General features: G+C 36.7%; 12 protein-coding genes and 1 long non-coding RNA gene across 21 annotated transcripts in view; 6 read left to right on the top strand and 7 right to left on the bottom strand.

Annotated features, from left to right (window-relative positions):
• LOC149926691 (rRNA methyltransferase 1, mitochondrial-like) overlaps positions 1–294 on the bottom strand; it is a 4,720-nt gene extending 4,426 nt beyond the window's left edge. For both annotated transcript variants that reach the window (XM_090158155.1, XM_090158154.1), the window contains exon 1: positions 1–294. This exon is cut by the window's left edge and continues 373 nt beyond it. In XM_090158155.1, the coding sequence (XP_090014281.1) occupies positions 1–239 (239 nt within the window). In that variant the 5' untranslated portion in view covers positions 240–294.
• Positions 295–4,256: 3,962 nt separating this feature from the next.
• Positions 4,257–38,142, top strand: LOC149926692 (sodium-coupled monocarboxylate transporter 1-like). The gene is made up of 16 exons (XM_090158057.1): positions 4,257–4,769; positions 5,345–5,524; positions 23,442–23,507; positions 23,585–23,636; positions 23,708–23,775; positions 26,635–26,789; positions 26,849–26,989; positions 27,059–27,188; positions 27,770–27,858; positions 27,940–28,052; positions 28,118–28,185; positions 28,972–29,058; positions 29,671–29,843; positions 29,904–30,004; positions 32,646–32,761; positions 37,802–38,142. The coding sequence occupies exons 1-16, from the start codon at positions 4,539–4,541 to the stop codon at positions 37,961–37,963; spliced, it is 1,932 nt and encodes a 643-aa protein (XP_090014183.1). The 5' UTR covers positions 4,257–4,538; the 3' UTR covers positions 37,964–38,142.
• A 4,580-nt stretch (positions 38,143–42,722) lies between these two features.
• On the top strand, positions 42,723–48,298 carry fabp (fatty acid binding protein). The gene is made up of 4 exons (XM_090159482.1): positions 42,723–42,942; positions 47,504–47,676; positions 47,737–47,835; positions 47,915–48,298. Exons 1-4 carry the CDS (start codon positions 42,873–42,875, stop codon positions 47,963–47,965), a joined length of 393 nt encoding a protein of 130 aa, XP_090015608.1. The 5' UTR covers positions 42,723–42,872; the 3' UTR covers positions 47,966–48,298.
• An 87-nt stretch (positions 48,299–48,385) lies between these two features.
• Tao (Serine/threonine-protein kinase Tao) lies at positions 48,386–54,674 on the bottom strand. 4 transcript variants are annotated; one of them, XM_090159474.1, is made up of 16 exons: positions 54,515–54,674; positions 53,739–53,879; positions 53,554–53,668; positions 53,423–53,494; positions 53,262–53,363; positions 53,153–53,198; positions 52,935–53,084; positions 52,626–52,872; positions 52,478–52,559; positions 51,981–52,409; positions 51,472–51,912; positions 50,966–51,406; positions 50,682–50,894; positions 50,430–50,612; positions 50,111–50,369; positions 48,386–48,751 (listed from the first exon to the last, which is right to left on the bottom strand). In XM_090159474.1, exons 2-15 carry the CDS (start codon positions 53,753–53,755, stop codon positions 50,118–50,120), a joined length of 2,790 nt encoding a protein of 929 aa, XP_090015600.1. In that variant the 5' UTR covers positions 53,756–53,879; positions 54,515–54,674; the 3' UTR covers positions 48,386–48,751; positions 50,111–50,117. The 4 variants fall into 4 exon arrangements, with proteins under 4 accessions (XP_090015600.1, XP_090015601.1, XP_090015602.1 ...); XM_090159475.1 differs by having other exon boundaries at positions 54,519–54,673; XM_090159476.1 differs by lacking the exon at positions 54,515–54,674 and adding an exon at positions 54,201–54,219.
• Positions 54,615–56,657, top strand: LOC149926695 (RAB6A-GEF complex partner protein 2). The gene is made up of 7 exons (XM_090159480.1): positions 54,615–55,053; positions 55,211–55,362; positions 55,418–55,501; positions 55,561–55,710; positions 55,768–56,039; positions 56,097–56,274; positions 56,334–56,657. The coding sequence occupies exons 1-7, from the start codon at positions 54,932–54,934 to the stop codon at positions 56,564–56,566; spliced, it is 1,191 nt and encodes a 396-aa protein (XP_090015606.1). The 5' UTR covers positions 54,615–54,931; the 3' UTR covers positions 56,567–56,657.
• A 26-nt stretch (positions 56,658–56,683) lies between these two features.
• Positions 56,684–57,700, bottom strand: LOC149926696 (alpha-ketoglutarate dehydrogenase component 4). Its single transcript, XM_090159484.1, has 5 exons — positions 57,525–57,700; positions 57,227–57,278; positions 57,106–57,157; positions 56,900–57,042; positions 56,684–56,836 (listed from the first exon to the last, which is right to left on the bottom strand). The coding sequence occupies exons 2-5, from the start codon at positions 57,269–57,271 to the stop codon at positions 56,819–56,821; spliced, it is 258 nt and encodes an 85-aa protein (XP_090015610.1). The 5' UTR covers positions 57,272–57,278; positions 57,525–57,700; the 3' UTR covers positions 56,684–56,818.
• On the top strand, positions 57,686–58,384 carry LOC149926697 (putative SERF-like protein). The gene is made up of 2 exons (XM_090159485.1): positions 57,686–57,964; positions 58,022–58,384. Exons 1-2 carry the CDS (start codon positions 57,958–57,960, stop codon positions 58,231–58,233), a joined length of 219 nt encoding a protein of 72 aa, XP_090015611.1. The 5' UTR covers positions 57,686–57,957; the 3' UTR covers positions 58,234–58,384.
• On the bottom strand, positions 58,346–60,096 carry Smn (survival motor neuron). The gene is made up of 6 exons (XM_090159481.1): positions 59,883–60,096; positions 59,740–59,811; positions 59,370–59,663; positions 59,089–59,307; positions 58,900–59,025; positions 58,346–58,500 (listed from the first exon to the last, which is right to left on the bottom strand). The coding sequence occupies exons 1-6, from the start codon at positions 59,919–59,921 to the stop codon at positions 58,441–58,443; spliced, it is 810 nt and encodes a 269-aa protein (XP_090015607.1). The 5' UTR covers positions 59,922–60,096; the 3' UTR covers positions 58,346–58,440.
• On the top strand, positions 60,078–62,973 carry LOC149926699 (SURP and G-patch domain-containing protein 1-like). 2 transcript variants are annotated; one of them, XM_090159479.1, is made up of 11 exons: positions 60,078–60,409; positions 60,529–60,615; positions 61,007–61,082; positions 61,143–61,237; positions 61,479–61,593; positions 61,654–61,784; positions 61,841–61,969; positions 62,038–62,126; positions 62,179–62,588; positions 62,656–62,785; positions 62,843–62,973. In XM_090159479.1, the coding sequence occupies exons 1-11, from the start codon at positions 60,142–60,144 to the stop codon at positions 62,867–62,869; spliced, it is 1,557 nt and encodes a 518-aa protein (XP_090015605.1). In that variant the 5' UTR covers positions 60,078–60,141; the 3' UTR covers positions 62,870–62,973. The 2 variants fall into 2 exon arrangements, with proteins under 2 accessions (XP_090015605.1, XP_090015604.1); XM_090159478.1 differs by having other exon boundaries at positions 60,078–60,392; positions 60,491–60,615.
• LOC149926700 (activated RNA polymerase II transcriptional coactivator p15-like) lies at positions 62,945–63,733 on the bottom strand. The gene is made up of 3 exons (XM_090159483.1): positions 63,577–63,733; positions 63,334–63,508; positions 62,945–63,281 (listed from the first exon to the last, which is right to left on the bottom strand). Exons 2-3 carry the CDS (start codon positions 63,397–63,399, stop codon positions 63,015–63,017), a joined length of 333 nt encoding a protein of 110 aa, XP_090015609.1. The 5' UTR covers positions 63,400–63,508; positions 63,577–63,733; the 3' UTR covers positions 62,945–63,014.
• A 48,274-nt stretch (positions 63,734–112,007) lies between these two features.
• LOC149926701 (uncharacterized) lies at positions 112,008–113,630 on the bottom strand. Of its 2 annotated transcripts, none has more exons than XR_016474046.1 (3): positions 113,501–113,630; positions 113,305–113,443; positions 112,008–112,211 (listed from the first exon to the last, which is right to left on the bottom strand). It is a non-coding gene; the product is annotated as an uncharacterized LOC149926701 (long non-coding RNA). The 2 variants fall into 2 exon arrangements; XR_016474044.1 differs by having other exon boundaries at positions 113,513–113,629.
• A 12,504-nt stretch (positions 113,631–126,134) lies between these two features.
• Nulp1 (Nuclear localized protein 1) lies at positions 126,135–130,112 on the top strand. Of its 3 annotated transcripts, none has more exons than XM_090159539.1 (13): positions 126,137–126,437; positions 126,498–126,743; positions 126,850–127,064; positions 127,130–127,343; positions 127,403–127,502; positions 127,568–127,661; positions 128,253–128,345; positions 128,406–128,619; positions 128,683–128,801; positions 128,870–129,028; positions 129,086–129,176; positions 129,570–129,719; positions 129,776–130,112. In XM_090159539.1, the coding sequence occupies exons 1-13, from the start codon at positions 126,282–126,284 to the stop codon at positions 129,977–129,979; spliced, it is 2,055 nt and encodes a 684-aa protein (XP_090015665.1). In that variant the 5' UTR covers positions 126,137–126,281; the 3' UTR covers positions 129,980–130,112. The 3 variants fall into 3 exon arrangements, with proteins under 3 accessions (XP_090015667.1, XP_090015665.1, XP_090015666.1); XM_090159540.1 differs by having other exon boundaries at positions 126,498–126,734; XM_090159541.1 differs by lacking the exons at positions 129,570–129,719; positions 129,776–130,112 and adding an exon at positions 129,177–129,296 and having other exon boundaries at positions 126,135–126,437; positions 129,086–129,105.
• A 16-nt stretch (positions 130,113–130,128) lies between these two features.
• Positions 130,129–134,221, bottom strand: Afg3l2 (AFG3 like matrix AAA peptidase subunit 2). The gene is made up of 14 exons (XM_090159538.1): positions 134,014–134,221; positions 133,593–133,758; positions 133,439–133,520; positions 133,207–133,372; positions 133,069–133,143; positions 132,878–133,002; positions 132,537–132,816; positions 132,346–132,483; positions 131,902–132,283; positions 131,732–131,842; positions 131,464–131,660; positions 131,275–131,394; positions 130,604–130,798; positions 130,129–130,544 (listed from the first exon to the last, which is right to left on the bottom strand). The coding sequence occupies exons 1-14, from the start codon at positions 134,098–134,100 to the stop codon at positions 130,314–130,316; spliced, it is 2,355 nt and encodes a 784-aa protein (XP_090015664.1). The 5' UTR covers positions 134,101–134,221; the 3' UTR covers positions 130,129–130,313.
• Positions 134,222–142,738: the final 8,517 nt, after the last annotated feature.

The following is a 142,738-nucleotide window of genomic DNA, read 5'->3' on the forward strand; positions in this document are numbered from 1 at the left end:
TCACTTTCGTAGGGTGGGTAATTAGCGGTATCGCGGTCATCAGACTGATAGTTTGGCCTATCGGTACTTTCATAGGGTTTCCTAACAACGGAGCCGGACCTGGGTTCGTCACTTTTAGCGTTCTGCTGATCAGCGAAGCGAAATTTGTTCCTAATATCGAACTTTTTGGACGAATAGAACCTGGAACTTCTTAAAATAGAGTTAAAGAGGCCAATTTGATAAACAGATTCGCGAAACATGGCGTATTTGCGACCACAATCAAATTAGGCGCTTAGTTGCAACTAAATGCCGAGGCTGCCTACAGCGTGTGAAAGCAGACGACTTTTACAATCAAATTCCGGTGTTTTTTGATGGGGTGGCGCCATCTAGCCTACGTATCTTGAACCAACCCAACAAAACCAATAGAAGGCAGCACAGCCGCTCTGTCAGCGGGAAATTCAAACTGACAATTTTCTACATAATTAAGCGCAAAGTCTAATTTGCATAAAACGTGGATAAACTATCAATAAACCTATCATATGAATTACAAAGCTTATTTTGGGCGAAATCGCCACGAAAGTAGGTAGGACCTTGGATTGTAAACAATGGGTTAAGTGAGATTAAATTCGACGAAATTAGCTTTCTAAGCAGGTAACCGGAATAATTTTGGCTATTTCCGCCTACTCATCTAAGCGATCTAGCGTCTCTAAATAGCCCACGTGTCATTTAAAAGGTTTAGAAGGCAAATTTAAGTGTCAATTTTGATAAGGATCGTTCAATAGAGAATTAGAAAAGGGCATTAACAATGAGTGGTTAGCGGATGTTTTTGCCTAGCCTATCATTTCCAAGTGAGATTAGATTTAAAAAATATACAAGGACATTTAAATTAGGGAAAACCGTCATTTTAAACTTCCCCTTTCACCGTTTTCCATAACCATTTACTGTTAGATGGATAATGATAATGACAATGTGGTTAATTTAGAAATAAACCAGTGATTAAAGCGATGATGCTTCGAATATACTTAGTATATCAGTCTTTGTTTGTTCAAAGCGTCATTAGGGTTCAAGGTTAAACCATAATTTAAAATTTTTGCTGATTTTATCTTGTACGTGGTGAAACCTTGGACAAATAAACTACAGAGCCCGAATCATAAACAAAACCACATTTTGCGTCGCTCTCCAGCGCTCCTACCGTGAGAATCGCGAAACTTTTCCACACAAATGCGAAACACGTGCATAGAAACATCGCAGTGGTTTCAAATTTTCTTTGATAAAAAATAAAATTATTGTGTCAAACTAATCTAAATTAACCTAAGCCTAACCTTATCCAAAACCTAACTTTCAACAATTCAAACCTTTACCAAACCTAAACTTTAACCAACACTTAACATTAACCTAACCTAAACCTACCATTCACTTAAACCTAGCGTTAACTTTACCAAAGCTAGCCTTACCAAATCTAACCTAACCTAAAATAATCAAAACAGTATGAAAAACTAGACTTAACTATCATCAATTCGTGATTTTCATAAACGGCGGGAAATAAAGTAGTCACTTCTGAGCTAAAGATATTAGGCATAAAGTCGTTCCCATATTTTACGAGGTGTTGAATATTTATGCGTAAATCATTCCAATATCATCCACCGTGGCGCTAAAAGCGGCGGTGCTCTAAAGCAGCGGTTCCCAAAAGGTGTTCCGCGGAACCCTGGGGTTCCGTGGAAGGGGCACAGGGGTTCCGATAATTTGAAGCGCGGCCATCTTTGTTTGTGTCAAGATTCTTTTTAGATAATTAAAAAAATGAGTTGGGGTTCCGGCAGAATTAGCTGGATAATTTAGGGTTCCATAGCAAAACAAAATTGGGAACCGATGCTCTAAAGGAACCAAGCGCACAATCTAGATTCCAGTCCTGTAGTTTATTTGTCTAAGGTGAACCTAACACGTATTGAAAGTTCGAAATAGCTTGTTTATTAATAAAAAATTGTAATATTTTGAAAGTTTCAAAATAAGTGTTGGAATGTACCAAACATTGAGACGTCAGGGAACAACGGTTTCTAGGAATGTAGGTGAAGTCGAAAGGCTTCTTTCTTATAAGATAAATCATGAAGTAAAGGTACAATTAAGTATAGAGTCTTCGTTCTAGTCATGGCAGGTTTCAAAGGGTTGAAATCCCTCCTTCTGTGGAGCCGGTTTTCTTCCATCAAATGTAACCAGAAGTAAATGAACCGAGGGTATCAGACTGCTATACTCCCCTTGTTGCGGGCGTTTTCTTTATGAAGTTACATTTTGACCTCGTATTTGAAATTTTGCGCGCTCCTAGGCCGAAAAAAAAACGTTTTTGTTTTTATGAAACCATTTTTGATACATAGAAATAGCTATACCCACAATTCGCAGTGCAATTTATCGCGTCAAAAGACGGGGATGGAAATTAGCTTTTATTTGAGTCGATTTTCTCATCATTTTCATAAGGAAAACGCCCTCCGATTCTGAGCGCTATTTCAATAACTTCGGTTCATTTACTTCTGATGTAACCTAATGGTGCAGGTCGGTACGGAAATGACAAACAATCAAAATATTCGCTACCAAGTGTACCAGAATACTTCTCGATACACAATAAAACCTTCTCTAAATGTGACAAAATTATTTATTTTTATCTCGATATATCAATATACTTCCCTATTTAAACATTTTAGACCATGCTATTAAATGGAGAATAAATTTTAAAATTTATGGTGGATCGACGAATTTCATTTTCCTACCACCATAAGTAACATAATAACTATAAGTGTGGCACTTACTGTTTTTTAACGCTAAATTTTCTCACCCAGCTCCGACTTGGACTCGCACCCGAACTGAGTAACATATTATCGTCCTTGGTTTATTTCGCTTTTCGGAATATTTTTGACACTAGAGGGCTCTGTGCTGAATTAAAACTTGTTTTCGCCATAGCATAAGTAACATAATAACAGTAAATATGTCAATTATGAAAAGTATCAACGAACTGATTTTCAAAGCTATTGCGCAATCTAGGCTTAATTCACAGCACAGAGCCCCCTAGCGTCTAAATATACTACTACCAAGGATGATAACACGCTACTCACAATGTCAGTTCGAGTGAAAGCCCACGTTGGATATTGGGGCGAATGTCAGTGCCGGAAATTAGCATTAAAACAATAGGAAGTGTCATACCATAAGTGTATAATATTATGACATAAGTGTGACACTTTCTATTCTACACATGCCAAAGTTTTACTGAGAGCTATTCACAAGACAGACTGCATTACGGACTTCGTCACCATTTTGTGTCCGCTCGCTCCCGCCTCACATGTAGCCTTTGACAGCGCCTCGCTAGGGGGATATTTTTTCTTGTGATGACGTCACTTCGTTACTAGCTCTCAGTAAAATATTGCCCAAAGTGACAAACTTACGGAACAATATTATAGACTAATGCTAAGTACAATTAAATCGAGGGGTTAGACAGTCTCCAGTAGCGTAACTAGGAACAATATAACAGACCTTTTTTTTTTAATAATAATCAGCTAGGCTAATAACCAAGGCACCACCTTTAGGCCTAAGTCAGCAAGCGACTTTTGAAGCCTTTAATTCAGGTGGCCGGGTTACAATGCGTAGGAGGGTGTTGATCATACTTATTGTTATTATGTTACTTATGTCCATAACAATTTAAAAAAATTTTCATAATTAATGTTATTATGGTATTTAAACTACCACCATCTTTAACAAAAGCTTGGAATGTTGGGCGATAACTACTTTAAAAAGACTAGACTATTTTTCTATTTTCTTTACACTTCCTTTTAAATAAAAAAAAACTTTGGATAAATTATAGCAAGTTTGATAAACTCTTAAACTAAATCCCCAAAACTTAAAAAACCAAAATACAAAGGTACCGAGTGCCTTGAGAAAGAATTGGGGGTCATATTGCGCAAAACACCTACACAAAGATACATAGACACTTCCGACCTAAATTTAATAATAAAACACGTAACAATTTTCCATCACAAAAATGAAGAACCCTGAAAAAAAAACCGCGGCACCCTTGAAAATAACAAACGGACTATGACATTCGTTACAATTTTCTCAGGGACAAACTTTCTACGCCTCAGAGAAGAGATGTTCCGAAGGTAAACGCAAAACTTCCGAAAGCTCTAGTCAATTACAGGCGCGTAATTAACCGGTCTGCCTCGAAGGGGGGATAAGAAAAAGTGGGGGAAGGAAACGACATCGGCGTATATAAATAAAAAAAAGCTCAAGGTAGACGGAAAAACTTTAGAAACGTGATACGGAAAACGAGATACTAAGTCGCGGACCACGAGATTCTCGCGTGTAGTGAGACAGTGAAGACACCGCCGGTATCACGCGTGGACGTCCACTTTGTTTCGATCTTCGTTTTTACGCCTTTTAACCAGTTCACGTCAAACGAAATTTACAGTCAACCTAGAACACCAATGAACAAAAATATACTTTATTTCGACGGTATATTTCCTCAACTTAATTTAATTTAACTATTTTAGTGTTTATTTTGGTTAGTTATTATTTAATAAATTATGGCGAGTACCTTAAGTGATATAGTGACGGCGTTACCGGAAGAAATGATAACTCAGATGATGGACAATGGTCGCGAAATGCCCCGGTTTTCCATATACGACTATGTAGTTTTTATACTGATTTTGGCCGTGTCCGCGGGCATTGGTATATATTACGCCTGCAGTGGTGGTAAACAGAAATCCACCAATGAATTTTTAATGGGAAATCGATCCATGAGCGTCTTCCCCGTGGTAAGTCATTTCAACTATTTCAATTTTAAATTACTCGTATCCTAAGTAACGTAATAACAATAAGTATGACAATTAACGAGATTTACAACCAAACTGATTTTCATAGTTATTGCGTAATCAAGATGTTTTCTCAGAGCCCTCTAGTGTCTAAAATATTCGAGACTTCCGCTAAGCCGAAATATCTGGTTTCCGATAGATAGGCGGAATATTAGGCTAAAATTATTAAAATTAAAAAAGTTTTTCTCGGCGCCACGAGTTCATATTTTTTTATCACGCCTGATTCGCACGCGGGCTTCCAAACAAAGCCAAAGCCCCTCGCGACTCCAGAACGTGCTCTCCGATATTAGACTTACATTTTTATCAAAACGGTCGGTCGCGAGTCCATGTCACAGCTTGAAGAGAGTATCAGTGCCGAAAAAAGGTTCGGTTAGAAAATTAGCATTAAAGAAATATGAAGTGTCATACCTATGGTTATTACGTTACTTATGCTCGTATTAATTATAAATGATACTTATGCTCGTATTAATTATAAATGATACTTATGCTCGTATTAATTATAAATGATACTTTTCTAGGCCATGTCCATCTTGGCTAGTTTCATTTCGGCGATCACCTTACTGGGGACACCGTCCGAAATGTACAATTACGGAACTCAGTACGTGGTCATCGTGTTGTCCTTCTTCCTGGTCATTCCGGCAGCCGCTTACCTTTACTTGCCCGTCTTTTTCGATTTGCAACTGACCAGCGCTTACGAGGTAAATATTTCACTAATTTTAATAAACACATTTTCAGTAATAATTGGTTTTCCAAAATGTTAGGCTTAACCTTTTCCACGTATATTAAAACCATTAAAATTTATGAAATATTTTTCCTCGCCTTTCTTAATTTATGAAAATTAAATTTCTTTAAAGAAGCTAAAATTACATCCCAAATTTCTTAAAAAGCAACAGTCATAGTGTTTTTTGCGTCTTGAACTCAACCTTGCCGTTGCCTAGGAAACGGCAGGTCCAGATTCCAGAGAACCTAGTGGTCAGAAATGTCGAAATGAAATGCCAAAAATGAATTGGATGAAATTTCCCCTTGCACGGGCCTATATAATGATTTAGGTTACGGAGAAAGGTGTTTCGTTAAAGTTAAGGCGTTTTAAAACAGTAAAATATTGCGGCATCAACGTTGCGTATGCTTGTTTTAAACCCTTTGGTCCCCAAAGTAGGTCGGCCTTATCAATATTTTCGAGGAATGTGAAAAAAATGGCTTTCGGCTATGGCTTGAATAATTTTTACGGAGGCTTGTTTATAAGTAGTTATAAAGCTCTTAATGCAAAAACCGTATGTTTTTCTAACATGAACGTAACAATTTGACAACATCGAAGAGAGTGGGGAGGAGGGTGTTAGATGGAATTTCCCCAACCGGACTTGCTCCGAGGGCTAGAAGAGTTAGACGAGCGAGATCAGATTAAAATTTCCTTGTTGCGTCACACTGAGAAATTGTAAATCTATCGAATACGAAATATAAAAATACCCCGCTTTGAGACGTCTGCAGGTGTTGCTCGAATAGTTTATTCTAAGTAAAGGGAATTTATTTACACCCACCTTCAAGGTTTTAAAACATTCAATTTGAAAATTAACCGTTCATTCGTTAAAATAACGGTATCGACATAAAAATGGTTAAAAACTTACCTTTACACAGTTTTCCAAGACAACCAATTTTCCTCCAGAAATTACGAAACGATAAAAATTTCCCCTTTATAAATAAAAATGATCCCTGGTTTAGTGAAATTTCTACATTTCAACTGGTGTATTAAACGTATTCGCGAACGAAAACTATCGCAACGCCCCCTTTGGTTCGGCATTGAAACCTATAACGTCCGCTTTAGCCGCTACATATTAGTTATTCCTCTTCGTTATTTGTTAATTTGACTTTATAAATAACGATACTTGCATTTAATTATAATTTTGTATCGTTCGCTTATATTTTGATAAGTTTATTTAAGAAAAAACGTTCTTATGACTTTTTAATTTGTCTGTAGCAGACGCTAGATCAGAGGCGCTACCTCGAAGAACCAGCGCCGTTACGCCACCTAGTTCAGTCGCGAATATTTTATGCAACCCGTATTCGAAATTATTCAAGATTTATAAGGTTAATTCTGGAACAATCTTCCAAAGGCCTATTCACAGTACGCAAAACTAAAAGTGGTAGAGATTTCGCAAAAAATACATATTCTTCTATTAAACATATCAATTTAAATTAATAAAGGTATTTAATTTTAATATTGTCATTTGATTTTACGTAATCAGAAATATGTGTACGAAAAGTATTAGATTTAAATATTCGGAGCTATTAGGGCTACTCTTTTTACTCCTTCTGAAAAGGAGGTGTAAAGGAGTAAATCGGATTTGGGCGTCTGCTAGCCAGAATGTATCTGCAGCCATTTTGGGGTAAAATGACTACATGGACTTACTCTTCTTACCCTGCTCCGAAACCCTGTAAAAATTACTCAATTTAATTTTGTCTAATCTACTTGTTTTCATTTCGTCGCGTGTTCTACGTTACTTACAAATTTGTGGAAATTGAGGAATAAGCCAAAATAGCTACGCGTCTCCAATTTTTCATTCGGTTCTCGGTTCGTTCGGTTAGATTATTGGTTAATGGTCCTCGAATCCAGCGAGAGAAATCGCTTCGTGTTGGTTCGGGAAGCAGCTTAGCCAAGTCGGTTCGCACAGAATCGCTTTCTAAATAAACAAGGCGAACCAAGAAACAATGGAAGACGCTTCAAAATGAGTTTATAACCGATTTTACTCTCCAGTGTGAGCCAGGCTCTTGAAGATCCGGAACCGAACCGAACGCAACCAAGAATGTATTTATTTATACTCAGGGAGAATGAATATGTGGAGATTATTTTTAGCGTTTCTCCAATTCCACCCGTTGGGGCCCCCGGTATGCCCCTCCGCTTTAATAAAATCAAATAATACTGCAATCTCATTGGTTCTTAAAAATTACGTTTTTCGACGCGATTAACGCTGCTGCGAGGACGCAAAAAATAAGACCGCCTACTTTTTCTCCCCCCCCCCCCACCTTAGCGTGATGGGGTTAGGGCCTCAACGTGTCCGTCGATAGTCTCGACATCTCGACATATTCATTCTCCCTGAGTATAAATAAATACATTCTTGATGCAACCTTGGATTAATAACATAAGCTACGCTTACCTTATATTATTAATCCAAGATGCAACATAGTTTAGCGACTCGTGTTGACCAACATTGTTGAGCATAAATGTTGACTCGTATGAATAGGCCCTAAAACGAGGGTGCGTCAAACTTTCAGCTAACTCGGAAACGTCGGATCGAGAAAATGAAAAAAGGGTCAAGCTACTCCGTTTCCGTAATAATTACAAAATGCCGGTGCTTAAAGGGTTGTTCCGCGATACAACAAAAGTCATTATTGACGCTCCTTCCCGAAGGCAACCCTCCAGGCTACACGACTGTTTCCAAACAGGACCGAAATTCAGTTCCTCATCTCAAATAATCCGTGGATATTTCAAATAAGAAATTTTAACATAATCAGACTGCTGGTTTTTTAACAATGGTCATATATGATCAGAATATACTTCGAATATTTTCTTAAAAATTAAATAAATACCTTTTTTACTAAAACTTCACCAAAATTTATTTTTACAAAATTTTTACCAAAATATTTTTTTACAAAAATCTCACCAAAATATTTTTTACAAAATATTTTTTTACAAAAATCTCACCAAAATATTTTTTTACAAAAATCTCACCAAAATATTTTTTTACAAAAATTTCACAAATATTTTCTTACAAAAATTTAACAAATATTTTCTTACAAAAATTTCTCCAATACGTTTTTTTACAAAAATTTCATAAGTTTTTTTTTACTAAAACTTCATAAATCCTTTTTTCTTTTCCAAAAATTGTATCAATATTTTTTGACAAAAATGTAAGAAATAGTTTTTGATGTGAAGCTACTTATTCACCAATAACTCGAGGTACTGTGCCGTAATAGGCCCCAAATTTTAAAATCAAAATTTATAACATGGTATTGTATGAAAACCTACGAGCCCGTTTATAACACTCGTCCAGTTACGATTTGGACTTTTATCCTCCTTGGTATTTAGCCTTTGGCATATTTAGACACTAGGGGGACGGGGCCGTGATTACGTCATCGCTCCGAAAATCAGTTGAGTTATAATTTTTTCTGTCATACTAATTATTATTATTATGTTGCTTATGCTATTGTACGTATATGCTGATTATGGCTGATTGCCTTATTTAATATCAATGTTAATTAAAACCACCTATGGACTATAATGCAGTTAAATTAAGCGAAAAGTAGAAAAGTCCATAAGCAAAAAGCTAAACACTAACCACATTTAAAGTAATGATAAAACTTACGAAATACACGGACCAATAGGTCTTCAAGTCAAAAACCAATTAAAATAGCCAGAATTTCCAGCGGTATTAATTTAATAATATTTATTTAATATCAGTCACATTGTAACCCGGCCACCTGAATTAATGGCTTTAAAAGTCGCTTGATGACTTAGGCCTAAGGTGGTGCCTTGGGTATTAGCCTAGCTGATTATTATTATTATTATTACGTGAAAAATAGATATATTAAACGATTCGACTTATATTTGTGCACTTCAGTCTCCCTAAGCACAAACTAGTTAATTTAATGAAATATATAAACCATACAAGATAAATATATTTTAAAAAGTAGGTTCAAAATAGGCCAAGATCTTGGATAATGTTCCGATATTTTTGAAAGGGATAGAGTAACACCTATTTGGTCTATTTTACGTCTATTTAAAAAAATAACTGAAGAAAAGGTACAAATTAATGCCCACGGGCAAAACGAATTACCGATGTACCAAATTTCCCAAAATTTTACACCCAAAAAAAAAGTACAAATATCTATAAAAACGTTCAAAATAAACCAAAGCTAAATGATAAGTTTCACATTAGGGATAAAATAATTACACATTTTAACGTAATTATAGCACCTCATTACATTCCTATAGCGTAAATAGCAAAACTAATCTTACCCCAAAATGAGAAATTGAAATACAGGGGCAAAACAAAGCTTTATAAATAAATATCCTTGAAAGAGTGTACAGGTATACAAACAGTTTCTTTGTTAAACTAATCCAAGCGTGGCTCGTTACGTCTCGCAACATAAAAAAAAATCAAAGGGTTGTAAATCATCCCCGTGTTGCAACTTTTTGAATTGAAGAAAAAATATGATAAAATTAGCGATAATAAAGCTAAATCCTAAACAAATTTTAAGAAATTTAAAAACTTACTAAAGCTCGTACCGATAGGTCTTCGAGCGAACAAAAAGACGCGAAACTCGGACCAAACAGATCTTCGAGTGAAAAATCAAAATTAAATTAAATATAATAGCCAGAAATTCCAACGGTAGACCGGTTTCGTCCTATTTGGGATTCATCAGTACCGTGCGGGAAATCTGGCTCGCGACTATAACACCGAAAAGAGAAACTAAGCCTAAACATGAAAATTTTCAAAACGAGTTGCGTAGCAACGGAAAGCATATTTTGCCGAAGTACTGCGATTTATTTTTATTATTTATACGGTCTTTTTTACCAGTTTTGTCGTTTAATTCTTATATATTGACCGTTGGTGGCCTCCTACTTTTGAGAGTGGTGGAGATTAGTATATACGCAATGTTAACTTAAATGGACTGCATTGTAAAGGATGATAAAATTACAATGCAGTCCAAAAGAAAAAATATGGATGGGAAGACCCTATAAATATTCGTACTTCATTTTATAGAACTTTGTAGAGATAAAAGTAGTATTTGAAATGAGAGAACTGGGAGCGAGGGTATCACTTCCCATTGGGTATCGTGGGGTTTCACTGATTCTACGCTGTATGAGGGAACTGGGACCGGGGAGGTATCACGTTGAGAAAATTTCGACCGGACTGTCAGTGCTTGGATTAATTAAACATAGGGATATCCCACAAAAGCAAAAACGCTGAAACTATTGCTATGAAACCTTTATTGGTGAAATCGGGTCCCAAACGGAAAAGACTAAAGCGCATGCGCGATAAGTGGATCAAGGAGAGATCTAGGGGGAGAGAGAGGTAAACGTAGGCATGATGATTCTCCATCATAGCAATAGATCTTAAAAGAAATTGATTTGAAAATCTTCATCGGTTCATTGTGTAAATTGGCGCGTGCTTGCTCGGAAGGGATAATCTTATTGGCTAAGACAAATGCAGATAAATATTGCTAAGCCCACGTGATTCTATTTTATTATCAGAATAAATAATTACACGTGCGACGAAAAAATGGGCGATATCATCGAGATTCACGCGTTTTTAATTTAAAAACCCTTCCTTTTGACGGTTTTTATTTTGGAGCGAATAATTTCTTTTAGCGTCTATAGACGCTAGCATAAACTTTATTTATGTCTTATTCAACTTGTTAAAAAGTTCCACGCGCGTCTTGATATTTAAGCGTAAACGGGATCGAGCGATTTCGCGCGTGCTCTCGGAAATAAAAAAAAATGCGCGAGCCTTTTACGCTAGAATATTAAAGAGCACGTGGAACATTTTAACAAGTTGAACAAGACATGAATAATTTCTGCTAGCGCCTATTGGAACTAAAAATGTTTAGCGATCATATTCATAAATTTGATTTGCTAGGTATTACACCATCAGAACCAAGCAATATAAGAAACCGAGTCAATGGTAAGAATTTCATTACTGAAATTTGTAGTCTGAGAGTACATTAATTAGGATTTCACCAAATTATTTAGGGGAAAAGAAAGGTGTCACTAAGCCTTGGCTCAAAATGTGAAGATGCGCTTCTAGTGTGACACTCATTTCGTGCATGCGCAATTCGGACTCTGATAGAGAGTTTATAACAATCTTTTCTGCTACATAATGGAGTTAAAAGCTTTAGCGGTATATCCCTGTGTTTAATTAATCCAAGGTCAGTGGTCAGTAGGGTATCAATTCTTCGTAAGAAAACGTGGAGTGTAAGGCCCTCGATTTTTAATGGGGTATCGTGGTATAGATACCCTATGGTAATGCAGGGATGATTTAACAATATTTATCGCGCGGAAAACCTGCGAGGTATCGGGTTATCGTGGGGTATCGCGGTAAAAGAATGAAGACCGAACTATTGACTATCGTGGAGGTATTATTTCTCCGTTTGATAAGGTATTAGAGGTATCGATGCCCTATGCTATGTATGGCTGATCCAATTGTATTTCCCACGTGGAGAAACTGACAGATTTTTGGCCAGATACATGAACGGGCCAACGTGGCTTGTTTCATGGGGGGTGTCGAATGGGCGGGGAAAGGAGGACGATGGTTGGATTGAAGAAGTCGACAGGTTTTTGGACGGGATCTCGTCGCATTTAAAAACTTAAGTGGACATTATTGCGCCATCACGTTTTGATGAACGTACAAATGGGAAAGTAATTGAATAAAAGGACACGGCTCTAGCGTCTAAATCATCACTTCGCTTTCGGAAATCCACAAATTCGAGAATACCCCCCTCCAGAAATGTAAGATAAACTTTATAAAAATACATATGATAAATATATTGTTTAACATTGCTAATTTGAATAGGTCGTGCATCGTAAAAGTCAACTTTTTTAAGAGTCAATAACAATTAAATCGTTATGAATTGGCATTTGTCGTCATGGAAACGGATGAAAACGAAGTGTTCACTATTAAGCAACAAACACAAGGAGAACGCAGCTAGCCTTTAAACACGCTAACGCAGTGTTGTGTACAAGTTTCATTGGACGAACCTTTACGCTGCACCTTTTAGGGCGGGGGAAGACAATTTCGGAATTTTCCCCTTCCGACGGCAGCAGGCGCTAAAGCGTCTAACCAATGAAAACTGTACACGAGAAAATGCACGGGTTGCGTTCTCCTTTTGTGGGGTACTGTGTTTGTTGCTCCTAGCTTTAAGGAACTAAGCATAAAGGACCAAAGGCTTTGCTCTTGGATTTCCCGGTCTTTTGGGGGAAGTTGCTGGAATCTAGGAGCAACAAACACAACACCCCACACAAAGAGAACGCAACCCGTCAAAAGTCGTGGATTTTCTTGTGTACATTTTTCATTGGCTAGACGCTTAGCGCCTGCTGCCGTCGGAAGGGGAAAATTCGGAAATTGTCTTCCCTCCCGCCCGTAAAACGTTCAGCGTAAAGGCTCGTGACGCTCGTCCAATGAAATTCGTACACAACCCTTCGTTAGCCTGTTTAAAGGCTAGCTGCGTTCTCCTTGTGTTTGTTGCTCCTAGCTGGAATGAAGGGGATTACGAATTCGAAGCGGAATTATTTTATTCAAAAGGACTGTCCCAATATCTCGGGAAAGACGTTATTAAGGTAAAAAATTTTGAATGCCCAAAATTAAGTAAATTAACTTTGAGCTTGTGCCCAATGCCTTGTAAATATCATAATAATAATAATAAGAACTGCTCTCTATATAAAACGTATAAAGTTATAAACGTACGGTAAACATTTCACAGATTAAATACTGATAAAATAAAGTGAAATGTGTTCAAGTATTTTGTTTATTTCAAGTATAAGGAATATTTTGGCATAGTGTTACGATAAGAGAATGGAGAAATTTGATATCATTATTAGTAAGTGGTTCCGCATAGTATATAAAGAGGAACTATTTGGAAAAAAATAAAGTTAACTTCATTCCAAAAATATATTAGTTAATTCTCAACGGAAGTCGGAAGAGTTTTGAATACTATGAACAACAAAGGATGATAACAACAAGGCGGTTGTGACGATTACAAGATACAAAGGTACCAAAGGATATTAAGAATCAAAATGTAAAATGTGATTCGCTCATTATTAACCAATTTGAGCCACCGTGCCGCCATTTTAATGATCTCTGTAGACGGTATCCCTTTAACGGAAAATGCTGGATATGTGAGGAAATATACCTAACCGTGAGAGGCTTCAAACATCATTTAACGAGTCATTTATCTTATAATAAACTAAATGAAACAACGGTTGTAAATGAAACTCTCAATTATATAATGGAAGACGAAGTGATAGATGATCAAATTATCGATTGTTTTAACGAGTTTAATGTGAGATCATGAGATGTGGAAAGCTATACAAGCGGGATGTCATGGAGAATAAGGAAACATCGTCCGAGCTAGCAGCAGTCGAAAAAACTCTTCATTCGTTACTAACAAGGAGACGACCCGAGGTGATAATCACCGATTTTGTTCAAACTCGGGTATAATGTACACCTGCGTGTAACTTGAAAAACCTGCAAGGGAAAAGTTGCGACGGACTTTCGTTTTGCCATGGCAACCGAAAACGTTTTTGACAACATGATCTTCAAATATTTCCATTGAAAATAACATGGGAATCTGAAAGATTTTATCGGTCCCCCTTGTGAAACGTTTTAAAAAATGAAAAAAAATTTAAGTTCAAAAACGTTAAAAATACATAAAATTGATTTTAATAATTCTATTTCATATCAAGTTTAAATGCAGTTTGGTCAATTCCTTCAAATTGCCATGTTATTTTCAATAAACAAATTTCCAAATCCTTTTGTCAAAAACGTTTTCGTTTGCCATGGCAAAACGAAAGCCCGTCGCAACCTTTCCCTTGCAGGTTTTACAAGTTACATGCAGGTGTACATTATACCCGAGTTTGAACAAAATCGGTGATTAAGCCATAAATTCAGGTGGAATAGTTGAGTGTTTCCTGCGACCTAAATATGTACGGGAAAAAACCTTTAGATTCGGGGAGAGAAAACATTTCGGAGAAGCTTCTTAACGGAGCGTTAATGTCGTTCAGAGAGTCTACAAATCGAATATCTATACTCTTAATATAAATTCTTAGAATTTTCGCTCCGTCGTAAATAACTTCGGGGATGACACGCTTAATTAATTAGAAATAATAAACCTTTCCCTAATTTAATGTTTCGATTATAGTGAGTTTTGTTACGTACAGTGCTTTTAAAAGGTCCATAGCGGTTCGTCTATTCTAAACCGAATTTGAATATCGGTAAATAAAATTATTATAAAGTTATTATTTATTGAATATTTAGCATACATAAATTCTTTGATCATTTTATCATTAACCACTTTATTTAAAAAAAAATCTAGTCACGATATTAAACATTTTTACACCCCTACATCGATTTGATTTGGGTACATTTGTTCGAATTTCATTCGTCCGAACGGTGGTACAAATGTCCGAATGCCGGAAAACAGGATCGTCTGTCCGAAAACGTATTTCATTTGCCCGAAAAAATTATCACAACTTTTGTTGGTGATTTAGTCGTTCAATTTATGTTAACTTTACTGGCGAATTTCATTTGTTCGAATAATCGTTTTTCCGTTTTTTCGAACATTAGGAATTGGTTGTTTTTTTAAATATTGTTAATATAAGAGAATAGTAACATTAACGTGAACCTAACCTAACCTAACCTATAACCTAAAATATCCACAACATTCAACGCAATTCCCACTTACTAACAAACAACGATATTTATAATGTAGTTTTTTATTTTTTATTCTTGCACTAAAAAAAATCCGGACCAAAAAAAAACAGCAATAAGAAATACTAATTTAGCGACAGAATACGGAAAAGTGATGCTAGCGATTCGGACGAATGAAACAAACAAGTTGTCCAATTCAAACAATTGAAACATTTGTTATTTCGGCGGTTCGGACGAATGAAATTCGAACATATGTTCCATCGTTCGGAGGATTGAAATTCGAACAAATGTACCTACCCCATCGATTTCATCCAAAATTTACGCAAATCCCCCCGCACGTCATACTATGATTTTCTTGTAGCTGTAACGAATTAAAAGTTATCCTCCAGCGTAATCTTTTTGACTGATCTGATTCCCTTAGTCTACATTCCACTGCCCAGTTTGAAGGAATAAAATCGTGTACGCCTAAATATAACTATTCTCAGCGAAATTTGGGGTAAGCGCTTTATGCGGTACGCTACTGCCGTCTACGTACAACCCAATCTGATTCAAATTAAAAGGTTTAAAATAATACGGTGACAATATTAAATCGCCTAGAAAGGCACTCTGGGAGACCAATCCTATCACGACTTTTTTCGGTATTTGTCCCGTAAACAAATGATCTTGCACCGCACCCATATTTCCATACTAGGAATCGAAAAAGAAGTACATTCAGTACTGGTAATAGCAATTTCAAGGTCTTCGATAAAATTAACTAAAAAGTCTTCAACGGGTGAAATTTTTGCAGTCTTTTTGGTATATTCCCATTCGATCGAAATCCCATTCAACCGAATTCAATATGTTTCCGAAATATAGCCCAAAAGGCGGATTCGGTTCATTGGGACCTTTTGTTTTGTTTTTTACTTTTGCCCCGAGATATAGCAGGATACGCAAAAAACGTTATACCTAAACAAAATTGCTACAGGTGTACTAACGGTAAGGTTAGGTTAGGTTGGGTTAGTTTAGGTTAGGTTAGTCTCTCACTTCCCTAGGGTGGCGCGCTTTTATAAATATATTTATGCTTTGAACTTTTTATTTATATCAAGAATACAATAATTCGAACAATTTCATTTTTTAATGTGAATGGTTAAGTTTGTAGCAATTGCGTCGAGTAAGGCTAATATAAACGTGCAAAATTGGACTGTAAACCGCACAATTGGGGTATTTTAGATCGATTGGGACTCAATGTTAAAACGTTTTCGAACGAATAGTATTTCGGTCGAATGGGACCAAAGCGTCTTTTTAATTTTGCCAGATAACTATAAGAGATAGATCTATGAAACCAATTGCCAATATTATTAATTTTCTAATATCTTTCGTGACATTGTTTTTCTCTACCTTGATGAGGAAGCGCAGGCCTGAATGGAATAGGAATATTTTTTTATAATCAATAAACACCTTTAAAAAATTCATTCACCATCCCAATAATGGTATTACAGAGGTGGTTGAATCTTCAAGAAGTAAGGATTTGCTACCTAGCTGTCCGTCACTTTCAAATTAATACTTTGGCGTGAAACTCAAAACTAATTTTTGACAACTTTTACAATATTGGCGCTATACGGCACTGAGTCTTGCATTATTGAATTTGCCATGGTTGGTTCATATTTAGAAAGTTTCGTTTTTATCTCTCTAAAAATAGTAAATTGTTGCTTAATAAAATCTTCTGACATTATGTATCGGTGCCAACGTGTTCTACCTTGATATTGTTCCACGTTCTAAGATAACTTATTTAGCTAATCCAACTTTGTAAGGTCCATTCAACTGAACAATTTCTGGTAGGTAAGCTCTAAATTTGCTTAGAGTATTATGAGGAAAGTAATTCAATGATGAATCTGAGGGTAGACTGATATAGAAACTCATTTCAAGTCTACTTCTTGCACCCAACTGCAGCCGACTTGCGGTCCGTATCCCTTCCAACGCACCAGTATCTATCACTTTATCTTCATTTGTATAATTGAGAGTTTCATTTATTTCTATAAAATCGCATTCATCCGATGTTTCATTTAGTTTATTATAATATAAATGACTCATTAAATTATGTTTGAAGCCTCTTACGGTTAGGTATATTTCCGTATGCGGAGAGGTTTTTTTTTACCCATCAAGTAGGGTAGTCCTAGTATCAGACCCAATGCAGTTGTGTATCTTATAATCACAATGAAGACACAACCGCCTTGTTGTTCATAGTATTCGACATGGCTTCCGTTTAGAATTAACTAATATATTTTTGTCTTCCTCTTGGAATGAAATTAACTTTATTTTTTCAAATAGTTCCTCTTTATATACTATGCGGAACTACTTAATAATAATGATATCAAATGTCTCAATTATCTTATCGTAACACTATGTCAAAATACTCTTTATACTTGAAATAAACAAAATACATTTTTTCAGTATTTTAATCTGTGTAATGTTTACCGTACGTTATTACGTCCATAAACACTTGTCGAGGCTAACGGTAATAGTTAGTGTAGGGAGCTGTTGACTCGCGTGGCGTGAAGGGCTTGCCACCACCCTCCTACGCATTGTAACCCGGCCGCCTGTCGCTTGATGACTTAGGCCTCAGGTGGTGCCTTGGGTATTAGCCTAGCTGATTAATATTATTATTAATATTTTTCCATTGAGTAACGCTTTATATAGATAGTAGTTCGTATTATTATAATTATAATGATATTTACAAGGCATTTTCTGGATGGGGGTATAATCGAATTTGTGAATTTCCGAAATCGCAGTGATGATTTAGCCGTGTCCTTTTATACAATTCTTTGGCACTTTGCACGTTCCTCAAAACGTGATGGCGCAATAACGTCCACTTAAGTTTTTTAAATGCGACGAGATCCCGTTCAAAAACCTGTCGACTTCTTCAATCCAACCATCGTCCTCCTTTCCCCGCCCATTCGACACCCCCCATGAAACAAGCCACGTTGGCCCGTTCATGTATCTGGTCAAAAATCTGTCAGTTTCTCCACGTGGGAAATACAATTGGATCAGCCATACATAGCATAGGGCATCGATACCTCTAATACGATAGTCAGTAGTTTGGTCTTAATTCTTTTACCGCGATACCCCACGATAACCCGATACCGCGCAGGTTTTCCGCGCCAAAAATATTGTGAAATCATCCCTGCATTACCATAGGGTATCTATACCACGATACCCCTTTAAAATTCGAGGGCCTTACACTCCACGTTTTCTTACGAAGAATTGATACCCTACTGACCACTGACAGTCCGGCCGTAATTCTCTCACCGCGATACCCCACGATACCCCACGATACCCCACCGGTCCCAGTTCTCTCACACAGCGAAGAATCAGTGAAACCCCACGATACCCTATGGGAAGTGATACCCTCGCTCCCAGTTCTCTCATTTCAAATACTACTGCCTAAAATAGGTGTGTTATTAAAAATCGCTTTCAAAATCCTATTACAAAGAGATCCGTATTTCATCGCACTACGAAAGAGGTTTCTAGGGATGACTAGCAGGATATTCACTATTTATTTCGTCGTTAATTTCTCGATGCAGGGAAATGAAGGAAATTAGAAATTGAACGTTAAATGCGCGCCCACGAATTATGAGATTAGAATGTAATTTGAAATACGGCATTGACCAATATCAAACTTAATTGATTGCATCCGAATACTCCCCCCTACGGAGGTATCTTGTCATCGCGGCTGGAAATGTTTCGTCACGTACGAACATCAGCTGAATTTCATTATTTATTTCGTTATTTATTACGTTTTTATTCGCATTTATTTCCAGTCTTAAAGGGGCTGGAAAGTGGGGTTTTGAAATCGTCTAGTGACGTGGTATCTCCAGAAAAATCCGGACCATGTTTTATTTTCTTTTTTCCCCGCTTGAGGAATTTGGCACTGACGGAGATGTTTTGAAAATAGTTAGGAGCGACCCGAGAGAGACTAGTGCGAGGTATTCATACGCGAACTAAGATATTCACTCCTTCGTGGACGTGGTTTTGGTTCTAGTATTTTAATATTTATTTCATTATAATGAAGTTAATGAACGAGTTTAATTCAAATAAAAAACGGAAACGTGGTGATACGAAAATATATTTTGTTGGTGAATTCGATAAGTGGGAAAGGGAAAAGAACTGTGGTGTAGTACTAAGGTTTATCAAAATGCTCCAGTGAAACCAAGGCCCTTAGAAATTTGCTTCGATTCATCTAGCGTTTTTTTTTACAAAATTCGATGAAACTCGCAAATGATAATTTAAAAAATTACGAACACATAAAAGACCTTATCGCTCAAATGAATTTTTCGTTAAACATTTGTTGTTCACTAAACTAAATCTCAATAAAGATTAATGAAATTTTAAAACTTCCTACGAGCTCAGATAACACTAAACAAGACCACGCTGGATTTCGCCGTACAAATATCCCAACACAGCGGTGCCGGTTTACGTCTTCGCGAACTTGATAAAAAGTAGTTCTACGCGCCAAATTTCGTTAATGACGTCACGGATGACGTTTTTCAAAACCCCACTTTCCAGCCCCTTTAATGTGGCGGACTGGCCATAGAGTGAACCTGCCCGATGGCAGGTGGGCCCCACGGACCGTTCATGAAGTGGGCCCCTCAAACATGATAGCCGTATAGTTGTTAAAGCTGGGGCGTTTTGTCTTCTGGCAGCCCAAAATATTAGACCCAGTCCGCCACTGGCCCCTTTAACCAGGTAAATCGAACCATTGCCTACTTTATTATAAAGGTCCGGAAATTTCTTCAATTTATTTCTGGCATTTGATTTCGACAATTTCGGCCAACTTTCCAGAGTTAAAGGGCTACACCGGCGTTTGAAGAATTCGCACCAAATTTAGCACGTAGTAGCAAATACGACCAATCCTCCCAGAATAGGCTATTCTGTAAAAATCCAAAATGACAAAGCGCTTATCAAACTGAAATTTTAATAATAAGAAAGATATTAAAACATCTCATTAATTTAAATGGTTTTTATATAAATAATTGTTAAGACTCAAGTATTTTTTTGAAAACCCCTTATTAGGAGCCCCTTATTAAAGAAGCAATGTCGTCATGAAATACCGTAGTTAACGGTGGAGCTCGTTAAACCAAGTTTATAATTTGGCAACTTCCTGGACACAAAACGGCGATTGTTGAGAATTGGTTTTTGTGTCCGAGGCTTAGTACCAAATATTTCAATCGAATAATTATCGTACTCATCTTTTTGATTGAACAAAGCAAATTATAAAATTAATATTAAATACCTTTATTAATATAAATTGAGGTATTTTGTTTTAGTAGAGTTTCTTCATTGTTTAAAGTGCGAAATCTAGACAAAATTTCGTGGAGCGTGTGAACCCAAATTCAACGTGTTTTGGGAAAGTCGAGTCGAAAACCGTGCTCACCAACAAAGTTGAGCCACAATGTTGGCTTCTGTGAACAGACCTTTATGCATTAAGGGTACGTCAAGAAGATAAAAATTATCACCAGGGCCTAATTAAAACCTTTAGAGCCCCTAAGCATTTAGAATTTAGCTGCACTCACAAGGAGAGTACCCGAGGTCTTTATTGCCGATTTGTTCAAAGTCGGGCGTAATGTAAACCTATATGAGATATGAAATTTCCCAAAATGAGACGTTGCACTACCTTTTTGATTTGCCATGGCAACCGTAAATGTTTTTGACCACTTAACACAAAAAAAGATTTTTTTTCCTTTTTTTTACCCAAACATTATTACAATTTTACCTCAAAAATGTTCCAATTTACCCAAAATTGATGAAATTTACCTATATGTGGTCCAAATTACCCATTTCGTGATTTTAAATTAAATTTTTTTTCATGAAACCGAGAAAATCCCATGCTTTTTTAAACGGAGATTTTTTTGTTTTAAGTGGTAAAAACCATTTTCGGTTACAATGGCAAATCGAATGGGTAGTGCAACGTCACCCTTTTGGGAAATTTTATATCTACATTACGCCCGACTTTGAACTAAATCGGCAATAAACACCTCGGGTACTCTCCTTGTCAGTTGTGTAATTAAGGTTTCTGGAAAACTCGTTTTGGGGTCCCTTCTTATCGTGAGGACCATTTTGTCCCGAAATCCTTTGGGGCCCTTATTAAACGGGGGTCCGCCTACAACGTAGGCCCTGCTGGGACATTAGTTCTGACACTGACCGACGTACGGAACATTTCTGTATTTCCCTTGATACCCAAAGCACGTGCTTATTGTACTCAATGATTCAAACTCTCCTCAAGCATTGAAAATAATTCTTTGTCACTTGACACCTTTTAGCGAATTCTATACGTATTCATGTTCCGACGTCATGGTCAGCGCGTGCATCGAAGCGTGATGATTTTTTTAAGTTGCTTATTTTTTAGCATGACGTCATTTCTGTTTTGTAGATAAAACCATAAGTAACATAATAGCATAAGTATGACAATCAACGATTTTGGTTAATGATAGTCTGTCGTGGAGTGATTGCGTAATCGGAAGTCGCGTAACCGGAAGCTCACCCCTTCTTTCACTCTTTGCTGGATAATTACTTCCCAATTAGTTCGATGGCTATAAATACGAACGAAAACGCTTTCAAGTGTCAAATTTTTAATTCAATAAGTCAATTGCTTTGTAGGTCCTTTGCCTCATAATGATTTATATGGTCATTGCCGAAACAGACTATCATTAACGGACTTGGTGTTGTGAGAATAGGAAGTGTCATACTTATGTTTATTATGTTACTTATGCTAGAACTTATAATCTTTTAGCTTTAAAAAACGAATGCAGATGGTATTATTGGATTATGGAGCGTATATTTTAAAGATTAATTTAATATTTTACTAGTATTATAAGGCAGAAAATAAATTTAATTTAAGTAAGGACGAGTGGCTACCCACTTCCTCGAATTCTGTACACGAATTACAGCGAGTACAGCCTTTGGTAGTTCTAAATTTGTAATCGATTACGTCATCACTTTAGTACAGTCCAGTGGCATAGACAAGGGGAGGGGTTCCGTGTCCAAACCCCCCCTTGGGTCTACCTTTGACTGTACTAAATTTCCACCCCCTTCTCGACCCCCCTCTTAACATTCACATACTTCGACCCCCCCCTTGAGGAATTTCTGGCTACGCCACTGGTACAGTCAAAGCTACGGACTCGAGTAAGGCTTCCATTTTAAGAGATATAATATATTCTACTGATACTAGTAAAATTTAATATATTTTAAATTAATCATAGCTACATAATTACCTAACGCCGCGAATGATTCAAAATTCAATCAACTGTTATTCCCGATTATATAATAATTAAACAGCAATTATTTTTTGTAGATTTTTAGTTGCAGGGGAAGCTTTTAAATATAATTTTTACGTATATATCGAATAATCTTGGACAAATAAGTTATTGGACCGGAATCTTAACTTGGTTCTTTTAGAGCAGCGCTACGTTGTCCAATTTTAAAATTATTTCAACCCAACGCTAGTGGGAAGTGCTATTTACATATTACTTATGATTCGGGTCCCTCATTTTATTTGTCTAAGGAGTAATTTTACTTCACATAATGTAAAGAACGTTTTAACGCACTTCTTTTGTATTTGAGTGGAAATGTTTCGCGATTCTTTCGGTAGGAGCGATGCTATTTGCTTATGGTTCGGGTCCCATCAGGTTATTTGTCCAATGAGTAATTATAAAGTACATACTCAAATATAAAAAAAAATTGAAGGAGTTGTAGGGGGTGAGTTGAGAATTATGCCGGTTTTTCCCATTTTCCTACGATGAGTGAAAAGAGTGCCAGAGAGCTTTAAAAAGTGGCCTACTAAGCCCTGGAAGTAGGCTGCGACAAGCGCAAAACCAAGCGGCAGGGACTTTAAAGACGGTTTAAGTTTACTTTTTACGCTGGTTACCTCGATTTGTTTACAAAGTCCTTTTTTACCTATCACACGAACCCAAATCTTAATGTTCGCGTTTCCCTGCTACTTGGGTTTGCGCTTGTTGCAACCTACTTCCAGGGGCTAGTAGGCCACACTTTGAAGCTCTCTGGCGCTCTTTTAACTGATCGTAGGAAAATGGGGGGAAAAACCGGCATACTTCTCAACTCACCCCCTACAACTCCTTAAAATTTTTGCATCACCTTTTGAAACACCCTGTATATTAAATTAAGTTTAATTAATTTTAATTTAAGTTGTTTCTTTTTGCAGTATTTGGAGATGCGGTTCAATACTACGATACGAAGCATGGCTTCTGTCGTATTCTCTTTCCAAATGGTAAAATTTGTTTCATTAAAATTATTTCACTCGGGTAGATGTAAAGCTTAATAAGAGTTTACTTTTCAAAATTGCAGATCATTTATATGGCTATTGTTCTCTACGCTCCGGCGCTCGCCTTATCTCAAGGTTTGTCACGAAACCTATAATTTGAAATTGCAACCCTAACCTGATCAATCATAATTATTTATTATTTGCAGTGACTGGAATTGGAGTCTGGTTTTCCGTCTTATCTTTGGGAATAGTTTGCACTTTCTACACTTCCATCGTAAGAACACCCCCGCAATTTATTAATTAAATTAAAGCAACTGTCGGCTCTATCATAGCCACCTGTATTATGAAAAGGCCCCTGTTATTAGAGATGGCCATGAATCTATCCGATTTTCGAAAAAAACGACTTTACTGGAGAGCGTGGTGCCATCTAGTTATGGCAAAGTGAGCCAAAGTTTGAAATAGCCAAATGATACCGTCGTCAGTAAGCCATTGTAGAGTATTATATTTAGACCTCTTATACTCTCTTTAGTGGACTTTAACCTAAATTATATATCGCATATAAACTATATTGTTTAAAATTACTGCAATTTATGTTATTGATCAATTTACGAACGAGCCAATCAACGCGAGGGGTACCTATAAGTACCCGCCTTTTAAAATGTAGCTTAACTATATTGTTTTTATGTCGATGCTAGCGACATCTGTTGAAAAAAGAGCTGCTTCACATCGAGCCGACACTTGCTTTAAATCAAAACTAATAAGAACAGACATACATCTTATTTTTTTGTTTGAGATAGCTGATTTTGAAATAGGTGTTTCAATAAAATACGGGAGGTCCCGTGTAAATGTTTTTTCTACGTCACTGGCTATAGTTATTAAAGATAGAGCACGCGCTTGAGTCAACAAAGATTTTGGAATTTGAAGTCCGCGTGCGAAACGCGCGTGCCAATAAAGTATTTAAAAGATTAAGCCCGTGACGTGGATAAAAATATTTTATACCTTAATTTTTATTGTTTTATGGAAACACCTAACGATTTGTAAAAATTATTTATATCGTTGCTGGATCAGTAGCGACATCTAACTTTATTTCGTAGAACCAGTTGTTTACAGTCTATTTCTCAGAGAGAAGTATGATTTCTACAATAGCATAAGTAACGTAATACAATAAGTATGACAATTATGAAAAATTAATATATTGTCGTCCTTGGTGGTAGTTTATTTCGCTTTTCGGCATATTTTTTTAGGCTCTGTATTGAATTAAACTTTGTTTTCACCATAACTTAAGTAACATAATCACAATAAGTATTTCTATTATAAAAAATTATCACCGAATTGATTTTAAGAGATTTTGAGCAATCTAGGTTTCGTTCTCAGCACAGAGCCCCCTAGTGTCTAAATATGCCTAAATATACTACTGCCAAGGACGATAACACTCAGTTCGAGTATGTCAGTGTCGATAAAAGGTTCGGTCAGCAATTTAACATTAAAACAATTAATAGGAAGTGTCACACTTATTGTTATTAACATATGGTTTCATATTTATGGCCTAGTTGAATAATAGATAAATGAAGCCACTCCGTCCAAAACTTGTAGCCGAGTGTAGCTTGTATACACAATAAAGCTACATCTAAACTTTTACAAATTTCCCATACACGACCTCGAGCGCTTTCTTAACCTGTCTGCTTCTGTCTTATAACGTATAATATATACTTCTGGTGGTATTAAAATTTCTTGATTTGGTTTTTGTAATCAGTTGCAGGTTAAGAAAGGCAAAATATTTAGTACATTTGGCGGAAAGATACTATCACGAATTTCCGGTAAATCGGCGGGAATCTCGAATTTGGCCTGTTAACGGTTGAATTTGATGATATGATAATTAATTAACATAGATAAGTTTTAAAAACAGTTGTAATAATTTATTTTTAGTACTACAAGTGAGACATACCAAAAAAAATCAGTTTGGCGAGTCCCGGGTAAGTATAGAACGAGTAATGCCGAGATTACCACGTACATAAACGCGCGATTTGATGACTAAAAATACGCTAAGCTTAAAAATAATAATCAACATAAAATATTTATTGATAACTTTGAAATTTACGCAATTGACATTTCTAAAATGGATTAATATAACACCGTCAGTAATGCAACAGAAAATAGGCGAAATTCGAAATTCCCGCCGACGATTTACCGGAAATTCGTGCTAGTATCTTTCCGCTAAATGTACTAGTTATTTTGCCTTTCTTAACCTGCAACTGACAAGGGGAGTACCCGAGGTGTTTATTGCCGATTTTGTTGAAAGTTTGGCGTAATGTAGACCTATATGAGATATGAAATTATCCAAAAGGAGACGTTGCAAAAAAAAAGTTTTTTTATCACTTAAGGGGGAAGACTACAGTGGCCATTGTCTACTTTCGCGCTATTTCAAGCTGAACTCTTTTAATTTTGTATTTTAACTTATAAAATTAATATTTAAGTGTAGAACAGCCTCTTATTTAGTGACTAAAATAATTTTTACAATTTTAAATTTAAAAGTAATTAAGTTATTACGTTTTATTCGGACCCCCGGAGCTAAACAAGTTGGGCAAGCACCCAAATTACCCTTTAGTTAGGACCTTATACCTCGTTAACTATTAATATTAGAATTATCAAAATTATTTTAAGCACTAAAGAAAGGTTCAGCCTAATAAGAAAAATATAATTCAATTATGTAATTGTTAAAACAGAAACGTTCAGCTTGAACGAAAAAGAGGCTTTTACTGTATTCTTCCCCCTTAAAACAAAAAAATCTAAATTTCCTTATTTTACCCAATAATTTTCCAATTTACCCATACTTGATGAAATTTACCTAAATGTGGTCCAAATTACCCATTTCGTGATTGAAAAAAAAATAAACCGAGAAAATCCCATGCTTTTTTAAATGTCGATTTTTATGTTTTAAGTGGTCAAAAACATGTTCGGTTGCCATGGCAAAAGGAATGGGTAGTGCAACGTCTCCTTTTGATAAATTTCATAGCTCATATAGGTCTACATTACGAGCGATTTTGAACAAAATCGGCAATAAACACCTCGGGTACTCTCCCCTTGTGAGTATAGCTTCATGTTTTAAAATGAATGAAATTCGCTTTTGAACCAGGGCGGAATCAAAGCTGTAATATGGACGGATTTGTTTCAAATAACCATGATGTTCACCTCAATTATAATCGTGGTGGTCAAGGGCTCCAACGACGCTGGCGGAATGAAAGCGGTTTGGAATATCAACTACCAAAATAATAGGATTGAGCTGTTCAAGTACGAATTAATTAAAACACTAAAAGATTTATTTTCTAATTCTGTCTTTTGCCATGTAGCTTCGACCCTGACCCCAGAACACGCCACACCGTTTGGAATCTAATCATCGGGGGTTATTTCACTTGGGTGGCCATCTACGGGGTCAATCAGACCATGGTCCAGCGTTATTTAACTCTGCCCTCTATCAGCAAAGCAAGAAGGTAAATAAAAACAAGTCCGTCGTGTGTAGGCACTTGCCAATTTTATAACCGCATTTTTGACCATTACAGGGCGATTTGGATTAATTTACCAGGCTTGATAGCCATTATTTTACTAACTAGTATAGCCGGCATGATCATCTACGCCAAATATCACGACTGCGACCCCATTTTGACCAAGAAAGTAGTCGCGTCTGACCAAGTAATATGTCTCAATAGACTTGGGAGAAGATACCATCGAAGTGGCAAGTTCGTAAGAGGTCCTGTTTTAAATACGTTAATGTTTACTAGATGGCACCACCAGTCTAAATAATATATTATTAATATGGTCAAACTAACCCTATGCATTAAAATATAGAAAGATTGGTCGTTTTCTTAATCTTTCTATAAAGAATATATTATTTAAAATATTTAAAAATAAAATATTTTTCAGAATTGAGCTTTTGATTTGTTTATTACAAAAAATATCGCTTTAAATAGTGTAAGCCAGCGCTAGATAACGTGTAGGTAGAAACTTTCAGAAATGTAGGCGTAGCTTTAATGTATACAATCTACACTCAGCTACAATATCTCCCTACGCATTTCGAGGGCTGCTTTAACTTGTCTATTTAATATTATTCATTTCCCGCCAAATCATTTAAATTAGCGCCATCTAGTATAAATAAGAGCAATTAAAATCGAACCTCTAAGGACTTCCCTCTAAATGTTTGTTTCTCTGTATGCTATTTGTGAAACTGTCTAATGAAACCGTCTTAATAACCGATTGCTGTTATATTTTCGAAGTTATTTCCGTTATTCGTGATGGAAACGTTGGGAGAATTTCCTGGACTTCCGGGACTGTTCGTATCGGGTATTTTCAGCGGGGCCTTAAGGTATTTTCATTTAATTTCCTAATTTAAATTAATTTAATTTAATTAATTTTAATATTAAATTGTATTACTATGACGACGCAGTACCGTTTCGTCCGGAGTCAACTCCATGGCCGCGGTGACCTTCGAAGACGGGGTCAAAAAATTCAAGAGTGATATCAGCGACTTGTGGGCTACTCGAATCACCAAGTTATTAGGTGCGTTTTCTATTGATTTAAATTCCCTAATAATAATTTATTAATAATTGAATGGCAAATTTCAGCGGTTTTTTACGGAGTCATTGCAATTATATTAGTGTTGGTCGCCCAACAACTAGGAAACGTGTTACAGGTATATATTCTTGAGGACTTTAGGTCAAATACTGGGTGTTTCAAAAGGTTATGCAAAAATTTGAAGGATTTGTAGGGGGGTGAGTTGCAACAAGCGCCAAAACAAGCAGAATCTGTTCCATTGCGCAGAATCCCATTCGACCGAAAAAGCCGCACTTTGGCGGATTTAGGATTCGACCGAAAAACCCGCACTTCTCAAAAATCAAAAGGAGTAGAAAGAAAAACTATTTTTTTTGCGGTCGCTCAATTGTGAATATTGCGTCGGTCGATTAGAAAAATACAAAACCCGCCTTTGGGCTAATTTCATCAAAAACATTGACGGAATTCGGTCTAATGGGAATTCGGTCGAATGTGATGCGGCGCAATGGGAAGATGCCACCAAGCAGCAGGGACTTTAAATACTGTTTTAGTTTATTTTTTTACGCTAGCTACCTCGAATTGTTTACAAAGTCCTTTTTCACCTATCACAAGAACCCAAACGTTTTTGTTCGTATTTCTATGCTGCTTGGTTTTGCGCTTGTTCCTTTTTCACCTATCACACGAACCCAAACCTTAATGTTCGCATTTCTATGCTGCTTGGTTTTGCGCTTGTTGCAGCAAACTTCCAGGGGCTCTAGTCCAAACTTTGAAGCTCTCTGGCGCTCTTTTAACTCATCGTACGAAAATGGGGGGAAAAACCGGCATACTTCTCAACTCACCCCCTACAACCCCTTAAAATCTTTGCATAACCTTTTGAAACACCCTGTATATTCAGATTTACACTAATTTATTTGATATTGTCTTTTAGGCCGCCTTAAGTATATTCGGCATGATCGGAGGTCCACTTTTGGGCTTGTTCTCATTCGGAATGTTTTTTCCCTGGGGGAACAGTATCGTAAGTATCGAAAAATATATATATTCGTAGCAGGATCTTTTTATCGAGAGGTCAGCGGACTCTAGTTTTTCTGCGCGACTCGTTTGTCAGATTCAGGACGGAGGGGAAAACTCTCACTGTGCTGTTTTGCGCCATCTATTCTGCAACCCCGAACTAAATATACGATATTATGTAATACAAATTATTTTATGGTACCAATGTAATTTATTTTATCTTCTTAAGAATTTATAATAATACCGTAATATTTAAACAGATATTATATATATATATATATATATATATATATATATATATATATATATATATATATATATATATATATATATATATATATATATATATAATAAGTCGCTAGCTGATTTAGCTAGCATCCTAATTTACAGACTTAATTCAGTCTACCATAATTTACGCGTTAAAGTTATATTAAATCAACTAACGGTCGTCAGATGGCGCTTGATATTATCCTCTCTACGTAATGCATTGCCGTTCCCCCTACCAGGAGCAGACTACGCTGGCGACGAACGGGTTGCAAATCGTTACGCAGCAGAGATAGTCTAGTGCCCTGACCTCAACGCGTTGCGACTCCTTATACAAAAGTATTAAAAATCAAAGGGTGCCGGTACCGGTCTCTTGGGAGGATTAACGTTATCTTTATGGCTTGGATTTGGCGCTTTTATCAATAAGCCGTACAACCCAAAGGCTGAATTCTCGGTCGAGGGATGTTTGGACATTTACCAAAATACGACTGGAAAATCGTACTACAACAGTACCATCATATCACCAAAGTAATTAATATTTACATCTGTTAAAAGAACTTTTACTAATTGACTTTGTTAAATTGACAGTGAGGACATCTTTCAATTTTATCGCATGTCTTACATGTGGTACAGCGCCTTCGGTTGCGTCGCAACGTGCGTCATCGGTCTTATCGTCAGTTTCATCACAGGTAATGTTTACTTCAAATCTAGACTCAATGAAACCAAAAGTATAAGTTGGAGATATTTATTTATTTATTTAATTATAAAAAACACACACAAAGCAATGCGAATAATAAGAACTATATAAAATAATAAAAGATCAGGAAATTCAGGGGTACAAACCTTTTATTTGGAATTGACCCAGTTGATTAAATTTGTGCGAAAGGAAAATCCATACTTCAAATTTCATCGCCCACCAACGCCCCTACCGAGATAATCTCGAAAGGTTTCCACCCAAATACAAACACGGACCAAGAATCTAAGGGCAGTCACTGTTCAGGCTTTAAAAAGCACGAGTGAATACTGGGAATAGGAAAATCAGGTTAATTTTAGTTCAATGTGAACAAACTTGGCGTCATTGAAGTCGATTTCCGGCGTAGTTTCGCAGAGAAGCAGGAGCGTTCCCGTTCAATTTTGACAAAATGGCGCCGTTGTTGTCGGTTAAATGATTAGGCTTAGTAAGTTTTAGACCTTTCATTTTTGAAATTGGTTCTTTAAAAGTTTCAGTAATGTTAAGAAAAAATAATCAGTAAGACGCGTATGGCTGTGTTTTTTATCAAATTCACTGGAATCCATTTCATTTATAAACTTGAAAATTTAATGAACTAAGACTAACATAACTTTATCGCACGTACTGTCGCCTAGTACCCGACTAAGCCTCTCGTAGTGATAGTTGAACAGAATTCTTGAGGCGCTTCAAAGCGGCTGGTGTACCCCAGTAAGCCTTCCGATTTAGGCCACGCCTACCGTTTCAAAATATGGGGAACAGTGAGTCCCCTTAGATTCTTGGTCCATGTACAAAGCATGTGCGTATGAGCCTTAAATGATGACTTAGGCCTAAATTTGTTACCATGGCGCTACAAGCGACGTTCCTCTACAAGAACCAAGCGGAAATTCTGTAATCGGGTCCAGTGCTTTATTTGTCCAAGCTTCCACCGCGTTTGGTTTTTTTTTAAATGATCGTGAGATTTGAGAACAAAAAAAGGGTTTTTTTTCGAGACTTCTGGGTAAAACATTTAGATATTGTAATTTTAATAGTTTTATTTAAAATGTAATATATTTTAGCAATAGGAAGAATTAGTAGCTAGGCAAAAATTGTAAATACATGCTAGCATAAGCAATATAAAAATAGAGTATGACACTTAGAAAAAATTATTATTATAGAGCCATCTAGTTACATTTCAGCACAGAGCCCCCTAGTGTCTAAATATGCCCAAGGTGAAATATAGTACCAAAAGTAAATATTGAGATAAAATCTAATAGTGCCTTCAGATTTTACCTTCCACCATGCTTGACAGCCTTTTTAAAGAGCTATCAAACAAGTGGTTTTTCCACCAATAGAAAAGCACTTTATTTTCCCGCGAAAAGTAGTGCATTCCGGGGAATTTTGGGACACATTGTTTCGGTCGTCGCTTTCGACGTCTCGAATCGTCCGCTTCTGTTTCAGAAACGCTAGCCTAGTATTTTACTTCGCGCTCGCGGTTTTGTTTTCTTCATAATTCTTCAACAATGCTTCAATACTTAACCCTTGACTAGTCATTTTTTATGAAACCAATTAATATGTTCCTTTTCTCAAGTTTTCTGGCTATAGAATTAAATGTCAACTAATTAAAAACCACGAAAAAAGCCTAATTTTAATATCATTTAAAATTCATACCTTTATAAGTTTTAAATCCGTTTAAATATTCTTTTTCTTGTAATATACTCCACATGACATAAATTTGTGGTTAGTGCGATATCATGTCGTATTGTAGGTTCAATCATATATCTACTTTATATACTTTAATTTGGAAAAAAATTATCAAATTATCGCAAGCGAAAGTTTAATATACGCGTATTTTAAAGCAAACTATTTTTTACCGCGGCGGAGTACATCCATAAACTTAATGTTCCTGAAAAATGGCGAAGGGGAAGGCTTCACCAAAGCCAATAATTTTTAACCTCTTAAATAAGATGTCGCAGGTCGACCGTTGAGGCGATAGTATAAGACTTTATCCCAATATTTACTTTTGATAGTACCACCAAGGACGATAATAAAACGGCCAGTTGTAAGTTCAAGTCGGATTTGGTCAAGAGTTTGTGTTAAAAAAAGGTTCGATCAGAAAATTGGCTTTTCAACTATAGAAAGTGTCATACTTACTGTTATTAGTAACGGTTCTCTTGGGGCCCAGAACTTTCATTTTCCCGGGGCCCGGGCCCTCTCTCGGCGACGATAATGCCATATAAAAGCCTCAAATAGTGTTGTCGTCTGAAACCCTGTGACGTCACCATTGTAATTTGCCTATTGATAAAAAACGGTAACTGTCACGGCGGCCACTATTAACACTACAGCTGTGACGTTACAAAGTTTCAAAATCGTATCAGACGACAACACTCTATAGAAGTGCACTACTTTTTACCGCGGCGGAGTACAGGTTTTGATAAAATATCTAGTCTTTATCCCCCTATTTACTTCTGCTGCAACTTCCTAACGTAGTACCTGTCGTTTGATTTAGTATCTTAATTAGCGTTACGAAGTTGCAGCGGGAAACTATAATGTTACCCCTTTAAGCTCAATCGGAAACAGATGTTCTTTAAATAATGATGACGCCCATTGTTTTGACTCTTCAGGCAGAGCAAAGGCAGGAGATTACGAGACAAAGTTGATCGCTCCAGTCGCCAGGAAGTTGTACAACTGTTTACCGATATTTATTTTAAGAAAATTGGAGCTCCAACACCTTATCTCGGTAAGCCCATTTTACGCATTATTATCCTTTATTAGTTACTGATGTTAAACATAGATGGCGAAAGTGTCTCTAAGGAGTAATCGTTCGCTACATAAAAGCAAAATGCTGAAATTTTGGCTTTGAACTTTGCGCTTTAAATAGTTGAATTGTATTAGTAATAGATGGAAATTATATTGGTTTACCCTTGGAATGTTTAAGAATGACTATAGTGGACCTAATAATTCCCTCGGAAAAGGGCGTGGTTTACAGCCAAGACATTTTGCTAGTATCGTGGTATCTTTTTTATTTTTTAGAGTAGACAATTCAGTTCACTAATCGCTATGCGATTAATCAGTGGCGTAACCAGGGGGAAAAGGGGGCACCCCCCCCCAAAAGTATGGTCGTACGTACAAATATTTTTATTTTTTAACTTTTTTTCCACGGCGTCCCCCCCCCCCCCCGAAACAAAATCAGGGCTACGCCACTGCGATTAATCATGGGTAAGATACATGTTAAGGTGCTACTTGTAGATAGGGACGGGACGGCCGTGACGGAAGTATGACAACCACCCGTTGGGGGATTGGTGGTCGTCCTCATACGGCCATCCACAAACTCTGCCTCCCAGACGCTTGGAATTACACGACTACGCCACTAGTCCCGGCACCGTTGTAGTTTAATCTCAACTCTATGATAGTACCTCGATGGATCACGAGACGTCGCTGTCGACAGTGAGACCGACCTAGTGTAGTATATTAATTAATTAATTGATATTTCCACAGTTAACGTACAGGGACTAAATAAATATTGAATAATTACCCTATCTACTGGCAATCCCTCGTAATTAACAAATTGAGAGTTATATGGCCGAGGCTTAGGGCTAAATGTAAGTTATATAATTATAATTAAAAAAAAATAAATTAACCAAAATACATTTAAACACACTTTTATTAAATTTATGGGGTTTTTGGTGTAATACGGGAAAGCATCCAAAGGTGTTTCTTTGAAGTCACCACTTGTTTTAATCTTGGGTTTTTTAACCATCTATATACCTAAATATATGTCTAAAGCAGCGGTTCCCAATTTTTTTTGCAATGGAACACTAAATTATCCACCTAATTCTGGTGGAACCCCAACTCATTTGTTTTACTTATCTTAAAAGACTTTTGACACAAACAAAGATGGCCGCGCTGCGAATTCTCGGAATCCCTGTGACCTTTTGGGAACCGCTGGCCTAAAGAACATTTTAAATTATAAAAGAAGTGCTATAAGCAAGCCAGTAAATTTATCAAATAACTCAAGTGAAATAACTTAAATCCATCCATTATTCCATTTGCGTCGCTCTTTTGTCTGTGTCGGCGACTTCTTAGCGACGGCATGGCAAACTTTGATCACGCGCTGTTCGCGCTATAGCGGCCAACCCATTCGTTGAAGTTTAAACTACGAGTTAAAGATATCTGTGTGAGTTGAGCGCCCCTAGCGGAATATTTTGTTTAGAATAGTTTTTTTTTTATACAAACCAAAGGCGGAGAATTCAAACCTATTCATATTAAAATTGTATTATTGCCATTTTTACGCAATTTCCTTGGACAAAACTTTTAAATATTAGTAAATCAACACGAATTATTACAATTTTATTTTCAAAAGTTGCCGATATATATCTGATATTTTAAATTAAGCGTATAAGACGCGCTATTAACACCCGTTTTGCATTGAAGCCAATATAAAATATCTGTGAGTTGGGAGCGCCAAAATTCACCTAGCGGGAAAATCCTTGTTCGTGAAAATAAGGCAAAACGGGTGTTATTAACGCGTCTTATACGCTAATTTAAAATATCACATATATATCGTCAACTTTTGAAAATAAATGGTAATAATACAGGTTAATTTATTAATATTTACAAGTTTTGCCCAAGGAAATTGCGTAAAAATGACAATAATACAATTTTAATATGATAAAGTTTGAATTCCCTGCCTTTGGTCTGTATAAAAAACAATTGTTAACAAAATATTCCGCTAGGGGCTCTCAACTCATACAGATATCTTTCGCTCGTAGGTTAACATAGAAACTTCAACGAATGGGTTGGCCGCTGTAGCGCGAACAGCGCGTGATCAAAGATGGTCGTGGCGACGGTTACCAGCCAATGGATTTTTAAAATACACGTGACGTCTTACCAATGAATTTAAGCTATTCCTTGACGTCACTAACGCGGGAACTTTGAAACATTTGACCCGTCGTCCGCTTACTATATAATATTGTTAATATCGAAATAGCAGACGTAAATAATTTTGACAGGCTAAACCTGTTTTCTATTGATGCACCGATATATCGGTAACTGATATATCGGCCAATATATCGGCGTATTTTTCTAATATCGGTCTTGGCCAATATAGGCTTAAGCGAAACCCATATTAGCCGATACCTGTATTAGAAAAATATTTTCAGGAAACACATTAAAAATAAGAAAATTCTCGATTAACTAACTAATGATAATATTTTATTTGATTGGCCGCACCACGTACGCCAGACTTCAGAAGCTAGATCGGACCTTTTTTTAGACAGGGGGTTACGAGTAACAAATAAAAAAACCACGATATTCGATTTGTGATAGAAAATATGTATCATGTAAAATGAAAAGAAACATATTCGGATATGCTCTTGCACAACTGTTTTCATTAAAAATTAGAATAAAATGATATGGTATTGCACTGAACAGTCTTTTACAATGATTTTATCATATACACTACTGTTATGATACGTAACTTTGATAATATCGAGCGATATATTGGCTCTACCCATATCGGTGCATCCCATCTAAATTTCATATAGCAAAGAGACATCGCTGACGATATTAAAAATTACGAATAATCCCATTAGAGCAAACCAAATCGTGAGCCTTCGCGTGAGCAGTGCTATTGTGTTAACTATTTTAACACCAATAAAATTGCATAGTCTGAACTGTACTTTACACATTCCAAGTGTGTACGTATATAATTTCCTGGTAGTAGCGATTAATCTTTGGTCTATACTAACGCGTAAATCAACGGTACTCGAGTAGAATTTGAGTTTCATGAGAGATACGCAAATAAACGGCACTTTTTGGCGTAGAACGATTATAGAGATCAGTTAAATTTCAAGGTGAATATAAATTACACCTTTCATACTGAAAATTACGAAATATCATTCAAATCTATACTGCAGCACTTCTTGGCATATCACTTATAGACGTAGTGTCAGGCTTCATCTTATCTTCGATTGAAACTTTGAAACGGTCTGAGAAAATTACCTCCCTGCCACTTCTGGATTCTGGAAATTATCGAACGAGCCGAGATTAGGTAAAAACTACTCGAGAATAATACCAAATTAGAATAGCCCGCACTCGGTGTTTCAAAAGGCAAAAACACATTTTTTTCGAATATTGCGCATACCACTCGAATATTGCGCATACCACTCGAATATGGCGCATACCACTCGAATATGGCGCATACCACTCGAATATGGCGCATACCACTCGAATATTGCGCATACCACTCGAATATGGCGCATACCACTCGAATATGGCGCATACCACTCGAATATGGCGCATACCACTCGAATATGGCGCATACCACTCGAATATGGCGCATACCACTCGAATATTGCGCATACCACTCGAATATTGCGCATACCACTCGAATATGGCGTATACCACTCGAATATGGCGCATACCACTCGAATATGGCGCATACCACTCGAATATTGCGCATACCACTCGAATATTGCGCATACCACTCGAATATTGCGCATACCAATGGTAAATAAACTAAATAGTGGTAAATTATGGTAGATAGTGGTAAATTATGGTAGATAGGGGTAAATTATGGTAGATAGGGGTAAATTATGGTAGATAGGGGTAAATTATGGTAGATAGGGGTAAATTATGGTAGATGGTGGTAAAATTATGGTAGATGGTGGTAAAATTATGGTAGATGGTGGTAAAATTATGGTAGATGGTGGTAAAATTATGGTAGATGGTGGTAAAATTATGGTAGATAATGGTAAATTATGGTAGATAGTGGTAAATTATGGTAGATAGTGGTATAATAATATGTGAAATTAATAAAATAATTAAAAAAGAAGATTATATCAACTTAAGATCTTAAACGTTATTTTCATTACTCTACAAATCTGTTCCAAATCTTAAAGGTTTTATCTCCATAAATGTAGGTTTAAGTTTTAAATACTGTAAATTCATGGAAATATATTATTTAAAATTATCTATCATTATTTACCACTTTTCGCATTTTATGCAATAACATAATTTACAATCTGTTAAATACCACTTTTCAACCCTGCCCTCACTTATACCAGCAACAAAAATGTCAACCCCAATCAAAAAGGATCAAGTTACTATCGGAGGCGTCATCAGCTGGTAGGCATTGTCGCTTCCATCTCGAACTAATGAAAAAGTGCCAAATGTTAAAATAACTGACTACATTGTTACAGCTGCAAAGAGGTCATTATTTATAGCCACACGTGATTTTTACGTCACGAACCTCCGTCATGATATTTCGTGACGTCACGAACCCAAAGGCGTATAAGTTTACAGTTTTATGTAAAGGTTAAAACACGTGCTTTGGGCAAATAGTTTAAATAAAAAAAACTATGTATTTCACGCTATAGTAGTCCGACGTCATCTAACATTGAAATCAACAGGAGACGATGGGTAAAGACTGCGCGAATCGTTGGCCCATTCGCTACTTACTCGTATACGCTAACTGCGCTATAAAAAACATCGCTCAAACAATGACAGCTATGTACAGAAGCAAGAAATATCAAATAACCGGAAGTTCTTGCGAGGATATGACTCACCATCACAGCCTCTATAATTTGTAGATACTAGAATGCCTATATCCATTTTTTGTAGGCTTAGCCAAAAAGCGTTATTGAAAGCGGGGCCCGATTATTTTTGTCACCAGGGGGCCTCCGTAATCGTCTAGACGCGATTAATTCTAAAATTGGCCTCCTTATCTTCATCTAAGCAACGATAAGAAATTAATTTGATAATTGTTCCAATTAATCAGGATAAAAGCAAGGCTAACGAGACGAAAATGGGCGTGGTCAACCTATCATTCGTCGAAAATGGGGATAAGAAAGCGGCGACCAATGGCGTGACGGAAATCCCTCCATCGACCAATGAGAGCGGAGCGCGCCAAAGTAACGGAGATTCGAACGTTCGATTGTGATATTAATTAAATTTTACCTGTATAGTATTAGTTTCAATTTTTTCATTTATATATTTTTTATATTAAAATGTTTTTATTGTAAAAGGATTTTAGAGATTTTATAGTTGGAAATGTACTTATGTTTTTTATTTTATAAAAAGCACGCACAGAATTAAATGCAATAAAGATTTTTTGAAGTTATGTTATCGTATTATTTTAAAAGCAGAATTCAGTGAACAGAAATCGAAATAATGGTACTTACGTCAGTGACGTATTAACCAAGAGACTGAGGACCCGGAATTTGTCAAAAGGTAAGTGGGCCCGCAATGACGCTAGAGCAAACTCAAACCAAGGGGCCCCAGGTGGTACTAATAATTAATTATGAGTGAGTATTGTACTAATATTGAATGAAAAGCGAGTACTATACTAATATTTAATGAAAAGCGAGTACTGTATTAGTAACTATAATGATGAGTAAATACTGTACTAATACTTCATGATGAGTTAGTATTGTACTAATAATTCATGATGAGTGAGTACGGTAGTAATAATTTATGATGAGTTCGCTGTACTATTAATTGAGTGCACTGTAATAATTCATGATGAGTGAGTACTGTAGTAATAATTTATGATGAGTTCGCTGTACTATTAATTGAGTGCACTGTAATAATTCATGATGAGTGAGTACTGTAGTAATAATTCATGATGAGTCAGCACGGAAGTAATAATTTATGATGAGTGAGTACTGTAGTAATAATTTATGATGAGTCAGCACTGTAGTAATTTATGATGAGTTCGCTGTACTATTAATTGAGTGTACTGTAATAATTCATGATGAGTGAGTATTGTAGTAATAATTCATGATGAGTTAGTACTGTAGTAATAATTCATGAGTGAGTATTGTAGTAATAATTCAGGATGAGTCAGTACTGTAATAATAATTCATGATGAGTGAGTACTGTAGTAATAATTAATGATGAGTGAGTACTGTAGTAATAAATCATGATGAGTCAGCACTAGTAATAATTCATGGTGAGTTCGCTGTACTAATAATTGAGTGCACTGTAATAATTCATGAAAAGTGAGTACTGTCGTAATAATTCATGATGAGTGAGTACTATAGTAATAATTCATGAGTCAGCACTATAGTAATAATTTATTGAGTTCGTTGTACTAATAATTAATTGAGGGCACTAAGATAGTTCATGATGAGATCATTTTAATACTCTTAAGCCGAAAATTCCAGAAGTTAAATACTTTACTGTGAAATCACTGTAATAATTCATGATTATAACACTTAAGTTATATCATTTAAGAGTTCAATGAACTTACCAAACAGAACGCTTAAATTATGTAATCAGAAAAGTTTTTCCACACTTGAAAACAATTACTGACACCCCATATCAATATAGTAAAGTATGTGACAAAAACACGTTACAGTAAACTTAATTCAAAATTCAAAATTAAATTTCCATAAAAAGTACCCCGTTAATTCATCAACGTAAAATTTTGAACATTTTCAATGTATAAAAGATGTTAAAAGGTTTAATATAATACTCTTCATAAAGGATGTAGACGTGTGGTTTTTTTGTAACACAAGGAGGAATTGAGTGGTGGTCGTTATTGTAGAAAGCGAGTCTGCCAACGAACAAAAGCTGCTGAGCCCCTTCCGATAATCATTTTATCAAGATACGTATCAATGTAAGCGTGTACTGGGTACCGAACCCACCATTCCAAGGTTCCACGTGAAAATCTCTTACCACTCGCTAGTTTAATCCAAAGACTTCAGTCACTCACCAACCTTTGAACGAAATGCGCGGTTACGAATCTTTGTAGGCTGTCGCGGTGCCCCTCAATCTTTGAACTCCGTCGCTCGTACTTGCTGCTCTAATATCATATGTAACATAATCGCTCGTAAGTTTGCCCCTGTATAACGTTTCTACAAAACAGCGTTGCCAGATGTTAATAAGAAATTATGGTATACGAATTCAAAAATTATTGAATTCTTTGCAAAATTATTTCACTGGCATTATTTAGGCTAGTTTCGATAATATTTAAAAATTAAAAGTTAATTTAAAAGATAAAACCACCAAAAATTGCCGTTGTCGACTCCAAGATTTAATTTAAACCTTTTTGGGCTGAACATCAGTGCAAAATGTTAGTGGGTTCGAAAACTATTGACAATATGGTAAGACCTATCAGAATTATTGTAAATATATGGTACGGTCTGTTAAAATGATTGCAAAAAGGCGTACCACATGGCACACTGGTGAAATTATGGTACGTTCCAAATTCCTAGCTAGAATTATTGAATTGTACCATAATTATGGTACGTCTGGCAACGCTGCTACAGAAAAAAAGTTAAATGAGTAGCGCTGCTGTGCGAGTAGTGGTTTTAGGCGAATCGAGTCGGTTATAGAGTATCAATTTTTTTCAATCTAGTATTCCAGTCGAGTAATATTGAAATCGAGTCGAGTAATCGAGTACTTGATTAAGGGGAAACTTTCTCTTATTCGAGTCGAGTAACTAAAAAAAACCTCGAATAATATTTTTAACGAGTCGGGTTATCGAGTACTTGATTACGAGCTGGTTTTATTCAAGAAATTATAAAATTATATTTAAAAGGAGTATAAAGTAACTTTCAATGCTTAAAAATATTCCTTTAATTAAAGTTTCCACAACTTTGTAGGTACCGTTTATTGCCCCCAAAAAGTTGTAAAAACCCCTCTTTAAACTTTGAAGCAACGATGATAGAAAAAAACAAATACTTGACGAGTTTAAAGAGCAGCTTATTCGAGTAATCGGGTACCCGAATATGCAATTTTTTGGTACTCGGTAATCGACGTATATTCTTCAATTACCTATTCGAGGTCGAGTAATCGAACTTGACCTAAAAAAAGGCCGAGTACTAGATGATGTTCGAGTACTCGCACAGCCCTATCAATAAAATCTGGTTTCACACGGAACATAATGGAAAATTCTTCATTCAATCTTATAGAGTGCCAGCAGCTTGAAACCCTACGACGTCACCAATGTTAAACGTCTATTGAGAAAAAACGCGAGTTTTCATGACAACCGCTACGGAAGCTACGGCTGTGACGTCACTAACTTTTAAAAACGCATCAACTGCTAGCACTCTATTGAAAAGGTTGTCATGGTAAGCAAAATCTCGTGACCGCGATGCACCGACTAACTATTAAACAATGGGCCAGTGTCGTAGAGAAAGTTTGCCCCTTTTTTGCTTCAATAATAACTAAAATGCTACTTTGTTCGTTGCCAAAAAGGTCGCCAAGCAATTTTTGGCGCCCCCCTGCCTTCCCCTCGCTACGCTACTGCAATGGGCGTTATCGAAATCCGCTCCACTAACTTCCGTTTCCTATTTTTGATAACTCGCTTTTCATCAGGGAGCTGGAAGTGACGTCATTTACGTCATTTCCCGCGAATAAGGTTCAATAAAAGAAAATGCTTTTACGATCTACTTATGGGTGATTATATTACGTATGGTAATAGCAAAAGTAAATCAACCGAAGTTATCAGACTGCTATACTCCCCGTGTTGGAGGCGTTTTCCTTATGAAGTTACTTTTTGACCTCGAATTTGAAATTTTGCACGCTCCTAGGCCGAAAAAAAAAACTTTTTTGTTTTCATGAAACCATTTCCCACAATTCCCAAGTGCAATTTATCGCGTCAAAAGAAATTAGCTTTTATTAGACTCGATTTTCCAATCATTTTCATAAGGATAACGCCATCCGATTCTGAGTGCTATTTCCATAACTTCGGTTCATTTACTTCTGGTAATAGTAGATGGGCCTTTATCGCTCTATATTCCCGTTCACACAATAATAAAAATTGAAAAATAAATTCAATACGCGCGGACGAAAGGGGAGCTATAGTACAGTAGCAATCGAGCTATTGTTTTGAATATTATAAATCGGCGAGTAACTCGGATTCAAGGACTACCATCTACCGCAGTCAAACTTTTCATCTTCCTCTCTTGAAAATTTTTACACGTTTTTTTTCTTCTTAGCATCCCCCCACTTCGGCGTCTAAAAGAACGCTCTGTTGATTGTTGAACCTCGGATCCTTTTGCTCAATTCTATGGTCAATAAAATGAAACAAGTCGTACCATTAACTTGGTATTTCTAAAGCGCAAAATCGTACGATTTTTTCTTGACGATAAAATTGGGAATACAATTCTTGCAATTGGAGGAATTCCAATTAAAAACGGTTTTTTCTTGACGATAACATTGCGAATACAATTCTTGCAATTGGAGGAATTCAAATTAAAAAAGGTTTTTTCTTGACAATAAAATTGCGAATACAATTCTTGCAATTGGAGGAATTCCAATTAAAAAAGGTTTTTTCTTGACAATAAAATTGCAAATACAATTCTTGAAATTGGAGAAATTACAATTAAAAAAGGTTTTTTCTTACCAATAAAACTGGAAGAATAAACTTTTAAATTTAAAAACAAAAGTATACATTTCGAAGTCCTTTTAAATAAGACTTTCATTTTCCAAATAAACAAATATATTTATCTTTAATATTTCCATAACAATATATTTCTAGTAGTGAAGTACTATAACGTTGTCAGGATATAGGATTTTCCCAGAAAACTATTTCATTGAACAAAATAACCGCTTAAGCTTTACTAAATCGTTACAGACATTCCAAGTAAGCTAACCCATAAACCCGCTTCTAAATGTGGGGAAGTCTATTTCCACCGGCTTCCAAGAGATGGCGTAGCGAGCTATCTTTAAATAACAGGCGAGAGAGGTTTTTAGCCGCTAGTTCTCCTTTCTCCATTCTGCACTCATCCCCGAACACGCTCCCGGATCAGCGCAGCGAAGCGGTTCAATCCACTCGACAAGAGACTATAGCCAAATAGATCTCTCGAATTGTTACCAATTAATAACCTTCACTACGCAAAATGACGGAAATCACCGGAAGATGGAAATTGGTGGACAGCGAAAACTTCGAAGAGTTCATGAAAGCTTTGGGTATGGTCAATATTTACTATTTTCCCCTCAAATATGCCCAAAAAAACGGGTTTTTGAAAATAAAACGCCTATCCCTAAAGATGGTTTACAGCCTTATCGTAAAATCGGTCTATACTTAAGCGTGTAAATAGGCATTTTATTGGTTAGTGGTTAGTCTATAAATGTAGCTCCTAGGCGTCCATTGTACAATGTTCTTGGCGCCGCTTGCCTGTAAAACATACGTTCGAAAGAATCGATAACGGTTCTCCAGGGGCCGGAGAGTCTGCTATTTCCGCGTATTGTACCGCTCCAGCCCCCGCGTTCCTTCTGACCCCCTGAAACTATTTAAAGAATGTCCTGGTAGGCTGGAGAATTGGGGTTTTAAATTGCAACATCGCGTTGCACCCCCCCCCCACTTCTTTATAACTGAATAAAGGCAGTTGAAGGGGGGGGGGGGAGCTTTAATTTGTTATAATTGATGGAAACTTATTCAGTGGCTCTGTCGCTAAATATTTTTTGGTTTCTGGAGCAGTTCCAACACGTGGAGTCATGCCGAATTAAATTTAGGGGCTTTTCGAGGAGTGGTATCTCTCTATATATATATTTATATATATATATATATATCATAAAGGGACGGGGGTACGGGGTACATTTAAATTTAAGGCGAAAAGTGTTACAAAAAAGCTGAAAAAACGGCCGTTGAACCTCCCTATCTGCCGCTTCAGAGCAAAATGTTTTTTTATTATTATTAATATAAATTATATTTAACGTTTCTTCATTTTCTCCCCATTTTATAATTCGCTATGATTCGTTCAGTTATTTAAACCGAATTGAGGCGAGAATATTTTGCAGCTTTACACAAAAGAATGCGCCAAAAGGGGGGTGTTAAAAGGGGAAAAACGTAAGCGTTTGCCGCAGCTGACAATGGCAATCTGCTAAGTCTGAGAATTTAGCGGTTGAGTTACTTTTATAACGCGTTGTTCGCCTAACTTGGCGTTTACGGTGTAACAATTTGAGTTTGTTCTTTTGTTGGTTATATCGCGAGATACCAACTCATCCTGACATTATTATCGGGTTTACGGTGTTGCCCTCCCTCCCCTGGCGGCGAGGGTGGGAGTTAGCTGAAAGCGTATTCACGGGTCGCTGACAGTTCATTTAAAGTCTGCGGAATGGTCCGAAGTGTGTACACTTTACCATCGTCCTCACTTTGGAAGAACTGACAATTTCGGGTCCATTGAGCGGGTAGACAGGCCCGTCCCTCTCACAGTCTCACTTCCTTGGAATCATTTCTTCAATACAGTCACGTGGATCTGCAAATTTTTTAACGCCCTATGAAAATGTTGGGCATTTTCCCTCGAATCAATAAAAAACATTCTCCGCTTCGTAGCCTCTAAAATATTAAAATTACTTTGTAAACGATTATGTTTACGTAGGCCAAAAATTCGCGTTTCGTTCGAAGGGGTTTGTAGCTTTGTATCTGCGGTTTTCCGTACATCCAACTATTTTTTCGAATAAAATCCCTGACTTTTCCCTAACCATTTTATAGATTTTTTCGAAATTTTTTAAGCCAAACATTAGACAAATTTTTATTTTACGTATAAAATTTATAGAAACTTAATTGATTTAACTTATATTTTGTTATAAAGACGACTACACAGGTTATGTTTCAGCAAATAATCGTTTTTTATAACATTGGAAATACAACGAGAACGGTAAAGATATTCATAATATTCGCAGAACTATAAAAAAATTACAACTAAAACCTTCATAAACTTTTTCTGACTTTTTACAATTAAATCTTAAAATTACCCGAAGTTTTACAAATTCTAAAAATTCCCCGACTTTTTACAATTAAAAATTGCACTAGTTTTTACAATTAAATCTTAAAATTGCCCTAGATTTTACAATTAAATCTTAAAATTTCATCGTCTATATTTTTGTAGAAAAAATTAAAAATATATATATATTTTTTAATACACTTGCTTTAATATTTGTTTAGCAGGCAGAGTATTATTTTAGGGGGAAAAACAGATTACTAATGTATTTCCCCATGCAATGAACCATAATTACAATTTCTGCAAACAGACGCAAAGTTTTGCCTTTTTTATCAATACCCTTGAATTAGATAACGGATGTAATAAGAGCGTACGATTAAGTCCACTTCAAATTGTCAGCTTAAGTGACAAGGTTTCACTCAGGTATGGTTTGTATAACATAGGAACATCTCCATAACCTCCACACTTCAAATTAGACAGTGTCTGAAGAAATATTATCTTTATGGCGTGATACTCCAAATAAAAGTAGGATTTAATAAAGTCTACAATAAGGTTTCAAGTAATATTACCTTCTTGACCCACATTTTAAAATTATCAACGTTTTTAGGCATGATATTATCGTGATTTGGGGAATCGAATCAAGTTTATCTATTCTTATAATCATTTAAAATGTATTAAATTAATTCTACTGCCGCGTAAGGCTTAGCTAGGAAGTCTCAAAAAACTACATTTATGCTTGAGAAGCCACATGGGTAGTATAAAAAGCCAATTGAACTAAATTAAAAAACACAAGTAGGTAATAAGTCAGGAGGAATTATTTATGAAACCATATAATTTTAGATTTTTATTTTACAGTGAAGGTAGACATAAATTAACGTTAATTAAAAAGAGAGCGAAGGAAACTGTCTTTCAGATTCCAAAATGAGCGCTTTTTCCGAAGGTATTCTGTGATTGCTGGTTTTGTAACATCTGACAAAACTTTTATCTCTCATTGGTTATTTCTGAAATTGACAACTGGAGTCTAGGGGCTCGTCAAAATAGTGAGAATGTTGCTCCCATTGAATTGAGAATAGTTCGGGAGTTGTGGTTTCGCGAAAGAAATTCTGAATTTCCGAGTCAGCACACTCAGCCGTCAACTCTATCATTATAAGGTGGCGCCATCCATCACTTTCAAAGTACATTAGTTAAATACTAAATAATTTATTGTATAGGATATAGTTCTCGCCGCTAACAGCGGATGGCGCCACCGACAAATGATAGAGTTCTAATTTTGAAAAATTGGTTTCGCGGAGCGGCGGAAGGCAGTCTAGGCAGATTGAAACTGCAATTCTAGCGGTACTATTCCCAATTCAATAGTTGCTCCATCGTCACAATACTGAGCTTTATTAGTAAAGTCTTGGCACGGGTAACTTGTACTCCTTCAGGGCCGTAGCGTTAAATATTATGCTCTGGTGTAAGTGTTCCGGCCGGCCCAAAATAAAATATACATGAAATATAATTTAAATAACAACTGATGGTCTCAGTCTTTTGTACACGCTTTTTGTAGTAAAGCAGGGTACACGACACTACTATTTGGACAACAGTGTTTGAACCTATTACTATATGGCGGAAAAGTAGAATGTGCGTATTTTTTATAGAATACTAGCCGTAGAATTTCTAATAAAACAAAACATATGATTAAGAATACCAGATATATGATTAATAAAATGAAATACAAATATAATACAAAACATTTTAACGACTCGAACAAGGGCTCTGGTGAAGCACACTACTGTACACCACTATTGTTACGCTACTGCGCCTCTTAAAATGCCAATTTAAATAAATTGTTCCACAAAAATCTCTTACTATTATATCTCCGCCACTACAAAATCTAAAGTTTCTCAAGATATTAGTAGAGTTGTAACGGCTAAAGACAGTGGCGTAACATTGAAACAATAAGGCCACTTAACTTTGCAGAAAGGTTTACGACTTTATGCAAAGATAATTTAAACTCGTACCCTAGATTCGAAATTACTCACTCGCGAGTTGCCGATAGCGTTTACCCACTTCCCGCTGGAGCTCAGAAAAAATTCGCTCCATGGTTTGCGCCTTACCGCAACCGATGGAGCCCGATTTTTCTGAGGTCACGTGCCGGAAAAGGGTAAACGCTTCGTAACAAAACCGTCAATGGGAAAGCTCAGTATTCGAATCTAGGGTATGAGTTTAAATTATCTTTGCTTTATGCTACCTTCAATTCGATTGGCCAAAGACGTTTTTCTTCTTGATTATTCTTAGTATTTTGTCGCAACCACTAGGAAAGGTCACGGCAAGCGAACCAAGCGATTTATTTTAAAACCATCAAATTTAATTTAAAATCAATTTTCACTAAATACGTCTAGTAAAATGCCAAATCAGTATTGGCAAAAGTAGCACTTTTGGTATTGGTTATCACGGGGTCTGGAAAGGGAGGAGCTTACCTCGAATTCGGTGCAATTTTTCAAATGATCCTGTAGCCCTTTAAATAAAATAGGCTTTATCGTAAGGTATCCTGGCCTTATTGTCGACTAGGCTTCCATTAGCCATCCCACTAAAGAGCTTATTACGTCATTTTAACAAGCTGGACAAGCGTTGCGAGCTTTGGCCTACAGAGGCAAATTAATGAAATACCAATTTGTACCCCCCAAATGTCTTTCCTTCCCCTTTTACAAAATATAAAATTGTGCTTTTTGCTGTTATAAATTATATTAAATAAACTATATCGTATAACCCACAATTTTTGTTTCAACCAATCCTATCAATAAAAACGCAATTTTTCACCATATTAGGAGTTGGGATGGTAATGAGGAAACTTGGTGCATCTTCGAAACCCGTTGTTGACATCAGTAACTCTGGGGATGATTGGAGCATCAAAACTGAAACTGCACTAAAAAATACTGAAATTAAATTCAAATTAGGAGAAGAGTTTGAAGAAGATCGTCTTGATGGTGCCAAAGTTAAGGTAGACTAAATGTAACACTATTAAAACAATTACGCAAACTAACAATTATAACATTTTCAGAGTGTAGTGACTTTGGAGGATGGTAAACTGGTACAGAAACAATTTGGCGATAAGGAGGTATCCATTGTCAGAGAATTAGATGGTGCTTCCCTTAAAGTTGTAAGTTTGTATCTCCATACAATAATAATGGTGAAAATTCAGATTTGATCATAATCCTTATTTAATTTTTTTTTTTTAGGTTTGTACAGTGGGTGATGTTACTTCTACTCGGCGCTATGAGCGTTGTTAATCAATTCGCGAAACATTCAACTAGCAATTCCTCAAAAATACCCCTTGTTCCTATTAAAAGAAAGCTAATTTTGTTTTGCATTTATAAATATCTTCATCAAATTTGTTTGTATTGCTTTTTTCGGTCATAGGTTTGTGCCATAAAAAAGAATCTGTTGTTGAAACAACATTTCCACCAAATTTTCACATTCCGCATAGCTGTATAACAATTATCTAATATGGAGAAAAAATTTAAAATAATTTCTATCCCAATACATTTTTGTACCTATTGAAATTCCAATTTGCTATCACACTTTTTTATAACAGCTAAAAATAAATAAATTTATAAACCTGTCTTTATAAACTAATTTAAGTAATCTTGATAACTGACATTGTTAATGCCTGCTTATTCTACAAATCAAAAAAAGACTATTCGTGATAGGCGTAAGCAGGCATTTGTTAAAATTCTTTTTATTGAATTTATTTTTCACAGTAGATGTGTGACCATTATTTTACAAGTTCTATTTACAATTGGAAGTATTCAGCTAATTACCAGAAAAGTACTACAAAATTTGGTAGGTAAGAGGCGCGTCATCAAACAGAACTGATCTTATATTTAAATAAAATTTATAGAGGGTTATAAACCCAACATTTTTCGCGATATTCCTTACAACGAGTGTACAATGTTAATTTTCTAGTGTAAATTAATAAACAAAAAGGCCTGTCTAACTAGATCTAAAGAATTCCCGTATTCACAGTCTCGCTACGATCGTATTTTGCAAAAATGCATCAGTCTTCAGTGAGCCAACTAAATTTGTATAAACATGAAGGTATTTTAATTTCCACAATGTTTAGTTTCGTAAATATTTTTTTGGTTTAAACATTTTCTACTGTTTATCAAACGTATACCATCAAATAACTGTTTTTTTCCTACATCGTAGCAGAATAATGCGCTGTTAGAACACAGCAAACAAACTGCTAAAAATTGACTAATGTTTTTTCCTATAGATAAAATTATTAAATTGACCAAAAATATTCATCCTAGGCCCCCTTTCAGTTGAACCCCCAGTATATACGCGCAAGTGCAAGCGCTGTTTAATGGAAAAACAACAATGGGAAGGGGGTAAGGGATATATTTTGTTTAGGTAAAAACATGAAACCTAAATGGCCTAACAATGAACAAAAATATTTAATCGAACCATTTTCAATAATGATCAGATCTTTGCGAGTTACATTGCAGGCATTTTTTCTTTTATAAATTGGTTTTGGCTACATTTAAAATTATTACAATAACATGTACACGGCACATTTTTTTCTTTAAAAAGGAATTCTGAAGCTATGAACGAATGCTATCGTTAAAAATAAAATATCTTTTTAATCTGACAAGATAGAAAATATCCTCAGATATTTAAACTATAATATTGGTATTTATACACCTACGTCAAAAAGGGCATTCATTTTTTTTTCCAAAATGCATTTTTTTTTGAGGAAGCTAAAAAGTGGATAGTTCAGAGATCAAAGCGGGGAAAATAAAACCAGAGTGGATTGCTTTCAGAAAAACTATTCTACTCTCATAATTTTCCAAAGCAATCTAAATGACATGATCTATACAAAGTAGTAAAAGATGTTTTAAAAAATTACTTTGACTAAAACGTCAGCCAAAAATCCATAAGATTTGGGTTCTTAAATACTTTTCCACTCATAAATCTAGCCACAATAACGGTAGCAGCACACGCGAAACCCTTTGCAATGCCATAAATTACCGATTAACTCAAATAAGTATAAGTATGGGGGAAGTATTTTATAAAGAATTTGTGTTAACGTTCCTTCACTTTGGAAGTTGCAATTCTCTATTCGAGCGAGAGAGAGAGAGATATATATATAGGAATTAAATAACGCAGCTCATCGAATTTCTTGTAAAATTTAGCTATAATAGGTTTCACGCACGCTAATGTAGAGTAACAGAGAATCTGCAGGTTGCAATTACCGTAGGAAGCTTCAGTGAGTGTATTAACGAGTAAAAATAAACACTCGTTAACAGTTATTCCACAACACAGAACCCCTTTTTTTATTCCTATTAATTCTTGATAGTTCGTTTGTAATTTAAAGACGAGGAGAAAGAACATCTTTTCACTCTCATCCACTGGGATAATAAAAATAATCCTACCGTATTTTCAGAGCTCAGCGTGAGTGAAAGAGCTAGAGCTGTTGCTATGGACTAAAGAAAGCATGCTACCACTGATGCTCGCATCGTGCTCGTCTTCCCCAAAAAGTGGCTCTTGAGAAGCCTCTGCAATTGCCATGGCATTGAACCCTAAGCGAGCACTCTCTTCGTCGAAAGCTTCAATTTCTTGTTGCTGACGTTCCAACAACAAACGTTGGCGTTCTGATCGTTCTTCTTGAAACTGGTTCTTCTCTAGTTCCATCTGTTTGAATATACATGTTTGATACGAGTAGCAATAGAAAAAACCTCCAAAAAGCCTCACCTTTTGCTCCAATAGAGCTCTACGAATAGATACCCGATCTTCCAGCTCACGTCTCTCACGATTACGCTGAGTTTCAGACTGCATCTTAATTTTGCTTTGAAAAGCTGTGAGCAATTCCAGTTCCTGGTGAAGTTGTTCTTTCAACTGACGATATTCCAATTCTTGGGATTCATCCAAACGTATCTAAGCCGACCAAAAAGAAAAGTATCAGTTAGATATTCAAATAACTACAGGAAAAAGGGAGGCTCGTACAGATTGCTTCTGCAACATATCCGCGATGCTCTGTTCATATTGCTCTCCTAAGATAGCCAGTTTTCTTCTCTGCTCCTCTTTCAACTTCTTTATCACCGCCTTTTGCTCTTCTTTGGGTGTGGATGCCAAAATTTGGTTTTTCCAAGCCTTGTACTGTCTAGTTTGAATTTTACACGTTTCCCTGAATTGTTTTCGGATCTGCAATTCTTTTTGCTATGGATATACCGAAAGGTTTTGTTAACAAGCCACCGTGACACATTAATCACAACGAATAACACAATTACTTTGAGACTTTTCGGCTGTTGTTTCACTTCCAAAGCTTGTTTCTTTCTCAATTCCCGTTCTCTGCGATCGTTGTACTCTTGCTGGTTGGCTAATTCAGTATGATGTTGTTTGCGAACTTGATCTTCACGCAGTTGATGCACAAAACGTTGTTGACGATACTCCAGTTCCTGAGTTAATTCATGGTGATGAAGAAGAATAGCGTGTGCCTGTTCCAGTTGAGCTTGACGTTTGTTCAATTCTTCCTGAAGAAGATCTTGTTCGAGTTGATGATACTGAAGAAGCTTTCTGCGTCTGAACTTGCGAATTTCCAAACGGTGATAATCAGACTGGTCCCGTTGAAGGCGTTGAAACAAAGAAGCTTGTCTTTGAAGAATTTCCTCTTTCTGGGATTTTAGGGCATCATCTTTTTGGCGGGCAGGGGCATCGCTTAAGCCAATTTCCTGTAAAACAAATTTTAAGTTAATCTCTATGCAATGGGGAATGGATGAATTTCAAACAAAACTACCTTCTTTAAACGTTCTTTGCTATATTTATACTCAGTTTTCATTTGGTTTTGAAGCCTTTTCTGTTCGTCTTCATGCTGTTGAACGATAGTTCGACTATGTCGCTTCTCATTGGCTAAATTGTGCTTCAGCTTTCTTTCTAGGTCTTGCTGGTGTTTCATCTGAAGTTTCTCGAGCTCTTTGCTAAACTGTGTAAGTAGGGTTTCATACTCTTTGTCTAGTTTCTGCTTATGTTCTTCCATTTCTTGACGACACTTGGCTTCCAATTGAATGAGAGCTTTTTGATGCTGCCTGCGCATTCTCTTATAACCAGACATTTGTTCGTGCATTTGGTTTTCTTGCTCATGCTCCTTGATTTGCCTAGTAACAATTGAAGTTGTTCTAATTGTTGCAAAATTATTCGCACCAATTTCCGTGCTGTTGAGGCTAGCTGAAGAAGAATTCTAAAAGAAGAAATAAATTAAAAACTCATCACCAGAAATTATCTCTGAAATATGAAATGCGTTCCTACAGAAGGACTAGTGCGAGTTTGACACCGAAATGAAGCTGGATAGTTGTAGGTAGAATCATTATCAAGCGACGATGGTGGTAGACTATTTGTGCTACTATTCTGACTGCTAGCGCTGACTCCTTCACTCTGTTGGCTGTGTATGCTGGTAATACTGTTACTCTTGCTACTGTCCTCTCCCTGTCCACCTGCGCTACTACTTCCACCTCCAACTCTTTCATCTTCTTGAAAGGAGTTTATGGAAGAGGTCTCTTCTTCAGTTTCTACATTTGATGACGCTGTGGAGGAAGTTTCATTATCCTGGTTATCAACCATCAGGATTTTCTTCATTTTGCGATAGTTTAGATTATCTAGCTCTCGAACAGCCGCTTTGGTTCTCTGTATAAGCTCCAAAATTACGCGAGTAGGTCGAGGTCGTGTCAAGAAATGATGCTAGAAATATGAAAACAGTGTTGGAATGTAGCGATTGCTCTTTCCTTTCTTAGTGCTAGCTAGCTTACTTGCAGTAATCTGGCAGCGGTAGGGCGACTAATAGGATTCTTTTGCAGGCAAGTATCAATAAATTCTCGAAAGACATCAGACCTAGTTATAATAAAGGTATCTTCTAACCACATAACTTAATAATATAGTATTTAAAATTCCACTTGCCACTCTCCAGCACCCAAAGTAGGAGAATCATTCTGAGCTATGTGATACAAGGCACTCATGGCATTCATGTTAAAGTATGGCGGCTTGCGCTCAGCAAGTTCGATGCAAGTAATGCCCAGAGACCAGATATCAACTTTTCCTTCGTATTGCCCCTCATCCATTGCTAAAATAACTTCCGGTGCCATCCAATAAGGCGTACCAACAAATGAATTCGCAGGGCAGACCAAAGAAGCCGAGCCAAAATCAGCTAAAATATTTAAAACCACAATTATTAGCAATGGTAAAAATAAAAACAATCTCAGGATATACCTAATTTGACTGTTCCATTCTCAGTCAATAGAATATTCCCTGCTTTTACATCTCTATGAATTCTTCCCAATGAATGCAAATATTCTAAGCCATACAAAGCATCTTGGCATATAGCACTAATTTCCTCTTCTTTCAAAGGTTTCTTATGAACTAAATTACAAAGAAAATACATTGTAAAGCTGAATAGTTCAGAATTAACTTAGAAAATGAGAATGTACCTTCAATAATATCGGAAGCAGATCCCAAACAATATTCCATGATTAGCTATAAAGTAAAATGATTAACTTTATAAATCCAGCAGAATTAAAGACTAGTTTGAAACCGTACCCATGCAGTATGGTCTTTCAAGTAGCATCCTTTATAATCTATAGTATTGCGGTGCTTAAGTTGACGAAGAAATTTAACTTCCTTAATTATATCTTGCCATTTCTGAAAATAATAGTTTGTGATTATGTTTACCAAATGTCATGAATTGAGCTCGGAAATACCTCTGCACTTTGCTTCCCAGCAAAGGACATTTTCTTAATAGCCACCACTTCTTTGGTAACAGCGTTACGCGCCTTAAAAAACAAGTAGGTTAAATGACGAGTTAATGTCGTGATCTTAAAAAATGACATACATAGTAAACAGCGCCAAAACTGCCATGTCCAATTTCCCTCAAATCAACGAATATCTTTTCAGGGTCTTCTTTATCAAAAAGTTCAGCTATATCAGGATCCTTTAGGCTCCCCGGTCTTTTAATATACCAATGATTAATTAGCTTTTGTGATTTGGTATATCCGCATTATGTAAATCCTAACTTACCGTGGTAGGGAGGGCATGGCTGAAAAACTACACCCGACTTTTTGTCAAGTGCACCAATATTTATAAAATGTTTCTTTGGCAAATATGACACTACTATGATGACTCAAAAAACATTATGAAGAACAAGATATAACTTGAAATCTAGGACAAAAATAGTCTAATTAACCCTTGGTTAAAAATTATAACACTGTATTATGTTAAAATTGCAAACAACAAAAATACAAGTGCATATACACTTCTATAGCAAAAGGTATAATGCTTATTGTAATGCTAAAGAGGATTAGTAAAAATTCTGCGAGTTTATAAGTAAAAATGCCAATAGTGGCTTAAAAGCATAGCTCTTTACAAAAGTAAACTAATGCGAGTTACTACACAAGATATTTCCAAGATTAATCAATCTTAAATGGCTACAAGCTAAGCCTTTATAAAATGATATTTCCTCAATCTAAATATACATCTTACAAATAATTAAAAGTTTTGCAAGTGTCTTGCGTAAGTTAATTCAAAGCATGATATATGTTATAGCAAGCAGTTCATTAATTTAGTCAACACATTTTAAAGATGACTTTGTCGAGGGCGTGAGGTGAGGCACCCGTGTTGAGTCTTTCTTGTATTTTTTACTATTTTAAGCCTCGGCTACCGCAACACCAACTTAATTTAGCAACTAACTACATATGCCTTTCCACGTTAGCAAACATCCTATACGTAAAGAACTAATAATAATTTCGTTTCTTAACTTAGCATATATTACGATTTAAAAAACCTTTTCAACTCACCTACATTTTAATAGGCCTAAAAACACGTAGAAGCCATTTGATCATTTCTTCGTTTTTGCGCTCTTGGGAAAAATGTATTATGCAAATATTTCCAAGAATTTATGGATGTGGATGACATTCATCACTTTTCACTTTCACAATAATTTTATTGCCTTAAAAATTGATATATTAACTATTCAATTACCAAACCTTGTAATTTCTACAGAATTCCACGTTAAAATTACCAAATAAACCGTAATTAAATGTAAATCGTAATTTTTTGTAAATGATACAATCCCCGATTTCGTTAAACGGAAGTGAAAACTGAAATTACCGGAAATGAATGTTTTTTTTCGTGTGAAACGGGCAAAAACATTTTGAGCCTTTAATTTTCGATTTTATTTTAAAACAATATAAATTAAGTGTTTAGGTAATAAAATGATAGAAATACAAGCAAGATTACCTAGAGGTAATATTTATTTAGCCGGGGAATCTATAGAATGTGTTGTAACCTTTAAGAACTCAGTGCAAACCAGCCACAACAGTGTAGAATCAAATAGGTAAGCCTTGGTAGATGTCATATCTCTTACCCTTTGGTACCATTCAGTGGCGTAGTGGTCATCAGGGTTCATAATAATGCTTTTCCCTACCATAATTTAATGCGTTTTCAATAAGTTATTCTTTAATTTTTCAAGTGTTTTATTTTTTTTTAATTAGTATTGAAGGGGAAAACTTAGCATGGGCCAGTGTCCAAATTCATTGCCACTGTTCAGTGGACGAAGCAAAAGTTAAATTTCCAAACTCGTCAAATGTTGCGAAAGAAGAGTTTGCAACAGCATCTGAAGACACATCATTTATACCATGCAGAGGTAATACAACATGGATATTATTTGAAATTGAGTTATAATTTTTCTTCTTGAATAGGAGAGCGAGGACATGTTGTACTTTCAACTAAACCAAAGATATTATTTTGTGATTTGAGACTTATGCCAGGAGAAAGCAAGTCTTGTAAGCTTCAAAAATGCTACAAGATAGGAAGATGTTTCATTAACATTTATTCTTTATAGTTGTATATAGAGATACCATAATTGGCGACTGTCCTCCATCGTTCCGTGGTCAAGCAGTGCGATATGCATATAAACTAACTATTGGTACTCAGAGAGTCAACACTGCAATCAAATTATTGAGGATTCCAATAAGAGTTTTTGTTCTAACTGGTAAGTGGTTACCTATCATGTTTCAAAACAGTCTGAATATAGTATGAGGATTTTCAGGGTTGTCTGAAGTCCCTTATTACAATGAGAGTGAAGAATTCCAAGTTGCTCCATCAAATCCTTTTTGTCAAACCCAACAAAAAGATTCTCCTTTGGATCTAGCGTTGCAACTATTGGAAAATGCTACTGCTAGAAGAACACCCAGTTTCTACAATATAACTAATCAGAATGGTAGAGTGGTACGGTTTTGCTTGCTCAAATCGGCTTACAGACTTGGTGAAGATATCTTAGGAACATTTGATTTTACAACAGCCACTGTACCTTGTGTCCAAGTAAATTGCAAATTTAATACTCCTCAAACTCAATTATTCATTAAAAGAAAAACTTAGTTTTCAGTAACTCTTCAAAGTGAAGAAGAAATTACAGATGAATGCAAATTTCGACCTAAACAGTCTTTCTCTACATTGGCCTATAGCAAATACCATGAGTTCTGTCTTCACTTAGGTCATACTCAAATGGTTCTTCCTATTCCTTTGACTGCCACACCGGCTTTTGCAACTGATATAGGTTTGCTATTTATTTTCCAATTAAGCGATTGAAAAAGCTAATATTTGCATTAATTTCAGTATCTTTACGTTGGAGGTTGCATTTTGAATTTGTAACGGCAGCTTCCATAAATGGTGAAGTTTTAAATAAGCCCAGTTGTATCGAACAGAGTGAAGGCGTGACGTGGCAAGGGCCAGCTAATTTAGATATTCAAACTATGGTATGGGATTTGCCTATAAAAATCTACGCTACACATCCTTTACAAGTCGCTCAGGGATCTTTAAATCAGAACTTCTCTACTCTCGTCATTTAACTTTTGTAAATATGGTCTAAAAATTGTAAATACTGTAGTAATAAATGTGTATATGGTTTTAACTGACAATATTAACACATGGGATTTAGAAATATTTTTAATAAATTAACTAAGCGGTAGAGCATAAATTAACATTAGGCGGTTTGATGACTAAACCATTGGTTTTTTTCTTTGCAAAATGTGAAAAACGCACCCAGCCATTGAATATGCATATCTATGTGCTGAAGATTTTTCCTAAGTACTTTACAAATCCTATTCAGGACCACCTCTCTAAAAAATAATAGCTGTAGTTAAAAATGAAAAAAAAATTACACACTGACCAAGAAAAACTACCTCTATGTATTCCAGTTCTATTTGGCTAATAGGTTTTCGTGCATATTTTGAAGGTATTAATGCTTCATCTATTCCTGACCCTCTTACTGATGTTCCTGGCACGACTATTGAGCTTGAGGATTGTGTACTACTTTGACTTGACCCTTAACAATTATATTACAATTAGAGACTTTCACACATCATGTAAATAGACTTTTAAATCCTACCTTCTGTTTTATGTTTCCTAAATTTTATGAGTGGAACATGTGGTTTTACAGCCTGCAAGGGGATATCATTGATTAAATAACACTAACGTGGTTCACTGTAAAAGATAGAATAATTTATAACCTTCCATAACTTTGTAGCGTTTGATGCCGAGTTAGATGCCATCATGTTTAGTCTTATGGAAATAAAATTGAAAGTTATATTCTCTAAAAATATATCACACCCTGCTAACAACTGTCAACCCCCCTGCAGCCCCCCCCCCCATAGAAAAACTCCACCTGCAACCATCAGCGGTTACCCCCTGCCAACCACTGCACCAAAACCTCCGCAAAAGGGTAATAAAGTTAATAACAATAACTCTAAAAACCCAACCTATTAACTTAGCTGAAAACTTTACGAAACACTAATAATTAATATTTACCTTTAGAAAATTTAATAAATAAGAACTAAAGCATCTCCAATCCCTGCTTCAATAAACATGGGCCAGTAGGTGACTGTAGGTCAAAAAGTTGTACTGTCAACCGGAAGTGACGTAACAACCATATCCGGGTCGTCGAAACGGTTGGCTATTAGCCCATTGCGTATGATCCGTATTCCATACGTGCGTAATCAGATAATTTTGCGTTTGAAATCGTATACCGTTATTTATTAGATTGGGTTATTAAAGTAATCCACGTGTTTCGATTCTTGTTGAAAACTACGCAGTAAATTGGTTTCATCCCAACAAAACACCGTAAAAACCTTTATTTTACCAGTCGAGCGGTATTATTTATTAATAGCCTTAGGGGTAGCCTAGTGTCAATCTTCGGCTCTCTTTGATAATTATTTGCAAATCTTTATCACCGAGTTCCAAGATGGCGCGTAAGTAGAACGAAAAACGCAGAAAAGCTCTATTTTAGATAATAATTTTTGTTGTAGGTGGCAACCAACGTGAACTTGCAAGACAAAAGAATCAAAAGAAGCTGCAGGAAAATACTAAGAAGAAGGCTGCGGATGAGAAAGGTGGAAATAAAGGTGTTACGTTAGAGGAACGCAGGAGAAGGGATGCTGAGGTGATGAGGTTGAAGCAAAAGAAAGCGGAAGATAAGAGTGGTGATAACTCATCCGGTGAAAGCTCCAAAGCCAAATAACACTTCTCAATTGAATTTTTCTACAGTGCTTTTTCATTTTTTTTCTTTCACGATTTCGGGTTTATTTTAAATATAAATTACACAGCCTAAATTTTTGTGGTTTTTTATGGAAAAATAAAAGGCTTAATGTAGTGAGTCTACTCTCTTAAAATATTGTTTCTACTTTTTAAACAAATTGAAACCATATTTCAATATGAAAATAATTTATTATCTTTGAGAATGATGGCAGCATTTACAATTCTGATGACTTTGATTTTGTTTCATCCCCTTAAAAATTAATTTCATGATTTTTAATAATAGAAATGTAACGCCATCCTTCGAAAACATGTAAACTTGTATGAATGTAGTTTTATTCTTTGAGGAATGGCTTAAACTGTAATCAGTGGCGTAACTCAGACCCCGCGACCGCGAGGAGGCCCCTGACATTTTCACCAAATAGGGGGCCCTTTCGTTTTAAGTATTGATTTTTAATTTATTTAAATTTTTAAATGATTAAAAAAATTATGCTTTAACTATTGGTAGAAATCTGGCACGTATCCCCAATATTTTCAGAGAACTTGTAAAAATGGGGAAAATAAAAAAATTGTTTTTTTTATAAAGGGCCCTTTTGATATCCTGCGGGGGAGACCAAATTTGGTCGTTACGCCACTGACTGTAATAACTCACTTGGTAAAAACCTGTATGGTAACCACTCATATACCAAGACATAAGCATTGCTGCTAAAGCTTCATCATCTTTAACCATATTTTGGTCAACTGGGAATGGTGGTGGAGGTGGTATTGGTGGCATCCTCTAATAAACCAAGAAAATATTATGGTTATATTCCATCGATTACACTTCAAATTTGATACATACTTGAGCATTATTTTGATAATGAAAAGATCCTGGCCAATGAGTTTCAGAGTGGGGTGAGTGAGGGGGCATTGAATGAAAAACCGGCTGCATAGAGGAGTAAAAAGCATTGGGTTCAGGTGTTACGGAGGATCTTTTAGATTTGCGATGAGACTGGCTTTTCTTAGGGTTTCCTCGCTGTTGGAAATCCATCGGCATAGGATCACTCGTGGACACAGAGGCCTGCAATCAAAATGTCCAGCATTTATTTCCCAACAATTCTATTAATAATCCCAAACACATACCTCAATCCACTCAATTTCTTTTAGGCTTAATAATTCTTGTTGTTCTCTAGCCTCTCGGCCCATGGAAGGTTGAAGTGCGGGTATAGGAACCACTTCTTCATTTCCATAGCCAATATACTGAACCAAACAATTGGTTCCGGACTCGCTGATTTCTTTGATATAAGCTTCATAGTTCAGACCATCTTGGGAATATATTGTTTTGCAAAAGTCTCCAACTTTCCATGATTTTGGTTTAACCTTAGGTTTCTGTTTTTTTTTATTTTCACCCTCATTCAGTTTCTTTGCTATTGCTTCCTGCGGCATTTAAAAATAATGAGTGTAATTATGACTGATGAAAAAGAACACTATTCTCTAATATTAAGCATCCTACTTTTACTTCGCCTACTGCTCGATCATAAGCATCAATTAAAGCAGAATCATCCCAAATATCTTCATGTTCCAACTTATTTTACAATAATTAAATAAATTTTGAATTTTATATATATTGGCAGTAAAAAAATTAAATTTCCTTACATCAGTATCTCTGGACCATAACAAATCACCCTCAGCCATTCTTTAAATTCTATTTACCCTCAAACGTTTACCTTCAAAACTCGAATCGCTAATTCTAAAACTTCATGGGTGCAGTCCAGTCAAAATCAGAAAATTTAAGGTCAAAAGTCGCCTTGTTTTATTCAAGCCTCGGAGTCTTTCTGGACTCTCTGCGGGGTCAGGAGGGATAAAACCAAAGCTACCCCCTTCTCAGTTGTCAAATGTGTGAAATTCCGAGAAAATGGCATACCAACAGCCAGGGTCTAGTTCGCGTAATGACAGATTTTCCGAATTAACTCAACAAGCGCGGCTTATTGAAGAAAAGAAACGTGAAATTGAAAGAAAAATACAATTAAAAAATTTAAATAACGAAGTTGAAAATAAAGCAATCACGGGCACTAATATTACTAAACCACATCCGGGCCTTGGTCAAAACATCAACAAATCAAACAAGTTAATAGGAAAATTTAGAAATTTAATCAAAACTGATGGGTATGTTTTGTATGTGTGTCTCGACCCCTTCATTGGGCAAATTAAAAAACTTAAGAAAAAGCTAATTTTAATTGTATTTTGGGTGCTTATTTTATTAGCATAAAAAAAGAAGTTGACAAATCATCCTCTCTGTCAGCGCAATCAAATACACCATCAGTACCTTTCAAAAATGATGGTAGCTTTTTAGAACAATTTAAAAGAATGCAAGCAGCTAAACGTTCAGGTGAAGTCTCTCATTGTTTTCCATTTGACTGCTCTCTAGCCCTCGAGATTGCCCCAATCAACTGTTTGTTTCATTATTGTGCTCAAAGTTGCTCCAGTCAATTTACACTTGTACCATTTATCTCTATCGAGAGCTTGAAACTGATCTGCCAATTTCGACAGATCAGTGGATCTAGATCGCTCTTGTAGCAAGTTTCTTGCTTGTTCCAATACACTCAGAACAAATTCTTTGCATGAATTTTCGAAACATGTTAAATTTCTTCGTCAAATGGAGTGAGATCAATTACATCAGCAATGTCTTCGTAATGAATCTCAAGAAATCAAATGGAAAACGCTATTTGTAGCTTGAAAGTATAAAGTTGTTGGCTATGAATTAAATTTTCGCCTTTCAGAGAGTTCAACTACCGTTGCTAATAGTACAAATGCAAATACCAAACCAGGGGTAGTAATGAAACTACAGAAACCAAGGTAAAAAAATTTAAAAAATAAAGTTTTTTGATATGTAATCACGCAATATTTTTTACGCAGCCCAAAAACAGTGCTAAAAGAGAATGAAACTGTAAAAGCAATACTATCAACTGAAGAAGAAAGTGCCCTAAAGATGAAGAGAGAAGATCATACTGGTATGGGTAGCAATATGACCCTTCTAATATATTCCTGTCATTGACCTATGCATAATAAGATGGGTGCATAAGAATAAAGAATTCTTAGGCTTGCCCCCTCGAGTTTTAATAGAACAACAACATAGGGGTTACATTTCTATGTCTTGTCTTCTATCATGCCCATACTGTTCTCAGCATATCCACACAATCTAGTCCCGATATGATGACAAATATACACGAAAAACTGATAGGCTGCTTCTAGTCTCTCCACCAGAGGATCAGGCTGTCCGTTGGGCTGTGGAAAAAGTTGCTATTTCTGTGGCAATCAATGGATCTATCAATCCAATTTTCAAAGATGAAAATAACCCAGAATATGAGTAAGAATTTGGATATTAGACAGATTCATTCAATCGTTATAGTAATAACATCAAACTTAGTTTTTTGAAAGATTGTAATGGTAGTGCGTACAAGTACTTTCAAGAACGAGTGACTAGTCTTCAACAAGCCAAACAAAGGGCCCAGGATGACGGTATTTCTACTTCCATGTTAACAGATGCCAAAACTAATGGTGAGTGAAAAACCTTGAATTTGGTGGACTTCTTCAATAAAGGAAGAATATTTTAGACAATGCAAGTTCTTCCACCTGCGAATCTCAACCAAAAAGGAGAAAAAAAAGTCGTTGGGGTCCTCAAGAAGACCAACCAACCCCTGTTCAAACCACCCCTAATCCTCTTCCAACGTTTGTGGAAAAAGGTATTAAATAACAAAATAATAAACCAATTGGGGCTCGTATATTTTTATCTAAACCAATAATATAATAGATCCAGCATTGGTCACGTACGCCATTCAGGTTTTTGGCTCTACTGATCTAACTTTCGAACAGTGGAAACAATTAGATGATCAGAGAAAAGTAAGTTAGCTCACTTCAAAAATAAAAGCTATATTCACGACATTTATTTCAGATGAAAATACTTTACCAAATGATGCAAGCGAAGCAAAAAGTGGCAGAAGCGAATGCGAGGGCGGGTAAAGTGAAATATGAATATGACTCTGACGAAGAAACTGATGGTGGAACTTGGGAGCATAAAAAGAGGCTGGAGGAAATGGCAAAAACAAAAGAGAGAGCTGATGAACTGACAGAAATGGCCAAAGGAAAACATCATATCGGAGACTTTTTACCACCCGAAGAACTTGAAAAGTTTTTGGAGAAATGGGAGGCTCTGAAAGAAGGCAGATCTGCTGATTTGTCGGACTATAAAGAACATAAAATTACTTCCGATAATGTGGGTTATCAAATGTTACAAAAATTAGGTTGGGCTGAAGGACAAGGATTAGGTTCAAATGGAGCTGGCATTGTAGCGCCAGTTAACAAGTACTTTTAAATTCAATTTTAACCTTTTCTTTTCACTTAAGTTCCTATAAGAATTTTTTTTCTTCAGGGGAGCTGTGCCAGTAGAGAATGCAGGATTAGGCCAAAATCGTCCAGATGACGTATCTACAGGTGATGACGAATATGAAGCATATAGGAAAAGAATGATGCTTGCTTATAGATTTCGACCAAATCCTTTGGTAAGTTAAAAAAAACATTAGATGGGTTTTGAAGTATTAAAAGAGTAATTTATTTAGAATAATCCAAGAAGGGCCTATTATTGAATTGTGTTGTGAAAATATTAACATATATCTGTACAATCTTCAATTTGGTTGTTGTAAATTATAAATCTGTAGCAATTATGGAATAAAATTACATTTATTAAAACAGAAAACTTTGTACACAGAGAATGTCATGGTGATAGTAGGTTTAAAATTTTTTTATAGCTTCATCCACATCATCAATGTGCTCTTTCAAAGCATTCCATTGCTCAGCACTCAGGCATATCCCTTTTTTTCCAGGTTTCATCTCTCCATCAGCATTATAATATTCTCTTATATCTATCATGGTTTTACCCCTGAATTCCCTAACACTGATGAATCTGGTCTTAGCAATGGGAAACATGTTTTCATTTTCGCTATCTTTGCTACTGCTGCTAGCTTTCTTCTCTTGCTTCGCTGCTTTTTTTGGTGGGGGCTACAAGAAAAGATTGTTCTTCACTGGAATTACCAATTGAAATGAAACTTACATCTGAATCTGGACCAGAATCGGAATCACTAGTGTCTACAGCCTTTTCTTTCCTTTTGCTTGACATCTTGCAAATGAAGTACTTGAAATATGTCTTAGACAGAACCCCTAAAAAACGTCTTCACAAGTTCACAGACAAAGCCGGTACTAAGGCTTAATACTGAATGACTAAAACCCTAGGAACAAAAGTAAATTAAACGAAATATCTTGGGCTTAATTGTGATAGTCCATAAACGTTACCTACCTTTTAATAAGAAAAGGACAATGGTAACTACACGCGGATAGCACAAAGCACGCCACTTCTATCGTCCAAGAATGGGAAATCGTTATCCAGAGAGACGAGTGACATCTACCTTTACGCGGGATGTATTCAATTTAATTTGTACGCGTGTGCATAGACATAAAATAAAATAGACCCCCGATTTTACACGGAGCGCGTGTGCAAGTAAGACCTAGCAGTCGTGAGGTAAAAACTGAGGAAACCGCCTTCTATCGGTGACACGATTAAATAAGAAATTATAAATCCCACTCCCACGTGAGCAGGACACCATAACAAAGTGATGCTGCCCTGATAATTGTCGCATAATGTTCTAAAGGTCAAGACTTGGAAGTCCAAACTGAAGCTGGAGAACATGGAGAGAGCAGATTTGGAGTCTGAACAGACAATAATATCTCCAAGGCTGTGAGTATGAGCGTAACGTAATGCCTGATTTATTGCAAACATTTCCACCGTAGTGATGGGATGACCCGGATCCACCAATGACCGATTCTCAATCCCATGTTCCGGGATACTAATACCCGCACCCGCGCAACCAAGATCCTCCCTGACTGAACCATCGGTATATATAATTGTGTGAGTAGCCTGAATTTTGTCTAGTTCTGAGAAAAACATCTGATAAAGTTCTACATCTGACAGGTTTCTCTTTGAGAGCCTTAAACAATTACAATTGATTGTAGCTTTTACTGGCTGCCAAGGAGGGATCAGAGAAATAGGAGCGTCCTGTTCCAAAGTAAGATACCAATCAATATTAAGTTGCTCTAGGTGCCTCCAGTATTTTAGAAGTGGAGGGGTTTTATGCGATAACCATTTTCTTTCATGTGGCTGCAATGCTGCCAGACTAGTTTGGGCTTGCACCCTATAATAAGTCGGAGCATCAGAAGCAGCCCCTAATGTTAGGTATTGTACACCAAGTAGATCTCTTCGGAGGGAAAGTGGCATAACGGCAGCTTCCGCCTCCATCATTTCTATTCGGGTAGACTTTGGGACTCCAAGAATTGCCCTAAGCGCAGTGCCGTCTTTCCCATTGGGCCCGTTGGGCCCAGGCCCAGGGCCCCGAGTTCATAAGGGGCCCCTTCAGGCCTAATACAAAACCATTTTGTATTTCACTCAGACGTTTTATTACGACGGGCGGACAACGCCGCATTTTTAGTCTAAGCTGATTTCTACCCTCGATAATTTGTTTTCCATCACCAAGAATGTATTTATTTTTACTCAGGGAGAATGAATATGTCGAGATTATTTTTAGCATTTCTCCAATTCCACCCGTTGGGGCCCCCGGTATGCTCCTCCGCTTTATTAAAATCAAATAATACTTCAATCTCATTGGTTCCTAAAAATTACGTTTTTAGACGCGATTAACGCTGCTGCTAGGATGCAAAAAAAAAGACCGCCTCCTCCCCCCCCACCACCCCTTAGCGTGACGGGGTTAGGGCCTCAACGTGTCCGTCGATAGTCTCGACATATTCATTCTCCCTGAGTACAAATAAATACATTCTTGCCATCACCAACAGTTTTTCGGACTCAGCCTATTTTTATATATTGGTAGGCCAAAATGATTTGAATTAGCTGTACAACTGCAACGTTTCTCTAAGTAAGTTTAATAGCATTATGGACAGGGTGGGAAATAAGGATTGTTTGAAAGTGGACAGGTGACCAGTGACCCACCTGGCCTAGAATAAATAAACTGGACCACGATCAGTGCATGTCGTCTGCTACATTAGAATAGCGTGTTTTAACTCTTAAAGGCACTATATCACCGAAAAAAAATCGGTATTGACCTCACTTGTTTTCTAAAAAGTGATTCCATATTTACGCTCTGCATAGTGGCGACCTCGTATTTTTGCGGGAGTTTTCAAAATTACTTTCAAGGTTAGGCAGGGGGGGGGAGAACGGCCGGTTTTGAAAAGGGGACAGCATGTCTTGAAGATACAGGAACCGAGATATCGAGAAGTGTTCCATCCGAAGGGGGATGAACTGCTGGAGGGTAGAAACGAAAATTCGGCTAAAAATTAAGTTTTCGACAGTCGCGCAGACCCGAGCGAAGAGGGACCCCTAGAGAGAAAATCCTTTTTTTAGTTCCCTGGACCGAACAAAGAGCAACTCAAGTCTCTTCCCTCGTCTCAATTCATTTCGAGGAATTTTTAAAACTAGCTTATCGGGACTATGTTTTCATGAAGGTAGGAAATGCGGATTTGAGGAAATCCCGATTTTGTTCTCAGCGGGGAGCTTTTTAAGAAACTCGTATTTGGACGTTTTCATGGAAGTCCACTCTTTTCTTTCAAACGGGTTTCACACCCCAGAAACCTCTACACTTGGAATGTTCTTACTACTCTCTCGACTTCCTTCGGATAAGGGCAGCTGGCCGGTCGTTTAATTTTGCAGTAGCGCGTGATTACTGTAAACTCCAAGCAAATCGATCCCAGTTTAATGCTAAAAACTGCTTTAGCTTTATTAATTTCCCAATTTATTAGCTTAGGAAAATTAATACGTCAACGAACACAAAACTCAATCCTAAGAAGGAGAAGCATTCTTTCGTTGGCCATTACTAAAATTAAGCTATATTCAGAATTAGGTTCCACTAAGCACTAACTTCTTCAAATGAGCCCAATCCTACTTTCGAGTGGCTCAGTTAACTTGCCCCCCCCCCCCCCAAACGCTGTGTTCAAAAATTAACAAGTTGATTGAAAGGCACCCATTTTGCACCATCAGTAAACCATTACGCACCCATGGTGTTCAGTAAGAAATTGCAATGTCAAATTGGGGGCAACTTTATCCGAGCCCCCCCCCCCACTTCCATTTTTCCCTAAAACTTGTTAACCAATCAAACGCACCATTATGCACCACAATTGAATTAAAAAGTGGGGGCTAGGTTAACCCCAGCCCCCCATTCACCATTGGCATCGTAAATGGTGCCATTCAAACGCACCCATTATGCGCCACAGTCGAATCGTTACGCACCATACTAGTTAAGGAAATAACTCAATTTTTACATTTTGATCTATCCTAAATTTTAGAAAACAGACGGTGAAGGGGGGGGGCTGGGGTTAACCTAGCTCCCCCCCCCCCAATTAATATTTGATGTAATGCTATAGGGATAAGGGTGCGTAATGATTCGACTGTGGTGCATAATGGTGCGTTATGGGTGCGTTTGATTGGTTAACAAGTTTTAGGATAAAGTTGGCCCCCCTTTGAGATTGCAATTTCTTACTGAACACCATGGGGGTGCGTAATGGTTTACGGATGGTGCAAAATGGTGTATAATGGGTGCCTTTCAATCAACTTGTTAATTTTTGAACACAACGTTTGGGGGGGGGGGGGATTGCAAGTTAACTGAGCCCTTTCGAGTTCTTATCTGTAGTTTACGTCACTGGGAATTTACCAGGTTACCGCCCCTTTTCCGCGGCTTATTTTAAATAAAAATTAAAAATTTAAACATTGAAATGTTCGCGTACGATTACAAAAACCTATTTGCAAAATTTACTAATTTAATCACGTCAACAATTCAATGTATTGTTTATATCTTTATATTTCTGCTTACATTAATTTTTAATTTAAAAAGTGTCGTTAAAACCTAGGTTAAAACATGTGAAACCACAACCTTTTAGTAGTGCTCGGAATTATTTATTCATTATCATAAATTGCGGAGTGCTCGGAATTATTTATTCATTATCATAAATTGCGGAGTGCTCGGAATTATTTATTCATTATCATAAATTGCGGAGTGCTCGGAATTATTTATTCATTATCATAAATTGCGATATTTTTTTTCCTCATCGTATTGAAGAAATAAACTTGTTATGTAACCAACGATTTCGTTAATCTACTACTCATTCTACTTATTCAAATAAATAATTGTTTTTATTAAGTTTTAGGTGTATCCACTTTCTTTTATTCAGCTATTTCATCTTGAAATATTACTATTTAAATTAAGGCTAAAAGTATTTATTCGTGAATAAAAAAAAGTCCGAGCACTACTTATTAGTAACTACATTTCCAACAGAATAAACCCCCAGTGTATCAAACACGTGTTCGTGCGTTTTCATTCGAAGAAAATCCAGATTTACCAAGGAAATACAGGTGCGTTTCCCGTATTTCAGAAAATACGTGTTTTCTCAAATAAGAGCGTTTTCATTCAGCGTAGCACGGATTTAGAAATACGGATTTAGGAAATCCGTATTTCCTACCTCCATGAAGGCTTACATTGGTAAAATAATAATTAATTTTATTGAAAAATAACATTTTACACTTGCTTACAAAGCGAAAGGGGAAGCCACTGGAAGAAAGGCGTTCAATAAAAATAACTTTTATAGACACTCGCTACATGGCCCCGAAACTGGTCCTGGTAAGTGAATAAAATAGTACTCCAATCAAGAAATAAAAATTTAATTTAAAAAAATTAGAAAATATACCTCAAAACAACAATTATCAATAATAAAATATTTCATTGAAAAACCAATTCAAAAATATTCCCTAGGAAACATCAATATCCTAAGAAAGCTCATCAGAAATATAAATTGAATTTCATAAAAATACAAATTAAAAATCAAAATGTTATAGAAATACGAATAAAAAATTAAGACAAAAACAATATTACAACGTAAATGGCTTATTTAATCAATCTACTAAAACTATAAAAACAAAACAGAACGCCTGAAGAGGGGTTTCGACCCGAAAGCTAGCGTAAACCTTTAATTTTAATAAAATATTGAACCATGAAGTATCCGTCGTGCAATAATTTTGTAAATTTAGTATAAAACTACCTGTTTCAAATGAAGTAAGCTATAACCGTACTTCCACGGATAACAACCAAAAACAATATTACACAGCCTCAAGCGCATACTCCACCAAGCTCGCGCCTTTATGAACACATCGAGGTAATCCTATCACCAACACCCGTTTCAGAGGGAAATTATAATTCCGTTTCCCCCTCTTAGGGGCAACGAAATAAAAAAGACAGGAAGTAGTGAGGGGTGCGAACCTTTCACTACGGAGGGCCTGTAAAAAGGGAATTGCCTGGGATTGGGAAATTCCAAATGTTTCCACTTGAGTTCATACCAAAGACTATATATACGCTTCGCTTACTAGACAGGCGTGTTCTATGGCTCAACTTGCATACCGATTGTGGCTCCATCTCGACGCTGGTCAGAATTTTCCCCTAGCTTGAGCTGTGTTACTAGTGGCGCCGCGGGTTCAAATATTAACCCAGCTTTTACAGTGCTACAGAGGTGTTAACAGGTTTTTCCTAGGAACACGCCTGTCTAGTAAACGAAGCGTATATATAGTCTTTGGTTTATTCGATGTTTTTCGAAAGGGTCATATCGGTAACGTGGTATTTTTGAGTAAAACCCATAGCAGTCGCGTGACGGGTTTTCTAGAAATATTATCAGATCTGTCCCACGTTTCAGTGGCGTAGCCAGGATTTTGTTTCGGGGGGGCACGTCATTGAAAAAAAAAATTTGTACGTACGACCATACGTTTCTATGTGCCCCCCCCTGACTACGCCACTGCCACGTTTTGATATTTTTGGCGAGTCTATAACCATGGATAAAATGGAAATTATGCCTTTGGATATGGTCAATATACTAGATGGAGAATTAATCCCGTGCAAATGTAGGAATTCGTGTAGCAGAGCCGCTACTCGAGACATAAAAAACAATGTTGCCATACATACGGGAGGGGGGCACACCCCCCTCCGAAATCCAATCCTGGCTACGACGCTGGCTTAAGTTGTTTAGTGTTAGCGTAAATTTCAAATGCAAATACCTAATCTTTGCTATCTATACTATATTCCTAAGTGTCTTCTGTCTGTCTGTCTGTCTTGCGTCTGTTTCTCTATAGACGTCCGAGCCGTTCAACCTAGGACCTCCAATTTCCTCACAGCTATTCCTATGGCGCAAACGCAGCGAGTCGCGCAATTTTCAGCGATTTCCAATTAAGTTAATTAATTAAATCATGCATTTTTTCCCCTTGAACGGTGCCGTGAATCCTGCAACCTACATATCACACCTATACAACCAATATTTTTCTGCCTAAGTCAATTTATCGGCTGCGCTGGGAGGGGGGAAGGGTTTGGTTTATGACTCAGTCTTCACGGGATTTTAGTTCTAGCTGGGGCCCGGCCGAAACAGTCTTCACGGGATTTTAGTTCTAGCTGGGGCCCGGCCGAAACAGTCTTCACGGGATTTTAGTTCTAGCTGGGGCCCGGCCGAAACAGTCTTCACGGGATTTTAGTTCTAGCTGGGGCCCGGCCGAAACAGTCTTCACGGGATTTTAGTTCTAGCTGGGGCCCGGCCGAAACAGTCTTCACGGGATTTTAGTTCTAGCTGGGGCCCGGCCGAAACAGTCTTCACGGGATTTTAGTTCTAGCTGGGGCCCGGCCGAAACAGTCTTCACGGGATTTTAGTTCTAGCTGGGGCCCGGCCGAAACAGTCTTCACGGGATTTTAGTTCTAGCTGGGGCCCGGCCGAAACAGTCTTCACGGGATTTTAGTTCTAGCTGGGGCCCGGCCGAAACAGTCTTCACGGGATTTTAGTTCTAGTTGGGGCCCGGCCGAAACAGTCTTCACGGGATTTTAGTTCTAGTTGGGGCCCGGCCGAAACAGTCTTCACGGGATTTTAGTTCTAGCTGGGGCCCGGCCGAAACAGTCTTCACGGGATTTTAGTTCTAGCTGGGACCCGGCCGAAACAGTCAATAATATTGTTAAAACAATCGTCACGCCTGTAAAATATTTTAATCATTGTACTTTACAACTTCATGCCTCAAATTAAAATCTAGATTTATGTTTGGCTAAAACGTCTTTTTTAAACGGGATTTGTTTTTGTAAACTTATATGTTTACAAATATAACGATCGGTCTCATCCATTAGTTTTTAATCAGAAATATTACCCTGAAATGAAAAAAAGTACATAGCATCTAACTTTAATATAAAAAAGTGTTATAATATTAAGTGTTTAGTAACCATTTAATTCTTTTTGGCGTCAAACACCATCTCCGTCAATGAATCAATATAAGAATAGGTTTTTGCTTCATACAATTTTCCAATATTGTATGATTTCGATATTTTGCTCCAAAACATTCTGTATTGAAGTTCGCCAGATTTCGAACGGGCTTGCGGTCTATTTGAATGTTCGTTATAATCAATGGCCGCTAGCAATATTCTTGATTCTTGATTGGTAACTATCCCACCTAAGCAAAATCATTGAAATTGTATTATTTTTGAAAAATACATATTTTGACAGAACCACGGGCCAATACTGCTACCATCTGTACGGAAAATCAATACGGAATTTAGGGCCCGGGGCAAAAGTTACTCGACGGCCCTGTAGCTCTCGGTTATGGTCACCTTTCTGACTGCAGTTTTTTTTATAGTTACGCCAAGTTACGTAACACCGATATTACTCTATTATATCTTGGATTAATAATATAAGCTAAGCGTTAGCTTCTATTATTAATCCAAGATTATATTAATAAATTAGTAAGGGCGAGAAAACCGCATCTTCCTCTTTCCCTACGGGCCACCCGTAATATTTATAACTCTGATCACATATTAAAACTTAAATATTGTGAACAAATTAAAACTTGAATATCATGAGCAAATTAAAACTTTAATATTGTGAACAAATTAAAACTTTAATATTGTGAACAAATTAAAACTTTAATATTGTGAACAAATTAAAACTTTAATATTGAAAACATATTAAACTTTAATATTGTGAACAAATTTAAACTTTAATATAGTTATAGTAGCGATTGAATTGAAATTTAAGAAATCAACGAACTGATTTGCCTCGTAAATAAAAGTTTTGGACTTACCATTTATCAAAGAAATATTTTATAAACTGCATATTTGTGAAAGATAATTAGTTTCTGTCCGTTGACCAACGCTAAAACTCTTCGAGTCCTAAATTCACTTCATATTGCTTATTTTTTTCGCTTTTCTCCATTTTTCGGCGTACAGTATTTATAAGCTTCTTACACTGTTCTACTCAATCAAGCAAACTATCAAAAACTCTGTCAAAATTCATGGTATGACCCTACCCTTTCAATTTTCGCCACGACCCCGCCCCTCCGTATCTCGCCCATTAATTCTCGACCTGACAAATAGGATTGAAATATACAGCCTACAGCTATCGGCACAAGTAGAGACTAGCCACCCGCCGGGGTTCGAAATAGAAAAGCCCATTTGCGGGTTCCATATTGAACATCCTTTTTTCGATGTTCTACCCGGAAAACCAAAATGGACTCTTCTATCTTCGCCACACAGCAAACATTACCCGTCAAATACGAACAAAACTTCAGGAGGTCCGTTTCTACCCTGGCGCCATCTATTTCAAAAAATGGAACTTCAAGAAAGTTTTTTTTAAATAGGTCGTGATATAGTGCCTTTAACCACGGACTGTAAATTTTAGAGGACCGGTATTCCCGAGGTATTTTACGCCCCGTTCACCGATCAGGCTGACGGGAGTCGCTCAAGGTCATAAAAAAAAAATAAAGCGCGTGTCTTTCGGTCGGCCAGATTTCCAGATAACATGCGGGGGGGGGGGGTCTATCTCTATGCGTGGTACAAATGACCTTGATGGACTCTCTCTCTCTAGTTCGAAGTGATTGATGCTCGGGGAAACCAAAGTTCTACAGGAGAAGGCTACGCTTTACTCGTCCTCTAAAATTTACAGTCCATGCTTTAACCGTTTTTAATAGCTTGAATTCTAGGGCTGTGCGAGTACTCGAACATCATCGATTACTCGTCATTTAAAGTCGAGTACTCGAACTGGACCTCGTATAAGTAATTGGAAAATACTCGTCGATTATCGAGTACCAAAAATTGCATAGTCGGGTACCCGATAACTCGATTAAGCTGCTGTAAGTTCCAAGATGGTGTTTGCCACTTTTAGGGGTGAAAATAATAAACGGTACCTACAAGACATAGAAACAACAAATACTTTGATTGACCTTGGGGATGGATCACGGTTTTTAATACGTACTGCGCCTGCGCGGTTTTTCTTCAAACAATATTATTAAGTCTTAGTTTCGGATGTCGGCTGGCGTTAGAACTAGGCCCTCAAGGGGTCGGAGTGTGCAATAACTGGTGGCTTTACCGGGGAGTCGGGGTCCGGCTCTTATAACCCGTAAGGGCGGTGGCGCACTGGGAGATGTTAGCTCCGTCCAAAGGGTCCTATCTCCAACCTCCGACTTCGGTCAGGTGTGGGCTGGATACTGGACTTCGGCCCAGGCTAATGGAGAGGGGCCGGGCAAACTGGCCGCCTCGGCGGATTGAGTAGCCTGCTGTGGGGCTGCGGGCCTCCGTATGAGGGCACGGCGGACCCATCTCCCGGCCTTTTGGAGCTCCACCGGGATCTCCGGTGCCAGCTGTGCCGGGTTTTGCGGGCTGCCGTGTGCCCGCCGTTCCCCTTTAGGAGCTCTTTCCAAAGGGCTTGGCTCTCTGCCTTTCTAGGTAGGGTGTCGGCCGGAGTTGCTAGAGCATCCCTTCTCTATCCCACTGCTGTGTGCGAAGTGGCGGGCTGGTCGTCCCATTGTTGCACCTTCTGCTGGGTTGAGCGGCTTGCGTCAAGGGTGCGACCATCAGTAGAGGGGTTCTGCTACCCGTGCTGGTTTGTCACCTGTCCGGGCTTGTGGACGCTGGCGTAGGGCATTCTGATGATAGGTCTCCGGTGGTGTGGTTCTTTTCTTACCGGTACACCGGGCTATAAATTCTGACAACATGGCGTTAGAACTTATAGGAGTCTTAACTTCCTAAGCAATATACGGACAGACGGTACATTAATAATTTAAAAAAATTATATTGTTATTTTACTATTAATAACTATAATTAGGCTAGTATACTAGTAGTAGTAGTAAACTAAATATGAACCATTTTTTCCAAGATGGCCGCCAAGATGGCCGCCATAACCCCCCCAAAACACCCCCAAAATATTTTCCAAAAACAAAATTTTTGTCCTTGGAAAAATCGAAAAACATATTTTTGTTTTCAATCTCAAATTTCACCTTGAAGATGATCTTTGACCTCGACGCACTGTCTACCACCCCTAAGCCTCGGTCTATCACCCCAACAAGTTGGGACACGATCGGACAAGGTCGGACCGAGATATCGGCGGTAATATGTAACCCCCCGATTACGTCAACTTATTTACTTTTGGTATCGTTTTTTTCGTTTTTTCGTTTTTTCGCCATTTAAAATGCTAATTAGTTATTTGCGAGATGGGGAAACGAATTCGCGACCTTCGTTTTATATCCTTGGTAACTTTTGGCCCCACCCAAAATACTTTAAACAGCTAATAAACGAGTCTAAACTTGCGATAATAACAATTTCTATAAATAATAATTGTTTTTACATTTAAAAGTCAAAGGATATGTGTAAGCGTAAGACGTCTCAAAAATCGAGCTCTTTAAAGGTTAAAAAAATGAAGTTGTTTATGGGGAAACCAGAAATTAAATGCAAATCGCCTAACGAGAATCCTTGTTATTATGATGAGCCATGTCGCAAACACGCTTTTAATTTCTTTGATAATTTAAACTTTAGTGTTAAATGCTGGATTTGTCAAGAACAATATCTTGACAAGACAATTTTTAAGCAACACTTAATGGATCACTTATCGAGTAGTTATAAAAATCAAATTCGTATTGATGTTTGCGATTGTCTTCATTCAAAGAAACCAGAATATACAAAGAAAGAAGAAATATTAGACGATCAAATTATTGATTATTTGAACGAGATTAACGTAAAACATCAAGAATGGTTAAACGAGTTTGTTAATGGTAATGGAACTCCAAAGAAAATTCATCGTAAAAAAAGACAACTGGTATTAAGTCCGAAGAAACTTTAAATTCAACAATGAAATCAAATGTTGTATTTCCACCGGACTTTGTCATGCCATCTGATGAACAGATGGAAGCTATTATTTTTTTTCAAGAATATTGTAAAAATAATCACATTCTAACTCTTAATCAAGTTGAAACGCCCATCGAGGTTTTAGAAAATCTTGAAAAAACTTGTCAAATGATTGAAAATATGTGAATAAATATGTTTTTCTAATAAATATATTGTTCTTATTTTTCCTACGTAAAAATAGATAATTTAACTCTTTCGTGTTAAGGTTTAGCGTGGTAGATCGGTAGCGTTGCAGGACGTTATTCAAACAGTCTCAAGTTCAACTCCCAATCCTTTCGATCTATCACGTTAAATCTTTTATTAATATAAAACGAGATGTCGCCCAAATAAACTGTCATTATAAAGATGTCAAGTTTCGTAGTATTTCTACCTTCGAACGCATCACCCGATATTTACCCGGAAAATACGCCTTCTAACTTTAAAGTACAGTTATCAAAACCTTTAAATTTTAACAATGAAAAATGGGCTTGCTCATTAGCAGAAATAATTCTTCCTGAAACTTATTCGAATATAACAAATGAGTATTCGCATTTCCAAGTAGGGCACGTGTCAGATGTTATTTCACCCGAAGAAAATCAATGGGATTATATTAAAATTGAAATTCCACCCAAACGTTACGAGGGTGATCTAGATCGAAATAAGAATAAGATTCCAACATCTCTTCAAAATAATATACTCAACGAGTTTGCTAAAACTATTGAGGCCAATCAAACAGTTAAAGGAAAAATACAAATAAATACGGTAAAAGCAGATGAAAACGAACACAGTTCAAAATTAAAAATACAGTTACAAAAAGATGTGCAAGTAAGAATACTTCAAGCATCGCCCCTAGCTTCTGTTTTGGAATTTCGAGAAAATGATTTTGTCGACAGTGATTATCTTTCTAATTATCCACTCTCGAATCACGCCAAAACTATTTCTTTAACTTACGCAACAAATTTTATCGAAGTACGAATTAAAAAAGCGTTAGTTGTGAATAAATATCAACAAAAATATTTACCACGACAAATTCCCGTGGAAGAAATCCAATCACAACCCAGGAGGAAAAAACAGAAAATTAACAAGAAACCGAAACTAAAACTAGAAGTGAAACAAGAAGAAAAACCAAAACTTGAACCAAAAACAAATTTAGAAGAAAAGCCAAATTTGAAACCAGAAGAAAATCTAAACAACATTTTACCAACAGAACCTTTAATTCCAAATATTAATGGAGACGTCAACCAACCAAAAGTTTTAAATCCTTCCGAAGAAAATAATTTACCAAGTTCTCTTCCAATACCCGTTAATCTACCATCTCAACCTGTTATTAAACAAATACAATGGAATAATTACGCAATTGTGTTTGAGGCAGGCAGATATGAGGGAGAAAGACAATATAATAATGAAATTCAACCGTTCACATTACACTTAATTATACGCGATTTATTAGAGCGTTGTAAACCAAGACAGTTTGATGGATTAAAAACCGCGATATCGTCCGATGATGAAGATAATTTATATTTTAATTTAGAAATACGGGTAGGGATGGAAATTAAATTTCAAAATCCATTAGCAGATCTTTTTAAAATACCACCAGGCATTTATTTTACGGGTATTCAAAAATTTGGCCCGTTAAATAATTTAAATAATATTACTTTTAATTCGCGCAACAATTTTATCGACATACGTATTGAGACTACAAAAATACCGCAATTTGAGAAGGAAGATTGGGCTTTCTACTCTGTATCAATTATCCAACCTTTTTTATTTGAAGGTCAGAGAGATGATTTTGGAAATATCATCCCATTATCTTTGCATAGGCAATTAAAAAACGAGATTCAACAAGCTACAAACTACCCCCCTTTGAATCGGTACGAAATTAGTTACGCAATAGAAGAAATAAATCGAGGTCATTACTTAAGAATTTCATTCCCTCAAGATCTACAGGTAGCCTTCACCGGGAACTTAGCAAGTATTTTTAATATAAACGCGCCAGAATTTCAAAATGGTGTAATTAGCAGTCAAAATCCTTTAAAAGTGTATGAGGAAAAATTTATGTCAGATGAGGAATCTGTTATAGATTTTAGGTATAATAAAAATTTTCCAATTGAAGCCCCTAACTGGGAAAATGACAGTTATACGTTTGAACGTAATTATTACGAGGCTAATAAGGATTTAAGCGGGAATTTTAAACCGTTATCTCTTCATTTCAAAATTTTAAATGAACTTCAAAGATATTTTGATTCGCATATCTCACTTAAGGCTGGATTTTTTATTTTCAAAGAAAATGGAAATTATTATTTTCAAATTGAGTTAATGAGTGGGTTGGAAATTAAAATATTTGGACCTCTAGCAGACCTCTTACAAATTGAGTACAAAGTAGATTATATCTCCTCAGTTTATAAAAGCAAAGCATTAGACCCACTTCAAATTAGATTAGAATTAGATAACACGGTTAATTTTATAATTTTTCGAAACGATTTAAACAGAGTTGAGAATAGTCGACGACAAAAACGTGATATTGATTTCCCCAATTACGAACATGGTAAAAATAATAAACTAAATGTTGTAGACAAATTTCATTGTCGAATTCCACCTGGTGTTTACCACACTATTGATGATATTTTAATTGCGATGAAACACTCATTACCACATCAGAGTTGGGCTAAATTCGAGTTTAATTTTAATTCAGATTTGACAGTTTCAGTTAAAGGTTTGGGTGGAAACAGTTTTTAACCTTTCCAATAGATAACCCCAAACTCGGGCAAATGTTAGGTTTTTCAAACAATCAAATTGAAAGACCTCTTTTTAACCCCGCAGATCTCAACCACGGAATATCTGGAATTTATGTCTATACAAATATTATACAACCTATAATTACAGGCCACACTAATACGCCCTTGCTGAGAATTATCAAATTAAACGAAAATAAAAATCGAGCACAAGTTGAAAGATTTCATTTTTTAGACTATTTTCCAGTTCTCTACGATCAAATACAAACTATAGAAATTTCTTTAAGGTCGGATTACGGTGAACTCCTGCCATATAAAACAGGCAAGACTATTATTAAATTAATATTTAAAAGACTGGATTCTTAGTCTAAAGTACACTTAAAACAAGCTCATCATGGAAAGATATTATCATCATTATGTACAAACAGGACGCGGATATAACGTCTTTCGAGGAAGCCAATATCAGACTGGTCGTGGATTTGGGTAAATTTTTAAAAGTTTAGCAAGATTCGTAACTCCTCTTTTTCGCCCCGTAGCCAAATCACTCGGTATCCAAGGTTTGGTTATAGGGAAAAAAATAATGGATGATGTTGTTGCGGGTCAAAATTTTAAGGAGTCTTTTAAAAAAAATAGTAAAATTGCCGGAACAAATCTTTTAAATAGTCTCGGTGATTCCATATTAAATACACAGAAAGGCTCTGGAGTTCGGAGAGTAAAGAAGCGCAAATCAAAATTACGCAATAATCAAAGAAAACGCAAGAGAACAAAAACCGATTTTCTTGACTAAAGCATTATGCCTCAATTTGAATCTATGTGTTCTGAGTTAGAGCTTTTTAACGAACCCTTGATTAATGGGAATATTGAGGGGAATAAATTTGTAGATTATTTCCCTATAGCTCCCTTGTCTAATGCTACTCAGATTGATTTTTCTATCCCCGGGGGAGATTATTATATTGACATGTCAAACTTGATGCTTAAAATTCGAATTCGTGTTAAAAAAGAACAAAACGGGATTTTAATAGATATTCCAGCAGCCGAAAAAAAAGTATCCCAATGTAACATTCCATTGTATTCTATTTTTAGCAAAATAGACGTATTTATGAATGAGACTTTAGTACAATCTAGCAACAACTGCTACCCATACTTAGCATATTTAGCAACAGTTTTAAATTTTGATAAGGGAGCCAAACAATCTTACAAAACCGCCGAGGGCTATTACGAAGACGGGTTTTGCGACCCAACATTAGCGTTTAACGATGCTAATAAAGATAAAAAACAATGGAATTTTAAAAAGAAGTAAAGATATTGCGGGATCGAAAGTTTGTGAATATATGGGTACGCTTCATGTAGATTCTTGTAAAATAGACAAATTTCTTTTAAACAAAGTTAATTTAAGAAGATGTTAATAACAAATATAAATTGATTATCGAAGATGCGGTTCTTACGGCTAAGCATATTCTTGTAAATCCAGATCTCCAGCTGGCACATAATGTGATACTGCAGAAACAGAGAGCTTTGTACGATCTAACACAAACTGTTGTTAAAACTCTGACAATCTCAGCAGGCGCGAGCGATTTCGTGAAGTCAAATATTTTTTTAGGTAAAATTCCAAATCGGGTAATAATCGGAATGGTAAACAATTCTGCTTACAATGGGTCTAGTCAAGAAAACCCTTTTCAATTTAACCATAATAATCTCTCGTTCTTACAACTTTCATTAGATGACCAGAATATACCAGAAACTGCTCTAACTCCAGATTTTAATAAAAATCTCTACACTAGGTCATATTATTCACTATTCTCGGCAATGGATTTAATTGGAAATAACTCTGGTAATTGTATTGATTACGAAAATTATAAAAACGGTAATACATTATTCGCGTTTGATTTAACTTACGATTCCTCGGCAAACTCTAACAATCTCTCAATTCAACGAAATGGTAGTTTACCGATGGTAATGAAGTTTTCTTCTCCCTTAACTAATATTCAAAACATAATTATTATTGGAGAATACGAAAACCGATTTGTCATTAACCAAGAGCGTCAAGTTACATATATTACGGAATAAAATCAATCAACGAGGGCAAAGATTGGTTAGTTGTTTCGTGAAATCGTAGTGGTAAAGATGTCTCGAACTCACAGTCTCTCGCCTAAACAAGAAGTATCGGTGATAGGTTATGTTAACCCATCCATCAAAATTTACCGACTAGACACTTGCGCCGAATTTGAACTGAATTTGGAAGCCTGGCAATCTCTATTCACATTCGAAAAGGAAATAACTGATTTTTTTGAAGATCAAGTTGCTAGTTTTCACACCTGGCTGCCTCTTGAAGGTTCAAAGATAAAAATCGAGTGTTTCAAGGGACAAAAGGAAAAACTCGTGGATGTACGCGCTTGTGCAAGAGGAAAAAATCATCTATACCATCTTTTTTATTCAACAAATTATGGATTTACTCTCAACCAAGCAGGGTGGAAAAGATTGAAGCATTGTAAACATACAATTAATCAGGAGATTAATTTAATTTTGTCGGCAAAAAATATTATGCGTGACATAATTGTACATGAGCTCACGGATAAAATGCTTGAAATTACCGAAAATTGTGAGAATCCACATTGTAAATCTTCAATTACTCACGATGTCTCTTGTAAACTAGGGTTTAGCACAAATTTTGAAGACCGAGTTGAAAATATGATATTATTAGCTATTCCCCAACTAAATTTTGATCATATTGTTGTTAGATTCCAAAAGGAATTTGGTCTTGACCCCTTAATAGTAGAAAGTCAATTATATTTTGTTATTGTTCAAAATGTGTCAAACTTGAAATGTGATTTAATTTATTAAAATAAAAACTTTTACTATAATCTGTTTTTATTATTACTATTCATACATTTAAAGATGGTGGTGTCAAAAACAGAGAAACAATTAAGTAAAGTTTATTACGATGTTGAAAACCCATACAGTTATTCTGACAGTGTTACTTTAAGAAAAAATTTCCCAAAATTTCGGAAAAAGAAATTAAAATTTTTCTCAGCAAACAACCAACTTACACACAACACAGAGCTAGGAGGTTAAATTTTAAACGTAACAAATTATACGTAACAACTATTGATGAGACATTTATGGCCGATTTATTAGACCTCCCTATTTTACAAACTTTTAATAAAAATTACCGTTTTTTGTTATTAGTTCAGGATATCTTAAGCAAATTCATTTTTATTCTGCCAATTAAAAATAAAACCTCGAGCGAGATTGTGAAGGCTTTTAGAGAGATTTTCAAAAAACGGTTACCCCTTAATTTATGTACCGACGCAGGGTCAGAATTTCGAAACGCCCCATTTCGTGCTCTCTTAAAGCGTTATAACATCCACCATTACCTCACATACTCCGAGAAAAAGGCCTCTATGGTTGAGAGACTCGTTCGTACGGTAAAATCTAAAATTTTTAAAATAATTACCAAGACCGGCGATTTACATTATCTTAATAAACTACCATTAATTGCAAAATCTTATAACGCTCGAAAACATTCTACAACAGGAATCGCCCCTAAAGATGTCAATAAAAACAATGAATTGGCAATTTGGAAAAAAAAACTATGGCAACTATGATTGGAAAGTCAACTTTAAAAATTGGGGATAAAATTCGATTAGCCGTTGCAAAATCAACATTTGATAAAGCATATAGGGGAACGTTTACAGCCGAAATATTTGAAATTCATAGAGTAATTACGAGAGATCCCTATATGTATATTGTGAAAGATTTGACCGGCAATATAATTAAAGGGGCGTTTTACCCTCAAGAAATAGTTAAAATTCAAGTGTAGAGCGCTACAGTCTTTATTCAACATTTTGTTAACCATGGGTAAAGTACACATTCTCCTGGGTCTCGCGATTGTAATATTTGGTGTTAGTGCCACAATAGTGTCATCCGCGATGAAATTTAAAAAAAGAAGTCCCGAATATAGCCTAGACATTGGAGTTTGTGACAAAGCATACGATCTAGGAAGAGACACGTACCTCGTAAAATGTAACGAGACTTTCGACGTGCGACATTTCAAGAAAGAAGACGGGAGTGTAAAACCATCAGGGGAATCAACTTACCAAAAGATCAATATGAGAAATTATGCATTTTGACAGTGACGTGAAAGATGAACACTAATCAAATCCAATCTATACTTAAGTGTGACCCCCACTCGAGAGATAAATTTATCGGAGTGTTTCCCGCTAATAGATTACCAAAAGTTCCAATTAAAAAAAAATCATATTGTTTCGTAATCAACACCGATCCTGATACGCTTCCAGGCTCTCATTGGACGGCTGTTTACAAATCGGGCGACACTCTGGACTTTTTTTGTTCTCTAGGAAGATCACATCGTGACTATGGATTTTTGCTAGAACGATATAACAATCGTATTCGACACAATACTCATAAATTTCAATCAAATAAAAGCCAAAACTGCGGACCTCATGTAATTTATTTTCTAACCTCGAGATGTATGGGGATTTCTTACAGTAAAATAATTAACGAATTGTATAATTTCAATTTAAAAAGAAATGATAGTTTAGCGTTGTTGAATATATGTATTCATTTGATGAAAGAGTGGAAACAAAATAAATCAATTTGTTTAGAATAAAAAAAATGTTTATTTATTTCACACATAATTATTTTTACACATTTTTATTATTCTTGCCAGCGGGAAGGAGGCCGGGTCTGTCTTTTGGGCCTGGGAGATTTTTTAGGGGATGGTAATTTTAATTTTTTTTTGCGGCAATATTGGAACTCCACCAACAGCACCCTCCTCCAAAGATAGCTCTCGATCCCAATCATCTTCCTTGCTTAATTGACTTCCAATATCGGTATTTTCTAAGTATTCTTCAAATATTTCATTATCTTGATTTAATCGTTTATGCATTCTATCATCAGTAATTGTCTTTTGTTGCTTAACAATCGGCGTAGATGATTTCCTTTTCCAAGAATCTACAGTCTTTAAGAGACTCGGGAATTTGACCTCTCCCCTAGTCTGTTCGTTTTCTCTCTCGCTGAGATAGTCTTTCATTTTGCGTGTCATAGTATTTAAACGCAGCTCTGCAGCGTCGCCAGCGTTAACTCCCTTGGGCGTTTTGAAGGGTGAATAAATTTGCGAGGTGAACGGGGAATTTAATGGGGCAACAGGTACGGGTGCTTGAAAGTTTGTAATTTCAACTTTAGGTACCGGTATCGCTTTCCTCATTTCTCTGGCCTCGCTCAGTATTTTTAGAAATTCTCGTAATTTGGAGCGGCTGTTTAAATTAGAAGTTAATATATTTTGCAGCTCATTATCTAATAAGTTATAATATGTTTCCTGGGGAGAAACAAGCTGTTTATTTTCTTGAGATATTTGTCCGACACTCGATGCGGGAACTAAAATCATTTTTTTCATTTTATCTTTCATTGAATAAATTGGCAATTAAAGGAACGATAGATCCTAATAGAGCCGGTATGAAGAATCCCGTACCTTTCTGAATAATTAGAGCACGCTTCCTTTTTTGCGAAATTTTCGGACTGGCTAAAAACCGTATTGCTTTTTTATATTTAGAAAGTTGTTTTTTTGGCTTTAGATAATATAATTCCACCCCCTTTCAAGTTTTTGCAAACGGTCTGTAAGGCTTTTAATTGCGTTGGAGAACTGTTAGCTAATAAATTTTTACGTATCCCTCCTTTAGATTTATACAATAAATTTAAATATGGATAGTGTGTTTTAAACCTGTCAGAGGGATTTGCAATAGGAGTCGTTTTTTTACGTACTGTCTTTTTTGGAGCCATTGTCTTTAATGAACTTGATAATAATATAGTAAATTATTTATTATTGGAAAAAACAACCATTTGTGGTCCGTTTCGATTAAATGTGTACGATCTTAATCGTAAGCTATCTGGAGTGGTGACAGATGTGTCTATAAATAGGGAATTGTAAGGTTCTCTAGTAGCCATATCGTAGGCCATTTTAATTATTTTTGTATTATTTGGAGATATTTGATTGGCCAGATATTGAATTTGACTTAGATCTCGAGGAGATTTAAACAGATTTAGATATGACATATTAAGAGAGATTAAACGAGATTGTTTGCCTCGAGGAAATAGGGTTTGTGAGATTAATACGACTGAAATTTCATAATGATGACTCTCTACGGTAACCAATTTAGCAATTTGATCATTTTTGTAAAGTTCGTCTGCTAGATCATCGATAATAAGTAAGGAATTTCTATTTGATTCCCAAAACTCGCTGTCCATTGGAGGAAGTCCTTAAATAAACTCTATATCGGTTAAAAACTGAGATAAATCATGGTAACCTGATTGCCAAACCGAATAACAATAAATAATTTTAATAGGAGGTTTATCGATTAATTCATTCCTCCATCTAATTAGTGAGTTCGTCCATGATGATTTGCCCGACATAGTAGGCCCTGACACCATCATTCGAAACGGTGAAAGAAATTTTATATAAGACATTACTGTTTAAACAAAGACAACATACTACGTAGTTTGTTAGTAAATTGACTGATTTATAGAATATATGTAAAAATAAACAAACACATTTTAAATTTAAAAAATTATTTTATTAAAGTATAATGTTTCTTATCAAAATCCATTCCTTCACCAGTTATATAAAGTTTCAAAAAATAACATACAAAAATAACATTTTTGAATAAAAAATAAATCATAACATCTCATTAACCAAAAAAATTATTAATTCCCGTTTTTTAGTAAAAATTCAATTTTGGAAGTTAAAAGTTTAAATCTTAGGTTATTTAAAAATAAAGTATTTACTCGATTTTCGGAAGAGATTTCATTTACGATAACTATGTGGTTAAATGAAACCTGTTTTGCGGGGTTTTTTTTACATAATTTTTAGACTTATAATTAAAAGATGACAATTTTATTTTACAATTCACCATCTTCACATTCTAAATAGCCGTAGGGGACACTAGAGATATTATCTTTTAGAACACGTTTACAAAATGTTTTTTTGAAAGTTTTACTTAAGTTGCCAACGCGTAAAAGCATTTTGTACTTATCTTTTATTACGTTAAAGGGAATTTTCACCTTAAACTCGGTATTTGGCACAAAAATCATCTGTTTAAAAGAATCGAAATGGATGATGTCTGAATTCTCCCTGGTAAGAGTTATTCCTTTTAGTTTTATAATTGTCTGATTATTTTCAAGTTTAAAGCTGTAGCTTTTTGGTCCGGTTGAAACGAATTTTGTGATATAGGTATTCGGAGTCTCGCACGTAAGCTCACCTAAATTACCACCGAGGGGGGTAGCCAATCGTTTGGTAGATGTGTAAATTTCACTCCGTCAGTGTCAAAATAAATTACACGCTTTCCCAACTTATTAATTAACTTATGCAGATGAATACGACCGTAACTGGTGACAAAGGCGGCGATTATTACATTACCTTTTGAAAATGTTGGGGCTAGCTCACTTTTTTTATAGCCTACCATGGCAACATCGTTGTTGATTAGATGAAAGTCTGTTAATTTATTCGTTGTGTCTGCTATAATTTCGGTTAATTGGGAGTAGCGATGGATAATTTTAGTTGATGATTTATCCATTCTTAAGGCCATTCTTCCGTATAATGAATTTTGCGCCAATTTCGCGGAAGTTCTTAAGGATGGGTTATCAACAATTTCCTCAGGCTCTAACCTTACTCCATCAGCTTCGTATATCGCGTCTAAATACTCTTTTTGTTCTTGATATGTTTTAATATTGGGTGGAAATCCTGAATTTTTAACTTTTGCTCTAAAAAAAATGTCAATATATGGTTTGAAAAAATTGGTTGTAATACTATAGTGATACACTTCGAAAATTTCTAACAGCTGATAATTACACTCTTTTATTGAGTAGTAGATTTCCACCGAGGGTAAGACTACCGTTATAGCTCGTTCGTCAATACTGTGGGTACATTTTTCATCATTATTTATTACACAACTACCACATAAAGGATAATAAAGTTTTTTATTAAATCGGTAGGGAAGAACGGGTAAGTAGAGGTCTCTGGGGGGGGGAGGATTCTACAACTAATTATTCCAAATAGGCGTCAGGTTCATAATCAAAGCAGTGTGTGATAACTTTAACACTTTTAAAACCATATTCCATTTTTTGTAAGCAATACGCATACAGACTACAAAAGTCAAAATATCGGATTTGTTCTCCAATTAAGGGGTCTATTTCATGGTACAGCTTAATTGTTTCTACACGCCCTCCAACTAAAGAATCTCTAGGGTTAATTTTAGGAATAATTTTAATGGTATTAAAAAATGCTTTCGCCTCGGCATTTTTTCTCAACAAGTCTAATATCTCACATTCAAAAATTTGAATATATGTGTGGTTTGGTAAATTTTGTTCAATAAATTCTTTTCGGTCTAATTCTCTTTCTCTAATTTCTTTGAATGTTTTTCCGACAATTGAATTAAAGCTCGAGCCAGAAAAATGTTTTGGACAGCCGTGCCAGAAATCACCCATTACATCAATTACTATGGGTGGATTTTCACAGTAACCATCTACGAAATACGGACCTACAGCCTGTTCCCCAGCCGCGGATCTGACAGTTTGCAAAATTAAATTATTTTCCTTCTCATACCAAGATAAATATTTTAAGGCAATCTCGCTTTGATTCTGTCTACTTGCCAAACCGATAGCCGGTATAGTACATAGTGTATATGGTTCTAAAAACTTGTCGATAAATACATTATTAAGTGCCCCAGAAAGAGAAATACCCCCATAATTACTGATATCAATTTCAATTAGTTCTTTATATAAGATGCGAAATTTCTGCATAGCTAAGCGTAATAAATTACAATCTAAAAGACAATACGCTCTGGATTCTGATTTAATACAATAGACCGGTTCGAGCTGTTTGTGTGAATACCAATTTTTAAATTCTCGGTATTCAAATTCTTTCATTTTATTAGGCTCAAAATATTTTTCGTCCGGAATTGGTCCTGAATAATTCAAAGTTTCTTTTGTCCAAAAAATATAGGGAAAATATCCTTTAGATTGAGGTAAAGAAAACATTTTAGGAAAATACCTTAATGGTGCACTAATATAGTTTAAAGAATCTACAAAACGAATGTCTACCCCTTTAATATAAATAGTAAGAATTTGGGCTCCATCGTAAATAACCTCGGGAATGACATGATTAATTAATTTAGAAATAATAAACATTCCGTCGAAAGATCTCAGATTATGCGCCATTACGATGAGGTTTGTAAATTTCGGTCTAATTGTTTTTCTTTTCCGTTTCCCATCCGTAAGTAAAATAGTTTCACGTTGAAACAAAAAATTGAGGAAGTTATTTACACAATATTGTCCTTCAAAAACAGTGGTTTCCACAGGCTGATTTAAAATTTCACTTTGTGCCACTAACAGAATAGGTTTATGCATATTATTATCAATTATAGTTTCAATATCGAAATATACATAGGATCGTGGTTTTTTTTAAAGGTCGACTGTTTAACATAATGCTGGTTAGGAGGATGTTCAATTTTACAAGAGTTGCAAGCTGTTTCACATTTGTGAGTTTTTAAAGTTTCAAATTGAACACAGCATTTTTCACATCTGTGGAAAAGCTTGCAAGTTTCATTTTTCAGGTGAAAACTATAACATTCACCGTGTTTTAAATACCTATTACAAAGTTTACAACGAATTGAAGGAATTTCTAAAATTTCGTGAAAATCTCGACCTAAACACCTTTTACATTTAATATTTGAAGCAGCAAAACAGTGGTGCTTGTTTCTATGTGTGGTGGAATAAAAAAAAAATTTCACAGTCTAAGCACGAAGCTACGCCGCCCCAAATGGAATGTAGATTTTTAGCTAAATGAACGTGCGTGCCAATTTTTACAAGTAGAATTTTGTTTTCGGCAGGGGGAAAACCCTTGAAATAAATTTGAAAATTTTCCGTGGCGTTAAATATTATTATCTGATACTTTGGGGCTAAAAATGTCTGAAATTTAGCTATGTCACCAATTTATACAGCTCCTTGTGCAATTCCTACATCATCATGCAATTTCTTAGCGGCTTTAGTTTGTAATTTACTACGAAATAATGTTAAGGCTCTATATTCTTTAAGAACACTTGTTAATGGAAGTTTTTTCTTTTTGTACTCGGCAATTTCACAGAGTTTTATTCCGACTGTGAGGGCTCTCGCTACGCATAAATTATCGATGTTGTTTATATAGTAAAAATTGGTTTTAGTTTTTAAAAAAGCATCAAGATCGATAATGTCTCTGTTTTTAGAGCTAAAAATTTTTTTCCCATTTTCTGTGGGGATTTCAAAAGAATTATACTAAATTTAATTTCTCCATCTAGTAAGAAATCTTTTTTCGATTGAGCAATGCGAGCTATATGGTTAAATATTTGAGAAACAGTTAACTGATCAATTTTAATAAATTTAATGTTAATTGGATGTTCTAAATTTTCCGATTGAATTGCAAATCTGAGGAAATCGAAACCTGGTACCTCTTGTCTTACGTATTTGATAATTTTGGACAGAATATTTTCAAATACTGTAAAAAATAAATGTGTGGGGATTTCGTTTAAGTCTATTAGTTCTAGATCAATATCAAGTTGTTTACATTTCCACTTTTTTGAATTTCTAGGGCTTAATTTTTTAATTTTATAAAACTTTTTATAATTAAAACTGTTTAAAGATGAAAAGTCTAATTGAGAGTCCGAATCGTAATCACTGGAGTCTTCCATATTCTAATTTCGTTTCCAGGTCTAAAATGTTATTCTAATTACTATTACGAATAATTAATTAATGAGTTTAACTTGCCTTCGTGGGTGGGCAAACAATTTTTCCTTCCGTCTGGTCAATTATCTTTTCCAGCCTGTTTGTTGAGTTTATGGGGAAGATGTTTAATGTTTTTATACGAATATATCTGAATATCTAGATATATTCCCTTGTCGCTCGCCTTTTTTCTCGGAGTTTTAGTTTCATAAGAAACTCCACCTTTTTTAACTTTCATTGATTGTTCGATTCCAACTTCTTCGATATTTGACATACGACGTACCTCTTGAATAAAGTCCCCATCCGATTCGTCCGACTCTAATAACATCTCCTCTTCAGGCCTATCAAAAACTGAAACTGCTTGACTCGCGGAGCTTTGACTATTGCTTGTGGAAGCCATTTTAGCCTGTTATGTTTTAATAGTAATATTTTGCCCTTTTATACCAAAAGTATTTATTTTTTCATTAATTTTTTCAAAAATATAAAACCTTGAATATTAAAGTGATTAATACAAGGATAGAACCTAGTTATAATTTATCAGTATGTAAATGGTATTTAAAATTGTTTGTGAATGTCAATTTAAATATAGACATGTATAAAAATATAAAATTATTAATTATTTTTTTGAAGGATTTATATTTAATCAGCTTTTTTATCATTGAATTTTCCGTGACAAAAAAGACAACGCCCTAAGAGTTTTAATATTTTTACTTTAAAAATCGATTATAGATGTAAGAATTTTGTTAATTACAGGGTTAGATGTTTTAAAATTCTATGGGAAGAAATATATTTCTGCAGGGTATAGAATTTAAACGAAGGGATAAAATTATATTTATACAGGGTGTATTTGATAAAAAATTGTCTTTTGACTTGATTTTAAACAGGTTAAATCAGGATGTAAAAATTAAATATTTCTAAAATTTTTCTTATAAAAAGACTGTCTTTACCGTTTTCGTTTTATAAAACCATGGGCTCTCGCGAAGTTTTGACTGTTTCTGGTAAGATTTCTCATTCTCTCGCTATTAACCCTTTTTCACTTAAATATCTAGCATTACGCAAAGTTAGGAATTGTAATCTTTTTAAAATTAACGATATTTCGATTAGAGTTGAAAATTACTTTATGAAAACAGTCTTTCTTGAGTGTCAAGCCTTAGTAGACCCTTTTAAAAAAATCATTTTTGCTTGCCCCTTTATAAAAAAATCTTTCAGATTATCGCCAGCTGTTTTTGCTTCGGTTTTTTCTAGAAGAATCAATAACAATTCTTGTCTATTTGACGTTCATTCCATTAATTTTGTCTGTCCCCACGACGGTTTTGAGTTTGATGGGTTACTGTTCCACACTCAATCCACTCTTGAGGGCTGGTTTTCTTACGAAATTTTACGCTTAATTGGAAAACATATGAGACTATATCAAAATTTAAATAAGATCCCATGGTTTCGCCAACATAGCAATCGTAGGAATCTTCAACACAACCTTTTAATTCTCTACCAATTACAACAACTATCTTTCTTTCGGAAAAAACAATTAACTTTAACTAACGATTTTCGCCTAACACGATATAACATCCGTTTAGAATTAGGCGTGATCGTTCTATTTTTTATTAATGATTTGGATCGCCAAGAAGTTAAAATAGTTACAACTTTAGAGTAAGGAATACTAATTTAAAAAAATAATTACAATAATTAAGATAAATATTTTTATTTAGTTGCAAATTATCTCGACCAAATCACAATTTAAACGATCGTCGGCAACTTTTTCAACTACGACTCAAGGTATTTACAATATTTTTTTAATTATTTAAAAAATTAAATTTATTTTTTTTTAAAATAGGACTCAAATCTTATAAAATTTTAATTTTGTGCATCAGACTATTTTATTTAAAGACTTTATTTGTGTTTTTTATTTTTATTGTTTTTATTTGGTGAAAGTTATTAATTTTTGAAATGTTTTATATTTTTTATTTAAAATGTTTTTATTTTAAAAGGTTTAAGTGTTTTTTAAATATGTTTTCCAAAATAACTAGTTTTATTAATTTAATTCAGGCGGTGGAGGCTCTTTTTAATACTTCATAATCTACTTTTTCTTTTTTAACTAGTTTTATTAATTTAATGTTGGGATTGGTGTAAAGTCTTTTTTTCTCTATATTAAAAATCCTTTGTTTTCATCTTTTTTATCCAATACATTTTCAAGAAATTTTATTATTCTTATCTTTTTGTCAGGTATCAAATTTTTTGGTTAAATTAATTGTCTGATATAAATATCTTTTTGTTTTTTTTATTAGTATTAGTTTTTTATATTTTTTATTATTATTATTATTATTATAATTATTATTTAAAAAATTTCTTGAAAATGTCTTGTTTAAAACTGATTTAAACAAAGCTCATCTGGGATACAATCTATTGCCGGTTTCAAACTACTCATTGGTTATTTATTATTCTTTTTGTTATTTTCATATCTTCAATATACTTTTTCTATACTAATATCGGTTAAACTTTAATGTTTTATGTTTTTTTTTTGGTAATTGAGAATTATATTAACTGAAATTGTATAAGTACATTTTGTACTAGGTTGTTTAAAAATTGAATATAATTGTTTTTATTAATTTATAAAAACTTGTTTAAGAAGGATATTGATAATTAGTTAACCTTAGTTGTATTAAAAAATTAATAATTATTCCCAAAGACAATATTTTTAAATTTTAAAATAAAGGTCAGGCTTAAACTATAAAATCTCAATGTAAAGGATTTTTACCAGGAGAAATCTAGAATCAAGATGTCTGGTGAATTACATCTAAAGCCTGTACTTTCGAATTATATCTAAAGCCTGTACTTTCTTTGCCGCGATCTTTAAAATTTCTCTCTCTTTGAGTAGTAAGAATGTATAATCTTTTGTAATACTCGTCAAATTTCGTGGTGGAATCACAAGAATTTAAAACATTTTGAGTCTGAACTTCATGTGTTAGATCAAATTCAACATGTTGACACTGTACAACATACCGTTCGATCTGTTTTAATTAATTCAGACATTCTCGAACTATATACTTCCGAAGCGATTAAGACCAAAACCTGTGTTTTTATTCGTGCGATGGTAGAGCAACAAAAAGAATTTTTGTGGTAAATATTTTTAGATATAATCGTTTTTAATAGATTAATTTATTTATATTTATAAATTCTAGCCCGAATTTCCAACCCGACATCTCGTTTTGTACCGAAGAGGAAAAATACCTTCTACGAATTGATGTAATTATAATTATTTTTAATTATACACTTAAAATATTTTTAACATTGTGTTTTTTATATTTTTTAGCCTTCAAATTATTTATACACCCTTCTTTAATTCTTTATTATTTATTAATTTAATTTGTTAGATTATATTTTAGTTTTATTTGTAGTGTTTCATATGTTGTTAAGTGTTTAAAAAAATATATTGTTTGAAATATAATAGTTATTAAATATTATAATAACTAATTGTGTTTTTACTTTTACTAAAACTAACATTGTTTTAAAATAATAATCTATTAAAATATTTGCAAAAAAAATGAAAACTTATTTATATTAGTTTAGTTATTTAAAGTATTTTGGGTGGGGAGAAAACCGCCAAGGGTATAAAACGAAGGTCGCGAATTCGTTTCCCCATCTCGCAAATAACTAATTAGCATTTTAAATGGCGAAAAAACGAAAAAACGAAAAAAACGATACCAAAAGTAAATAAGTTAACGTAATCGGGGGGGTTACATATTACCGCCGATATCTCGGTCCGACCTTGTCCGATCGTGTCCCAACTTGTTGGGGTGATATACCGAGGCTTAGGGGTGGTAGACAGTGCTCGAGCGTCGAGGTCAAAGATCATCTTCAAGGTGAAATTTGAGATTGAAAACAAAAATATGTTTTTCGATTTTTCCAAGGACAAAAATTTTGTTTTTGGAAAATATTTTGGGGGTGTTTTGGGGGGGTTATGGCGGCCATCTTGGTGGCCATCTTGGAAAAAATGGTTCATATTTAGTTAACTACTACTACTAGTCTTATATATCCCACTTCAATATTACTCGACTCGAATACTCGATGAAAAAAATTTTGTACTAGATACCCGACTCGATTGCCGAAAACCACTACTCGCACAGCCCTAGTGAATTCTAATTCGAATGTACTAACATGCCGCAGCCGCCGTTACACAGACCGTCAAATCCAAAGACTAATAGTATAACATTTGGACCTACCAATTTCAAAATATTTACCTCGAATTAATTAAGTGGTCCAGTGGACCACTAACCCACCTCCGATTTCATTAATAAACTGGTCCGGGCAATTTTTAAACTGGTCATTTTCCCACTGCCACCGCCTTATTTCCCACGCTGATTGTGGAACCGATTTGTGTGGTCGTTTGATTTCAAGAGTTTGTTTTTATAAACTTCCAAAAGAATGTAATAATTTGAGTCGGTATCATACACAATTATTTTTACATAGTTTGAGCACTATGGGATAATCGATTTTCTCCAGTGCGTTTCATGAATGGTAATTAATTTTTAAATATAAAAGTTTATAAGAATTATTTTTGTTTTTAACTTTTCTACAGTTATTTATTTCAATTCCTAGGTGCTAGGGCGACTTTGTTGCTTGTTAGGACTATGCCATCGTTTCAGTCTCACTGTCTGACGCCTGCGTTTAATTAAACTTTATTTCATATAATGGGGTCTAGGGCTAGCTATAGGTTAGCTCGATGTTGGAAAATTTGCTTTAAATTATTAGCCGATAGCCGATGGAGAAATTCGGAGAACAGAAAATTTTCTGTAACGACCCCGAGAAACTTGCGGTTCATTGGCTGTCGTTCGCGGATTATACGGGCGTCATTCATTTACCGCTACAACAAATCGCGGCCTTTTCAAAATACATGCCTATTTCGCGTAGAAAACGGTAGCCATTTTTTTTCTGGTCGATTTCGCTGCAGTTTTTAATTTACTAAAATTCGAATTTAATTTATAATATTGAGTGACGATCGTTTTTGAAAGGAATTATAAAAGAGGAATCGATAGAAAGTAGGTTATATCGGCGTTTCACCATCCCTTTAAACACATTGCCCCTTCTCTGGAGATTAGGCTGATTAATTTGAAAACTTCTGTTACATCTTTAAAGAATTAAAATCAGATAAAGTGACTGAGATAAATATTACTAAACATATTTTTATTGTAAAAATTATAGATATGTGGTTTTATTTTATGGAGTATATAATATACGAAAATATTTTATTCGTAGCCTTGGCTATGGCCACCATTTTGTGCGGGATTTTTTCTCTATGGGAAAAAGCATAGGTGACGTCGTGTCACGTGATACTGAAATCACTTTATACACCGAACTTTCCTAGAGGCGAATATTTTAGGAAAGTTCTAGATTTAAGGGATACAGTTTAAAAGGTGAATTTAGCGGCCCCCACCACTTTTTACTATACAACGGGAGTGCTATTCCTAAAAATTAAGGGGGTACATTACCCCCCCCCCCCCCCATTTTTACACCACTCGAGGGGGGCCCCCAAAATTAAAAGTGCCAGGGGCCCAACAGTATGTAAAGACGGCCCTGCCTAAGCGCTGCATTTTGGACTCTGTCTTAACTTGTCAAGGTGTGTTTTAGCCATAGAAATCTTATAACGTAGAATGATTCCGTATAAATACAAAATGGGCCAATTACATTTTCGGAGGTTTCGTCATTATCAGCTAATCACGATTCAAAGAGTGACTACGGCAACGACTCGTTGCCATCTAGTTTGAGTTACTGAAAATAATAATTCGATTATGGATTACCTTAAGAACCCGCATTTGATTGGCCCACGTCAATCGAGTCACGGCCCCCTGCACGCGCACACGTGAGCGCATGCAGGGGACCCGTGTGCGCGTGCAGGGGACCCGTGATCGAGTTTAATGTAGTTTTTAAACATGGTAGACTGTTTCTTTACTCGTAAAGATTTTTCTCTTAAATGCAAACGTTTTGGATAACTATTGCGTTGTTTGTTGTTATGGCTCCTCGATGTTTCATTTCCACATGTAGAAAACGATTTGCGGTGGACAGTAATGTGTCGTTGTACAGGTAAAAGTTTGGGTTTCCTTAAACCTCGGGGCAATTTGAAATGTTAACAAACGGCGGGCTTTCAAATTGATGACTTGGTAACTTCAGGAAGTTCAGTGAGCCTAGTGGAACAACAACTCACGACTATAATTACTGCAATATCCGGTATCGAAAAAACACTTTATTTAACATTGTAAATATCGGTTTTCGTTGCGCGCTATCTCTTATGTTGTTTAACAGTGGAATGTTGAATTTAAGCAGTGTGCGATACATTTATCTTGGCTAAGCTTCTAAGAGAAAAAGCATATTATTAAATAAAAGGTAAAGTTTTGAAAAATAAGACAACTATCAGTATGATCGTTGCTGTAAAATTCAATGACTGTCGTCAATTCGTCATAAGTGTCATTATTTAGTGTAATGTATTTTTTGTGGGATATAATTACTCTTTCACAAGGTTTTTGTTTATCTACGTTTCTACAAACATAATAATAAATATAATATTACTTACTTTAAATGTGAAATAACCTTTAAATACAAAGGTTAATACTAAAGACCTTCAGTCACTCTCCTTCTCCCAAAACTGCCATTGGCATCCAAGTTGGCATTGCCTGCTATTTTAAAAGTTAGGCCTAGGCTTAAATATTTTCAAAGCGAACCTAAACGAAATCTTATTTATCTTCCTCACAATGGCATTTAAATATTCCTTATAATAAGTAAATATGAAAACAAAACTAAAAGTTCAAAAAATCTTAACACTATTATTAAATAAAAATCCAAAAACGTTGAAGTGGTTCATGTGGAAAACTCCAGCAAAAGCCTATGGGAATTCTGCGAGCTTGAATCGGATGGATCCTGTAAAAATCGTCTGAGCTTCTACTATTTTTAACCGCCATGTTATGGCGCTAGCGGCTTGCCGTAGTCAATGAATGGCCGCTGATTGGCTGAAGCTTAAGCAAAGACTATATAATCATTAGTCGTTGCTACAAAATGTCTTGGCGTCAGGTTCTCCCATAGACAGGAGCATTCTAGGTAGGAGTATAAGATTTCTATGGTTTTAGCCGCCGTATTGTATATCATACAAGAGTAATCCAGTCGGGACCGGATGAATTGTGTATATAATACCTTCAGAGCACGTCTAGAGGCTCCCCAATAGGTAGAGGAAATCAGGAAACACATCTCAGTATTTTTTGAAAAAAAAAATTATAAATCCCACGTGTAGAGAAATTGTTTCTTAATTTCTTTGATCTGTGGAAGCTAGGTTGAAGGTGCTATTTTATTTTAATTATGCAAATAAATATATTAATTCGTAGAAAATGAAAGGTGTAGACAAATCGTTAATTATATTATTTTAAAATAACGAAAATTAAAATAAATATTAAAAGATAAATTTAAAATGTAAATAATATTTGACCAAGGCTTAAAAATAAGTTACTAGCATATAAATAGGATAGGCACCAGGCGCTTGGGTTGGCAAGCCTTTATTTACACGCCAGTAAGAAAAAGCAGACGCCGGGGAAACGGCCGAAAATTTGCCACCTGCAGGTCGTAAAAAATATTATTATCACAAGAGCTTTGCGCCACCCATAGAAATCGGATAACAAACTAGAACGCTTAATCGAATGGCTGACAAGGTACCGATTAGATTCTTGGCTAAAACGACAGTAACGCCATCTGCGCTGCCTAAAGAGGCGCGCTCGCGCGTAACTTGGTTAAAAGTTTTCCCCCACCCCATTGAAATTAATGTAAAGTTGGCGATAATTAAACGTTAATTAACCTACCAAATGATATAAGAAATATTCCACTGACAATTTTTCCCGTTTATATGAACTTAAATGTAATATAAAATCATCTTGAAAAATCGTTTATCGCTTTATAACATTCAAAAATAATATTTTTCCCGCACCATGTAGATAACCGAGAATCTGCTCCTCTAGGTAAAGTTTGTGTTGTCAACGCGCGTATTAGAAAGAACAAGTTGGCAAGCCAAAATATACCTCTCCTCGGAAGAATGGTCCCTAGTGGTATTAATTTCTCGACACGACCCCCAAAGATATCTCCGCAATTCAGAGTTATTTACGAAAAACGTATTCTCGGTTCAAACCCTGCCCGGTATAAAATTTTAATTTTAATTTAAATAATTGAGACGAAACAATCGAGTTTAATTTATTCAGAATATTATAAATTAAGTAGTTACAACAGCGAGTTAGACTTACTAAAACAATGCACAATTGAATTTAACCCTTTCTACAGTACATGTTTATCAGTTGAATATAATACAACACTCACAACCTACGCATAAACATTACAAAAACGTAATACACCAAACCGTCACGACGGTGAGCGAAAAAACACCATCCAAACCAAACCGCAAATGAATCCGTTAACGCTCACCGTCACACGGTGGTTTTGCCAACCCTTCGAGAAACTGCGAACGCAGTGATTACACTTTGCACCGAAAATGCGAACGCGTTCGCAGGCCTGACAGACAGACCCACAGACCCACAGACAGACACGGTGGTTGTATAACCCCTCCTAGGGGACTTTGTCCCCTCGGAGAGGTAAAAATGAGATTTTAGAAAGTAGGTTGTAATTCGGAACGATATTAATACTTTTCACGAATTTTGTCATCGGTGAATTATAAATATGACTTGAAATAAGTTTCAAGGTTTATTTAAAAGCTAGTTTCATAACTTTTCATCCATTGGTTCGTTCAGAAAGTATCTTTAAAGTAGACGAAAATTTTAAGGCGCGGAATCTTGCCCAGTCTTAAGCCTCGGTTTAATCTACTGCGTATTTTGAAACGGAAAAACCCGATTACTATCGTTAAATCTTGGTTAAATGTTGGCGAACGCTCCTTGTAATAAGAAACAAATAACGAAATACGTTCTAAGCTTATTTAACGCCAAAAATTCCACGTATTTCGTTATTTGTTTCGTATTTAAAATATCATATTATTAATCCATGATTTAACAATAGTAATCGGGTTTTTCCGTTTCAAAATACGCGCGTTGACATCGCAAACTTATTATATTATTAATGTTAATAATTTTAATATTATTTTTGAATGTTATAAAGCAATAAACGGTTTTTCAAGACGATTTTATATTACATTTAAGTTCATATAAACGGGAAAATTTGTATGTTGAATATTTCTTATATCATTTGGTAGGTTGATTCGCTCGCGTTCTACATGTCGAACAGTCTCATCGGTGTCGTGTTTTCTTTTCAAAGCATTGATACTGGTATTTTGGATTTATTCCTTACGGCAGTCAGCATGAACTTAAATTGAAGTGACCCATTATTCCGACTTTCCCATCATTTTGTTTCACACAACCTTCACAAATCACAATAGCTTCATTTTCAAGCGATTTATTGCAAAAAATAACAAGAGTTAGCTGGGTGTTAAATTTTAAACGCGGTTACATGAAGAGCGGCGGATGCGTTTTAAGTCAACGAAGGAGCAAAATTGTAAGACGCGTATCAGGTACAACGTTAAAACCGCGATTACGACGCAACGATTGCTCGTATGTAAAATATTCATAGAACATTTTTTGTAGGAAATAGCCGGACCCTAATGTTCATACTTGGGTTTATAGCCGTACATACAATACTAACGTATTTCGCGATAAACCATTACTGTGCACCGGTTTTCCCCTTAACCATTGCTCGTAAAACAACTATTTCTAACAGTAAATTGTGAAAAGATATGTTTTTGTTTGAGTAATTACTCCTTAAATATTTAATTACGGAATTTTGAACCATTCTTAATTTTTTATTTAAAAAACTATCTTCCTATGATTTGAAAGAAACGCGTTTTCTAGTGCGTTCTTAGCGATTGGAAATTATGGTAAAAAGAAAACTATTTCTAACACTAACCTGTGAAAAGATATGTTTTCTTTGGAGTATGTACTCTTACACGATTGGAGTACTTTAATTAAACATAAGTTATTTTAATGATGTAAAAAAAACCGCGTTAGCGTCGAGCTAAAGTCGGCCATTTAATTTTAGGCGAAATAGAGTGTTATAGTTGACCAGTTTGGCACCGATGGCGTAACTTTCGTTGCCAGCCAAACGAAAAGCATGGGCCAAAGGCAGGGGTTTTTAAAAGTTCTAATCGGAACCCGCGACAAAATTTCAAAAATCGTTCTAGTTTGTTATCCGATTTCTATGGCGCCACCTAATGGTTACTGAAATTGATATCAAGCGCGAAGTTCAAGTTAAGCCTAACTAGACGCAAAAAGTTTGAGGGTTACTTTTACGTGAAATTTATTTGTTTTTTCAAAATGGTTAAAAGTTGTGCATTTGTTCATTGCCAAAATTATAAGTTAACCACCACAAATCCGAGCACCAATGTTTCTTTCCATAGGTTGTAACAGTTTGTAATTATTTATGAGTTATTCTATGTCAAAATTAATCAACATGGCGCAAACAACTCAAGTCACAGATTTCGATGAAATTTGGTGAACGGGTATAGTTTTGCATAAAACTAATCCTGGTAAAGTAAAATTGCCCAAAACGTTTTTTGGGGGAAATATGGGGTAAAAGCGTTTCTGTTCTTTTTTTCCGATCACATCACACTAAATCACAAAAATGGCTATAATTTTGTTTCTAAACGTGATACAAATGTGTTCTATGACTAATTTTTAAGATAATGAGTTCAGCAATAGGTCCTATTATTAATTTTTAAATTATTTTTGTTTTACCCAAAATACCTTATTTTTATTAAATGTATTTTTTATTTTTCTGGACTCAGCTCGAGGTAATACGTACAGAGAAACAATTTTTTCTTGTGTATTGAGTTTAAGGTCGAGATACAAGCGATTTACTATACCCCCACCACCACAAAATTATCAATAATTTTCAGTTTTTTCAAAACATTTCAAGGTTTATATATTTTTCTGAAACTATACCCTATTGAATAAGATTTACAAACAAATTACTAGTTATTCTCAGTTTTGAAAGGTACGAAAAAATTTATTTGCTAATGTAATATTTATAAATTAAAGAAAAACATTTTTTTGGTAAAAACAAATTAAAAGTAGTTGTCTCTCTCATCATTAGGTGGCGCCACATAAAGGACGTCTTACGTCGTCTGTCACTGTCTTTAATCCTTAGGAAATCGCAGTAGGTTTCCCCCTACATCTTGTATACGACTTGAAAATTTCAAAATCGCACCTACAACAGATTTTGAGATATTCGCCCTGGTTCATTTTTTAGTGGACACCCTGTATAGTTAATCAATCTTTAGATATTTTAGGCGAGTCCCCTGTGAAGAGGCAGAGCTTATTAAAGCTAAAAGGCTATCCTTCAAAGAGACATAAGTCTATTGAGACTGCATATGAACAGGCTTTTAATCAGGTCAAAAGAGTTCCATTAAGTGAGGTAGATGAAAACCCAATAGAAAACGAACGAGAGAATAAATTAAAGGACATGGACCAAATGATTAATCAACTGAAAGAGAAATTTCACATTGTCGAAAAGAGAAGTGAGAAAATGCAAATATTATCAGTGTTGCCTAAAACGTGGAGTGTAACCACTGTCCAACGGGAATTCGGAGCGACGAACTATATGGTACGACGAACCAAAAGGCTGGTGGAAGAAAAGGGGGTTCTGAGCACGCCAAATCCTAAGCCCGGAAAAACTCTCTCTCAGAAGGTTGTGGACAGTTGTGGACACAGTTAAAGATTTTTACGATAACGAGGAATGTAGTGGTCGTACCCTGCCAGCTAGGAGCAACAAACACAACACCCCACCACACAAGGAGAACGCCACCCGTCAAAAGTCGTGGATTTTCTTCTGTACGTTTTTCATTGGCTAGACGCTTTACCGCCTGCTGCCGTCGGAAGGGGAAAATTCGGAAATTATCTCCCCCCCCCCGCCCGGAAAACGTTCAGCGTAAAGGCTCGTGACGCTCGTCCAATGAAATTCGTACACAACCCTTCGTTAGCGTGTTTAAAGGCTAGCTGCGTTCTCCTTGTGTTTGTTGCTCCTAGCTGCCAGGAATCATGGACTGTAAATTTTAGAGGACGAGTAGAATTTTGGTTTCCCCGAGCATCAATCACTTCGAACTAGAGAGAGAGAGTCCGTCAAGGTCATTTGTACCACGCATAGAGATAGACCCCCCGCATGGTATCTGGAAATCTGGCCGACCGAAAGACACGCGCTTTAGTTTTTTTAATGACCTTGAGCGACTCCCGTCAGCCTGATCGGTGAACGGGGCGTAAAATACCTCGGGAATACCGGTCCTCTAAAATTTACAGTCCGTGCAGGAATGAAGGACTTCAAAAGTGTACACGAAAGTGGACAGAAAATTCACAAGCAGAAGAGGTTAAATTTGGGCAATTTTAAGGAACTCTATCAGCTATTCAAAAGCATTCATAGCGAAATTTAAATATCTTTTTCAAAGTTCGCCGAACTGCGACCTAAGAATTGTATACTGGCTGCAGTTTCTTCTGGCACTCATAGCACTTGTGTTTGTAAATACCACCAAAATATTAAACTGACGATTGAAGGGGTCAGGCTTACAAGGAGACATCCCGAAGTGTAACCCACCGATTTTGTTCAAACTCGGGGGATTGGTAGACCTTCGTGTAACTTGAAAAATCCTAAAGGGAATTTATTCAATGGGCAACCGTTTTGCGATGGCAACAACAACAAATGGAAATTTTCCCATTGAAAATAACATGGGATTCTGACCGATTCCTAGGACCCCCCCCCCCCCCTGTGAAAAATTTTAACAAATTTAAAAATTTCGAAAATGCCAAAAATTTAAAAAATTGATAAAAATTAATAAAAAAAACATCAAGATTGATCAACTTTTGATCAATTTGAGGTCAAAATCCCATGTTATTTTCAATGGGAAAATTTAATATTTTGTGTTGTCAAAAACATTTCTCGTTGCCATGCCAAAACGGTTGCCCATTGAATAAATTCCCTTTAGGATTTTTCATGATACATGAAGGTCTACCAATCCCCCGAGTTTGAACAAAATCGGTGGGTTACACTTCGGGATGTCTAATTGTTAGTGACCTCACAAAAGACCTAGATTGGCACTTAAAAAGTTATCAAGAATGTTTAAAGAATGTTGTTTGTAAAAATCCGACTGAGGCGTGCTATATGAAGGAATGTGAAGAATGTCCAGGATTTTTCGAGCTCAGGAATATCATTTAAGACGTTATGGATGATGAAAATATGGATACTGTTTCATACAGACAATGGATCAGTGTTGACAGAAGTACACTAGAAATTATGCAAAAGCAGTCTTCCGACTTCGTAGACGAACTTATGGAAAAGTTAGAAGTTACCGCATGACTTAGAGGTCGGGGATGGTTAACTTTTATTCAATAGATAAAGCTCTCAAAATTATTCGTAAAACGTTTTGATCAAGTAATTTATATTTCTGTATTATCCGATTAATTTTTTGATAAATTTTTAAAATTAATCGGAGAAACGACGTTTTTTTCGATAAAAAGCTCAAATTTTCGGAATAATACATGATTTTTAATCATTTTCCAAAATATTAACCGGTAAATTTCTTTGTTTACTTTTTTTCCCGAAAAAAATCAATTTAAACATGGATAATGATTAACCGTCCCCGACCTCTAGCATGACTAGAACAGTCCAAGTACTCGAAACGAAGAAAAGACAGCTTAGTTCCGGGAGAGGTGCTTGTTATTGGCGATTTTTCCGAAAACTATTCATTTTTGGCTCAAGATGCTATACAATCGTTTCATTGGGTCTCTGAACAAGCGACTTTACACCCATTTGTAGTGTATTACAAAGAGCACGTGGATGGTCCAGTAAATCACCTCAACTACGTAATAATTTCAGATAGTATGAAACACAATGCCTCTTCTGTGAATCTCTTTGTATTGAAACTAATTACATTCTTGAAAGGCGTTTTACCTAATTTGCAGGGGCCAAGGGACGATGCCTAGTACCCACCACTGACGCAGAAGAGAAATGTGAGGCCAAAACGTCAGCGGCCGCTGCAGCTGAGGACACGGGGCCAGAGACCGATTTCAAAGGGGGAATCGGAGAAGTGGGAGGAGTAGCGTCAAACCAGCGAACCTTCCGCCACAGGGAAGGAAGGGGAGCCGCATCAGATAGATGCGAACAGAAAGTACGCCAAGAAGAGGTACGGGACTCTCGGACAAGACACTTAGCAGGCGCCGTGAGCCGGCGAGTAGTTTGAAGATCATCAGGGCGTTTAGTCCGATGCGCCCTGCGTCGAGCCGCAGCAGCGGCCCTAAGGGCAATGGCAATACGAGTAGACCACCACGGAGGTATTCGCAGAGAGTGAGATCCAGGACTAGAGCCATGGACAGGGATGGTGGAATGGGCTGCAGTGACAACATGGAAAGTAAAGGCCTCTACATCGGTATCTAATGAGGGGGAGGAAGTCCAACCTGTAAACAATTGGCCAGCAAGGGAGTGAAAGCGATTCCAGTCGGCTCAAGCGTAATCCCAACGAGGAGGGGCGTCATTTACAGTAGCACCACCTTCGGAGCAGCTAATAAGCAAAGGGAAATGGTCACTGCCGGAATCCGGCAGCACAGACCACTAACATTTAAGAGCCAAGTCAGAGATGACGAAAGTAAGGTCAATCGAAGAGTCATTCTGAACAGCATTACCCTTGCGAGTAATCGACCCGTCGTTGAGCAACGTGAATCTGTCCAGGGACTCGTACCGGCCAATAAAACGCCCTGGGCATTAGTGGAAGGTGAACCCCATAAAGGATGATGGGCATTAAAATCACCCATAATCACAAAGGAGTCTCCGAGGCAGCCGGAAAGAAGATCCAGGTCGATACGCGATGCGCAGCCATGAGGGTCATAAACGCTAGCAACCGCCACCCAGCGGTTAGCAATAAAGCAGGTAACTGCAACAACTTCAAGTGTGACAAACTTGGGGAGAGGAGTACGAAACTGGGGAACAGAGGAGGAGACCAGCAGGGCCACACCCCCTCCAGGGCGGCCAGAACGATCACTACGATAGACGGAGTAACGAGCAAAACGTAAATTGAGAGTTGAAGATTCCGAAAGACAAGTCTCATGGAGGTCCACAACTGTGGGATAAGTTTGGATTAACAATTGAGACAGGAAACCTAGGTGGGCCCAAACTCCACAAATATTCCACTGAAGGAACCTATAATCAAGACTCATTGGAAGGATCGGCGACGTCCATAGCGGAAGACTTAGATTGCCTACCAAACTTTCCAAGGTTATCTAGTTGGGCATTCACGGTATCAGATATATTGCTGAAGTGTGACACGGCCACACTGGTGATCGTGGAAACCAGGCGAGGATCCTGAAGAGAGGAAGTGAGTTCAAGAAGAAAAGGCATAATAATCTCCGCCACAACAGCAGAGACCACAGCGGTACGAGAAGCAGTGGCTGGGGGATCAACGAAGACTTCTGATGAAGCATCCGAGTTGGGGATAAAAGGAGATGGGTGTAAACCCAATGACGGTTTAGTGGAACGTAGAGTGGGAACCGGGGGGAAATCCATTACGCCAGCGGTGAAAGGAGGGGTCACAGGGGCAGCTCTGGCCGCGGCAGCATAATTTGCAGTGACTGAGATCCAAGCTTCCGAAAAAGTAATTCCTTTCTCCGCCGGGAATTTCTTAATTTCAACTTCTTTCCCAAAAATAGGACAGAGTCGAGAAAAGCTAGGGTGGGGGCAATGGTTGCATTTGTATGGTTTCGTACAGCTGTCAGTCTCGGGATGCGTCTCACTACAACGGGAGCAGCGCCACTTGTTTTCAGGTTGACGACATCGCTTTTCAGTGTGCCCGTAGTGCAGACACTGGCGACAACGCATAGGACGATCTTCAAAAGGTAAGACGTAAAAAAGCTCACCATAAATTTGAACCCTTTCCGGAACGTATGTGGAGAACCCAAGAAGGACTACGCAGCTACTAGGACCTAGACAACGGCATTCTACGAGGGAATTGGAGCTGGCCGAGATTTCGACCTTTATTTCAGCATCGGAGTATCCAGTACCTGAATGAACACGAATGATTTTACGGCGGTGGAGAGGTTGGAGATTCGGAGCGTCGACCAGTTTGACCAGAATGGAATGGAGGTGTTTAATGACTCGAAGCTTGCCAGCAGCGATAGCGTTAATAGGAGTAATGGAAATCCGTCCATTCGGCAATAGACGAATATCGGAGATATCGGCGCGATCAATATCAGGGGAGGTTATCAGGGGAGGTTATCAATATCAGGGGAGTGTTGGTGTCGGAAGCTACGAAGATCAGTGGAGGAGGACTCTTGACCAATCCCACCTTAGAAGGGGGGTGGTTCGGACCGGACGCGCCAGAGTCTGCGGTATGAGACCGTTTACCCACGACGACCGAAGCTGAAACCCACAAAGGGTGAGGAAAAGAGAAACCCGCAAGCGCTAAAATAATAAATAACGGGAACACAATGAAAAAGGAATAGACGGTAAAATAAATGGGGTGGAATTTTAAACCGTCATTGCCACTTAAAAACTGGACACTAGCCAGGGAGGGAACACCGGATTGGTTGGTATTGGAGCATGCGCAGAGGCCAATTTTTAACTTTCGCCGAGTAACAAATATCTAAATCGTGATTCTTCGTAGAGCACGTGGCGCCATCTAAGTAAACTGACCGTTATATTTCGGGAATAAAAGCTAGACAAAATGGTTGTTTAACTGTAAATTTACCTATAACTTGAATTCTTTAAATTAAAATACAAATTATTAACTGAGATCAATCGTAATGACGTGATAAACGGTTGAAATGATTTCAGTGACAATTAAAGTCGCGAAGCGGAGAGGCTGGCAGACATGCTGTCACGAAACGTTTCCCCTTTTTTCGTACCCCTAATTCAAAAACCCTTCAGAGGCTGGGAAGCCGTTGGAATTTATTTTACCGTCAATTAAAACAAACAAATACCAGTTATCTTCTTGCACCGGCCGTGACTCGATGCAGGGAATAGAGAATAAGAACGGCCTAAGCCTGAAGAGAAAAACTTGCCCTAATTGGGAATGGAAACACACAACTGCGCAAAAGATTAAACGAACCCGAGAAGGGGGCGAACCGAAAACACGCAGCGAAGGAAAAAAGAACCGACTCGGACGAAAGTTCGAGGCGGACTCCTCCAGTGGAATATTTCTTATATCATTTGGTAGGTTAATTAACGTTTAATTATCGCCAACTTTACATTAATTTCAATGGGGCGGGGAAAAAAGGTTTAAAAAGGTTACGCGCGAGCTCGCCACGAGAGGCACTGCATATCATTTACCGCTGCATAGAAGCTCCATGATAATTCTCAAAATTGGCGGCCAAGTCGAGAAACGGAAGTATGCGTGCCCATTAACGACGTGACATCAGAGAGGCTCGAAAAAGCGGGAAGACCTAACCATTGAGTTGGGAATACTATTTATTTTTATTATTTAAATATTAAATTGATTTTCATCTTTTAAAGCCTACATGTAGTTCCCACTTGGTGAAAAAGGCAGTTTTCGCGCTGTAAATTTTTCGCTGGCGTCTTAGAGAAATAACATTTCAGCCAATCAGAGATTGAAGGTCTCTGACGGCACATCCCGAAACGTAAGAGCCGCATCGTTTGCAGAAATAGCTTTTCGAAATCTGCTATTTTTCTTCTCAATCCTACTTCTCACTAAATTTAGTAATACCATAAGTGGATCATTATCTCTAAGTAGACAAAACGCTATGCTACCTATGAGTAGAGTCTTTGTCGGGGTCGGTCTGGCAGCCCTTTACAACCGCCCTATACTGTGTATCACCTCAACTTCACTCTGAATTGATACTGCCGAATCTAACGTTTCTTACATCTCTTATGGCACGTTTGGGGTTTGGCTCCTAGAATCCCCCCCCCCCCCCCAAAACCTATACCATATTTGTTCAAGGTCAGTTTCAGATCCAAGGGTAGAGTTTTGTTCAATAAACGCCCCTGTAGTTGCCGTCTTGACCACTCGGTGGCGCCTCCGCCAAAATATTTTCCAAAAATTTATCTCTGGAGTTTGCTCTCTATACAAGCTCTGACGTCACGAAACTCAGACTAAGATACCCGACCGAGACCCGGAATTTGTATACTTAGAGATAATGATAAACTTATGGTAATACATCGTATCATATGTAACATAATTACTCATAAGTATGCCACTGTACCTTTATTCCGTTCAAAAATCTTCACTAACGGTTTGTTTCACCACGAACCAGTGGACTACGTTAGATTTCAACCTTTTTATTCATCGTATTGGCTACTAACATATTTATTTAAGCCAATGAAAAACCTCTAAATTGAGAAGGAATTTTTTTGCGTCGGAATTTTAGTCAGCCCAATCATGGATTAACCATGGCCCAATGTAGCTTTATTTCAATTTATAAACTCGCTCGGTTTGTGTGGATGATATTAAATTATGAGTAATTTAGAAAAATAAAAGGTTGGGGAAAATGACCAATAACCCAGGCAACAAAATCACGTGTATTTATAGTGGAATTTTCGTATTTTTCGTGGATTATACGTGTTTGAAAATTGCACACGTGTTGAAAACGTGGAATTTAGGGTTAATAGCTCACGAAATACAGTTCGTGTAATTTCACACGTGATCTCCGCGTGTTTTAAAGGTTTTTAACTCACGATGGTTTTTTGGTGTTAATTTACATGTGGCCTGAAGGTATGACACTGATCGACCTAGTCTTCGAGGTATGACCAGAAGTAATAAGTGTGACACTCAACGTAACAAATAAGTGTGACCAGAAGTAACAAATAAGTATGAAACTGATCGAACTAGTTTTTGTCGTATAACCAGAAGAAATAAGTGTGACACTAAACGGCTGACTAGTAGTAACAAATAAGTGTGATCAGAAATAAAATATAAGAGTGATACTGATCGAAGGAATCTTCGATGCTTTCAAAGTATGATTAGAAGTAACAAATAAGTGTAAATATGTATATATGTGTGACCGTGGATATATTTTGGTTGTGATACCGGCGTTGCAAGTTGCTGTGAAAAGCTCAATTAAACTTAACACATTAGAAGGATTGTGTGTATTCTGACCGTCGTACGTCTTGTTCTTGTCTACTGTTGGAATCTCTGGCCTAAATTTTTTGACCTTTGATATAAATATCTTAAAGTTGGAATTCAACGGAAGCCCGAGCGTAAAAGATGTCTGCTGAATAGCGACCGCCATGCAATCATTGGTGAAGAATTTCACTATAAGTTGCAATGGATTTCTCACTTATAGGGCACTCTGATTGTTTATTAGTTATACTGATATCGGCAGATTTCCAAGGATAGCCAGAGTTCCTACACAGCACTGATGAGCCCCAAAAGGGCTTAACCGGTCTCTTTTTTGGAAACTCTGACCTATAAATTTTGACTTTAGTTCATATTGCTTTTTTATTGAAAGATTCATTTCATTAAAAAATATTTGAAAATATTGTTTTATTCGAAAGTTTATACATAATATTGGACATAAAATTTATTAATCGTGTTTAATATTTAATTTTAGGCGGGTATGTTAAAAAAATTTAAAATGAAAAAGTTGTGGGTGTTTTTAATTAACCATAATGCAATATTTTCATTTATGAATGTTGGAGAATTACTAGGGTTAAAGAATGGAAGTTCGATGTTCGTTTAATGTTACTACGGTGTTTGAACACGTAGAATTAAAGGTGTTATACAGCAACAAATTATGTGCTCGAACACGTGTATTGAATGGTGCCCTTAACTTAAATAACAGGTGTTAAAACACGTGGACGATCAGTATATGATCACGTGAACGATTCGTGTTTAAACACGTGCATGGTACTTATTTACACACGTAGCGATTGATGAATATACACGTGGACGGTTGGTTTATGCACACGTGGACGGTCGGTGTATATACACGTGGACGGTCGGTGTATGCACACATGCGAAAAACGTTATCAAATCATGCTGAATCACGTGTTTGAGGGTGACAGGCTCGCCGTTTTTCCCACGTGAACTCCACACGTGTACCGCACTATCATATTACTCGTGTTTAACCCGTGTTTGTGCTACCTGGGAAGTGATCGCTTTCCGAAAATGGAACAAGTCGTCGAAGTAGGATATTCCACCAGCGTCCATACCAAGCCTAGACTCAAAAGAATCTGCAAAGACTCCAACCTTGTAGATGCGCCAGAAAAGCTCAACCTGAATTTCAACTATTTTTCCTGCTTTTTTTAATTGACAATGCAAATTTATTTTAGAACGTGAGTCTCCGAGAAATTCATTAATTTGCAAATTAATTACATTAACAGAACTTGTCACTATATTGTAGTTTATTTTAGCTCCTAATTCTTGGTTGTTCAAACCGGTTTGTTTACTAAAATAATGAGCGTCGGTTTATCAGACGTTGAGTTAATTATACGACGGCATAATCGGCATTTGAGATTCGATGACGTCAAATATGACATCAAATATGACGTCAAATATTACTTAGGGTACGGATGACGCAATATATGTGAAACAAACGTTAGTGAAGAAATAAAGCTAGTGGCATACTTATGAGTAATTATGTTACATATGATCGTATCGTTGTGGACTCTATCGAAAGAACCTACAAAGCAAATGAAATTTTAATTTCTTAATCTGTCAAATATTGTTTATTTCAATTTACTCACTTGAAAAAACTTTCTCGGTCACAATTCCTCATTTCTTGAATAAGGTTATCCATGTTTGTGTCTTTTTAGCAATATCTCTCAAATCCAAAAACGTTTTTGATTTTTGGTGAAAAATTTATCATATATTGATAAAACCAATAAGATATTAAGTAAAATTAAATTTATTTTATTGAAATTCTAGCTTGGCGTTTTTAAATATTCGCGCCAAATGAGAACCAACCCCCTAGCGATTAAAAATATCGTGCTTTTTTTCGCTACGTGAAAAATTAATTCGGCGAAATATTTCGTCAAGTGGGAACTAGGCTTTAGGCTCATTTTAGAATAAAATGGCTAATATTGTGGAGCCTTATTAATTTGAACCTGAAGTCTTCGGAGAGCGATAATGATGAAATTAATGACAAATCATCAGTTGATGATTTAAACCTAGAAGATAGGTTCATAGATAACTCATGGCAATTATTTACTTAAAATTGTTTCATCTTGTAAATTTATTTCATAGTATAACAATACTAGGTGTAAGTGTAATAACTGCCAAATTATGCCAAGTGCATTGGAATGCGTTTGCAACACAGGCCAATCACTTGTGCACAATTCACCACTGTAGTGTTTGACTTATGGTTATTAATCACGCATAATTAATTAATCTACTAGTTTATTAATACTTAAAAGTTACTAAACGAGAGTTACAAAGGTCTGCCTCACAGGAAGACTGAATTAAGAGTGATAAAATTAACGAAAAAGTAGATTAGTCCATTATGAAAAGGGAACATAAAGCTAAACCCTAAACAAATTTGAAGAAATCGAAAAACTTACAAATAGCTCGTACCATAAGCCTATCAACCATAAGTTTGAATCGAAAGACAGTGTTGGTTCAAGCTAACGACTGTCGAAAGTACTGCGCTAAATCCACCCGGTGGCGGAAAATAGAAACGTAACGCGTCCCGTAATGCATGATGTCAGCTGCTCTGGTAAGAGAGAGGTGCGTAGAGAGAGAAAGGGGGAAGGAAGAAGCTTCAATTTATCTCTACCAGGTGCCGATATTATCATCTGATTTCTTCTTTTTCGCCCGTCCAGTGGTGGTACAAAGGGCGCTATGCGCGTTTCAAACTTCGAAAAAACAAAAAGACGCGAAACTCGGATCAAATAGATCTTCTAGACCGGTTTCGTCCTATTTGGGACTCGTCAGTACCGTGCGGGAAATCTGGCTTGCGACTACAACACCGAAAAGATAAACTAAGCCTTCTTTTTCTTCTATATTATATGCACCAAAGCTGCCAGAGGCTGCTTATAGGCGCTCAGAGGGTGCGAAGGTTGTTAAGGAAGAGTGGTTTAATTTTGAGAGACACCGTTGACTGTGGGAGCTGATTCCAGAGTGGGACAGTGCGAGTGCAAAAATGCTGCTTGTGGTGCGATGTAGTCTGAGGTGAAGAACATTGGATTTCGATGTGTTGAATCCGAGACCAGACTCAGCAGCCAAAGCCTCCACACGGAAGAGATCTTGTTGCAGTTCGGTAGAAGAGGTCAGATATACCAGAGCTTTAATGAGTTTAGTATCATCAGCAAACAGGCTGGCAAAAGAGTTTAAGACGGTAGATGGTAGATCGTTAATATAAATTGCGAACAACAAGGGAGCCAACACGGACCCTTGGGACACACCGCTGGAAACTGCGCAGGAAGTAGAACTGGAACCACGTACAGGGCCGGACTTATAGATCCTGGGCCCATAGGCAGATAAGGAGTCTGGGCCCCCTTTTCACTCGCTGCATTTACTCTCATCCCTGGAACTAGGCTGTGCCTGAATTTCCCTGATTCAGCGTAGAAGTATGAGCTCTACGGTTATATTACTAAATAAAAGCTCTTAACAATCGTCGACTAAATATGCGGTAATTATGCAACATTGCGATTTAAGGCTGCGTCCGTAAACTGCCAGGCAGAAATTTTCGTAATTTTAAATTAAAATCTTCTACCTAGGAATTTCAATCTCTCCAATATAAATTACGATTGATATAGAGTAGTAGCACTCCGTAGCTTTGGCCATGGCCGCCATTTTGGTCGCAAATTTTTTATCTATAGGAAAGAGCATGGGTGACGTACTAGGACGTCACAGTGCCATTACTCTATTATAGATTTATGCCTTCGAGTACAGTAATTACGGTCAATGGAGGGCCCCTAGGCCACGGCCTAGGTTGGCCTAGGCGGAAATACGGCACTGACCACGTATGACAACGCGTTGTGTGCGATCTCAGAGAAACGCCATTAACCACGTTAGCACCTCTCCGGTTATTCCTGCAGACCAAAGCCGTCGATATAATGTATGAAGAGGAACTTGATCAAAAGCTTTTTTGATATCAAGATATATCGAAGTGGGACTATTGATATATGAGCGGAATGTCGTTAAGTGTTGTTTGGCATCAGCGTCGTGGAAAGCGACTACACGGTAATTAATTTCAAAAATTGGCGATACCGGGATTCGAACCGAGATTTCTCGACCAGTCAACGAGCGTTATACCGTCACGTGGTAGACGCAAAAATTCTTAAGCCTACTTTAGACTTTCAAAATCGCTCCTTATATCACGTGACAGCGAAACACTCGCTGATTAGTCGAAATCAAAGAGCTTCAAAAACAGGGAAAATAAAGTTGAGATATTTCAACATTTTTTTCTCGGTTTTCTCGTTTACCGGCAGCGCTGACGGCGGAAAAATCCGTTAAATTTTGTCCGTGTGTACAGTCGTTTTCCCGCGCGCCAGAACAACGGGAAAAGGTGGTAAAACGAGAAAATAGAGAAAATCAGGAAAACACTGCCCGTGTGAACCCAATAGTGCGGCTGAGCAGCAGTTCTACCAACCTTGGTGTGAACCAGCCTTTAGAATTGAACACTTTTATAGTTTGTATAGTTGGTCCAGAGATGTCGCTCTTGTCCGAAAGTTTCAGCGCGTTTTTTTTTTTTTTTTTGAATATTTTATCCAGCAGTTAGTTTGGCGGGAAGTTTGAATTAAACTTTGGTCTCTCTTTTTTCCGCCCCCTCCGACCAGCCCCCTTAAAGGGAGAGTGATAAAAAAAAAAACAAGTTGGTCTCATTCGAGAGACTCTTTGACGCGCACGCAGTGCCGTTAATTTCCGCCCCCTCCGACTAAGGGTGTATGGGTTTGCCCACCCGAATACACCGATGTGGAACTAATATAACGGCCTGGGCCGACTTGTTAAGTAGGAAGATGGAAATAGTTAAGACCCATCATTTCAGTGTTGACCCGAGTTCAAATCGAAGCCATGGAATAATATTATTTTTGAGTTAAGATAAATTATATTTTAAAGAAAAATTATGAAATATTTAATTGTAACTATGGTTTTTCAACACATTTATTTTGGCAGCAAACGGAGCAACACTGGTATGTTTTGCTTCCGGGGCATTTGACAAGGTCTATGCGGCAGTCTTCTTCAGATTGACACGAAGATTTCTTAATTTTGGATGGATCCGTGCAAAACTTTGACGAGCATTTAAACATGGGACAGCTCTTATCTATTGAAATGAACAATTTTTAAATATACAGTTTGCAAGCCGTATTTTCATGGTGTTTATTCCGAATTGACCATTTGTTCTTTAAGTTTGATAATTTGTACTTTTGGGTTAAAATTATTTCTACTTCTTTCGAAATAGACCAGTTTGCAACTCTCTAAATAATATCAGGCTTTATTTTCCTCCCTTTCGAGACAATTATTTATTTTAAGAATATTTTAATATTAGAAAGTAGCTTTCAAATCAGAATTTTTTCGGGTGTAAGTAATTATTATTTAATCAGTACCTGTATTGAAAAGAGTAATACGACCAATCAATCTTAATATTTGGTTTTATAATTTTGGAGGAAAACCTTTCAATAAACAATTTAATAATAAATACATATTTTGAAACCATTCAAATATAATTCATAAAAGGTAAATGTCTACTAAAATCTAACACCCATTACGATTTTCATTTTACTAGTTGCGATTAATTTGAAGATAATTACCACTAGCCTTAAAGATAATTACTAGTTCTAAAGATAATTACCACTAGCCATAAAGATAATTACCACTAGCCGTAAAGATAATTACTAGTTCTAAAGATAATTACCACTAGCCGTAAAGATAATTACTAGTTCTAAAGATAATTACCACTAGCCATAAAGATAATTACTAGTTCTAAAGATAATACCACAAGCCATAAAGATAATTACCACTAGCCTTAAAGATAATTACTAGTTCTAAAGATAATTACCACCAGCCGTAAAGATAATTACCACTAGCCATAAAGATAATTACCACTAGCCATAAAAATAATTACCACTAGCCATAAAGATAATTAGCACTAGCCATAAAGATAATTACCACTAGCCATAAAGATAATTACCACTAGCCGTAAAGATAATTACCACTAGCCGTAAAGATAATTACCACTAGCCGTAAAGATAATTACCACTAGCCGTAAAGATAATTACCACTAGCCGTAAAGATAATTACCACTAGCCGTAAAGATAATTACCAATAGCCTTACAAATAATTATCCATAGCGTTAAATATAATAACCATTAAATTCCAGTCTATTCGTAAATAGTTAATAAATTTGGGATATTTACTTTTTATTTGTCGAAAATCATTTTCGGCGATGTAATTTCCAGGTTTACAGTCGTCATTAGATTGGTCCGATGCGCCTATTAACGCCCCGACTAAATATACGCAAAGCAATATCTTCATCATCTTTCACAGTTTGACTTACTACAAAAGAAAAAGTCATCGGAAAAGGTTGTAAACGAAGAACCATAGTAGACCAACCGATTGTTATACTTAGGAGCGTGGCGTTGTAGAGGAAACTAAATACGTGGCTTATGTTCCTCGAACTTGCATTTGAAGGCGGGGAAAGCCAGCAGCTGTTTAAGGTTATTTGATTTCACGGGAAATAACGCCACAATACTACGCAATAGTGAGTCACCTGCTGGTTCAGTCAGAGCTCTCTAAGCTTTCTGTGACGCAACTTTTGGAATTTAAAACTCTGGCACGTGACACACTTCAGCGTATACGGTTATACAGGGTGTCCACTAAAAACGATCCAGGGCGAATATCTAAGAAACCGTTTTCTCTAGGAATTTTTTTTTATGTTACGTAGCACGTGCAGGGGGCTAAAGAAGAATGATAACCTCGATGACCTTGAACCATGTCTTCAAGGTCACCCAAAAACTATCTCGAGAACCGTAAGTGTTAGAAAGTTGGTTCCAATTAGAAAAGTGTTCCCCGTCACGTTTTTTGACTACATAGCGTGAACATGATCGAATTCGACCAATAGTAAGTCGAGAAAATGTTTACCAAAATCACAAAGGTCGTAAAAGGGAAAATTGCAAGACAGCGCTAATAACTCCAAAACAACTCGTGCTACATTATCGAAATTGGCTAGACAATCGAATCATGGTAGGAGATTTTAATATTTGGAAAATTGTATGACCTTGAACCATGTCTTCAAGGTCATACTAAAATTATCTCGAGAACCATTAGGTTTAGATCAAAAATTCCAATTAGAAAGTTGTTCTTCGTCACATTTTATGTATTAATAACTTTAAATTATAATTTCTAATTGGAAAATATCCTACCATGATGCGATTGTTTAGCAAATTTCGATATTGTAGCACTGTTTTGGAGTTATTAGCACTGTCTTGCAATTTTCCTTTTTACGACCTATGTGATTTTGGTAAACATTTTCTCGACATACTATTGGTCGAATTCAATCATGTTCACGCTATGTAGGCATACAAAGTGACGGGGAACACTTTTCTAATTGGAACCAACCTTCTAACACTTACGGTTCTCGAGATAGTTTTTGAATGACCTTGAAGACAGGGTTCAAGGTCATCGCGGTTATCATTCTTCTTTGGCCCCCTGCACGTGCTAATTAACACAAAAATTTTAAATTCCTAGAGAAAACAGTTTCTGAGATATTCGCCCTGGATCGGTTTTTAGTGGACACCCTGTATATATATATATATATATATATATATATATATATATATATATATATATATATATATATATATATATATATATATATATATATATATATATATATATATATATATATTTATATATATATATATATATATATATATTTCTGCTTTATTATTTTATATCGAATACTCTATCCGATACTGCGAAACTGTGAGTTGAACTGGGGTAAAAGCTAAATGGGTGGTTCCCGTAACAAAAACTGTCTCGTGTTATGAAGTGTCTAAACCTGATCTAACTATTTCAAGATCCAAGAAAATCAAATTTGATCAGGCGCGCAACGTTGAAACAAATTATTTGCAAAACCAAAAGTCAGATGAACGAAAACAGAAAGAAGTATCGGAAATTAGCGATGATGAGTTTGACAGTTGGTGTGAAGGGTGTTCCAATCGAAATAAGAAATCTGCGATTTTCAGTATTCTGCCTAAATATTAGGATGAATTCGTCCTCAATGTTTAAGTTCTAAGTACCCACCAGTATTGCCGGAGCTTTTTGAAGAGGACAAATTAAGTTTTAAATTCACCGAGCTTTTGTATCCATTGTGACACGTCAAATATTAGTTTTAGCCCAGAACAAGCGTCCAATGTTGCAACCGATACGAAACTACAATCAAAAAGCAAACTTTGGAATACATTTCATGCTGGTGGAATAACAGCGACCAATTTTAAACAAGCTTGCTGTTCTGATCCATCGATGCCATCCGTTTCTCTCCTTAAAGTAATTTGGCAAAATCATGTATTACTTCCCAACAAGAAGCTTCATTGCCATCATCAAATTACACTTTTTGGGAAAAGACACCAGAGCTGTGGGCAAGAACGCATGCAGACTTCGCTGGGCCCGTAGAAGGCAAATATTTACTCATACTATTTTCTCAAAATGGATAAAAGTGGAAATTACGAATACAACTAGCACAGAAGCAGTCGCATCCTTTTTGACCAAACACATTGCTCGTTTTGGAATTATAAAAGTGTTAAGGCTGGTTCACACGAGCACTGTTTTCCTGATTTTCTCTATTTTCTCGTTTTACCACCTTTCCCCGTTGTTCTGGCGCACGGGAAAGCGACTGTACACACGGACAAAATTTAACGGGTTTTTCCTCATCAGCGCTGCCGGTAAACGAGAAAACGGAGAAAAAAATGTTTAAATATCTCTACTTTATTTTCCCGGTTTTTGAAGCTCTTTGAGTTCGACTAATCAGCGAGCGTTTCGCTGTCACGTGATATAAGGAGCAACTTTGAAAGTCTTTAAAAGTAGGCTTAAGAATTTTTGCGTCTACCACGTGACGGCATAACGCTCGCTGACTGGTCGAGCCCAACGCCCCTCAAAAAAAGGTTATCCGTTTCCTCGTTCCCCGGCAGCGCTCGCTGTGATAAAATCCGGCAAATTTTGTCCGTGTGTACTGTCGTGTTCCTGCGTGCCAGTCTGCCAGAACCACGGGAAAAGGCGGTAAAACTAGAAAATATAGAAAACCAGGAAAACACTGCCCGTGTGAACCAGGCTTTAGTCACGGATAACGGTATTCGCCACATCCTTACAGCTTCGTATCACCCGGCCTCCAATGGCCAAGCAGAGAGAAGCGTCCGGACGGTCAAATCCAGTTTGTAAAAAATCTCAGGAGGGACCAACGAAGCCATCACAATGATAGAGCAAGGACTGGACATCTTTAAAACCGGCAAACTGGAAGCCCGCATTGCCCGAATTTTTGACAAACCATAGGAGAGCGCCATGCCTAAATGGGAAATCTCCTTTCGAGATCATGTTCGGAGGTTGTGAAATTTTAACACGAATAGACCTGTGCCACCCCTTTAAAAACGGCACAAAGGAAATTCAGCAAATTCCTAAAAATCCAACAGATGAAAATAAATCAACTCCACTAGGAACCAAATATCAACTACGAAAATCTGTATATGCTAGAAATTACGGAAAGGGTTCCAAATGATTGGAAGGAATAATCGAGACACACATGGGAAAATGATGTATGAAATTCAAACCAATAACGGAGAGATCAAACGTCATCTAAATAAGTTGCGAAATAGGTGATCTGACTAAAGTAAACCAGACAATTCACCGGAGATCCGACTTTGCTAACCACCAAATCCTTTAATGTTTGCTGTACCAGTCAGCCCGATGAAGAAATCCCAAAAAGTAGGTGCTCCATCGGAATCAGCTATAAATAATCAACCAGGAGCAAGCAGTTTCTAGTCAACCGTCGAAAGCATCATTTACAGTCATTCAAGCATCAACGTCACCATGGCGTTTCAGACATTCATCCACTGAGATCAATAACACAAGTTCCAGTAATGAGGAAAACTAGTCAAAATCAGACCATACCCAAAACATGCAACGGCTGGATTTTCTACCAAACCAGACAGAAAAAACCAAACAACTAATGAAACAATCAAAATCAAACCCATAGAGATGGAATGCGTATCAAAACATCCTCAGCGAATCAGAAACCCTCCGAATCGTTTAAACCTTTAATGGTGTTTTAGATATTGTGTAAAAATAATTAGAACTTAAAAACCCGGAAGACAGTACTGTTCTATATGCATGTAATACGATAACCAATATTAGTTGTAAAGGGGGAAGATCACGTTCTACCCAAGTTAAGGAAACTAGATAGGCACTCCTAAATCAATTAAAAGGAACCACTTTATGGACTACATTGCAAAGGATGATAAAATTAGCGGAAAAGTAGATTAGTCCATTATGAAAAGGGAAAAAAAGCTAAACCCTAAACGAATTTGAAGAAATTTAAAAACTTACTATTCGGATTTCCATTGGTATGCAACGCGTTTTGAATTTTTACCTCTCCGAGGGGACTCTGTACCCTAGGAGGGGTTATACAACCACCGTGTCTGTCTGTCTGTCTGTGGGTCTGTCTGCGAACGCGTTCGCATTTTCGGGGCAAAGGGTAATCACTGCGTACCCAGTTTCTTAGAATCAGGGAAAAGGTTTTTCCAAAAGCACCCTCTTTTTGTCTTTGGGTGTAGTTTAATTTTTTAATCGGCCGGGATTCGAACCCGAGCCCTCTTGCACGACAGGTGAGCGCTCTACCGCAGAACCACGGATACAATTGCGCTTCACTGAAAATTAAAAACTCTTCCGAGGAGAGGTATATTTTGGCTTGCCAACTTGTTTAATGTTAAATAATGCGACACTTTTTTTAAAAATAATATACATAATTACATATTGGAATTAAAGTTTAAGAATTTGAGTTTAAAAATCAGGGGAGGTAGTTTAAAGTCAATTAGTTGTCTAGGGGATGAATTTGGAATACAATTAAATAACAAGTGTCAGCATTAAACAGATAACAAAGAGGCAGAACTGGCAATGGTCAAACAATATTTTGTTTGCAACTCAAAATTGGCAACACTACCTTAAACTAAAACCTAACATCATTGTTTTTAAAACTAACTGAAACACTAGCACAAATAGATTTATCTAACTTTGGCTGGTTCCCAATCTAGACTTAGTAATTGTTTATACGGTACCGTACACCAGAGACCTTCTATCTAGAAGGACGAGAATCTAAATGGCGGACCCCGTGTTAAATGTTTTCACCTAGAATGTCCAAAACTTTTATAAAAAAAGAAAAAAAAATGCAGACGACAGAAGGAAAATCATCCGGTACAATGGCTACGTTCAGTGAAGCTTAACGGTCTTACGTCCGCGTTAACTCCGTTGAAACTATTGCTGAACGCTTTTTTTTACGATTGTTGTAATTTTTTTTTAAATATCGTCTGCTGAGTCGTCCGTAGCTAGCCTTCCCGTGTGCTGTGACGTCACGATTCCGTTTGACAACGAAGAAACCTGCTCTTTCAATCGTTGAGTTTGTTGAGCTAACGTTGCCAACGTGACGTCAAAACCGGAAATTACAAAAACCGTTCAGTGAAAAAAGTTGTCAACGTTGAGACCGTTGAGCTTCACTGAACCATGGGCCAAATAATGATAAATCCAGGACATGACTCTGGTACCTTCTCACGTACTAAATCGGTCGTCCACCAAAAGTAACAGGCGGCCATTTTAGTAGGTGGGGAAAAGGAGCAAATAAAAAAAAAATTGGGAGCAAAATCAAGCAGAAATTTCCGGTTTCCCGAACGCCATCTAGTGGTGCTTAAGTCGGAATTCGGAAATAAGTGGCGGTTGTTATTCAAATATCCTGCCATATTGGCCTCTCAGTTTTAGATTAATTTTAACCATTCTAGGAAAGTATTATATAATTATATATATTATACTAATTATGAACTTAGTACGTATAAAAATAAGTACTTACATTTATAACCACACTATATATGATAACTGTGAATAAATATTCCGGGATATTTACTACGACGACCACGTGTATTATTTTTGAAAACTGCCCCTAAAAAAAATGCCCCCAAAATGACGTAGGTCCGCGATCGCGCGCTTTTCCCAATAGGGGGCAATAGTGGTCGGGTGTTAGCGCTATTGGACGGGTTTTTCGCATAGAGTCATGTCCTGGATTTATCATTATTTGGCCCATGACTGAACGTAGCCAATAGGTGGTTTTTTTCGCCTGTTCTGGGTTTTTTGAGCAGGTTAAAAAGTGTAGCCATATGACGTCATTTTACTACAATTCTGTCTTGACGAAAAAAACGAGTTGGAGTAGAAAGGGAGTATTTAAAGGTTAAAGGTTATTTATAAAAAGTTTCCCTACATATTTTCGTGAAACGAAATTTAAGCAGACGACAAAACTAGATTACTCCCTCTACACCTCCTTTCGAGGAGGAGTAAAAAGTGTAACCCTAATACTCCGGAACAAGCGAACAAAATTCGGGACAGGGTAAATCTTACCCCGAGAACAGGCGAATAAAACGTTTTAGGGTAAAAAGTTTACACTTTTTGTCCCCGGACAAGCGAAAAAAAACCACCTAATGTAAACAAATAAAATGGCCGCTTGGTAGTATCTTTCAATTCTTTCTCGGAAAGTTAAGTAAATGTTTATTAGTTAGTTTTTAAAATTTTGCCTTAGATTTAATTGCCTTGGGCTTCGGGGTTAAATTTAAACCATTATCTAAACATAAGCGCCTGTTATGTAATTCCTTTTCTTTGGATTTTTCCATTATTGTACAAGGGATACTCTCTTTACTACCTAAGCCTTTGGGAAATTGATCCGAAACTTGCACGTGGCGATCTAAAATGACGCAACGGTTTGTTTACATTGTACCGGAAATGTGCGCAGAAATGTATGGACGTTGAAAATTAGAAAACAGCCCCCTACTTTATCGTCGTTCTAGATAGAAGGTCTCTGCGTACACATTCCCAATTTGTTGCGTCGACGATGTGTCCTTGAAAATGTGCAGCTCCTAGGCTCGGTGTGACTCCAGATGGAATAGCGCTGGATGGAACATCTTAATGGAGAGTCCACTACTAGAACCGACGGCTGGGCGACGTAGTTCTACCTCTAGCCGGGAAGACAACGAAATCACGGCCACTGTTTAGCTCGCGATAATAAAACCATTCTTGACCACGAAGGCCTTTTTAGCGCGTAGGTTTCTGGACCACGAAAAAGGACTGACTGCCTTAAGTCGGAGTAGGAGCGTCTCTCTCTCTCTCTCTCTGCACGTTGTTCAGTTCGAACGCGGGGAGCGAGCGGTTGCACCATGTTTGGGTGCCCGGTTGAAAAAGTGATGGAAAATTTCCAGGACACTCTGAGCTACGTATAGCATTGTTTGGGTTGTTTCCACAGAATGGCTTAGGAATCATTTTGGCGGGAACCAGCGTTTGGGGAAAAACCAGCCAATATCCGTTTCCTGCAATAACAAAAATATGACTATACTTAAACTAAACCTAAATTTAAAGATTGATTGACCATAAATGAAATTTAAAGTAATATTATGAATAATATAAAATTCGAATTTAAGGAAAATTAATTATATTCATTAAATATGTTACAATAGCCAACGATGTCTGCGCACAGCTTGATTCGGCACTGCAAAAACGCGAGTCTGAGTATATCTCTAATATGTCACCACTGCACAAAAGCTTAAAAAAGATAAATTCTTAAATTCTATCACCGGCTTGACGAGTCGCTCTTTTCACTTTCGCTCCCCACGGCTGATACGTACTTTGTACAACTCCCTTGTCTTGCCCTATATCAACTTTCGATCCGAAGTGTGGAGCCCGCCCCTTCAAAGTGACCGGGACAACCTTACAAAAGCCCAAACCGTTTCACTAAACTCACTAAGGGCCTCGAGTGCCTTCCTCCGGTTGCGCGGAATGAGGCCCTCAAGCTGAACTCCCCGCTTCTCAGACATGCGGTTAATGACCTGGTGTGTATCTGGAGCGTGCTGCGGGTCAGTCTGCTCTCCAGTTGTCCACTCTCTTCAAATTAGACACTCTTCGCAAGTACAGGGGTCATGCAGCAAAAATATTCAAACCACGGGCTCGGACCAAACAACGTCAATGGCACCTTGCTTTCCGTGCTATCCAAACTTGGAACTCCCTCCCCGCCGATGTACTTTCTGTTCAATCTCGTTGGACTTTCCGCTGCCGCACTCGGGAGTTTCTCCATTCTACCGTTTAATTATGTGTGTTTTTTTCCACCTGTGGGTTATATATAAGCTATTCTAGCTTCGTAACTTGTATTTTTCTTAATAAATAAATAAATAAATGAAGAACTTGGTCAACGTTTCCACCATTGCCGATGATGTCTTCAGTAAACTTGATCACATTTGTCTTCAATTGATGCAAAAGTGCAAGCCGTGGAAGACAAATATCACGAACAGTTACGGAAAAATAACGTGATCTTGCTCAATGGACCTGAGGATTTGAATTATGCTGAAGATAATTCAGGTCGTGCAAATGTTGCGGATTTGCTGTGCAATTGCGGGCTTCCGCAATACATTAAGTACTTCCGACTTCCGCGGGACCACCCCTCTGTATCGGGTCACCCTAGGCCTTTCAAGGTGCTCTTCAGTAATTTTCACCAAAAATCGACATTTGTTCAACCCATATCTTCTCTTCGTCATGATCCTAACTTCGATCTGCAGACCCGCCCTGATCGCACCAAAGCTCAACAGCAACTCTACTTGACAGCTGTTAGCGAACTCCAATGCCGTCCTCAAAACGGGGAACAAAATCTTAAGATTTGGAACTGCCAAGGTTGTACCTATCACTACTCCAAATTTACAAGTACATGTAAACAGTGGAGCTTCGCCTCGTCAACAACGGAATAACAATAGGTCAAGTCACCCTACTCGCAAAAAAAGGTGACCCGACTCTTCCTGAAAACTATCGGCAAATCAGCGTCACCAGCCAAGTCGTTAAAATTAGCGAATCGCTTGTAAACGACGCGCTATTAAAAGTGCTACTTGAGTCATCCTTTTTCTCAAGTCATCAACCTGTTGGAAGCCACACATATTTGGACTGCTGCTCTAGAAAAGGGTCAACCTGTCGACATTATCTATCTTAAGTTGAGAGTTCTTGAGAGTTCAAGGGTGAGTTCTTGAGAGTTCAAGGGTGAGTTCTTGAGAGTTCAAGGGTGAGTTCTTGAGAGTTCTCGAGAGTTCAAGGGTGAGTTCGGGAGAGTTCATTGGTGAGTTCGGGAGAGTTCTCGAGAGTTTGAGGGAGTTCGAGGAGAGTTCTTGAGAGTTCTCTAGAGTTCAGGGTAGTTCATAAGAGTTCCAATAGCAAATGTACACCTGAGCTCTTGAGTGTCTTACCCCTCGATTTATTCTACCTCATTGAAGAGATATCGACCAATCAATTGCTGACTCTATAGTGACGTAATGTATAAAGTATCGTTAAGCAGCACTCATCGGACTCACCGATAAGTAATCGCTGACATAGGTTTGCTACTGTACGCCTTTTCGCGTTTCTGGTTTTGACGTCACGATGGTCATCGGTTGCTGACCGAAGTCATCGGCTTCAAGAGCCGGTTTTTCCGATGACTGACGTAAAACTACTATTTATTTATTTATTTATTTGCAATAAAAAAAACCACGAAGCTAGGATAGCTTATATGTAGCGGTAAGTACATTTAGACAATACAGTAGGTATATACTAAATAGTATTAGTAAACCCCTGTAGCACATGAAGTCGTTTTAGGGTCTGGGTACGGTCGAAAAGTCGCTTTAAAGTCGACGACCAAATGCCGACCTAAAAACGTCCGAACGTTTTTCGACACTAAAACCGTAAACCCTTTTTTGGGACTATTTATGGTCGGTATGCCGACCATTATCCGACTTAAAATAGACCTTACATTTAATTATTACCCCTGTGGCACAAAGAGTCGATTTAAGGTCGCGCTTTGCCAATTAATCGCTCAAAACTGTGAAACTTTGGCGATTTAATAAAACAAATTGAAATATTTTTAAAATAACTTCCTTTCTGTATTATGTTTTTTCGAAAAAGATTATATATTCAATCTGATAATGTTTCCTTATTAAAAATCTCTCAGCTCAAGTAGGTTACATTCGTAAAGCTAAATATGTTAGGCTAAGATATTATTAATGAAGATTTAATCCTTACTTTTACTAAGCCCCAAGAAATTCTAGAACTCTGTACTCTAGATTCAAGAGCTTTCCGATTGACGGAAATAAACTCATTGTTTCACTCCCGTTCATGGGACTTGACCAACTACATACATGTATACATGTATAGCTATTTATATAGCTATATTTACGGTTTTATCTGGTCATTTTCTAAGTCTGGATGACGTCGTTTCGGAGTCGGTTCTTAGGTCTATTAAAAGGCGGTAAAGAGTCGACGTTTTATAGGCGGCCGACGGTCGGCCGACCCTTTTACCCCTAGGACATTTCGACCCTAAATCCAAAGGTCGGCCGACTTTAGTGTTTAGTACCTTTTTCCGACGTCGGCCCGACTCTAATTTGCTACAGGGGAAACTACTATAAATTCAACGCCATTTAAAAAAACACCGATGACTGAATAAAAGCGTTCAGCAGGTGGGCCCCACGGACCGTTCATGAAGTGGGCCCCTCAAACATGATAGCGTTATAGTTGTTAAAGCTGGGGCCCTTTGTCTTCTGGCAGCCCAAAATATTAGACCCAGTCCGCCACTGCTTGTAAATAGTGTATATTTTTAAGACAGTCCATTGGACCCGAACCCCTCCGCCGATCTATTTTTTCGACGAGTCCAGGACTCGTCCCTCTTTCTTCGCCCCCCCCCCTCGTTTAAATTTATGTGTTCTTTAATCCATTGAGTTGGGAATATTGTCACGCGTAACTAAGGATAGGTAGACGGACCGACCAAGCATCATCTATAAGACGTACACTTTGTAGTCCGTTATAACAAAGGGGCCGAAGGTCACCGGCCACTATAAAAGGCCGGGTCTCTCCGAAGTCAGGGCGAGGTTTCTCGGTGTAGGCCGAAGAGAAGAGACATAAGCCGAATAGGCTGAGCCTTCTCTGACGGGACGACTGGACCGCCTGCTGCAAAAGCTCGCCCCAGACGTCTAGGTAATAGCGAGAGGACTAACGCTGAACAAGCGCAGCCTCTCGTGAAAATCCTCCTACGGCGGGGAATCGAACTCCCTCGGCTGGCCCTTCGTCGGTCGGCCCGTCTACCAGTTCGCGTTTACACTATTTTTGTATATTTATAAATAAAGTATATTTCGTATTGAATAACTTGTTGTCGTCTCATCCTACCGTAACAATATTAATCTAGAGGTCCAATCGAAACGTCGGATTTCAGTATTTCGCGAAACAAGTTTTTAAAAATAAGAATACTGTCGTCTGCTCCCATCGGCGTCCCAAATGACGAGAAAACGTTAACATTCTACCCGTGGCGCCGTCTATCTCTCAATGATTCGTTCAAATAAGACGCGTTTTCAAGCAAAAAGATTTTTTTTCTTCAAAATAATGGATGGCGCCACGGGTCTTATGATAACGTTTGCTCGTCATTTTAGAGCAGACGGCACATTCGTATTTTTCAAAAACTTGTTTCGCGGGGAGCAGATTTGATTGGATCTCTAGATTAATATTCCCAACTCAATGCTTTAATCCCTCTTTATTCCTCCATATTATATTCGAAAATAAATGTCACCTAACCAGGCTAAGCCTATTTTATTGTAATTATAAAAGAAACAGTCAGAAATCGAATTGGAGCATTATTTCATTATATATTCCAAACACCAAAGTTTACATATTTTTTTATATAATCGTGATCGGTAAATTAAAATGCTCGTAAATATTATCACAATTAATTTAACCATTAAAGTCTTCATTCCAAACCCATAGAGCTTAATTTTTTTTCTACCTTTATTCATTTTAACATATGTAACATAATCACTCATAAGTATGCCATAAATGCATTTTCGTTAATGAAACCTTGTTCACGGGATGTGACGTAAATTAAGTTACTGATAATTCCTCGCGCGTTTCTGGCTTTGCCCAATGGCATGTCAAGTTTAGTTCGTGCCCTGCGATCACGTGATTTCATTTCCATGGTAACCTTTTCAATAGCGCAAGGATTATAAGCATTTTTGCATTTTTGGGTCCGCTTAATGTATGTTCCGCGTGAAACAAGGTCTTAATGAATTTTTTCAATGGAAATGTTATACAGAGCCATACTTATGAGTAATTATGTTACATATGATTTTAATAAAGCAAAATTTTCGTCTTCAATGGCACTGTTACAATTACTGTGCCTAATGGAATACAGAAGTTTGAAAATTATTCCCCACACGGTCCACACCTGTTTAAGTTAAAAGAGGAGAACTGAAATAGTGACGGTTAGTATACACTATACAGATACCTCAAAGAGAAAAATAATTCTACTTTTTATTTAATTCTCAAAAATGTTCCCTCTTTTTACACAGCTAACGATATAATTTGAGGGAGTCCCGTGGTTTTTTTCAGGGGTTTTTGACGCGTGGACTGCCGCTATTTACAAGTCTGGGCAATTCTGTAAAAAATCGAATGGGAATTCGATCTCGATGCCCTATACCATGTCGAGATCGACTTCGACAAGTTGCATTGATTTATGCTTATTCGAAATCTTTACCGAATACAGTCCGTTACCACCGGAAGTCGCTCTTTGAGTCCTGCAGATTGGTTGATATTGATCGATCGTCTGCCAATGGCTGTTTGGCTATTTCCCAATTCCCAATTTCGCGGCAGCATTCTAACCATGGAGTTTCTATCTAAGATTCTACCCTACGGGATTTCAATGGGGAGCACAGTCAAAGAATTACAAAAAAATATAACCTTTTTCTTCTTCTTTCTTTTTTTTTAACAAAAAATACAATAAAGAGTAATAGTAAAGAGTTATGAAGAATTAAGAATAAAATAAAGAATACAAATCATATAATATAATAAAATAAAATAATAATATTATTATTTACCAGGGCCAACTTAGAGCCAATTAAAGTTGGCTGTGAGTGGTTGAGATTATGTACATACACAAACGAATTAAATGAGATCGTAGCAATTTGTAGGAATCGTACGGTAGGATTATTAGATTCCACCCTTTGACAATTCTTTCACTGCAATCACGATCGAATAAATTCTACTCCGTGATATATTTATCATAAAGTTTTAGGAAATATTAATTACCTTATAAACAATATAAGCCATCATGTCAAATCGGGTACTTAAAAAATTGCAAGGTGAAAAAGACTTGGCTTCTACATTAGGTGTTGATGGACTCAGTGAATCTGATGACTGTAGCACGTCTCAAGCTGCTCCCACAAGTGGAGGAACTAAAAAGAGAATTATGAATAGATTCGAATTGGTATTTATATATATATAACTCGTTTATTAAAAAATACCCACGGATTCTTTTTTGTTGTAGTTAAATAGCGTTGAACATTCATTTTCGGACACTGAGGCCAAGGAAGATGATGACCGAGAAATGGAGCCAACTATGACAACTGCAATTACGCTTGATCACTTGCCAGCTGCTTCGGAACGAAATAAGCTAGAAAAACAAGATTCAACTCATAGCACTGACAGCCTAAAAAGGAAGAAGAAAAAAAAGAGGAAAAAACTACGAAATCAAAGGAGCATCGAAGATAACTTAGACGATGGTGTCAGTGATGTAAATATCAATTTTCAAATTGATATTTTTATTTTTGTTTCAATCTGTTAAAAATTTCATTAAAGTTGCGGAAATTAAAATGGTATTGCTTACTTTTTGTGATCAGGAAGATGAAATTGACGCCAGTATCCGCGAAGTTAACCGAATGTTGGGAGAACCAGAACATTCCACGCTTCCTGCATCATCTAGTCGCACTTGGAGTTCATCCAACAGAAGTCAGCCACCAGAGAAAAGCCTTCTTAGTGTCGAGCATAGAAATTTAAATCCTGATAATGAAATGAGAAGAATCTTTGGGTCCAAAGTTATCCCACCTGAGCAAGCGTAATATTCTATTATATTCTTCCTAAAACGCAAAGATAAATTTTGCTTTTTCCTGTTAATTTCAGGAAAAGAAAAAACAGAGGTCGTGGTCACAGTAGACCATCCATGTTATTTACACCCAGAAATTGGCCACATATAGGAAATCCCGGAATTTCAATGAATTTAGTCGAAACAAAGGGGGACGTCCAGCTATTTACTTTTGAGCATAATAAACATTATCAACAAGTCCAATATCAATTTTTGGAGGCGGTAGAGAGTTATAATCCAGATAATATAGTGGTATGAAATTTAAATAAAATATTAAACTAAAATGACAAATATTTACTTTTAATTTATAGGAATTACTTAACATTTACCCATATCACGTGGATGCCTTGCTTCAGTTAAGCGAAATATGTAAAATGGGGGATGATTTACAAATGGCCGCTGAATTGATCGGTATAACATGGAGCTGCCATTAAAATTATCCGAAAACCTAACTTTTAATAATGGTATATATTTAGAACGGACCCTGTACTGTTTCGAAAGCTGTTTCCACCCGTTATTCAACGTAACTCAGGGAAATTGTCGTTTAGATTATCGAAAAGCTGAAAATAGGTTACTAAATAATAACAGAAGTATATAATATATCTTTTACGAGAGAAGTATCCAAGCCATAAAGAGAAGTGTATTCGCAGGCTCGAAGCAGTGCATTGATTGAGGGCTCTAAATTACTCTGTATACTAACTGTGCTGTGTAGCGATTTTTGCTTTTTTAAAAGCCATATTAGCTGCGTTCAACAACTCTCAACGAAGTATCTGAAAAATTATTTTTGTTGAGACCATTGCTAACGTGACGTAGAATCTTGTTGAACGCTTTTTACTCTTGTTGTTACGAAGTCACGTGACCGTTGAGAAACAGACAGGCAACGGGACGTTAAAACTGGAAGTCAAATAACCCGTTCAGTAAAAAAATCTCTAACCGTTGAGCTCAGTGCTGACCTTTTTTAGAGTTACAGTTATCCTACTGTAATAGTATTTTGTCTTTCAATATTTTACCTTCCAAAGTAGGAGGCTTCGAAGTTATGTGTTTCAAACAAATAACATAAAATAATAATAAGACAGATACTTCCTTCAAAAGGATAAATTATATTAGTCTGCCAATCGCTACTAACAAACTAGAATAAACTAATCTATTATTTATCTCCAGAACCTTCTTTTTAGCCTTGTTCAAACATCTCAATTTTGTCGGCCAACGAGGTTGCAATAGAACGGCTTTAGAATTTTGCAAAGTTATTCTTGGGTATAAACATAGCACAATTTGATACGTTTTGAAGCAGCACTAAGAAGCTTACAATTTCAGTTTAGATCCTGAAGGAGACCCTTTATGCATCTCGTTGTTAATCGACTTTTACGCAATTCGTTCAGAGCAGTACGATTTCCTGATTAGAATGTATCAAGAATGGGACAGTGCTCGTAATCTCTCTCAGCTTCCCAATTTTGCCTTTTCGGTGCCTATGGCTTATTTCCTGCAGGCACAAGCCGAGTCCAAAATTCACGATACTGCGGATAAAATGGTACTCCAGAATTACCATTAAATCCTTCGTATACTAAATTTTTGATTTCTCCAAAAATTGTAGCTCCAAAAATCTTTAATTATGTTCCCTGGTATGTTAATGGCTCTTCTAAATAAATGCGGAGTTCAACCAGATTCCCAAGTTGCAACTCATCTTTTCTTCGGATATAAAAACTGCGCAAGGTTGTTAATTAAAGGAAATTTGTAAATTTAAAAGATGTTAAATATCTATAATTTATTTTGATATATAGTCAGTCAGAGTCTTTAGAGCAACTTATATCTTTGTACGTTGCTCGTTGCCATCAGTTATGGAAGCCCAAAGAAGTTTTAACTTGGCTCGAAACTAACGTCCGACAAGTGCTCAAAAGGGTTGATTCCAAAGACCCTTATGTAGTGGAGTGTGATGAAAAGTAATTTTTTAACTATGTTTTTACGAAACAATGCTTACATTATCTTTAAATTTTCAGAAGGAAAGTTAGATATCGAGGTACGCCTATTAATGTCACTCGTCATATATTAATATCAGGGATCAAAGAAGTCACTGTTACTCTTCCACAGGTAACAGCGTAACTAAAATGATCACTGTAAGGATGACACTTGTATCTTGTTTTTCTTTAACACTGACAAATTAATAAAAGGATTAGAAAATCCATAATTCAAAAACATAGTAGTATAGCTCTTGAGACCAAGAGACTGTTTATCAATTATACATTCCAATTTGTTTTAAATATATTAGGCATTCTATCTCCTCAAATGGTAAATAAACAGACAAATTAATTGAAAGTAGAGTTCCCAACGCGCTACTTGGTGGCGCTATTTCAATATTTTTTGGTGTCACTGAAGAATGGATGTAGTAAAACTAAAAAGTGTCATACTTACAATTATTGTTACTTGTTAAGTAATGGCAGCCTTGGCGGAATGAAAATTCTTCAATAAATATTAAATTTGCAGGACTCGAGCAATACTCCAATGTTTGGTTTTGATCCCTTGCCACCTCCGGACGCAATAACAACATACTCGAGACCACCCAGGACCCAAACTTTGGAAGACCAAGGCGTATTCAGCATGTTTTTCCGATCTCTCTTGCCAAATTTTAATTTGGTAATTTCCTAAGTTGTGTACAATTGAGTTTAGCCTAATTAGGCCTATTTGAACAGGATTTAGGCTCCGTTGTCGCTAACAGAGAGGAAGTGGCTCAAGGAGCAGCAGCAGCTACTGGCGAAGGCGCTGGTAGAGAACCTAATGATATACGTCGCAGCGTTACGTCCTTATTAGATGCAATGAGAGATTTACTGAGTAATATTCAGCTAGCTGATGTGCCCAATGACGGAGATGTTGATAGTGACGAAGAACAAGAATAAGTGCTGCAGAAGAATGGGTGTGCTGAGTATTGTCTAAATTAATTTTGATCTATTGGAAATGTGTTTGTAAAATGTAAATGTTCTTGTTAATAAGAGTAAATATGTATGCGGAAACATAAGTAGTAATAATTAAGACAGTGTTATGTTTTCATATTTTTTCTTACAAAAATCTATTTACAACGCGTGCATTTTATATTCAAGAACAGTCTTTAAATAACTAAGTTTGTGAAAAAAATCAAAATTCAGCTTTTTTAATTTTAATTATAAATTTCAAAATTAAAAATGCTATTTGGTTTTTATACACTTAAAACTAAAATAGAAATTAAAAATAATTTTAATTTTGTTGAGGAGCTGTAGATGATGGTGGTGGTGGAGACCCTTTTCCTTCTTCCTTGGTTTTATTCCAGTCTTGTAACCCTTTGGGTAATGTCGTATCTTCTTCAAAAGAACCCGTTCCAGCTACAAACTCCTCATATGTTGATTTTTCAGCAAACGGACGTTTTCCTAGTAATTCAATCATGTCTTCTCTTTGTAAGTTCTCCTTCTCTAAAAGTCTCACTGCAACCTAGATAATGATTTCATAAGCAGATTCAAACAACAAGCACAGCCCAATTATGTCATTACTTTATCAACATCAGTCTTGTGTTTTGTTAGAAGTTCCTTTGTACGAGTATAAGCTGATTGAACTAATTTCCTAACTTCGGAATCTATCATTTGCGACGTATGTTCGCTGTAGGGTTTATCCATCACCATCTCACCAGCTTGAGGCAAATCAAAAGATAATTGGCCAACGTTTTCGTTCATTCCAAATTGAACCACCTGTAATAAGGCAAGATAAATTTTTAACATTACATTTATAATCCTATGTTATGGCTTGCACTGCCTCTTTTCATAGCAATACAGGGATGTTTAAAACACACCATGGAGGGTTGTGACCACTTATGTCCCTACACTAGCTATTTTTTTAAAGAAATATGAGAAACCAAATAGTTTCGAGTTTCTTCTAAACTGGTTTATAGCTGTATGTGATTTCTATAGTATGCCACCCAAGCGGATGCTCCGTTTTGTGTTGGATATTTGGCTTTTTAAGTCATAAGGTCTTTGATTGCATAATGGACCACTGGTCAAAGTGCGCGAATGGGCATATCTCTTGCCCTTCTACCCACTCATCAATAATTATTTCCCCTACGTGCGTCCTAGATTTTTCCACCTAGTTTCACATGCTCAAATTGAATCTCTTAATATGAGGCAAGAGTACTAATAACTCTACCACACATTAGGTTAACAACTCGTACCTGTGCATATGCACTTTGAGTCACTTTCTTCAAGTCGTCTTGGGCGCCAGTTGTGATCCGGTTGAAGAATATTTCCTCAGACGCTCTACCACCCAAAGTCATGCACATTCTATCAAAGAGCTCAAAATTTCATAGAAACGTTAAATTAATGTCAATAAACAATCAAAATATTAAAATAACAAAACTTACTTGCTCTTTGGAATAGAGGTATTGTTCTTTAGGCAGATATTGCGCATAGCCTAAGCCCTTTCCTCGAGGTATTATAGAAACTTTTAAAAGAGGATCAGCATGTTCCAAAAACCAGCCTGCAACTGCATGTCCCGCTTCGTGATAAGCTACCGTTTTCTTTTCCTCTGGTTGCAGAACATTAGTTTTCTTTTCCATGCCTTTTTTTTAAATTAGTAAATTACACCTTAACAATTTGAAATTTGAATTTGAAAATGATTTTTTATCATACCAGCGACAACACGTTCAATAGCTTGCTCAAAATGTTTAAGAACTATATTATCGTTGAGATCACGGGCAGCTATTAAAGCCGCTTCATTGCATACATTGGCTATGTCAGCCCCTACAAATTTAAGGTAGTAATTTACAAATTTCTAAATTGTTTTAAGTTTTCTAATTTACCAGTAAATCCAGGCGTAAGCGCAGCCATTTTACGAGACAATTGAATTTTGTCTAACAAGGTTTTTAATGGTTTTAAATGAACTTTAAATATGGATGCTCTTCCTTTGATATCGGGAGCAGGAACAAAAATTTGCCTATCAAATCTACCAGGCCTAAGTAAGGCTTGATCTAAAATATCTACACGATTTGTGGCAGCTAAAACAACAACGTTAGTCGTGGTGTTAAACCCATCCATTTCAACTAATAATTGATTCAGTGTGTTTTCTTGTTCACTATGACCACCAAAGCTTCTCCCGCCTCTTTTCCTACCAACAGCATCAATTTCGTCAATAAAAAGAATGCATGGAGCATTCTTACGGGCCATAGAGAACATATCTCGAACCTAAAATAGAAAACAATATTTAAAATATGGAAAAAAAAATAACAGATAAAAACTTAAGTTACCCTAGATGGTCCGACTCCAACAAACATTTCTAAAAACTCAGATCCAGATACGGTAATGAAAGGAACATTTGCTTCACCGGCTGTTGCCTTGGCTAATAAAGTTTTGCCAGTACCAGGTGGACCTGTCAAAAGTGCTCCCTAAACGAACAACAATTTAAATTCAAATACTTTAAATAGGATCTATAAGTCACCTTTGGAATTTTGGCACCCAACTCAATATATTGTTGTGGATTTTTCAGAAAATTTACAAATTCCATAATTTCAACCTTGGCTTCTTCACATCCGGCTACATCTTGAAACTTGACACCAATCTCAGCTGGATTTATTAATTTGGCTGTTGTTTCGCCCATTCCAAATATTCCACCTCCTCTTCGTGCCCCACCACCTCCCATTAGACCAGCAGAACGACGAACAGTCCAAAATAAGAAGCCAAATAGTAATAAGGTTGGTAATATCCCCACCACACTCGAACTGCAACAAAACCATTACAGACCATCGCATTTGGCTTTATATTTAATAAAAAAAAAGTTACCCATCCATTTCAGATTTGTATACAACAGGAACAAAATTAGACGGTTCCGTGTTCATTTCCAATTGAACATTTTCTAGATTTCGTTCAAACGTATCAACACTGCCTATGTTGAACCATAGAACATTCTAACAATTTTATTAAAATGTAAATTTAGGGAGGATCATTTAATATTTATCATAACCAAAACTTACATTTCCATCAATTTGATTACCAGGAATTAGTTTGACTCTTACGTATTTCTTATTAACCACCTCTAATTTTTCAACCTAAATGTGTGGAAAAATTGAATACGAGCTTCCAACTACATTAAAATAAAACTCATCACTTACAATGCCTCTACCAAGGTAAGTACTGACAAACTCCTTCCACGTAATCTCACGATATCGCATCTCATTATAGGCTAAAAGACCTAATATTCCGAGAGTGCTAACTAAAGCAATTGACATTATCCTATTCTGATCATCAGGAGCAAATGGGCCTTTTCCTCCTCCGCCTCTTAAAAATGTATATTATTTATTAAGTTTTTTTTAAGATAATTTAATTTATGGCATAATTATTTACTTTCCCCCAGATGATTTGAATGTGAATGGCCATTGATTACCTGTCGGTGGTTTAGTAATCGGAGCTTTCCTTAAAGGTGTATCTATTGAGAGTTACAAAGCCATCTATATGCTGTAATGAGTTTTCAGAATTGAAAAAAAAAAAAAGTTTTAACCTTTGGAAGGTTCGCTGGGTTTAGAATCAGATTCATTCTGGGCACTTGGATAAAATTTTCCAAATCCTTTTGGAGGTTTTTCACAAAATAATTCCCATTTTTCTAATATATTTTGAAGAGTTGGAGAACCGATTCGGCTTTGAAGGAACAAAACATTTTGATGAAGCTAAAATGGATGATAAATATTACATAACACATAACATATGTTGCATAATATAATTATCTGCTTTTCTTATATTGAACATTAACATTCAGGTAAACGCAATTGATTCGACCAGTTAAATATTGTTTTATGACATAAGTGTAGGATATTATAAAATATAGATATTCTGAAAAAAATCTTGTTGGTACAGCAGTTACTTTAGAACTTAGACATGACAACAACCTAGCCCTTGGCTTTGTAGATAGAAAATAAACTTACGTCAACTTTAGAGAAATTCTGTTTTCGGATAGTTTTTAAAAGAAATTTTTCAAATCGTTTCGTCGCAGTTAAACATCTATAGGCCATAATCGCCCTAATATTTCATTAATAATATTCCCTATAAAATGTCAGTAGCCGGCAAACCAATAAAGTAGAAATTTTAGGCTTTTTTAGCACCCGTTAAGGTATAACCTCTGTGACCTCGAGATCGGTGGTTCCGAACTTCTAGTTCTGAACTCGCAGCCGTGTGTGAAATTCAGGGGTACGTCAAGTTGATAAGATTTCTTGCAAGAAATGTAAGCTTTCTTGTGATCTCGCAAACTTTACGGTTTTTAAAGTAAGAGCGATTGACGTCAGAGATCTTGCAAGATTAGTAAGATCACTTTCGAGGTAGTTTTAAATAAGATTTAAGATTTATTAATAGACCCATATAAATCTCAAAGGTAACTAGAATGCTGCCGTGTAACTGGCAAATGGACCAAACGCCGTGGCAGACGATAGCCAGATCTCAGCCAATCAGAGCTCAAAGAGTGGTTCTGCCCAAGGTTCGTAGGGTTCTGCCAAGAATTTATTAGGTGGTTTTTTTTCGCCTGTTCTGGGTTTTTTGAGCAGGTTAAAAAGTGTAGCCATATGACGTCATTTTACTACAATTCTGTCTTTACGAAAAAAACGAGTTGGAGTAGAAAGGGAGTAGTTAAAGGTTAAAGGTTATTTATAAAAATTTTCCCATCATATTTTCGTGAAACGAAATTTAAGCAGACGACAAAACTAGATTACTCCCTCTACACCTCCTTTCTAGGAGGAGTAAAAAGTGTAACCCTAATACTCCGGAACGAAATGACTAAAATGCAGTGATGCAGTAGTCTGGACGAAGTTACTAAAAAGCTGTTATGCAGTAGTCTGGACAAAGTGACTAAAATGCAGTGATGCAGTAGTCTGGACGAAGTGACTAAAATGCAGTGACGCAGTAGTCTGGACAAATATTATTTTTAAAATCTAATCTGGACAAAGTGACTAAAATGCAGTGATGCAGTAGTCTGGACGAAGTGACTAAAATGCAGTGACGCAGTAGTCTGGACAAATATTATTTTTAAAATCTAATCTGGACAAAGTGACTAAAATGCAGTGATGCAGTAGTCTGGACAAATATTATTTTTCAAATCTAGTCTGGACGAAATGACTAAAATGCAGTGATGCAGTAGTCTGAACGAAGTGACTTAAATGCAGTGATGCAGTAGTCTGGACATATATTATTTTCCAAATCTAGTCTGAACGAAGTGACAAAAATGCAGTGATGCAGTAGTCTGGACGAATATTATTTTTCAAATCTAGTCTGGACGAAATGACAAAATTCGGGACAGGGTAAATCTTACCCCGAGAACAGGCGAATAAAACGTTTTAGGGTAAAAACTTTACACTTTTTGTCCCCGGACAAGCGAAAAAAACCACCTAATGTCACCAGAGAGAATGACGTCACCTAGCTCCCGCGATAGTAGCGGAACCAAGTAGGATTATCCTTGGCGGAACCGTCCACTCTATGAGATTTCTATGAATAGACCATAGAAATCTCATAGGTAACTAGAATGCTGCCGCCTACGGCCGAGCTTGACGCCAGTTCGCCTTGAACCTTCAGCCAATGAGAGGCCGTAGAGTGGTTCTGCCAAGAAGGATAATAATCCTCCTTGGATCCGCTACTATAGCGGGAGATAGGAAACGTCATTCTCTCTGGTGACATTAAATTCTTGGCAGAACCACTCTTTGAGCTCTGATTGGCTGAGATCTGGCTATCGTCTGCCACGGCGTTTGGCCCATTTGCCAGTTACACGGCAGCATTCTAGTTACCTATGAGATTTCTATGGAATAGACCCGTATAAAATACAACTCTTTTGAAACAGAGCGGCTCACCACCATATGTGGGCGCACGGTCAAAAAACAAACACAACATTTTTAGTCGGAACCATAGAAATCGGATAACAAACTAGAACGCTTAATCGAATGGCTGACAAGGTACCGATTAGATTCTTGGCTAAAACGACAGTAACTCTATCTGCGCTGCCTAAAGAATCGCGCTCGCGCGTAACTTGGTTAAAAGTTTTCCCCCACCCCATTGAAATTAATGTAAAGTTGGCGATAATTAAACGTTAATTAACCTACCAAATGATATAAGAAATATTCCACTGACAATTTTTCCCGTTTATATGAACTTAAATGTAATATAAAATCGTCTTGAAAAATCGTTTATCGCTTTATAACATTCAAAAATAATATTTTCCCCGCACCATGTAGATAACCCAGCATCTGCTCGTCTAGGTAAAGTTTGTGTTGTCAACGCGCGTATTAGAAAGAAAAATTAGATTTTAGAAAGTAGGTTGTAATTCGGAACGATATTAATACTTTTCACGAATTTTGTCATCGGTGAATTATAAAAATGACTTGAAATAAGTTTCAAGGTTTATTTAAAAGCTAGTTTCATAACTTTTCATCCATTGGTTCGTTCAGAATGTATCTTTAAAGTTTAAAGTAGACGAAAATTTTAAGGCGCGGAATCTTGCCCAGTCTTAAGCCTCGGTTTAATCAACTGCGTATTTTGAATCGGAAAAACCCGATTACTATCGTTAAATCTTGGTTAAATCATATGATGGCGTCCAGTGGCGGCGCTAGGGGGTAGGCCAGGTAGGCCACTGCCTACCTTAGAATTTTGAGGGGCCCCAAAATCATCCTATAAGGGGCCCCAAATTGATCTAGAAAGAGTCTCAAAATTGCCCCAAGAGATAAAATTATTAATAAATAACAATGAAACAAGTGTCGATAATATATTTAGAAATTTTTGAGGTATCTCCTAGTAAATAAAATCAGTTCTGTTATATTTGGACTCGTTTTACTGTTTTTAGAACTTTTTTGTTCGTCATGTACATCACTACTTTATTTCGTTGGGAAAAGGGAGGTACTGGGTCGGGGGCCCATTTATTTGGTTTGCCTACCCTCGCGAAAATTCCTGGCGCCGCCACTGATGGCGTCGCGAACGCTCCTTGTAATAAGAAACAAATAACGAAATACGTTCTAAGCTTATTTAACGCCAAAAATTCCACGTATTTCGTTATTTGTTTCGTATTAAAAATATCATATTATTAATCAAAGATTTAACAATAGTAATCGGGTTTTTCCGTTTCAAAGTACGCGCGTTGACAACGCAAACTTATTATATTATGAATGTTAATTTTATATTACATTTAAGTTCATATAAACGGGAAAATTTGTATGTTGAATATTTCTTATATCATTTGGTAGGTTGATTCGCTCGCGTTCTACATGTCGAACAGTCTCATCGGTTTTAAGTCAACGAAGGCGCAAAATTGTAAGACGCATTTCAGGTACAACGTTAAAACCACGATTACGACACAACGATTGCTCGTATGTAAAATATTCATAGAACATTTTTTGTAGGAAATAGCCGGACCCTAATGTTCATACTTGGGTTTATAGCCGTACATACAATACTAACGTAGATATTCGCGATAAACCATTACTGTGCACCGGTTTTCCCCATAACCATTGCTCGTAAAACAACTATTTCTAACAGTAACTTGTGAAAAGATATGTTTTTGTTTGAGTAATTACTCCTTAAATATTTAATTACGGAATTTTGAACCATTCTTCATTTTTTATTTAAAAAACTATCTTTCTATGATTTGAAAGAAACGCGTTTTCTAGTGCGTTTTTTAGCGATTGGAAATTATGGTAAAAAGAAAACTATTTCTAACACTAACCTGTGAAAAGATATGTTTTCTTTTGAGTATGTACTCTTACACGATTTGATTACTTTAATTAAACATAAGTTACATTAAAGATGTAAAAAAAACCGCTTTAGCCTCGAGCTAAAGTCGGCCATTTAATTTTAGGCGAAATAGAGTGTTAGTTCACCAGTTTGGCACCGATGGCGTAACTTTCGTTGCCAGCCCACGGCCAACTTAGATCCACTGCTACTCGCACTAGAAGGCCTCCCAGCTTTATTTTCCTCCCATGTTAACGACCGTATGAGGAAAAGCCGATTTACGCGGGAAAATTCCGCTTGGCGCGCTAGGAACCGGGACAACCCTTCTAATGTTATCCTACGGGGAAAATTTTTCGAAACAGTCCCACTTTTAGGAACCTTTTCCCTTATCTTTGCAATATTGTTCAACGCTGAGATTTTAATATGATTTGAAGTAAGGTTTTAGCTTTATTTTAAGACTATGTTTGTAATTTTCCGATCTTTGGTTCGCGTACAATCTTCTTTTAAAATCGACCAAAATTTTAAGGCGAGGAATTGACTCCGTATCTAAAATAAGCCTCGGCGTCATCTTGCGCGCCTGATTGAAAACTAAACATAAATTCAAACTGTATTAAATTTTAAAAACTTGTCTTATATTAAATTTCATAGTTTTACAAATTGAATCTAATTTATTGTAACAAATTTCACGTGAAATATAAAATGGTTTTAGATAAAATTTAAAGTTTCAAAACTTTTCGACTAACTGGTTTGTATTGTAGGTGTTTAACTTTTTCAAAATTTTGAGAAATATTGTGTATCAAATGGTCCAGAAGAGGAGGAACTAAGCGATTCATAATAGTTTTATCCAATTTCTCAGTGTGTTGTTGATTGTTACAATCACAAATTAATACAAAACACTGTATTAGCTTAGGTTGTATCAGAGACAGCAAACTTTAACCATTTGAAATAATGTTTTGAACAGTTTAATAATAATAAAACGTTAAAATTTAAGTAATAAAATATTAACTTAAGTAAAAAATAGAACCCAAGTTGTATTATCGGATAATCTGAGATATTTTATTTTGTGTTCTAAGCTTTACATTTTTTAATCTCGCGCCGCGCAAGATGACGCCGAGGCTTATTTTAGATACGGAGTCAATTCCTCGCCTTAAAATTTTGGTCGATTTTAAAAGAAGATTGTACGCGAACAAAAGATCGGAAAATTACAAACATAGTCTTAAAATAAAGCTAAAACCTTACTTCAAATCATATTAAAATCTCAGCGTTGAACAATATTGCAAAGATAAGGGAAAAGGTTCCTAAAAGTGGGACTGTTTCGAAAAATTTTCCCCGTAGGATAACATTAGAAGGGTTGTCCCGGTTCCTAGCGCGCCAAGCGGAATTTTCCCACGTAAATCGGCTTTTCCTCATACGGTCGTTAACATGGGAGGAAAATAAAGCTGGGGGGCCTTCTAGTGCGAGTAGCAGTGGATCTAAGTTGGCCGTGGCCAGCCAAACGAAAAGCATGGGCCAAAGCACGGCCAACTTTGATTTCTCGCGCATCTCTCGCGCTACAGCGGCCATCTCATTCGTTGACGTTTCTGTGTTAACCTATGAGCAAAAGATGTGTATGACGTCAGCGCCCCTAGCGGATTATTATTTTTAGTATAGTTTTTACATTGGGGACAATATAACCACCGAGCGTGGCGCTGAACTCCTACACATTATAGTACAGTTTATAGGGGGAAAATCCTTGCTCGCGGAATTTCGACGAATGTGTTGGCCGTAGTAGCGCGAACAGCGCGTGATCAAAGTTGGCCGTGGCCAAAGGCAGCGTTTTTTAAAAGTTCTAATCGGAACCCGCGACAAAATTTCAAAAATCGTTCTAGTTTGTTATCCGATTTCTATGGTCGGAACTAAAAATTACAGAAATTTAAAATTTAGAATTAAAAACTAAAGGCAAACACAATTATAGTAATGGTGATAGTTCATATTATCAATTCAGCCTACGCCATACAGCTTTGTATTTCTTCCAATAGACTAGGATATGTTTCACCATGTTCAAATGCTCGTACTTTCCCGTAAAACCTAAAATCCGGGCGATCCGCAAAAGAAGAAGAGATGTTGAGGAGATTCTGGAGATCAGATGGACTAGTAGCTAAGAGAAGGACATCATCAGCAAATAGTAGGGCAGAAACACGTAATCTATCTTCACCATTTACGAAAGCTCCGAGGCCAGAGCTTTCCAGCCGATCAGCCAGTGCATTGATGTAGATTGAGAACATAACTGGGGAGAGAGGACATCCTTGGCGAAGCCCGACGGAATTTAGCATTGGTGAAGTGGTGACACCCTGTGCAACATATATGCTGGTAGCGCCGTTGTACATTTGCTTCAACTTTTCAATCGTTTTATCTCCAACGCCTAGACCGCCCAAGGTTTGCCATAATTGAGGAAGCCGAACGCTATCATACGCCTTTTCTAAATCCAAGAATCCACAAAATAGCGGTCTGTTCCTCAATCGATACACTTCAATGAGTTGGGTCAGCACAAAAAGGTTGTTCGCTATCCTACGACCATGACGAAATCCATATTGTGACTCATTTAAAAAGCCATTAAGCTCCACGTAAGATACGTTCTTTCCAAAGAATAGCGTAAATTTTGTACATAATAGATGTCACTGCAGCTATTGGCCTGTAAGATTCCAACTCGTCTTCCGGTTTGGCTTTTCCCTTGTGGATAAGACTAACTCGGCAAACCTTCCAATCGGCAGGGATGTCACCAGACTTTTTGATGTCATTATAAATATAGTAGAGGCAATTTAGTGCCCGAGGACCAAGTGACAAAATGCTTTCAGCATAGATTCCATCAATACCCACAACTTTCCCACGTTTTAACTTTTTAACTGCACCTTCAAACTCCTTTTGGTGAAACGGATCGTTAATTAAGTTGCTCAGGGGATACAGTTCTTCGTTCTTTCGACTCAGGATTTCTCACGAACGAAGCACCAACAGGGTGGTTCAACAGGTCAAATTCTAAGTTAGATACGCGCAATCATTGCTTGTTTCTCGTACAGTAGGACTCCATTTTTTCCACGAAAGCCCGTTTTCGTAGACGCCACAGAAGAGCACTTTTCCGAAGCTTAGACAAATATTTCCAAAACTTTTTCCCATTGATTTTCCCGACTTAACAATATCGTTCTCGACTCGCTTATTGACTATCTTTATTTTTCGAGCTACCATCTCCTTAACAGGTTTCTTCGTCTGGAGTAGGGTGGTCCATTTAGCACAGATAACATAGATCTTCAGTTTGCCCCTGGGACTTAGCTTCCTGTGGTCACGGCAAGCCTGCTGTCTAGTCTTGACTGAATAGCCTCAGCAATCTCTTTATCCGACCATTTCCTTGGAAGGACACCATGCTTCAAAGTCTTCGAGGGAGTCCTTTTCGCTAGATTCATTCGAACAGCTTTCAACAATGTTTAATAAAGGTATTATAGCTAGGAGCACTTGTTAGACCAGAGGCCCAGTCTTCCATCATATCACGAAAATTCGCCATGGCTTCCTCGTTATCAAAGTCCCAAAACTCCTTTTGCGTGACATAATTAGGAGTCGGATCTGGGCAAACCCGGGAACCACGATTGGTTTCAATTTCACATGAGACCAAGTTATTGTCACTTCCCAAACTCGACTGTCCTGTTTCGTCAATTTCCATAAGTAAGACTTTTTGAAGAATAACTTCACTAAGGAGAATGTAATCAATGGTAGACTTGCTGGTCCGATTGTTCCATGTCGTTCGTCCAACACAATACTCCAACATGTTACCAAATGTGAAACCATGTACTTAAGCAAAATCTCGCAGCAGCTCACCCTTATCACACTCATAGCCATCAAACTCCGCCAAATGACCATTCATGTCACCACACCAATACAAATGCCTCGAAACCCATTTGATGTGAATTCTAAGACATCTTCACTTAAGCATGTGTAGATTTTCTCATTCCATATTCTAGCTCCTTTTCGAGTAGCACAGTAAACTAAGGCAATAGCCATGTCCGGTTGGGACTCATGGGAAAACCACATATGCTCAGAGCAGGTATTAAGTATCTTAATCTAACCGTCGTAACGAGCAAGAATTCCAAGTCCACCGCCTTTTTTCACACTACCCACTCGATTTACTCCAAACAACGATAAACCAGGAAGCATAGGTGGTAAATTACCGTCCCTCAAATTCGTTTCTGACAGGCAGAGAAAGTCCAATTTATTACCAAGAATTGTTGTGGTAACTTCCATCCACTTTTGTTGCGAGGACACTTGCATGTTCAGGTAACCAAACCTTATAGAACTCTTTACATTATATACAGACACGAAAGCGGTACGTTTTTCCCCACGTCGATTTCCTCTGCGTACCTTGTGAAACCGTCTTCGAGACCCATGGAAGATGGTCACATCAGAGGTCGGGGTGACTTGCCGGCCTACCGAACTTGGTTCCCCGAAGACAGGCCCGGTGGCACATTTTTTTGACGCACCACCACTTCGGTTGGACTTCACGGAGAGACCGTTCGAGTGCGGCAACGTTACTGTCTTTTGAGTTCCCGGAGGCAAACTCTGGGGAGCGTTGTTTGACTCAACCCCACCACTGTCTAACGTTGCCGGGATGCTCTGCGACTTCACTGTGTTAATGAAACGTTTATTCTTCCATAGTTGAAATTTGTAGAACAGCCTTTCCTCAGTAGAGCGATCAGGAGCAAGCCTGACCTGCCTATATTCCAGCACTTGATTGGTTCGTAGTCTATCTGACGCATTTAGAATAATTTGCCTACTTTCAGCACTATCTAGCTCAATCAAGACAGGTTTATTTATCTTCCCAGTACGTCTTCCAAACCGGGAACAACTTTTCACCGCTAAAGGTATATCAATACAAAGGTCAAGATTTTTTCTTAGCCAATTTTCAGCGTCTTCAGGCGTATCCAAATCATA

This window comes from Leiobunum rupestre, chromosome 9 (assembly GCF_980474605.1).
Source record: "Leiobunum rupestre chromosome 9, qqLeiRupe1.1.hap1, whole genome shotgun sequence".
Taxonomy (NCBI): domain Eukaryota; kingdom Metazoa; phylum Arthropoda; class Arachnida; order Opiliones; family Sclerosomatidae; genus Leiobunum; species Leiobunum rupestre.

Bases quoted from the DNA above. Each gene is read 5' to 3' on its own strand.
- LOC149926692 (XM_090158057.1), top strand. From the start codon at position 4,539: ATGGCGAGTACCTTAAGTGATATAGTGACGGCGTTACCGGAAGAAATG. The intron at 27,859-27,939 runs GTATTTTCATTT...ATGACGACGCAG, and splicing joins ATTTTCAGCGGGGCCTTAAG to TACCGTTTCGTCCGGAGTCA. The intron at 29,059-29,670 runs GTAAGTATCGAA...TAAAAATCAAAG, and splicing joins TTCCCTGGGGGAACAGTATC to GGTGCCGGTACCGGTCTCTT.
- fabp (XM_090159482.1), top strand. From the start codon at position 42,873: ATGACGGAAATCACCGGAAGATGGAAATTGGTGGACAGCGAAAACTTC. The intron at 42,943-47,503 runs GTATGGTCAATA...TCACCATATTAG, and splicing joins AGAGTTCATGAAAGCTTTGG to GAGTTGGGATGGTAATGAGG. The intron at 47,836-47,914 runs GTAAGTTTGTAT...TTTTTTTTTTAG, and splicing joins ATGGTGCTTCCCTTAAAGTT to GTTTGTACAGTGGGTGATGT.
- Tao (XM_090159474.1), bottom strand. The intron at 53,495-53,553 runs GTATGTCATTTT...TTGTTTTTTAAG, and splicing joins GTTTTGGCGCTGTTTACTAT to GCGCGTAACGCTGTTACCAA. The intron at 53,199-53,261 runs GTACGGTTTCAA...TTTACTTTATAG, and splicing joins TGAAAGACCATACTGCATGG to CTAATCATGGAATATTGTTT.
- LOC149926695 (XM_090159480.1), top strand. From the start codon at position 54,932: ATGATAGAAATACAAGCAAGATTACCTAGAGGTAATATTTATTTAGCC. The intron at 55,711-55,767 runs GTAAGTGGTTAC...GAGGATTTTCAG, and splicing joins AAGAGTTTTTGTTCTAACTG to GGTTGTCTGAAGTCCCTTAT. The intron at 56,275-56,333 runs GTTTGCTATTTA...CATTAATTTCAG, and splicing joins GGCTTTTGCAACTGATATAG to TATCTTTACGTTGGAGGTTG.
- LOC149926696 (XM_090159484.1), bottom strand. From the start codon at position 57,271: ATGATGGCATCTAACTCGGCATCAAACGCTACAAAGTTATGGAAG. The intron at 57,158-57,226 runs GTTATAAATTAT...ATCCCCTTGCAG, and splicing joins ACGCTACAAAGTTATGGAAG to GCTGTAAAACCACATGTTCC. The intron at 57,043-57,105 runs GTAGGATTTAAA...ATAATTGTTAAG, and splicing joins TAGGAAACATAAAACAGAAG to GGTCAAGTCAAAGTAGTACA.
- Smn (XM_090159481.1), bottom strand. From the start codon at position 59,921: ATGGCTGAGGGTGATTTGTTATGGTCCAGAGATACTGAT. The intron at 59,664-59,739 runs GTAGGATGCTTA...TAAATGCCGCAG, and splicing joins GAGCAGTAGGCGAAGTAAAA to GAAGCAATAGCAAAGAAACT. The intron at 58,501-58,899 runs GTGAGTTATTAC...TTAATTTTTAAG, and splicing joins ACCATACAGGTTTTTACCAA to GGGATGAAACAAAATCAAAG.
- LOC149926699 (XM_090159478.1), top strand. From the start codon at position 60,142: ATGGCATACCAACAGCCAGGGTCTAGTTCGCGTAATGACAGATTTTCC. The intron at 61,083-61,142 runs GTAAAAAAATTT...TTTTTTACGCAG, and splicing joins ATGAAACTACAGAAACCAAG to CCCAAAAACAGTGCTAAAAG. The intron at 61,238-61,478 runs GTATGGGTAGCA...GGCTGCTTCTAG, and splicing joins GAAGAGAGAAGATCATACTG to TCTCTCCACCAGAGGATCAG.
- LOC149926700 (XM_090159483.1), bottom strand. From the start codon at position 63,399: ATGTCAAGCAAAAGGAAAGAAAAGGCTGTAGACACTAGTGATTCCGAT. The intron at 63,282-63,333 runs GTAAGTTTCATT...CTTTTCTTGTAG, and splicing joins ATTCTGGTCCAGATTCAGAT to CCCCCACCAAAAAAAGCAGC.
- Nulp1 (XM_090159539.1), top strand. From the start codon at position 126,282: ATGTCAAATCGGGTACTTAAAAAATTGCAAGGTGAAAAAGACTTGGCT. The intron at 126,744-126,849 runs GTAAATATCAAT...TTTTGTGATCAG, and splicing joins TAGACGATGGTGTCAGTGAT to GAAGATGAAATTGACGCCAG. The intron at 128,802-128,869 runs GTTGTTAATTAA...TTTGATATATAG, and splicing joins GGATATAAAAACTGCGCAAG to TCAGTCAGAGTCTTTAGAGC.
- Afg3l2 (XM_090159538.1), bottom strand. From the start codon at position 134,100: ATGGCCTATAGATGTTTAACTGCGACGAAACGATTTGAAAAATTTCTT. The intron at 131,395-131,463 runs GTAAGTTTTGTT...TGAAATTTTGAG, and splicing joins ACCTCTATTCCAAAGAGCAA to CTCTTTGATAGAATGTGCAT. The intron at 130,799-131,274 runs GTACGAGTTGTT...GCCTTATTACAG, and splicing joins CTCAAAGTGCATATGCACAG to GTGGTTCAATTTGGAATGAA.